Source organism: Zea mays, chromosome 5, assembly GCF_902167145.1.
Source record: "Zea mays cultivar B73 chromosome 5, Zm-B73-REFERENCE-NAM-5.0, whole genome shotgun sequence".
NCBI classification, from domain to species: domain Eukaryota; kingdom Viridiplantae; phylum Streptophyta; class Magnoliopsida; order Poales; family Poaceae; genus Zea; species Zea mays.
This window is the reverse complement of record NC_050100.1, coordinates 22,747,599-22,891,777: the sequence shown is the minus strand read 5'-3', so window position 1 is coordinate 22,891,777 and position 144,179 is coordinate 22,747,599. Positions and strand designations below refer to the sequence as shown.

Genomic DNA, 144,179 nt, shown 5'->3' with positions numbered 1-144,179 from the left:
AACTCGAGTGATCTTCCCTAGCAACAAAGGTAAAATTCATCAACTAGATGCAATGAATCACAACCTATGGATCATTCGCATGATCCTCCTCGTGCTCCACCTCAACTGTTCGCCCTGCAGGAGAAAACCAAAATTACAAACCAGCAACCAACTAAATTGTGAATTGAGCTGGGGTTGGGGGCAATGAATCGTAGGTGCTCACAATCACTGAGACCAGCGAGAGCTCCAGTTCCTCTTCGTAGTCCTCCTCTCCCTCTTCATCATATTCGTAGCTCCCTTCATCAGAGCTCTCGTAGTCGCTGCCCTCGCCACCGCCCCCGTTCATCCGAAGCAACATGTACGCATCACGGATTAATCGCGGGAGCAAGGAACCCTAGGAGTGGCCCCTAGGCTGCGAGATCTCGTCGTCGCTTACCTGCTCCTGCAGGACGCGGGCGAGGGCGAGGTCAGCTTCCTCTTGGCTGAGGGCCGTGAAGGGCCGCCTAGCCGCCTCGGCCGCAGCCGCGGCCACACCGTCATCTGTGGCTTCGACAGCCACCGCGGTAGGTTGGGGCGGGTCAAGGCTAGGGTTCGAATCGAGGGCTCGGCCGGCGGCGAAGCACGCCGGATCGAGGGCTCGGCCTCGGGAGATGCAGTCGCTAGCGCGCGGTAGGAGGAGGCGGAAGTTTCCTCGCGGCGGCTGGTGGATCCGTCGAGCGGATAGCGCACGCTGGAATGTCTCCACGTTTAGGGTCTCTGGCACATCCTCTATAATTTAGGGGACGCTTTAGAGGACCTTGTTGGAGGCGTAGAGGACCTGACCGTCCCCTACGTTTAGCGGACAGGAGCTTTTAGCGGCTCTTGTTGGAGAGAGCCTAATAAAGGAAAAATATACATCTCCAGTCGAGTTGTTATCAGGGTCGCTGCAAGATCATTAGTGAAGAACTTAGGGACTAGCTATTGGCAAGGATATGGCAAACGAGTCCACTACGAGGCTAACACTTGGCACATAAGCAATATTACCACCATAATGTAATGGATGCATGTAAGACACCCTAGCCTAAACCACTATAATCTCTGCATCCTGTGTGTACTACCACTCTTTGATCTCTACTACCAGTGGTAAGTGTACGATTCTTGCATACCCAGACACACCGGATCGGACCGGATGGTGCGGATCTTTCCATTCCATGAATGGAGAATTTAGTAGAACTTACCAAGATTTTTTTGCAGTTGAATGACTATTAAATTGTCATGAGTTCTTTTCTTTTGTTTTCTCTATGATCACATATTCACGGCTGTTCGATGCTGACGTACAGCCGAGTATGTAACATTGTACACTTTCGAAATCTAATTCCTTACCGAGTGTCAAATGGTTTGACGAGTGTTTTTTTTTTCGCACATTCGACAGAAACTACTTGTCGAGTGCTAAACAAAAACGCTCGAAAAACAACACTTGACAAAGAGTTCTTTTGTTGATTATTTTTCTACACTAGTCAAAGAGTTTTTTTGTCGAGTTTTTTACGACACTAGAAAAAGATAACTTTTAAATCACATTTTGAAGAATTAAAATAATTCAAACAAAAGATTTTCAGCTACAAAGTTGCATAACTCATCAAGGTGTACACTGAATTTTGGTCATTTTTTCTTATGACAAAATAAAAGTAAATTTATTCACAAAATTTATCTCTCTCTTGTAGTTTATAAAACTACAAGAGAGATATAAGATTTGTGGACAATATTAGAACCACTACGCTGGATAACAAATGGTCAAACAACCAAAATAAACTTTATAGATCATGAGAATTTAATTTTATAGTTGGAAACCTTTTGATTTGAAGTCATCAACGAAAACTATGTCTGAATTCAAAAATTTCAAACGACTTCAGATGGAAAATTGACCAAAATAAAAGTTGTAGGTCTTGAAAGGTTATGAAACATTGTAGTTAACAATTTTTTGATTTAAAATCATCTTGTCAAGCAAAATTATGTTTGAGCTTTAAAATTGGAATTTTTTAAACATCAGATGAAAAAAACCACCAAATTTAAAGTTGTACGTCTCTAAAAGTTATTTAACTTTGTAGTTGACATCTTTTTTATGATTTGAATTCATCTTGTCGTAGAAAAACACATTTGAAGTTTTTCAAATGTGAAATTTAAAATTTGTAAAACGACCTCAGATGAAGAAACTACAAAAAATGTAAGTTGTAGATCTCGAAAAGTTATGCAACTTTGTAGTTGACAACTTTTCGTTTGAATTTACACTCTATTTGTTATAATATGTGGAGAAGGAAAACATAATATATACACAAGTGAGATAGAGGTATAACGGTAGAGGAGGTCACACGCAAGAGGGCGATCGACTTGTGGGTGCCTCACCTAATTAAGACTCTTTTGCTGTTTTTTTCAATTTTTTCAATTTATATTTGTCTAGTGCTTTTCTTTGGACAAAGAGTCTTTTGACGGTAATTTTTTACCGTGCGCTCTTTGCTGGATGCAACACTCGGAAAAACTTTGTTGAATATAAAATAGACTTTATTGAGTGTCTCAGGCACTAAGCAAAGAAAACGATTCCAGCAGTGATAACTTGTTTGGAGGCTAAAGTTGGAACTTGTTTTCTCATTATTTAATAAAATGAGTGGTTTCTTTTGGTGAATAGATAACGCGGGTGGTTTAGCGGTCTTGTCATAATAATGTGAATTATGATTGGTTAAGAAGATTGTGTGGTTAGTCCTCTGAAAATTAAAAGGATAGTCCTAAGCACAATTGGTGGAAGCTAAGTGAGGTACAACATACGACACACGCACTGGAGTTCCGTGAACGAAGATTTATTATTAGAACCTGATAATAATATCCCATAGGTAAATTTAAAATTGAGCTGCCATGAGATTTTGGTTTTCTTTATCATCACGGGAGTGTGAGCCTTTTTATGCAGCTATGTATATATATAGTATAATATAATAAGAGTGATCTATAGTGCTTTACAGAGTCCAAAACTGGATAAAAGGAGTGATTTTTTCTGGCATGGTTAACATATACAATGCTATGCTAGTGGTTTAGTTTAGTGGTCTTGTCATATTATTAATAATAATAATGCGATGACATGACATGGCTGACCTGACCTAACTCCTTTGAACTAGGACAATATTATGTACAGTATTTAGGATTGTTTGGATGAGCTAAAGCTAGTTACTATTTAAACTAAAAATTAGCTTAGGTTGGCTAGCTAGTTAACTAACAACACTATATTAGAAGTAACTCCAAGAGACTAGACAAATCATTTTGTAAAGATAAATTTGGTTCTTATTAGAAGAAAAACGTCTCCAATGGACCCTGTAAATGACTCTTTAAATTTAGTAGCTCTACATTCCTACACCTCTGCTCTCTAATCTTGAGTAGTCTGCTTCACTTGTCATATATACAGAGCTCTGAATTTACAGGGTCTATTGGACTAGTCTACTTCTTTTTTTTATGAAAATTTTTGTAGAGATTATTAGCGAAAATTAGTAAATTTGGTTAATACTTTTTACTCATCTTAGAGCAACTACTCTAAGGCTTGACCGAAAAATAGTTCATCTATTAATTCTTTGTTTAATTAAAATATATCATGACTAATTTTAGCTAGCTAGATAGCAATTAACTGTCCTAAATGAAGTTGTATTGCTGTGTCAGCGTGCGTGCGACACCCGTCGCAACTCGCATATGCATACAACAAATCCAGCACATGCATGATCTGAAAATCGCAAAGCAAATCAACAAAACCAACGGTGGTCTTGCACTGTTGTACAGTCTGCAATTCGCAGTAAACGAGGGCGCTCTGGTTGTATTAATTTTTTAATACTGACAAAGAATCTTGAAAAAAAAAGGAGCGATGAAGCCCGGCCTCGACAACACAAATGCATACACGTATTGTTTAAATTTTTTTTTGAAGGAATACACGTACGTACGCATTGTTTATCAGGGCACATGTTTGTATCTGCTGCAGACTTTTGTACGCGTTAGTGTCATACCAAGGGGCATGGTGGTACGTCTTGCATTGATCGTCGATGCAAGACCGTCAGAGACGGCTACACACATCTAATTAATAATAACCGGATAATATATAGTTTGCCGATAACTAAAAATGCATGGTTTCGTCTCTACTAGTACTAGCACGTCGTCACGCGAGACACAACCGTATTCAAACATTATCTGAGAACGTATAGAAAGAAAGGATCATCTTTTCTATTGCCGATTGAAAGGTACAGCATATGCATGTACTACAAGGTGATGAGATCTGTCATCAGCTGCATGGTCGCTAGACCGAAGAACACATATGCATGCATGTATTATTATTATTATCAATGCAAATTGTAACACACAATAATAACGTACGCGTGTCTGCTCCGCGCGCCGCCCCTAGTGTAAAAATCTGCCCGTTTATTGTGATGGACGGCTGCCATGCGCCTCCCCGCGTCTCCAGCAGCCGCCACAGCTGTAGGTCCGGCCCTCTGCCGCAGTGTTCTTTGTCACCATTCATTCATGCATTTATGCCTGTTTATTTCTTTGCCATGTGGTTCTGCCTGCCTCTGGTCCTTTCAATGCATATATATATACATATAGCTTTTACGTGTGTCCTGTGTAATTGACATGCGGGCTCCAGCCTCGGTCGGCTCCACCACCAGTCAGTGGCTGGATACAGTGCTGGTTTGGTAAACGTATGGAATGTGCGAGCTACCATCTTTTTTTATTGTTATTTTTTGGTGACTTCAAAATTTAGCAGCGGTAATCATTTCACATATCATGACCATGCGCTCAGCCCATGGACCACGCCACGCCTGTGCGCTTCCCGTCTATACATACCCATGCTCCCTCACGCACCTTCTTGCAAAGAAATAGAGATGAGCTAGAGGGGGCCGGGGCCGGGAGAGCCAAGGGCCCGAGGGAGATGGAGAAAGATGTGAAGCTATTTGCTTCTGAGTGGAATGTTGTCTGGTTCAAGGTCTTTTGCTTTGTGATCCATCTGTGTAGAGCTTCTAAGTATTCCTTGGATCTGCAAGATCTCGGACCAGGCTTCATTCCCCTCAGAAATAGCTTCAAAAATGATATCGCGGAGAGTTAGGAGAGCTACTAGCTAGTGTATAAATTTGTTCTAGTTTTTTTTTTGAAATATTTGTTTGAGTGTTCGTGAGATTCCTGGCCGTTCTTAGTAGTATGCATGGTGTGGAGCACCGTACTTCCGCTCCTGGATCTTTACTACTACTCCACTGTGCTTTTTTGTTTGTTTGTTTGCTTGCTTGCTTGCTGCGAAATCGAGGAGCAGCGCAAGATTGGTGTAATGATGGCCTGCCTTTTGACCCCTCCTTTCTCTGTGCATCTCTGTGCATCTGGCAGGCATGCAGCAGGTGATGAAAGTTCCCATCATTACCTCTTGATTGGGAGAATCTTCGCTTTCTCTCTCTCGGCTTCTTCTTCTTCGTGTTCATTTTTTTTCCTCCTCTCCGTTGTCTCTCTTTGTTTGCAGCATATGGCTTTGCTGGTACGGTGCTCAGATTGTTTCCAAGAACATGGCATTCACAAAGCTGGTGCAAAGCTTTACATCTGCATCGATCTGATGACTATATATATATTCTTGTTTTCAGATATCTGTTGCTTATTTCTAAGTTCGAGGATAGTTTTTGCGTGGTGCGCTGGACCTGCTGCTTCAAAGTTTTTGGAGAGCTTGGGACGAGATCCACTATTTATAGGCGTGTATTTTCTTCATATTATGTTGACACCCATGGAGGTTGATGTAAACAACGGGAGCTCATGCATGCATGTATTCCTAGAGCCAACAATAATAACATGATATATAACATCGATGTATAATAAATATAATGCTCCACATCAGGTGTGTGTTTGTTCTTCTCATCAGGCGTTTCTGATACATGAGGTATACCTGTTGCCTATTGATGCAAAGCAGTGTGAATAATCTCGTTTGATACACACAGGCAGATTTGAGTGGTTACAATTACATTCGATTAGTCTTTTGCCTCCAAAAGTTTTTTTTAAAAGTGATGAGCCCATAAGAAGTAATCAACCTGATATGAGTTTCTATTTCTGCCTTGTATTTTACTGTATAAATCTTTGGCCTACCAAGCAAAACTATTTGATGTGCCTTCATTTGTTTGAGAACAAAGCAAATGCTATATATATAGATCTCGACTTGTGTCGCGTGAACACTACTACTTGGTATTGTTAATTGTCTGTGTGACTGTGTGTTAGCATGCAGTTCCATCTCCCACGTACTGTTATTTTGTGCTGCAACTTGATCTTTCTAGATGATATATAAAGTGCGTACGACGTTCTAGACAAGAGATTTTAGGTTTTTAGCTACGCTCTTGATGCAGACAAGTCCTCGAGAACCCCTACTACTTCTCGTTCTGATTTTATTTTCAATAATGCACAGCGCGCTAGCTAGGTAGTACATATACTGACGACTCTGCGTCACTGTTTTGGATCATATGATGTATTCATCATTCAGCAGTTGGACACATTTTCATCAAGAGTTCAAGACAGGCCGGTCTGCATTTACGGCATATAGTAACTACGTCAAAAATATATCATGCTTGCTTTCCTCGGTTTGTAAAAAATACTATAGTTCATACTTCGTTCTGGATAGTAAATTCAGTTCAATGAACTGCAATTTTTTTTTCTGTGCAATGCATGCATATGCCAACAAGTGAAAGGTTTTCACTTTTCCTATAGCTCTTGTGGATCACCCAAAAAGATCATGGGGTTTTCTTTACTCCACGCATATGCTACGCAGCAGCACCAACAAATAGTATACTGAAGAAATTTTAAAAAGATGTAGAAAAGGCTCTCCAGGAGTATGAACTATGCATGTATGGAGTATGCACACAGGCTTTGGTCTGCAGTAAAAGAAAAAACTAACGGCCAGTTGGGTTTGGGGAGTCAGGCCGTTCTGGCCGGGGTGAAATGAGCTGAGGTGCTTCTCTCTGAAGTGAGTTGGTCTGGCAAAATGAACTGGACTGAAGTGTAAATCACCGATGGCAGGATCATGTCCTGTCTCAGATCTCAATCCAAACAAAATGATATAGGGCTCGGTTTTGTTGAAATATAAGTTCAGTTGTCTACTTTTTTTTCATTTTAAAAAAAATTAAGTTGAATTGATCGGTACTCTTGCAACTTAGTGTCAGAGACCCCCTAAGGTATATCCAAATTAAGACGACAATTAATAACATAATTGTTTCTCGTTATTATTTCATGTCTAATTAAAGTGTAAAAACCTCCACGTGCAGAGTGTTGAGACAACTGAACTTATATGGTTTGAATTGGTAGCGTATGTCAAATTCAGAGGAATTACCTCAAAATCACTTTGTGCTGCAATCCGAACAAGATGTCAAGATCAAACACTATATATCACACTCAATTTTTAAAGATGGACAAGTTTGTTTATTATAGGTGGGTTTTCAAAACATAATTATGCCACTAATTGTAAAAATTAGGTATTTTAGAAAGGAGGGAAATTGGTTTTCATATGTGGTTTTTGAAACGGTAACTATATATGCCACTGATTATAAAATGAGGCATCACTATTGTCGGAGGGAAAATCCTCCGTCGGGTGGCGGATTGCACCTGCGCTGATCCTAAGATAATAAGGGGGACCTCGGGATTGCTTGATTAGCTGGAAGAACACGGGAACACAAGGGTTAGAGTGGTCGGGGCGCCGGAGCGTAATACCCTACATCCACTCGTAGTTGTATTGCTTGGGAGTATTGTGTGTTGTCCAGAAGCCTGAGTTGGGACTCGATTCAGACTTCGTGAGCTTGTGTGCTACTGTGTGTGTCTTCCCTTTTATAGCTCAAGGGAGACACGTACATGGTGACCAAGCCTCGACAAGTGGGCCCAATAATCTATTGCTAGATATGGAGTAAGTGAAGCATAGTTTCGTGGAGAACGGATATCTTCTCCTGGTCTTCATGTAGATCTCCTGGCTTGTTGTGCCCTTGCCCCGTCTAATCGGAGCAGAGCGTAGAAGTAGGTTGCGCGTAGGCTGATGCGCGGACGCCCGTAGGGGTGCGCATGCTGCGTCATCCACTCTTCTCCGCCTATCTCCTTTTGTCTGGGTAATGTGCATGCTACAGTGGGAGTCATGATGGCAATAGCCCACACGACGCAGAGAGTCAATGGTCTTGCCTCTGTAACGTGTGAATTACTGTGCAGCCTGTGTACTACGGATGCACCATCTACCACTGAGGCGGGTAGATACACGTCTCGTCTGCAGTTAATGCAGATGTGCACTGCACTCAGAGACTGACTGAAAGGGAAATGTGCCCTTGGGCCATTTCTAAGTATTTTGGTGATTGAGTGCCAACACAAGTGCTTAAATGTGAATCTATACCCATGGATGGACAAAGTGCAAATCAAGAGTAAAGGTATGTTTCTAAGCCTTAGTACATTGTTTTGAAGACTAATGTATTGTGTCTAAGTGCTTGAAACAGGAGAAATCGAGTCAGAGAAAAGTTGGCTGTGTACAGCCAAAAGGCTGTTTGGTCTGGAGCACCGGACTGTCCGGTGGTGCACCGGACAGTGTCCGGTGCGCCAGACTGACTCGGGCGAACTGGCCGCTCTCGGGAATTTACCGGCGACGTACGGCTATAATTCACCGGACTGTCCGGTGTGCACCGGACTGTCCGGTGAGCCAACGGTCGGCCGGGCCAACGGTCGGCCGCGCGATCTGCGCGGGACACGTGGCCGAGCCAACGGACTGTCCGGTGTGCACCGGACATGTCCGGTGCGCCAACGGCTCTCTGGCGGCCAACGGTCGGCTGTGTCGTTTAAGGAAAGAAATCGGGCACCGGACTGTCCGGTGCACCAGTCGACAGAAGGCAAGATCAGCCTTCCAGATTTGCTCTCAACGGCTCCTAGCTGCCTTGGGGCTATAAAAGGGACCCCTAGGCGCATGGAGGAAAACACACAAAGCATTCCTACAACATTCTTAAGCACCAAGACATCGATTTCGCGCATTTGGTTCATTGTGATAGCATCTAGAGCTCTTGTTGAGTTGTGAACTCATTGAGTGGTGTTGCGAGCTCTTGTTGCGACTTGTGTGCGTGCTGTTGCTCTGATTTTGAGTCTTGTGCGCATTGCTAGTTCCTCCCTTACTCCGTATTTCTTTGTGAATCTCAAGTGTAAGGGCGAGAGGCTCCAAGTTGTGGAGATTCCTCGCAAACGGAATATTGAAAGGCAAAGCAAAACACCGTGGTATTCAAGTTGGTCTTTGGACCGCTTGAGAGGGGTTGATTGCAACCCTCGTCCGTTGGGACGCCACAACGTGGAGTAGGCAAGCGTTGGTCTTGGCCGAACCACGGGATAAACCACTGTGTCATCTCTGTGTTTGATCTCTTGTGGTATTGTGTTTTGTTGAGACTCCTCTCTAGCCACTTGGCGATTATTGTGCTAACACTTAACAAGTTTTTGTGGTTATAAGTTTAAGTTTCACAGGATCACCTATTCACCCCCCCTCTAGGTGCTCTCAATTGGTATCAGAGCCGTTCTCTTCACAAAGGGACTAACCGCCCGAAGAGATGGATCCTAAAGGGAAGGGAATCGTGATCAACGACAAAGAGAAGGAGTTCTTCGTCAACGAGCCAAGGGATGACAAGTCCAACGACTCGGGCTCGGGCCACAGACGCAAAGATGGGAAGAAGAAGAAGACAAGACGCATCAAGGAGATCGTCTACTACGACAGCGATGAGTCTACTTCCTCCCAAAAGGACGACGACCACAACGAATACGAGAGAAAGAAACCGGTCAATTCGAACTTTTCTTTTGATTACTCTCGTATTCCTCAAAGTACTAATGCTCATTTATTATCTATTCCACTTGGTAAACCTCCTCATTTTGATGGAGAGGACTATGAATTTTGGAGTCACAAAATGCGTAGTCACTTGTTCTCTCTCCATCCTAGCATATGGGAGATTGTAGAAAGTGGAATGCACTTTGATAGTACGGATAGTCCCATGTTTATTAATGAACAGATTCATAAAAATGCACAAGCTACTACTGTGTTGCTAGCCTCTTTGTGCAGGGACGAGTACCATAAGGTGAGCGGCTTGGACAATGCCAAGCAGATCTGGGACACCCTCAAGATCTCTCATGAGGGGAATGATGTCACCTTGCTCACCAAGATGGAGTTGGTGGAGGGCGAGCTTGGACGGTTCGCAATGATAAGGGGCGAGGAGCCAACTCAAACATACAACCGGCTCAAGACCCTTATCAACAAAATAAGGAGCTACGGAAGCACGCGATGGACAGATCACGACGTCGTCCGCCTAATGCTAAGGTCCTTTACCGTTCTTGATCCTCATTTGGTGAACAATATTCGTGAAAATCCTAGGTACACCAAGATGTCGCCCGAAGAAGTTCTGGGGAAGTTCGTAAGCGGGCGAATGATGATCAAGGAGGCAAGATATGTGGACGACGCGTTGAACGGTCCTATTCATGAGCCTCAACCCATTGCTCTCAAGGCAACGAGGAGCAAGGAGGCGCTACCGAGCAAGGTGGCGCAAGTTGAGGCGGCCGGACTAAATAATGAGGAGATGGCCCTCATCATTAAGCGCTTCAAGACAGCGCTTAAAGGTCGCAAGGGACAGCCAAGCAAGACCAAGACAAAGGAGAAGCGCTCGTGCTTCAAATGTGGTAAGATTGGTCATTTCATTGCTAACTGTCCCGATAATGAAAGTGACCAGGAAAAGGGGAACAAAAGGGAGAAGAAGAAGCATTACAAGAAGGCCAAGGGCGAGGCACATATCGGAAAGGAGTGGGATTCGGATTGCTCCTCCTCCGACTCCGACAATGAAGGACTCGCCGCCACCTGAAAGTCGCCTAGAGGGGGGGGGTGGATAGGCGAAACCTGAAAATTAAAACTTTATCCCCCAACTAGATCCTTTAATTAGTGGTTAGAACAAGATGAACAATTATCGGAGTATAAAAACTAAGTTCTTGCTAGTAAAGAGTATAGCTTTCAAATAATGCGGAAGTGATAAATCAATACAACTAATAATTCTATGATAACAAAGCAAGAAAGCTTAGATGAAAAAGAGCACTAACTCAAGTTCTTTTCTTGCGGAGTGTTGCTTCACTTAAATGAGATTTTAACTTGAAGCAACACCAAATGATATGAGCAAAGAATAGTGCAAGAGAACTTAGAGTAAGGGAAGGCAAACAAATCACAAGCAAAAGCACAATGAACACGGGTGATTTGTTTTACCGAGGTTCGGCCCTCGAAGGCCTAGTCCCCGTTGAGGGGTCCACTTAAGGACGGGTCTTTTTCAACCCTTTCCCTCTCTCTCCCGATCACACAAGGATCGGCGAGCTCTTCTTCTTCTCAAGGATCACTCTCGATCCCACAAGGACCACCACAATCTTTGGTGTCTCTTGCTAGCTTTTACAAGCCTCCAACACTTTGGAGGAAGTTCGAATGGGAGTCAAAAACTCCACGCGCAAATGAACACAAAGATGAAGCACACACACTATCTCTCGATGAATCTCACAAGGCACGAGGGCTAAACTCAATTGAGTAGCTCTCAATTGCTTGCTCTCTCTTTTGTGGCACTTGTGTTGGTTGTAGTGGTCTAAATCTTGTGTATAGGATGGATCAATGAATATATGTGGTGGGGAGGGCTTGAGTATGTCAACTAGATGACTTGGAATGTTGCTTGGGCTCCCACACCTTGAAGTGGCGGGTTGGGGTGGTATTTATAGCCACCATCCAATTTTGTAGCCGTTGGAGAAGCTGCTGGCGATGGGCACACCGGACAGTCCGGTGCACACCGGACATGTCCGGTGCGCCAGCCACGTCATCCTATCCGTTGAGATTGGAGCTGGTCGACCGTTGGAGGCTTTGTCCTCATGTTGCACCGGACAGTCCGGTGCAGCACCGGACAGTCCGGTGCCCTCTGATCCTCTGCTCTGACTCCTGCTGCGTGTACTGTACACTGTCAGAGTCCACCGTTGGCGCGAAGTAGCCGTTGCTCTGCTGGCGCACCGGACAGTCCGGTGTACACCGGACAGTCCGGTGAATTTTAGCGGAGCGGCCTTCCATTTTCCCGAAGCTGGCCAGTTCAGAGCCGCTTCACTCTGGAGCACCGGACACTGTCCGGTGGTGCACCGGACAGTCCGGTGAATTATAGTGGGCTGCGCCTGAGAAACCCGAAGGTGAAGAGTTTGAAGGCAATCCTCCCTGGTGCACCGGACATTGTCCGGTGGTGCACCGGACACTGTCCGGTGGCACACCGGACAGTCCGGTGCGCCATACCAGGGAGCACTTCGGTTTCTCTTTGCTCCTTTCTTTTGAACCTTGTCTTGTTCTTTTTATTGGTTATGAGTTGAATCTTTGGCACCTGTAGAACATGTAATCTAGAGCAAACTAATTAGTCCAATTGTTTGTGTTGGACATTCAACCACCAAAATCATTTAGGAAAAGGTTTAGAGCCTATTTCCCTTTCAATCTCCCCCTTTTTGGTGATTGATGCCAACACAAACCAAAGCAAATATATAAGAGAATAATTGAACTAGTTTGCATAGGATAGGTGCAAAGATTGCTTGGAATTAAACCAATATTCATTTCATAAAATATGCATGGATGCTTTTCTTTGTTTTTGACATTTTGGACCACGCTTGCACCGTGAGTTTTGTTTTTGCAATTCTTTTGGAAATTCTTTTCAAAGACATTTTGTAGATAGTCAAAGGCAGATGAATAAGATTTTTGAGAAGCTTTTACAGGATTTTGAAATTTTCTCCCCCTGTTTCAAATGCTTTTCCTTTGACTAAACAAAACTCCCCCTCAATGAAATCCTCCTCTTAGTGTTCAAGAGAGTTTTAAGATATCAATTTTGAAAATACTACTTTCTCCCCGTTTTGAACACAATAAGATACCAATTTGAAATTTACCAATTGAAATTTACCAATTGAAACTCATTAGTTTTGAAATTAGGAGGGTGGTGCGGTCCTTTTGCTTTGGGCTAATACTTTCTCCCCCTTTGGCATGAATCGCCAAAAACGGATACGGAGTATGAGATATAAGCCCTTGTTACTTTCACTTCCCCTTTGGCAAATAATATATGAGTGAAGATTGTACCATAGAGGAGAACTATGCGGAATACCGACAAAGAGTGGATAATACCGAAGGAGTTGAGTGGAAGCGTCGTCTTTGCCGAATACTCCATTTCCCTTTCAATCCTATGACTAAGCATGAGAATATACTTGAAAACACATTAGTCATAGACATAAAAGAGATATGATCAAAAGGATATGTCAAATTAAGCATGATCATAATTTTATATAACATAGATTGCTCCCCCTAAATATGCGCGAGAGGAAAACATATTTTTGGCCTCAAATGCCAATTGCACATAATTGGGTTAATGAGAACAAGTCTATATCATAGAGAAAGTGAAGTGCATTGTGTCATAGTATATGTGTGATGCTCAAGACAGTTTATGCACTTATGAAAGCATGTTGCAAACATTTTAAGCATTTTCCTTTCAAGATTTCAAAGAGACTTAAGGACCATCCACCTTTGGAACAAAGGTAGCTTATCCTCGTTACAAGGTTAAGCTTTAAGCTCTTTGACAATAGAACCACTTCATCTAGTTTTAGCAAAGATGCAATAATGCATGAGTGAAATTTTTAAGAGGTTAAACTAGGTATGAAGCAGGGATAAATGCAAAGGACATGCTTTCTCTTCCTTATATATAAGATATGCAAAGAATGATTATAAGAGGAAGATTTAGGTACAAGTTTAAATGAAAGGAAGTGGTTTTACCCTTTTGTACCTTCTCATAGAGACGCTCTCTTCATTGTGCTTTGTCCTTAGTCTTAGTTGCTTAAGACCTATACTCAATGACAATATATGGAAATACTTTGCACAAGAGAGAGTTCTACAACTAGTGACCTTTTTCAAGTTATTGTTAGCATATATCAAATGGATCACGAGTTGCATAAATGAATCATGAATTCTCCTTTTTCCTTAGTGCATATCAAGATAGATGTCAATTAAAATTACCAATTGAGATCAAATTGAAATTACATGAGGCACTAAGAAACATAAGTGATAATCGAAGTTGTTTAATGATCAACCAATATGCGATCAAGAGAGCAACAAGGGCATTAAACTTTCAATCAAGCTTAAAAATAGGAGAATCCAATAAGCATGCTACTTTAGAAATGAAAGCAACAATCCTTGATAAAAGCGACATTATTTTAACAAGTTGGATTGATGTGAAGTAGCATACTATATGAGAAACATTATTCTCATGCAAGAGACTATATGAAATTATTAAGATAAAGCAATAGTCTCAACATAATCAAAATATAAGAATGGACTCCCCTTAAAGATATGCATCAAGTAATAGAAAGAATTGATTTTGATGCATTCACCTTTAAAGACACAAAGGGAGACCCATTACACACCTTGATCGAGGCTTATAAAATTTGCAATAATCAACTTAAGCCTAGTACTTCCATAATGAAAAGGATTTGGAATGCTTACAACCACACCATCGATTGTTGTGAAGACCTTATTGTCCAAGTAGGTGTTATTGTCCTTGATGTTCTTCCTTTTTCATTTGAGTGTCCTCCCTTTGTAGTTGTCTCTTTTTCCTTCCAAGCTCATTGAAAATACTCAAGAGAGATGTTAATAGCGCAAGGGAGTATATGGTGAAAGATGATTACTTTAGATAATTAACATACATGATCTATCATCCACAAGTCACACAGACATGAAGTAAAATCCTTAACATTTGTGCTTATTACTAAAAAGGACTATGCACTATTTAACTATTTGATCAACCATAGGATTTTGCTTCTTCATATTGAATTTTATTAATTATTACTTAGAAGCAAGTCAATATGAGAACATTTATAGCAAAGGTATGAAATAGATTCTAATGGATAAGTGCATTTATGAGAATGTGATTGAATGCACAACAAGACAAATTTAGTCCTCCAAAGAATCTATTCTTCAAGAATGATAATTTAGAGAAAATAACCATTGAAGGGAACTATATTAAATAGATGAGTTCCCATACCTTTGCTTTTACCTTTCTTCCTTTTTGGTGAAGAGTACCCTTTGAGACTTGTGGCTTTAACCTTGCACTTACTTTCTTGAAGATTTTCATAAGTAGACTCAAGAGAAATGTTAGAAGCAGCACAAGCACTAGTTTCCCTTTTTTTGTAATCATTTTGATGAGGAATGAAAAGCTATATTACCAAAAGCATGGAGACTTCATAGCATGAACTAGATTATCCATAGATGATGTTTATGCTCAATTTTAACTCATAAAACAAGCATAAATAATCCTTTAAGATTATGGGAATAAATCTAGTTCATGATTTGGAAAGCGATAAATGTGAAAGAATCATATCCAATTTTGTGCAAGTAGAAATACATCATAAAACATTGGATTGATTTTTCTTTTCATGCTAGATTACATGCATCCAAATAGAAACTTATTCTCTACAGGTGAGACTACTTTGGGTTACTTAAATAAAATCAATAGTCTCACTATTCTAGTTATAGAGAGAGTATTCCTTTTACAAGTGCCCTAAGTATTTGAATTCCTTACATGACACCTTATTCTTTTAAGAATCATGAAATATCTCTCTATATCTAGAATCATGGCAATAATAGAATAACTTAGCGAAAAAACATGCCATGAGAACTTGCAACAATTTAAAGCATGTAGATTGTCATAATATTGAATTGATAAATACACAATCTACCATATGAGAGGAAATTCTTCAACGAATGGTGACATAATTTTAAAGCATGCTTAGGTGCTTTCTATTTCTATGTGACTACACAAGACACACGACAATTTAAGATAATTGCACTCAAGAATATAAATGTTACCATCCTTTTCCTCCATGTTGTAGGCTTTGATATTTCCGTACATGATAATTCTTCAATTCCTACAACATATAATATCTTCCACGAGATGATATGAGTTTAAGACATAGCAATTTGAAAAATAACCTTGGGTCAATCACGGATATAGATTGTTGATGATTGATAGCTTGAATGAACTCTCTCAAGCACCCCAAGGCTTCATATCATCTCCTTCTCCTACAAATCTTGTCAAGCATATTTTGGTACCCATCGCTTGATGGGTCCATCATGGTTAGTCAACAAAGATTTAGGAACCCAAAAGTCCTTTGTGTTAGCACTAGGTAAACTCATTACCTTTCTAGCACAAGTTGCAATTTTGGGTTGCCTAGTTATATGAGAATCAATTGACAAGTTAGGAGTGAAATTGTTACCAATGGGACAATCTTTGCATTGATGTCCCTTCTTTCGGCATGTGTAGCATAGGCGTTTTCCAAATGTTGAAGATTTCTTCTTTCCTTGTTTATTGCTTGCTACATGGTTAGTAAAAATTTTCTTTTCTAACCCTATGCCTCTTTGTTTTAAATGGGGACAAGATCTAAGTAAGTGTCCCTTCTTGGAGCATGTAAAACAAAGTCTATCATCCTTGTTAATAATCAAGCCATCAATATAGGGACATGACCTAATCAAGTGCCCCTCTTCAAAGCATTCACTACACCTCTTAATGTGAAGTGTGGCTTGATCATTACCTTGGATGTTACCTTTTGAGAAGGCGTGGTTGAGGCTTTTGGAGGAGGTGTTGAATTTCATCTTTTGTTTCTTCCTCTTGGCAATCCTCAAATCCTTGACATTTTCTTCAAGGGATGTAGTGCATGCCACGGTTGTTCCCGTCTCAAGCTTCTTCATCATGTGATCACGGTTATCTTGAGAAGGTTGAGCGATGCATTTCCCTTTAAGTTGTGTCAAGCTCATCTTTAGCCTCTCATTTTCTTCTTTGAGCTTTTGATATGTATCATCATTTGTTCCTGCAAATTCTAGCTCAAAGGAAGATTTGCTTGTTGACAAACAACAAGCATTAGCACATGGTAATATAGTATCAATTTGAATACATGTGCACGAATGAGGTTGTTGGTATTTTAAGTTCTCTATCACAACCTCATGAGCAATGTTTAATATGATATGATAATCCATAAGATTTTCATGAGAACATAGAAGCATATCATATTTATCTTGAAAAGCTAGATTTTCAACTTTTAGCTTTTCTACTTGGTCCTTGAGCAAGGTATTCCTATTTACTAATTGAGCGATACAATGTAAAGCGTTATCTTGCTCAATTGAGATAGTTTCATACCTTTGGACCAAATCAACATGAGAGCACTTTAGCTCCTCATGTTCTTTAGTCAACTCGTCAAAGTGTTGCATCTTTATGGAGAGAATATCTTCTAGCCTTTGACGAGCTTCGCTTTGCTCTCTCGCTCTTTCTAGAAGTTTGAGCATGACCGCCTTATCTTCTTGGCTTAGGCGAGCGTAGAGATGCACAAAGCTTCTTTCTTCCTCCTCATCCTCATTTGTGCTTCCGCTATCATTTTCATTAGCCACACAACATATGTGGGAATCGAAATGGGAAGACAAACCTTTTGGAGAGGTGGATTCATCGTTTGGTCTCCATCGTTCATTTTCTTCTTCTTCCTTGCAAGGGTTAGTATCACAAATACCAAAGGAAGTAGAGACACAAAATGAACTATCATGTTTGGACTCATCAAATTTACGTCTAATTCTAGTCCAAATATCATGCGCATCGGGAATATGTTCATAATGATTTATTATGAGGGCATGATAATCTTCCTTGCTAAGAGAATTAACTAAGATGTCAAAAGCTAGATAGTTTAAGCGTATACATCTTTGGTCTTCATCGGAAACATTTTCCCTAGCATAGTTATGAGGGATAATACTCTTGTCTAAAATTTGTTCTAATTGTGGATCTACGGTTCTAAAGGCATTTATAACTCTAGTAGACCATGAATCATAATTAGAACAATCGGAAAGTAATATTTCAAGAGTTACCTCCGTGTTTTCCTTGGAAGATGTCTTCTTGTTCTTTTGGGATCTTTTACGAGCCATCACTTCGAGTTGTTAGACTCAAGATGAAGTGCCTAGCTCCGATACCAATTGAAAGTCGCCTAGAGGGGGGGGTGGATAGGCGAAACCTGAAAATTAAAACTTTATCCCCCAACTAGATCCTTTAATTAGTGGTTAGAACAAGATGAACAATTATCGGAGTATAAAAACTAAGTTCTTGCTAGTAAAGAGTATAGCTTTCAAATAATGCGGAAGTGATAAATCAATACAACTAATAATTCTATGATAACAAAGCAAGAAAGCTTAGATGAAAAAGAGCACTAACTCAAGTTCTTTTCTTGCGGAGTGTTGCTTCACTTAAATGAGATTTTAACTTGAAGCAACACCAAATGATATGAGCAAAGAATAGTGCAAGAGAACTTAGAGTAAGGGAAGGCAAACAAATCACAAGCAAAAGCACAATGAACACGGGTGATTTGTTTTACCGAGGTTCGGCCCTCGAAGGCCTAGTCCCCGTTGAGGGGTCCACTTAAGGACGGGTCTTTTTCAACCCTTTCCCTCTCTCTCCCGATCACACAAGGATCGGCGAGCTCTTCTTCTTCTCAAGGATCACTCTCGATCCCACAAGGACCACCACAATCTTTGGTGTCTCTTGCTAGCTTTTACAAGCCTCCAACACTTTGGAGGAAGTTCGAATGGGAGTCAAAAACTCCACGCGCAAATGAACACAAAGATGAAGCACACACACTATCTCTCGATGAATCTCACAAGGCACTAGGGCTAAACTCAATTGAGTAGCTCTCAATTGCTTGCTCTCTCTTTTGTGGCACTTGTGTTGGTTGTAGTGGTCTAAATCTTGTGTATAGGATGGATCAATGAATATATGTGGTGGGGAGGGCTTGAGTATGTCAACTAGATGACTTGGAATGTTGCTTGGGCTCCCACACCTTGAAGTGGCGGGTTGGGGTGGTATTTATAGCCACCATCCAATTTTGTAGCCGTTGGAGAAGCTGCTGGCGATGGGCACACCGGACAGTCCGGTGCACACCGGACATGTCCGGTGCGCCAGCCACGTCATCCTATCCGTTGAGATTGGAGCTGGTCGACCGTTGGAGGCTTTGTCCTCATGTTGCACCGGACAGTCCGGTGCAGCACCGGACAGTCCGGTGCCCCTCTGATCCTCTGCTCTGACTCCTGCTGCGTGTACTGTACACTGTCAGAGTCCACCGTTGGCGCGAAGTAGCCGTTGCTCTGCTGGCGCACCGGACAGTCCGGTGTACACCGGACAGTCCGGTGAATTTTAGCGGAGCGGCCTTCCATTTTCCCGAAGCTGGCCAGTTCAGAGCCGCTTCACTCTGGAGCACCGGACACTGTCCGGTGGTGCACCGGACAGTCCGGTGAATTATAGTGGGCTGCGCCTGAGAAACCCGAAGGTGAAGAGTTTGAAGGCAATCCTCCCTGGTGCACCGGACATTGTCCGGTGGTGCACCGGACACTGTCCGGTGGCACACCGGACAGTCCGGTGCGCCATACCAGGGAGCACTTCGGTTTCTCTTTGCTCCTTTCTTTTGAACCTTGTCTTGTTCTTTTTATTGGTTATGAGTTGAATCTTTGGCACCTGTAGAACATGTAATCTAGAGCAAACTAATTAGTCCAATTGTTTGTGTTGGACATTCAACCACCAAAATCATTTAGGAAAAGGTTTAGAGCCTATTTCCCTTTCACCACCGCCTTCAACAAGTCATCCCTCTTCCCCAACGAGCGTCACACTTGCCTCATGGCAAGGGAGAAGAAAGTAAGCACTCATGATACTAGTACTTATGCTTCTTCAAGTGAGGATGAGTCTAGTGATGATGATGAGATAGATTACTCATGCTTATTCAAGGGATTAGATAGATCTAAAATTAGTAAGATTAATGAGTTGATTGATGCTTTGAATGACAAGAATAGATTACTAGAAAAACAAGAGGATCTTTTATATGAGGAGCATGATAAATTTGTTAGTGCACAAAATTCTCTTGCTCTAGAAATTAAAAGGAATGAAATGCTCTCTAGTGAATTATCTACTTGTCATGAATCCATCTCTAAATTAAAAAGTGTTAATGATGATTTGAATGCTAAGTTAGAAATAGCTAGTAAATCAACATCTTGTGTAGAAATTGTTGAAAATTGCAATAGGTGTAAAGATTTTGACACTGATGCTTGTAGTGAACACCTAGTTTCAATTTCCAAACTTAATGATGAACTGGCTAGTCTTAATGCTCAACTTAAGACTAGCAAGAGTAATTTTGATAAGCTAAAATTTGCAAGGGATGCCTACACAATTGGTAGACACCCCTCAATTAAGGATGGACTTGGCTACAAGAAGGAAGCCAAGAACTTGACAAGCCATAAGGCTCCCATCTCCGCCAAGGAGAAAGGGAAGGCCCCTATGGCTAGTAGTGTGCAAAAGAACCATGCCTTTATGTACCATGATAGGAGACAATCTAGAAATGCTTATAGGAGATGTAACACATATGATGCTTTTGATTCTCATGACATGTTTGCTTCTAGTTCTTCTTATGTGCATGATAGAAATGTTCCTAGGAGAAATGTTGTTAATGTTCCTAGGAAAGTAATGAATGAACCCTCTACAATTTATCATGCTTTAAATGCTTCCTTTGCTATTTGTAGAAAGGATAGGAAAATAGTTGCTAGGAAGTTAGGGGCAAAATGCAAGGGAGACAAAACTTGCATTTGGGTCCCTAAGGATATTTGCACTAACCTTGTAGGACCCAACATAAGTTGGGTACCTAAGACCCAAGCCTAAATTTGCCTTGCAGGTTTATGCATCCGGGGGTTCCAGCTGGATTATCGACAGCGGATGCACAAACCATATGACGGGGGAGAAGAAGATGTTCACCTCCTACGTCAAGAATAAGGATTCCCAAGATTCAATTATATTCGGTGATGGGAATCAAGGCAAGGTAAAAGGATTAGGTAAAATTGCAATTTCTAATGAGCACTCTATCTCCAATGTGTTTTTAGTTGAGTCTCTTGGTTACAATTTGCTATCTGTTAGTCAACTATGCAATATGGGATATAATTGTCTTTTTACAAATGTAGATGTGTCTGTCTTTAGAAGAAGTGATGGTTCACTAGCCTTTAAGGGTGTATTAGACGACAAGCTTTACTTAGTTGATTTTGCAAAAGAAGAGGCCGGTCTAGATGCATGCTTAATTGCTAAGACTAGCATGGGCTGGTTGTGGCATCACCGCTTAGCACATGTGGGGATGAAGAACCTTCACAAGCTTCTAAAGGGAGAACACGTGATAGGTTTGACTAACGTACAATTCGAAAAAGATAGACCTTGTGCAGCTTGTCAGGCAGGTAAACAGGTGGGAGGAGCGCATCACAGCAAGAATGTGATGACCACATCAAGACCCCTCGAGCTGCTACATATGGACCTCTTCGGACCCGTCGCCTATCTAAGCATAGGAGGAAGTAAGTATGATTTAGTCATTATTGATGACTTTTCCCGCTTCACTTGGGTGTTCTTTTTGCAGGATAAGTCTGAAACCCAAGGGACCCTCAAGCGCTTCCTGAGGAGAGCTCAAAATGAGTTTGAGCTCAAGGTGAAGAAGATAAGGAGCGACAACGGGTCCGAGTTCAAGAACCTTCAAGTGGAGGAGTTCCTTGAGGAGGAAGGGATCAAGCACGAGTTCTCCGCTCCCTACACACCATAGCAAAATGGTGTGGTAGAGAGGAAGAACAGGACGCTAATCGATATGGCGAGGACGATGCTTGGAGAATTCAAGACCCCCGAGCGTTTTTGGTCGGAAGCCGTGAACACGGCTTGCCACGCCATCAACAGGGTCTACCTTCATCGCCTCCTCAAGAAGACTTCGTATGAGCTACTAACCGGTAACAAACCCAATGTATCTTACTTTCGTGTATTTGGGAGCAGGTGCTACATTCTAGTGAAGAAGGGTAGAAATTCTAAATTTGCTCCCAAAGCTGTAAAAGGGTTTTTGTTAGGTTATGACTCAAATACAAAGGCGTATAGAGTCTTCAACAAATCATCGGGTTTGGTTGAAGTCTCTAGCGACGTTGTATTTGATGAGACTAATGGCTCTCCAAGAGAGCAAGTTGTTGATTGTGATGATGTAGATGAAGAAGATGTTCCGACGGCCGCTATACGAACCATGGCGATTGGAGAAGTGAGGCCACAGGAACAAGATGAACGAGATCAACCTTCTTCCTCAACAACGGTGCATCCCCCAACTCAAGACGATGAACAGGTTCATCAAAAGGAGGCGTGTGATCAAGGGGGAGCACAAGATGATCACGTGAGGGAGGAAGAAGCGCAACCGGCACCTCCAACCCAAGTTCGAGCGATGATTCAAAGGGATCATCCCGTCGACCAAATTTTGGGTGACATTAGCAAGGGAGTAACTACTCGATCTCGATTAATTAATTTTTGTGAGCATTACTCCTTTGTCTCTTCTATTGAACCTTTCAGGGTAGAGGAGGCCTTGCTAGATCCGGATTGGGTATTGGCCATGCAGGAGGAACTCAACAACTTCAAGCGCAATGAAGTTTGGACACTGGTGCCTCGTCCCAAGCAAAATGTTGTGGGAACCAAGTGGGTGTTCCACAACAAACAGGACGAGCACGGGGTGGTGACGAGGAACAAGGCTCGACTTGTGGCAAAAGGTTATGCCCAAGTCGTAGGTTTGGACTTTGAGGAGACGTTTGCTCCTGTGGCTAGGCTAGAATCAATTCGTATCTTGCTAGCATATGCCGTTCACCATTCTTTCAGGTTGTACCAAATGGATGTGAAGAGCGCTTTCCTCAATGGGCCAATCAAGGAGGAGGTGTACGTAGAGCAACCCCCTGGCTTCGAGGATAAACGGTACCCCGACCACGTGTGTAAGCTCTCTAAGGCGCTCTATGGACTTAAGCAAGCCCCAAGAGCATGGTATGAATGCCTTAGAGACTTCTTAATTGCTAATGCTTTCAAGGTTGGGAAAGCCGATCCAACTCTTTTTACTAAGACTTGCGACGGTGATCTTTTTGTGTGCCAAATTTATGTCGATGACATAATATTTGGTTCTACTAACCAAAAGTCTTGTGAAGAGTTTAGCAGGGTTATGATGCAGAAATTCGAGATGTCGATGATGGGCGAGTTGAACTACTTCCTTGGGTTTCAAGTGAAGCAACTCAAGGACGGCACTTTCATCTCCCAAACAAAGTACACGCAAGACTTGCTGAAGCGGTTTGGGATGAAGGACGCCAAGCCCGCAAAGACTCCGATGGGGACCGACGGACACACCGACCTCAACAAAGGAGGTAAGTCCGTTGATCAAAAAGCATACCGGTCAATGATAGGATCTTTACTTTATTTATGTGCTAGTAGACCGGATATAATGCTTAGCGTATGCATGTGTGCTAGATTTCAATCCGATCCTAAGGAGTGTCACTTAGTGGCGGTGAAGCGAATTCTTAGATATTTGGATGCTACGCCTTGCTTCGGGCTCTGGTATCCAAAGGGGTCTACCTTTGACTTGGTTGGATACTCAGATTCCGACTATGCTGGATGTAAGGTCGATAGGAAGAGTACATCAGGGACGTGCCAATTCTTAGGAAGGTCCCTGGTGTCGTGGAACTCTAAGAAACAAACCTCCGTTGCCCTATCCACCGCTGAGGCCGAGTATGTTGCCGCAGGGCAGTGTTGCGCGCAACTACTTTGGATGAGGCAAACCCTTCGGGACTTTGGCTAAAATCTGAGCAAAGTCCCACTCCTATGTGACAATGAGAGTGCTATCCGCATGGCGGAAAATCCTGTTGAACACAGCCGCACAAAGCACATTGACATCCGGCATCACTTTTTAAGAGACCACCAGCAAAAGGGAGATATCGAAGTGTTTCATGTTAGCACCGAGAACCAGCTAGCCGATATCTTTACCAAGCCTCTAGATGAGAAGACCTTTTGCAGGCTGCATAGTGAGCTAAATGTCTTAGATTCGCGGAACTTGGATTGAATTGTAGCATACATGTATTTATGCTTTTGATCATGTTCCTTTTTGCATTTTGCTGTTTAGTATGGTGCTCAAGTTGTACAAACACTCCCTGGACCTCACAAGTCCGTTGCAAAGTGATGCACAATTTTAGGGGGAGATGTGTTACAACTTGACCCTTTGAGACTAACCATATGCTTGAGTTTGCTTGTTTTAGTCTCGAAGGAGAATTAAAAGGGAAAAGGTGGACTTGGACCATGCAAGACTTCCACTGCACTTCGATGAAAAGAGTAACTTTTCCAAGTTCATCTTTTAACTCTTATTGCCTATTTTGCTCTTAATTGAAGATTTTGGTGAGGCAATGGGGTTAAAGGGCCAAGATTGATCCCGTTTTGGTGCTTGATGCCAAAGGGGGAGAAAATAAAGGCCAAAGTGATAAATGGATCAGCTACCACTTGAGAGATTTTGAAAATAGTAGAATAGAGTTTTTTGTTTTGTCAAAACTCTTTTATTGTCTCTCTTGTCAAAAGTTGGCTTCTTGTGGGGAGAAATGTTGATTATGGGAAAAAGGGGGTATGGGAAAAAGGGGGAGTTTTTGGAATCCTGAATCAAATACTCCTGAAATGACTCTCTTTATGACTTAACATGTGGATTTGACTTAGAGATAGGAATTTGAGTTTGATTTGCAAAAACAAACCAAGTGGTGGCAAAGAGTGATCCATATATGTCAAATTTGAATCAAAATAAATTTGAGTTTTATTTGAAGTGATATTGCACTTGTTCTAGTTGCTTTATGTTGTGTTGGCATAAATCACCAAAAAGGGGGAGATTGAAAGGGAAATGTGCCCTTGGGCCATTTCTAAGTATTTTGGTGATTGAGTGCCAACACAAGTGCTTAAATGTGAATCTATACCCATGGATGGACAAAGTGCAAATCAAGAGTAAAGGTATGTTTCTAAGCCTTAGTACATTGTTTTGAAGACTAATGTATTGTGTCTAAGTGCTTGAAACAGGAGAAATCGAGTCAGAGAAAAGTTGGCTGTGTACAGCCAAAAGGCTGTTTGGTCTGGAGCACCGGACTGTCCGGTGGTGCACCGGACAGTGTCCGGTGCGCCAGACTGACTCGGGCGAACTGGCCGCTCTCGGGAATTTACCGGCGACGTACGACTATAATTCACCGGACTGTCCGGTGTGCACCGGACTGTCCGGTGAGCCAACGGTCGGCCGGGCCAACGGTCGGCCGCGCGATCTGCGCGGGACACGTGGCCGAGCCAACGGCTAGAAGGGGGCACCGGACTGTCCGGTGTGCACCGGACATGTCCGGTGCGCCAACGGCTCTCTGGCGGCCAACGGTCGGCTGTGTCGTTTAAGGAAAGAAATCGGGCACCGGACAGTGTCCGGTGTGCACCGGACTGTCCGGTGCACCAGTCGACAGAAGGCAAGATCAGCCTTCCAGATTTGCTCTCAACGACTCCTAGCTGCCTTGGGGCTATAAAAGGGACCCCTAGGCGCATGGAGGAAAACACACAAAGCATTCCTACAACATTCTTAAGCACCAAGACATCGATTTCGCGCATTTGGTTCATTGTGATAGCATCTAGAGCTCTTGTTGAGTTGTGAACTCATTGAGTGGTGTTGCGAGCTCTTGTTGCGACTTGTGTGCGTGCTGTTGCTCTGATTTTGAGTCTTGTGTGCGTTGCTAGTTCCTCCCTTACTCCGTATTTCTTTGTGAATCTCAAGTGTAAGGGCGAGAGGCTCCAAGTTGTGGAGATTCCTCGCAAACGAAATATTGAAAGGCAAAGCAAAACACTGTGGTATTCAAGTTGGTCTTTGGACCGCTTGAGAGGGGTTGATTGCAACCCTCGTCCGTTGGGACGCCACAACGTGGAGTAGGCAAGCGTTGGTCTTGGCCGAACCACGGGATAAACCACTGTGTCATCTCTGTGTTTGATCTCTTGTGGTATTGTGTTTTGTTGAGACTCCTCTCTAGCCACTTGGCGATTATTGTGCTAACACTTAACAAGTTTTTGTGGTTATAAGTTTAAGTTTCACAGGATCACCTATTCACCCCCCCTCTAGGTGCTCTCACTGACGTCAGGCTTCCCCCGACGGCTTACGTCACGTGTTGTAGAACATGTGGCAGCACCGGGCCTCGCCTTGTGTGGAGTAGTTACTAGGATCGCCCATCCTCGTAACAACTCCAGACCTCCCCTAGTTGGGGGTCCGGATAGTGTTCAGGGGAGGTCCTGTCTCCTCCGGTACTACTGGCACGTGGCAGCACCGAACCTCTTTAGGCCAGAGGTCCGGGTGGCCCGCCATGAGAGTCGGGGCCGCTCCCAAGGGCTTGGTCTCCGGGTGCAGGTACTGAGTGCCCTCGTCTTCAAGACATGTGGAGAACCTAGACCCCCTTCGTTGGGGGTCTGGGTGCTGATTGTAGGCGTCGGTCTTCACACGAACCTAGTGGCCTTACTGGGCACGCCCAGCTACTGGGCTAGGACGGGCCACCATTAGCATGGTGGCTAAGGGTAGTCTCGGGGGTCCACCTTGACCCAACAGTAGTGGGTACCCCAATCTTTAGGTACCGACAACTATCATTGTCTAGACAGTTAGCAATGAAAAGATCAGTCATACCACACTTGAAGTAAGCACACTTCCTCTTGGTTTGTTGTTGTTGCTCTTGCACCCCTAAAATGCTTTCTTGAATCTTCTTATGACAAGCGCCATCTCGTCGTCATTTAAGACGGGTGCCTCGACTTTCCCCACCTTGGTGGGGATTGCCTCTTTCTCATTTGTTGCTTTGGAAGCAATAGTTTGTCGCTCGATGGAGGTGTTCCTAATGGCCAAGTCATCGATGTACTTGCCATCCTTGACCATCATTTGATGGCTTACGAATTTGCCAAGTATCTCCTCGGACCATCTTTTTGTACCTGTGATTCTCGCGAATTAAAGAAACAATAATAGGATCTATAACACAAAATGACTTTAGAATTAGTCGAATGACTTCATGATCTGTCTACTTCTTGCTCCTATAATTCCAAACTTGATTCACCAAGGATGTTAACCGGTTGTGCATTTCTTGTGGCCCTTATCCTTTCTTCATGGTGAATCTCCCAAGTTCACCTTTGATGAGCTCCATCTTGGAGATTCTTGTCACTCTATTGCCCTCGTGCATCGTCTTCAAGGTGTCCCAAATTTCCTTCATGTTCTCCAAGTCGTTCACTTTATTATTCTTTTCCCTGCATAATATTGTAGTGGCTTAGGAGTTGCGATGGGTAATTTCTTCTGCCTTCACCGGATTATATGCCTCATCATTGCTATCGGGAATCTGCATTCTTGTGCCAACAATGTCCCAAATACTTGGGTGGAGTGAGCATAGATGACTTCTCATTTTGTGACTGCACCAAGAATAATCCTTACCATCAAAGTGAGGAGGATTATCAAGAGGTATAGAAAGTAATTGGGCTTATGAAGTATGAGGAATGCAAGAATAATTAAAAGACGACATAGTAAGTTATTTTCTTGATCCTCTTCTTCTTGCCATCCTTCTTTATGTGATGAGAGTTACTGTGCTTCTCATCTTTCATCTTATCTTCCATGGACGCCTTGTCCTTTTCGTTGAGGTTATGTTGTCCACAACCTTCCTCATCCCCTTAGGATCTTCTCCCGACATCACTTTGAGTGGTTAGAATAAAAAAGAAATATCGGGCTTTGATACCATTGATAGTCACCTATAGGGGGTGAATAGGTGACACCTAAAAAATTCACAACTTAAAACAAACTTGGACTAGAAATAGTAGTTTGCTCAAAGTCCAGATCCAAGAGAGTAGAAGAAGTGAGTGAAGTTCTTGCACTTGATGCCCAACTTGATTTTGGAATTAGTTCAAGGGAAAAACTCAAGTGAAGATCAAGAACTTAGAGAGGAAGAAAGAGCAAATTGCAAAAGGAAAAGCACACAAGACGCGAGCAAATTTTCCCGTGATTTTGCCAAGCCTCAAATGCTTGCCTACTCCATGTTCTGGTGTCCCAAAGGACCAGGGTTGCACTCAACCCTTCTCAAGTGATCCAATGATTGAGGCCACAGACCTTCCTTATAATATCTCTTGGGAAGGATCTCCGCAAATCTAGAGTCTCTTGCAGTCGTACACAAGTTTATCGGAGTGAGAACTCCAAAGAACATCAAGAGGGAGAGTAGAACACGTGCAAGAGCACAAGAACAACACCCAAACAACAAGAACACAAGCGCACAGTAGCAACACAACTCTATCTCACAAGAATTGGGGCTTGAATCACTTCGGTGTGTTTCTCTAATGAGTAGGAATGATGTACTAGCTCTTGAGTGACTTGGTGTAGAGAGGAGGCTAGTTAGAGAGCTACTTATAACATAACCCCCAACTAGCATTAGCTGAAATTCTACTCAAATCTAGCCTCGAATGGTGCACCGGACCAGTACGACACACCACTGGACCCCAGTAGTAACATAGTCTTCGATATCCTAACTGGAACCTTCCACTTTTGGCTGGCACCGGACCGGTCTGCTCCACCATTGGACCGCCACATGTCAGCCGATCGTTGAAGTAGCCATTGGAGCTCAAGGTCTGGTGCACCACCGGACCGTGGTTTGATGAGTTTTAGCCAAAATTCTGAAAGTCACCTAGAGGGGGTGAATAGGAGAAACCTGAAAATTACAAACTTTGAACACAATTTTCGCCCGAGGTTAGCGTTAGAACAAGTATGAATATAATTAGAGTGCGGAAGAGAGTTCTTCTTTTCATGAGTTGCTCAATTAATGAAGATATCTTTGGGAGCTAACTCAAAATGATAAGCAAGAGAACTTTAGAGAGAGAGAGAGAGGAGAGAGGAGGAATTAAATCGTAAAGTAATGATCAACACAAATGGACACGGTGATTTGTTTCTCGAGGTTTGGTTCGAAGAACCTACTCCCCGTTGAGTAGGCCACGAAGGACGGGTCTCTTTTAACCATTTCCCTCTCTCAAACGATCACTTAGACTGGTTGAGTGCTTCTTCTTAATCTTGAGGGTCACGTAGACCCCGCAAGGATCACGATACAATTAGGTGTCTCTTGATAGCTTTAAAAGTCACTAAGAGTTTAGAAGGAGATGAAGAAAGCACGATCAAGAAACCAAGCCAAAAGAGTAACAACAAAATCACAATGTCACACTCTCTAGAGTATCTCCAAAGCACTAATCACTAATGATCTTCAAACACAAATATGGCACTTCGAGAGGACTTTGTTGCTTTGAGTGTGGATGAAGTGAAGAACTTGCTCTTTGCAATGAATGGGAGTTGTGAAGGCTTGGGTCAATTGAATGGAGGTGGTTAGGATTGTATTTATAGTGACCAACCACTTCATAGCCGTTGTCAAATTCCCTGCCACATACGGACGGTTCGCGCTCCTGGCCTCGACGATCTGCCCCTACACATCAATGGCTGAAATCACATCGGTCACCAGTAACGGCTATAAGTGCATTAAATGTGTCGTCATATGTTAGATAAAGCAGTCGCAGACGGTCTGGCCGTGCCCCCCGGACGGTCCGCGAGGACGATAAAATGAATTTTACCGAACCTGGCACCTTCGAGTTTTTCTGGTTTTCAAAGGGCAGATGGTCCATGCTTGGTGCTGGATAGTGCTCTTCTCTCCTTTAGATAGTCCCCGTAGTAGAAGTGTTGAGATTTACATAGCTCTTGTCCGAGGTGTCGCAGACGATCCACCGGAAGGGCCTGGACGGTCCGCGCATAGGTGATTTTTCCAAAAAACTCTCCTATCCAGAATAATCTACATTATTCTAGACAGTCGATTTAGAATTGAGATGAATAGACTTATGTACCTGTGAATCAATCAGCTAGGCAAACTAGGTAGTCCATAAGGTTGTGATGGTCATCAAGCACCAAAATCAATTAGAGAAAATGGTAAAGATCATTTGCCTTTCAAATTCCCTAGACTAATTGTAGGCAAGGTTTTATGTATTGGGTCAGGGGTCCGATGAGCTATGCCGCCCAGATCATTTGCAAGGCTCTCTGGTAACTTAGTCTCGTGCAGCACCGGACCGGTCCGATGAGTCCTAGACATCTGAGTTGAATTCCTTTTCAACCAAAAATTCTCCAGTTCTATTCAGTTGGTCTTGGAGCTATTCCATGACTTAGATAAATTTTATTAGAGTATGTCCACTTGATCTAAGTCATAGGTTCATATATTTAGCTCATCTTTATAGTATAAGTCCTATTTTAGCTCAAAACATGTCCAAAATGGCACTTTGACTACAAACTATGTTGGAGAGCAAACAAAAGTGCCTAATACATTCTAAAAGGTGCATGCAACATATTCAAAGGTTCAAACCTTACTGTTTTACCCTTTTTCAAATGGTGCACTTCCTGGCCTTGTTTTAGCTCATTTGGACTCGGATTCTTCAATTTGCACTTGAGTGTAGACTTATCAAACTAGTTAGTCCAACATCTTGTGTTGGTCATTGATCACCAAAACATTATAGAAATTTATTAGTTGCCCATTTCCATTTCACGTTGGCACGATGTTGGTGGTGTCATTCGACTTCTTGTTGGAGGTTGTCGAGGCGGGCAACATTGACGACACCGACCTCTTCTACGACCCCCTCGCAACCTTAGGTGGTGCTCGATGCAAACTCATAAGTACTCCACCTGTTGCTCGGGAGAGTGCTGTTATCCGACAAGGCATGTCCCTACCAGATTTGATGCACCATTCCCTTTGCCGAGGCAACAAGCGTGTTTTCCACCTATCTAAACCCATTTTGACGGTGATAACAGTTGTCGTAGTAGTGAAAGCCATTGACCTAGTAATGACTCTAGTGCTACCAGCCTATCATTGTCAAATAGAGACTAGATCGACAACAACACTAATGCTATCTTTGTCAGATTAAGACTAAACCGAGTAGTAATATGTTTCCTTTACTATCATGTGTGGAAACCAGCAGTTATAAGCTAGCCTCATCGATGTCGATTGGCAGTTGCGAAATTTAATTCTGGTAATGATCTATAATACAAGATTTAGACTCGACAGTAATATGTTGATTTGAGGTTGTGTTTATTTGCACTATATTACTCTCCATTCAAAACTATAAGTCGATTTGGTGTTTTAGTCACATAACCTTTGATATGCATCTACATATGGCGTAGTATTTAAACACATAACAGAAGTTATATACTCCCCAATCCTAAAATATAATTTGTTTTAGACTAATCATGCATTCATTAAGTAACATATGAATATAATTTACATATATGTCTATATTCATTTGCATTTGAATGAATGTTGATAGAAAAAAACAATGGGCTAAAATGAACTATATTTTGGGATAAAGGAGTACATAGAAAAATCAAAATAACCTGTAATTAAATAATTTGAAGCAAAAAACACGGGTGCTTTCCAGTACCTTTTGTTTTTAAAATGGTAGCATAAAATAATGACCCAATACGTTAGGCCGTACTTTATCGTTGTGGCCGCTGCCCGTGACTTGGCATTTGGATTCATAAAACAGAAACGGTTCTTTCAAGTCAAAAGGATGGAAGAAAAAAACAAAAGGAACCAGACACGGCCAGAGAAGCAATGCCTTCGGTGTTGGAATCAATATATCGGGACAGCTAATGCATACTCTCTCCGTAAAAAAAACAGTTGTCATTCTTTGAAGCGGCGTCAGGAGTCAGGACCATACGCTCAGGTAATCGATTGCAAAATGATTCAGCCCGCCTAAACCGGCGCCGGCGCGCGCTCGAGAGTCGAGCCGGCCACTCCCGCGCCCGCCCTGCCCGTGTCCGCATGCGCGCGGCGGACACTGCCTGCACACAAGGCGACGCGAGGTCTCGCACACCAAGACAGCCATGGCCTGGCTGTCCGGCCCGGCGTCTACGAGGAGCCCTGTCCCTGCTGGAGACTTTTTCGCTGCCTCGAGATCCGAAGCAAAGCATGCAGCTCTGGCTCCGGCCTCGGCCTCGGCCTCGACATTGTCATTAACCACGGCTCACGGGGCCGCAGCAGCAGCAGCAGCACGGCACAGCGCAAGCTGCTGCCTGGCCTCTGCGTCGTCATCGTTGGGCCGATCGATCATCAATGCGTTCTTGGTTTTGGTTGTGTGTAAAAGGTGGAGTTACCACCCTCACCAACCACTCGCAGCAAGTAGTCAGCCGGAGCGGAGCGGAGCCGGAGCCTAATGTAGGGAACTGTGCTAGCACAGCGATAGGAGATTCCTCGCTATCCGGTCGCACCGCGCCCACGTGTGCGCGCACGAACCGCAACATGGACGCGTATATATGGGTCTATTTTAGTGAATTCCTATTTAATTTGATTTAAATAAATACAGATGCTGCATAGATTTATCTCCATTCATTTTTTTAAAAATTATTTACTATCTAATTTCACATTTGTACTCAATAAAAATATAGAACATCGTTAGAGCATCTCCAAGAGTATTCATAAATTTCACTCTCTAAATTATCATTTAGAGAGCCATTTGTATAAAAACCACTTTCTATATTTTTTCCAATCTGCAACGACTTTTCTTTAGCTTGTTTGCGCTCTAGATAGCCATTCACGTTTTCTATATTTGGCTAGCGAGAAACCTGGAATAAAATATGGCTATATTTTGATAACTATTTAAATAACTTGTTGGAAGATATTTTTTTACAAAAATCTCTATTTATATCGATTAGGAAGAATGTAGAGTCTCTTGGAGTTGCTCTAAGGCATCATCCGTATTCACTAAGGAGGTGTTTGGGATGGCTCTAGGTTCCAGCTCCGGAGTGAAGCAATAGTTTATGATATCAATTTAAATAGTTTTAAAAATATTTTAAATCTAAATAATAAATAAAATAATTATCTAAATGTTTTCTAAAGGATTATAGCTCCTGCTCCACGATTTTCTGGAGCACCTAATGACCTGATTCATTAATTCCATCGAGGTAGAGCCTTAAGTATATATTATCTTGATAGCATCTAAATCTTATACTTATGACTTATTAATTTTGTAAATAAAAAATAATATAATGGATGATATGCATCGTTATATAGAAGTTATTTGTGGCTAATGTAATTTTAATATTATTAGTGATATATAAAATCAAGTTTCATTAATTTTATTTTGCCTAATTATACTAATTAGTATTTTATTTTATTTATATGCTTTTAGAATTGAATTTTAATTTATTTTAGTTTAGTAATTAATAAGTATTATATATAACTTTTTAAATACTGTACATATTAATCCACGAAATTATTTTTATTTTAAAAGTTGGTTTTATCTATTGTGTTAGATAACTGTATTTTATGTTTTTTGACTTTGTTGTACTATGAAACTATTGGTAAGTACGTAGATACATCTTATCTCCAAAATTGAGTATATATACGAATTAAAAATATCGATTTTCGTTAATATCTGTTAATATACGTATTTATATTTAAATTTGAATTATAATATAATAAATTGTGATATTCGAATCTGTCTGTATTTCGATCTGATCCATCCCTGATGGCAGGCTCACAGCACCGTTTGGTTGGGCCTGGGCCACAACAACTAGCGCAGGCTGGGTCTCCTACTGGTGGGCCACGGCGCTCCGTGGAGCCCGGCCTAGAAGCAAAACTGCAACCGGTAGGATTTTTTTCGGCGGACGAACGGATAGACCCGGTGCGCGGCTGAACCAGTGCCAGTCCCACCCGTTCCCAGACCAGCCTCACGCGCTCACCGTGCTGCCTCCACCACCGATGGCTCTCCCTCCCGGCGCAGGGGCGGTGGCGCCGGCGACGCCCTTCGCCGCGAATCCGTGCCGTCTCCGGCGGGCGTCTGGTCCTCCTGCCGCCGCCCTTCGGCTCGGGCCGCTCTTCTGGCCATGGGAAAAGGTCCAGCAACTCTCTCTCTCTCTCTCTCTCTCTCTCTCTCTCTCTCTTCAGGACTGTAGTACAAGTCAAGCAGGCCGCAGGCCGCAGGCGCAGTAATCCTGATTGCATTTGGTACTCGCGCATATACACGCCATTACTAGGGTGCAGGAGCCCGGTGGGTCCGTGGGTGTTACTGATACTGTATCGCTGACAACTGAATTGAATAAACGTTAGTGCTCCACTGCTAGTGCGGTGCAGGCGTGCAGCGTCTAGGAATCGCATGGTTTGCGTTTTTTTTTAAAAAAATGTACAGTGCGCGACTCGAAGCATTTTACTCCTAGGACTGTGCACCACTCAACGCGTGTGTGAGTGTGACATGACCTGAGGTGAATGCGCACAGCTTGCCATTACGAACCAGGCAAAAGAACGGGACACCCCGCACAAACTTGATGTTCTGTCTGAATCTCCGCGAATGAACCTTGATTTCCTGGCTTGCTGATTAAAGTATACTCCAGTAGTTCATTAAAGTTGAGCTACTTTAGTTTAGTGGTATCCTTCAGTCTCATAATAAACAAGTTTTTAGAAACTTTTTGACAGATTAAGAACGTTAGAAAAAGACACATGTATCTCTTTTTTTTTTTCTAGAGGATATCCTCTGAATTTGACAGCTACCATTTGCATGCGTCTACAATTAGCTTCCGTGTTAGAAAGCAATGTTCTATATTTATATAGAATGTTATTTATTTTGAGATAAATTTTATCTTTAGAAAGTAATATATTTTTGGATAGAGGAAATTTGATCTAAAGTTTAGTGAATATATTTTAGACCATGAAATTCAAACAGAATCTGATCACAAACCACAACTAGGATCCAACGACCACAGGCTCCACTAGACATGGAGCTTGATTAGATTAGCCATAGTACCTTTTAGAGTCTAGCCATGGATCTTCGGCGGATGTACTATTATAATTCAAACCTGCAGTAGATTATGGCTACCATTACTGATGCTGCTGTTCTTCTTTACGAAGTCCTGCACGGAAACCTAAATATCCCACGTTGGATTATTGTGGTTGGAAAGAACCTACCTAGATGAGATGGCAAAACATGAAATCAGACAGAGGACATTGGCCTGAGTAAACCAAACTTCCAAGTTTAGTTGATGTACCATTAGTCCATTACCACACAACATATGCTGCATCTATCATTTCCTGCTGTCACACAGTGCGGCTGTAGCTTCTTGTCATGCAGCCATGTCACCACCGCGTTGGCCCAAGGCCATACCAGGGAGCTGTTGTTGCTGGCCTGAGTGTACTGCGTATCGCCGTTGCTACGGCCTACGGCCTTTGACAGAGTGTGTGTGTGGGTGGGGGGGGGGGGGTGATACAAGAGATAACTCCATAGAAATCACTTCTATAGGATTATAGGAAACTGCATCTCTCGAGGGACACTGCCTGAAGCGATTTTAATTTTGAACTTATACTTCAGTATCCCCCACACATGCAGGTTCCCTCAGACCTCATTTTTTTCAAGGCAATGTACACTATCATCTGTGACTTTTCTTTGATAATATGTCCGCTTGACAATTCAAAAAAAAGGCATTGAACTCAATAGTCAATTGTATGGATGGTTTTCTCACAGTTCATATTTCAGTTACACTAGTTTATATAAAGTGTACTCCATCAAGGATGTCATCGTGCTTGAATGAAACATGAATGAAAAGAAATACAAGATTGTCAGGCACCAAAATAGTTGCATTAGAATCAGAGTATCAAAGCAAAGCGACCTTTCATTATCCAAAAACCAACACTAACACCTCTGCTCTTTTCTCTAGTATACTCCATCAGCATAATTTTTGTCAATAGCATGTAGCCATGAAAGTGGGTAGCATTTGGTTCAACGAGTAGCAGGCCCACATGATACTTTAGGAAAATCTGTTACCCAAGAGCCATTGAGTTACCACTCCAATTGAGGGCGGGCTGGTAAGACCGTAAGAGCCAGTTTGGGAGCAAGGCATTTGGAGGGAATTGAGGGCTAGTTTGGTGACCAAGGAATTGGAGGGGATTCATGGGGAGGAATCCACTTGCTACTCAAAATGGAATAGCAAATAGCAAGAGGATTCCTCACACATGGATCCCATTTAATTCCATGGTCACCAAATCAGCCCTGAGGGTGTTAAAATCCCCCGTCATATTCAAAATTAAATAGAGAGGATATTTTAGCCCCCTCAATCCCCTCCAATTACTTGGCTCCCAAACTAGCCTTAAGTGACGCCACAGGAAGAAAGAGTTCAGAGAAATAGAAAGCACGGAATTTAATGGGAGCACTGTTCCTATGGAGAACCATTGCAGATTGTTAACCACTTCAGATAATTGCTCCGAAACTTTGAATTTCTAGGATTCGACAAAAGCAATATGATTCAGAGGTATTACCTTAAAGGGGCAATTCCCTATATGCCATTGCAATTTTTTCTAGTACTTTATTTGCTATGGTAAATGTATTGATCTCTTCTACACCACTCAGATGCAATTTCTTATCCTTTTATGCATCTTCAGTGGCACAGAAAGAATTAGGACATATAATTTTCTTATGTTTCTATGCCACTGACGATGACATGGAAAAGTAATAAATTGTATCCGAATGGTGTAGAAGGAATTAGGATATTTACGATGGCAAATAAGGTAATAGACAAAAATGTAGTGGTATATACATAATTTCTTTATATAATTATAATCGACAACATTCATCAAACAAATCTATTTTTCCCCAAAACCCTACAGATGTGCATGGTAAATTTAGAATTAGATTTAAGAACTAGTGCTATCAAAAAATATGCCTATTAGGTTATCTCTAGCAACTCTCCCATCTCATCTTCTCTCATATCCCCTATTTCAAACTTCACTATGCAAACAGTGTTATCTACAATGCAAATCCTCTATTTCCAATGAAGACAACCTTAGAAGCAGAAAGACCAAAGCATCTAAAACTGGCATTTCTGGGTTAGTCCACCACAAATTGATCCATTGCTAATTCGCAGTAGAGGTTAGACCTCATATTGCTACTTTAATTGCTATTTTTCTCGAAAAGCGCAGGAGAACTGTACCCCATTATATTAATAAGAATACTTTTATTGCTATTTCTAAAAATGTCTCAGTGGGTGTTTGTAAGACCTGACACAACCTAGTTCACTTTTATATTCTACCATATAGCTCGTGCTAACGCTACGATCCCGGGGAGGGGTTGACGGCAGCAGTCGGGGAAGGGAGGAGTCGATGGCGGCAGTTGTGGCGCGAGGGAAGAGGTTGAAGATGACGGTGGCAGTGTGAGTGAGGGGGGATGTGGGTGGAGGCTGGGGCGGTGGGGTCACGGGGGAAGGAAAGGGGGAGGGGTGAGGAATGATCCAGATAATATTGTCCATTGGATTTGAGTGAGAAAGGGAGAGATGGTTCTCCAACGATTAGAACCATTGGTTTTGATGTTGTGTTAAGTCTGGTTGCAATTTGTTTGGTGGATTTAGTGGAGGTTATGGGTATAGGGTTAAATTGATTTTGCAAAGTTTAAACTGCTGGATTATATAGTGGTATGGATGGTCTGTAACTGAACAAACATGATTTAGTGGATGACACCATACAATCTAGCAAACCATGAAATTAGGCAGAGGATATTGACCTGAGTAAATCAAACTTTCGAGCCTTGTATTTGTATATGGTTTCTTATGGTCAAATGAATCTTTCAAAAATCAGCCGTACTAAATAATTGTTTTGTATTTTAGACTGTACTATTTACATAGTGGAGGAAATAGGAGATAGATGTTGCTGGAGATAACCTTAGGTACTAATGAAATCACAAAGTTCAGTACAACAACATTCCTGCAGAATAAAACGCAGCAACCGTAGACTACCCTCTGATCACCCAGGGTCCAGGGACCAGGCATCAAGGACCCAGTGACGAAGCTAGAGCAAATATAAAGGGGTGCAACTCTCCTGTGGGTCCATAAGGATGAGTTATGGGGATGCTTATATGGTGAAATTTTGATTATTGTAACTGAATTTTGGATTTTGGGGGATGCATGTGCATCCACAGCTAACCACGTAGCTTCGCCCCCTGCAAGGACCTAAGACCACCGAATAAGACCGTTTCCAGCAGTTCACGATCATCTAAAACATTATTTTGTATTGTACACTGCATTATGCATGGAGTGAAGTTTATGTTAGAAACTGTATCCTGGCTGACGCCTGGCAGATATGCCGGCCGCCCTATATGGAAGTATTGTCTGATATAGATAGAGAGGATTAGGGGAGGATCTCAATCACTATGATTGAGGATCTCAATCACTATGATTGAGGATCTGATTGTACTCTAGATCTTTCCTTAGGTGTAGAAGGCTTCCTTTTACCTCTCACCTTCCTCCCCTATATATACATGTACATGTGCTGTCTATCATCATCAATATACAAACACACGCTTCCAATTCTCTCACATGGTATCAGCCGCCTAGGTCCTGATTCCTGCCCTCCACCCCCGCGCGCCTCCTCTACGGCGCTGCTTCTCCCCATGGCCGACCTCCAGCCAACTTCTCCGGCCATCACCGATCCTGACGGCGACGCCTCTGCTGATTCTGAGCGCGCGGCCCTGGCTGCCCGTGAGGCTGCTTTGGCTCGCGCCGCCGCTGCAGAGCAGGACGCCGCCCTCGCCCAGCGCGAGCGCGACGCCGCCGACGCCCGCATCCGTGCGGCCCTCGTCCGTGCAGCCCACGAGCGCGCGGCGGCCCTCTCTCCCCCCATCACTGACCTCACCTCCGACGGCACTGGTGCTGACTCCGTCGCCCAGCTTTCTGCCGCTCTTCTCCAACACGAAGCGGCTGCACTTCTCAATCTGCACGCTCAAGCCGTCGCCGTGCAGAACATCCGGGCCCTCGTTCCACTTCTCCTCGACGTCAACTCCACCTTCTACTCTCGGTGGCGTGAGTCCTTCCTCCTAACCCTCACCAAATTCTCTCTGGATTGCCACGTGCTGTCTGATGCTGTCCACCACTCGCCCGACTGGACTCGCATGAACGCCGTTGTTCTGTCTTGGATCAACGGCTCCATCACCGACAACCTCGCCGATACGATCTCCGAGCGCGGTGCATCTGCTCGCGTCCTGTGGCTCGCCATTGAGTCCCAATTTCTTGGGAACCGCACGACGCGCACTCTATACGCCGACCAAGCTTTCCGCTCCTTCACTCAGGGCGACCTCTCCGCAGCTGATTACTGCCGCCGCTACAAAAAGCTTGCCGAAGATCTTCGCGATCTTGGCGAGCCGGTCTCCGACAAGACCCTTGTCCTCAACATCATTCGCGGCCTCAACGAACGTTTTCAAGCGCTCGGCCTTCACCTCCGTCGCACCTCTCCTCTCCCCACTTTTTTGCAGGTCCGCGATGATCTTACTCTGGAGGAGCTCACCATGACCAATGCTGCTCCTGCAGCAGCTCTCGCTGCTGTTACTACACCACCTGGCGAGAACAGCAGCTCCAAGTCATCTACACCCACTGCTCCCGCTGGGCGTCCTTCACATCAGCGCCCGCCCTCCCACCATTCCGGGGGCGGTTCCGGTCATGGCTCCTCCTCCGGACAACGCGGCAAGCGAGGCAAGCGCGGTGGTAGAACCTCCAGCAACAGCAGCAGCGGCATCATTGGCCCTGCACCCTCCTCCAACTACAACTACTACAACCCTTGGACGGGGGCCATCTACATGTGGCCTGGCCAACGTCCACCTTCGACTCCTCGTCCGCCTGCTGCCTCGCCCCCACCACCACATGCCTTCGTCGCCGGCACTCCTGGTCAGTGGGCTGTCCCTGCTGCAGCATATGGGCCGCCCCCTGCCTACGCCGATCCTTCTACGCCTGCACCCGTCTGGGATCAACACACCCTCGCTGCCAACTTCCAAACTGTCACTCTTCAGCAGCCACCCCAACAAGAGTGGCACTTTGACACTGGTGCCTCCAGTCACATGACATCTGACGCTGGTATAATATCTCATCCCCCCTCTTCCCAGCATCTTCCTACTCATATTGTCGTTGGCAACGACCATCTTATCCCTGTTACCTCCACTGGCACCACTCGTCTTCCCTATAACCTTTCTCTTCATAATGTTCTAGTTTCCCCCTCGCTCATTAAGGATCTGATTTCTGTCCGTCAATTTACCACTGATAATAATTGCTCTGTTGAATTTGATCCTTTTGGCTGCTCTGTGAAGGATCTTCCCACTCGGCGCGAGATCTTCAGATGTAACAGCTCTGGTCCACTATACCCCCTGCGGTTCCCGGCCTCTGCTCTTCTTGCATCTACCCTATGGCACCAACGACTTGGACATCCCGGTCACGCCGTTTTATCACATTTAGCGCAGTCATCCGCAATTTCCTGTAATAAAAATACTAGTACTCATCCTTGTCATGCTTGTCAACTCGGACGACATGTCCGTCTACCATTTCCTATTTCTTCCTCCCGCGCCACCTGTAATTTTCAGTTAATTCACTGTGACCTCTGGACATCACCCATCACCAGTGTGTCTGGCCACAAATATTACCTTGTTATTTTGGATGACTGCTCTCACTATTTATGGACATTTCCTTTACGTCTCAAATCTGACACCCTTTCCACCTTAACCAATTTCTTTGCCTACGTTCGTACGCAGTTTGGTGTCCCTATCCAGAGCATCCAGTGCGACAATGGTCGCGAATTTGACAACCTTCAAGCCCGCAATTTTTTCTCCTCCCATGGAGTCCATCTGCGCATGTCTTGCCCCTACACTTCAGCTCAAAATGGTAAGGCTGAACGTGTCATCCGTTCCATCAACAATATCATCCGCACCCTCCTCGTTCAATCCAGTGTTCCCCCCAATTTTTGGGCTGCGGCTCTTGGGACTGCAACATACCTCCTCAACATCCTACCCACCAAAACACTCGCACTTTCTACACCGCATTTTGCTCTCTTCGGTCACAACCCATCCTATGACCACCTTCGCGTTTTTGGCTGCAAATGCTACCCCAACCTTTCTGCCACCACTCCACATAAATTATCCCCTCGCTCAACTCTTTGTGTCTTCCTTGGCTATTCCCCCCACCACAAAGGTTACCTATGCTTTGATCGCCACTCCAATCGCACCATTATCTCCCGTCATGTTGTTTTTGATGAAACCTCGTTTCCCTTTTCTGAGGCTTCCCATCCACCCCCACCACCAGCGGCCTTCGATTTCCTTGACAATTACACTAACCCGGTTGCAGCTCCTTTTGGACTGTCGCCCGTGTCTTCTTTTTCAGGTACTCGTCTGCCACCACCACCCCCACCGGTGGCCCCTTCGCCAGCTGTGCCCCTCGTCTCCTCAGAGGTGGCATTTCAGCCACCTGCCGCGCCAGCTGGGCCTGCCCCGCTGTCCCAGTCTCCTGCCCGGATGGCTGGTCTCCCAGGCGCATCGGCACCAACAATACTGCCGCCTGGGTCTACTACCGTGCCCGACGTCCATAGCACGACAACTCCTGCTGATCGTTTCTGCGGACGGGTCTACTCTCGACGCCCGCCCACTGCTACTGCTCCAGCACCTTCTCCGACGACCGCCACTGCACCACCTATTCCTGCTGGTGCAGTCCCTGTCGATCCAGTGGTCAACCACCACAGGATGACAACCCGTGGCAAGAGTGGTCTTCGGTTTCCTGCTCTTTTTGAAGCCGCCGCACTGTCCCCCATTCCGAGGACATATCGCGCAGCACTTACTGATTCAAATTGGCGCTCCGCTATGGAACAGGAATATTCTGCTCTTATTGGTAATCACACTTGGGATCTTCTGCCTCGACCGCCGAATTGCAATGTTGTGACTGGCAAGTGGGTTTTCAAACACAAGTTCAAAGCTGATGGTTCTCTTGAGCGCTACAAGGCAAGATGGGTTCTTCGGGGTTTCACTCAACGACCTGGTATTGATTTTTCAGAAACTTTCAGTCCAGTGGTCAAGCCAGCTACAGTCCGGACCGTTCTTTCCCTGGCTCTCTCACACAGATGGCCGATTCACCAACTTGATGTCAACAATGCTTTTCTTCAGGGGACCCTGTCCGAAACTGTTTACTGTGTTCAGCCCACCGGTTTTGAAGATTCCACTCATCCTGATTATGTGTGCCGTCTCAATCGGTCACTTTATGGCCTCAAACAGGCCCCTCGTGCCTGGTACAGTAGATTTGCTTCTCACTTGATTCAAATTGGATTCGTTGAGGCCAAGTCTGACACTTCATTATTCGTCTACCACAAGGGCACAGATATGATTTACCTTCTTTACGTGGATGACATTGTGCTAACTGCTTCGTCCATGAATCTTCTCCGGCGGACTATTACTGCTCTCCAACAGGAATTTTCACTGAAGGATCTTGGCCCCCTTCATCACTTCCTGGGCATGCATGTTCAACAATCTGCTTCTGGCATCACTCTTTCTCAGCGCCAGTATATGATTGAGATACTTGAGCGAGCTGGTATGAGTAACTGCAAACCCTGTACAACCCCTGTTGATATCAACCCCAAACTTTCAGCCAACGGTGACCCTGTCTCCGATCCCACGGAATTCCGCAGTCTTGCCGGCGCACTACAGTACCTCACCTTCACCCGTCCGGATATTGCGTATGCTGTTCAGCAAGTCTGTCTTCACATGCACGATCCTCGGGAACCTCATTTGGCTGCTCTCAAGCGTATCCTGCGCTATATCCGAGGCACTCTTCAGATGGGCCTTCACCTCAGTTCCTCTCCGCAAATGGAACTTGTGGTTTACTCTGATGCTGATTGGGCTGGCTGTCCAGACACTAGGAGGTCTACTTCCGGTTATGCTGTTTTCCTCGGTGCTAACCTCGTCTCATGGTCTTCAAAGCGCCAGAACACGGTCTCCCGCTCCAGTGCCGAAGCCGAGTACCGCGCTGTTGCCAATGCAGTCGCTGAAGTATCCTGGTTACGACAGTTGTTGACAGAACTGCATGTTCCTCTCCCCAAGTCCTCATTGGTCTATTGTGACAACATCAGTGCTGTTTATATGTCCTCCAATCCTGTTCAGCATCAGCGCACCAAGCATGTGGAAATTGATCTTCACTTCGTCCGTGACAAGGTCGCCCTCGGTGTTGTTCGCGTGCTACATGTCCCGACGACTTCCCAGTACGCCGACATCTTCACCAAAGGCTTACCATCAGCAGTCTTCACTGAATTTCGGACCAGTCTTACCGTTCGCTCCACGGACGCTAACACTGCGGGGGGGTGTTAGAAACTGTATCCTGGCTGACGCCTGGCAGATATGCCGGCCGCCCTATATGGAAGTATTGTCTGATATAGATAGAGAGGATTAGGGGAGGATCTCAATCACTATGATTGAGGATCTGATTGTACTCTAGATCTTTCCTTAGGTGTAGAAGGCTTCCTTTTACCTCTCACCTTCCTCCCCTATATATACATGTACATGTGCTGTCTATCATCATCAATATACAAACACACGCTTCCAACTCTCTCACAGTTTAAATATGAGAATGTAGATAGGTAAGATGCTGAAGTTATCCTATTGTAACAACCAAACTCGGCAACAACGACCAGGCAAAAAACAAGGCTTCCAAATACACGTCTCTCGGCATCAGCAAGAAGCAGCACGTAGGTAGGCTGAACACACTAACGATGATTAGACTTGACCAGCATATGGAACAATCTGTTGCTCCTCTTGCACCTGCGGCTTCAGACCTCTCATGTGGAAGAAAGGAGCAATCATCTTGACAGTCTCCGCTCCTTGAAGAACCTGCTTCTCCAGTTCAAATTTGTGAAGGCTTGCCCAGATCTCAGTTGAAGATTTGACCGTCTTGTTATCAAAACAAAATGAATTTCTCATGTGCCATATGGTTTAACAAATAGCAACTAAGCCCATAGCATAGACAGGTTTACCATTTGACAACGACGACATGTGGTGTGCTCTGTCAGGTGTCTTAGGTCCGTGGCTGATGTTCCCTGTGGGAAGTCGGAGCTGCTTACTGCTGCTTGTGGTAAGCTCAGCAACGATGACAAATAGTGGTGGGCTCTGTTAGATGTCCTTCGATCCCCTTAGATCCAGACGTAACCGAACAAGCCTTATGTGTAATTGAGTTGTCTAGGGTTTGTCATCTAAGCTATCGTGGTTACTGTTTACAGGTTTTCCATCTAATAAACCGCGTGTCTGTTTGGTTTTCAGATCCGATTTTCCTTATAAACCGGATCAACTCCATTCTACTTAATTGAAAGACACAGCTTCTGCCATTGTGTTAAAAAATGATCTTAAATTCTTAATCCAAGTTCAGTATTGATCAAAATTACTAGGCCTACTATGGCACAAGCTATCAGACTCCACACATATTTGTCTGTTGTATACCCAAAGAAGAGTCAGTTTCTTTCCAGTTTCTCTTTTTGAGTTTCTCTTTTGTTAGAATGGCTTCTTGAGGAGTCTAAATCTTCAGTATTGATCAAAATTACTAGGCCTACTATGACATAAGCTATCAGACTCCACACATATTTGGCTGTTGACCTGTTGTACGCCCAAATAAAAGAAGATTCACACTTTCCTTCTCTATACAAAAGACACAAGAGTCATTTTCTTTCCAGTTTCTCTTTTGGAGGTTATCTTTTGTTAGAATGGCTTCTTGAAAAGTAAGCCACGTGAAAAGTCGAAACCAAGACATACTAGAGTATCTGCATAACTGAAAAGTGCAAGCAGATAATTCAACGGGTTGTCGATTTCTTTCACCTGAATCTCCTGACAGTACATTATCGTTCATAAATATAGGTGAAAATCGGTCCCCTTTCTGTTTCCCCCATGGGTTTTGGAACATGGGCATGGGGAAACCAGCTACTTTGGGGCTATCAAGAAAGCATGGACAACGAACTTCAGGATTGCTTCAATCTGGCTCTAAGGAATGGCATAAACCTTTTTGACACTGCTGACTCTTACGGAACTGGAAGGCTGAACGGACAGAGCGAACGGCTACTCGGTAAATTCATCCTTGAGTTTGAAGGTAAGATTAACACAAGGACTCGAAATGGTTTCAGGAATCCAAGAAGTAAAGTTCTTCCTGTCAGTTTTTTCAGTTACAGTACTGCTTTAACTTTGTTACCTTGTATTATGCCAGGGAGGATTAAATCTCCAGATGATGTGGTCATAGCAACTAAGTTTGCTGCATATCCTTGGCGACTTACATCGGGGCAGTTTGTCAGCGCCTGCAAGTATTCTCCCGATTTGTTTGTTTCATGTACACCACCTGAATTTCACTCTGTTCAGTACAGATTTTCTTCAAAATATCTGGACTTGCAGACTAGCACGAACGCTTTGCGAATTACTAAGCAGAAACTGAGTGTAACCTAGTTTGAGTGTTTATGTGACCCATGGAGTGTCTATTCTCAGGTCTTCTTTGGAAAGATTACAACTTGATAGGCTCGGGATAGGGCAGCTGCATTGGTCTACTGCTAACTATGCACCCTTGCAGGAGCGTGCCCTCTGGGATGGACTAGTTGAAATGTATGAAAAGGTCACTGAACTTTGAAACATCCACTTCAGATTGTGAACTTACCATGCCATGTCATTGTTGAAATTGCTGGACTCCACTCTCTGTGACCAGCTAGGCACACATTCTGACTGCATGCTTTGTTTCTCAGGGCCTTGTAAGTGCTGTCGGTGTCAGCAATTACGGGCCGAAGCAGCTTCTGAAGATCCACAGCTATCTAGCTTCTAGAGGAGTTCCCTTGAGCTCAGCTCAGGTGCCTGCAGGGAAACAGTTGGCTCTGCATGTTTATATAACTCCCAGTTCAGTATCGCATCATCTGTATTCTGAAAGCTCTTAGTCGTACAGGTTCAGTTCTCGTTACTGAGCATGGGTGACGATCAGATGGAGCTGAAAAGTGTGTGTGATTCATTGGGCATTCGCATCATCGCATATAGCCCGCTTGGATTAGGAATGCTCACTGGGAAGTATGGTGCTTCTAACCTCCCAAAAGGACCAAGGTGAGCGGATTGGGATTGATAGCCTTTGCTTTTGGTTTCTGAACTCTTGTTTTAATGGTTGGTGAATGCACGTTTTCTGCAGGTCAGTGCTGTTCCGACAAATCCTTCCTGGGCTGGAGCCTCTGCTGTCTTGCCTGAGAAGGATTGCCGAAAAGAAGGGGAAGACCATGCCTCAGGTAAGTGCTTACCGAGCGCAGAACGGCTTGCTGAAACGATTCTATGATCGCACCAGCCTACCAGCACGTCGCAACTACGATGCGCGATCGTCGAAGTGTTCCTCGTGATTCAAAGATGATGCCCCGTACTACCAACGCAGGTGGCCATCAACTGGTGCATGTGCAAGGGCACAGTTCCTATCCCAGGCGTCAAAACGGTGAGGCATGTCCAGGAGAACCTGGGCGCGCTCGGCTGGAGGCTGAGTTCTGCCGAGATCTCGGAGCTCGAGTCCGCAGCGATGGCGGCTCCGAGGAAGATGATCCAGAATGTCTTCCAGACTGCCTGACCGTGCTGAATACATGTGTGTGTATGCATGTTTCTGCAATCGTCTTTACTGAAAAATCTGAAACCGGGCAGCCGTGAACCTTTTCTTCTCGTAAGATTCATAATATAGATAGTCACTGCCATGTTCTATTAGTTGTCGTTTTTGACAAAGTTTAAATAAAACTTATAAAATTTTGACTATAAATAAATGTTTTATTATTTAGTTTGAAACCTAATATTTATATGTATTTATCTTAAAAAGTATATTTATAAAAGTATAAATCTCTACTACTTATTAAGTAAGCAATAGTAGCCTGCCTTTTTGTGTTCTGCCTTCGGTGAATCTGCACCGTCCGTTCGCTTCCGTGAATCCACACCGTTCGCCCGCTCACGCCCGCGTTCGTTCCCCCGCCTCCCCTCCGACGCGCGCGGTTCTGCCTTTCCCCTACACCGCGCCCCTACCCCCGCCGCACCCCTACACCGCGCCCCTTCCCCCGCCGTGGATCTCGCCCGAAGGCACCGCGGATCCATCGTACCTCCTCCTCTCCCCATCACTGCGCCGCCTGCCCCTGCCGCACACCTCCACCGTGCCCCTCCCCCGCCGTGGAGGACCCCATGCTTAGCTCGCGAAACCCTAGGAGCAGCAGGAGGTGAAGTTTGGCTGGCGGCGATGGACGTGGACTCACGCATGGCGACGGAGTCCGACTCCGACTCCGACGCGCGCGGTGGCAGCGGGTCCGGGAGCGAGACCCCCACGGCGTCCTCGTCCCCATCCGTAGTTAGCTTGGCGCCGACAGCTTCCTCATCTCCTTCTTCCACGCACCCAACGCCGAGGAGGACGGCAGCAAGGTCCAGGCCTTCCTCGCGGAGATGGAGAGCGCCCCGACCAGGAGATCGACCACTTGCTCGAGGTGAAGCCCTGCCCTGCCCCTCACTGAATCCCGTGCTCCCTCCTCCCCCATCAACGCTCCCTCCTCACATTCCCCGCACACCAAGAGACGAATCTGTCCATGCTAGGGTTTGGATTCGTGGGTGGAGCCCGAGGTTAGATCCAGCAGGGAAGGAAGATAGAGGAGGGGAGGGAAGGGGTTATGATCTCCATGATGTGGAGGCTGTGGACAGGTGATTTTTAGCTTTTACCTGATCTTATTTTGTGTCCGTGGTTAATGTTTAATACAAGTGATTTGATCTAATTAAACATCTGTTTCCCAAATTATCTAGATGCTCAAGAATGATGGTTTCAGTCATGTCATTGCTGAAGACCGAACTGACCAGGTCTACCTATCTAAACAGATGTAATCTGCATGTTCTTATTCCTGTCTAATGCCTCGCCACGTCTGGACATTTGTAACTACTGAGTTCTCTTTGCTGTTCTGTTCTGACCCAATTCTCTGTGCTGCTTTTAGCTTCATGGTTCTCTACAACCGCGACAACGTGGAGTCCATCGGGCTAGACGAAGCGGCCAAATGCCTCGGCGTGGAGAGGCGCCGGATCTACGACATTGTCAACGTGCTCGAGGGCGTTGGGGTGAGTTCTTCCTTCTCATGCATTTCTGGTCGCAATTCTTGTTTTCTTGGGGTTAGTACTTAAAAAAAGTTGCTTCAATGATGGAAAGAGTGCAGCTCGCCATCGCCGCCATCTTCGAGCCTCCCTAAAGCACGGGCGCTGCGGGGTCGTTCCTCACCGGCGTCTCCTTGGCCAACCTGTCCATCTCCTTCCACCTTATGCCTAGGGTCGAGTGCCTCCCACCCATCAAATCCAAGCATCAGGAGGTGCTCACCTTTGACAGCGGCCATCCCTCAACCCTCTGTAGCATGTGGCGCCCCCGCTGCGAATTTGCCTCTATGACAATTGCCATCCTCGCATCCCAAACCGTCGATGCCCACCCCTAACACGGTTCCTGACCTCCCTGACAGAGGACTTCTCTAAAGGATATAACAAGTGGTATGTGATCTGCTTTCCATTTTATCCCATTTTTCCATTTTGGCATGTAATAGTGTGACTATGGGAACATAATTGATGAATCTATATGTTTTAGTTTCCATTTCCTAAACATAACTAAGAAGCTTATCTAGGGAAATCATTTTAGCTTTTTGCTGCTCCTTATGTGCTTCAGATTCAGCAAGAGGTACTTTGCCAGTTTTGGAAGACTAATACCTAACTTTTTTACTGGTCGACATTTGCTTTGTGTAGGTTACCAGTGTGAACTGCGAATACATTCTACTGATATTTGTGTCGTGCAATTGTGAATAAGTAAGCATATTTAATACTAGCATAAAAAATGGTTACTCGGACATATGGCCTGCAATTGTGAATAAGTAAGCATATTTAACTTTTGTTATTTATGCCAGAACTTTATTTCAGCTCTGCATATCTTGCTTTCAGTTTACAACTCTAGGTGTAACTTGGAAGCACTGAAATTGAACTATCTCCCAGTCGACCATTCTCGCTACCTGGTTTAAGCAATAGTGGATTAATGTTAATAGAACTGTGCTCTTATCAGTCACAAAGTTTCTTAAGTTTTGCCTATTTGATTCCTTCGATTTTTTATGTTAATTAAATGCTGATTCAGAACATTTTCTTTCATGGTAGGATATTGTTGCCCTTCTATTGGTCATTTTTTTATCAAACCCAATGTCACTCATTTTGTAGGTGGTCAAGAAATCCAAATGGAGTCCCTCTAGAATCTCTTGGATATAAGCAAGGTTACAGAGTTGATGTGGATATTCCTGACCAAACATGGGTAGAGGCATGTAGCTTCCATGATGTTCTTATTTTCAACACTGGGCATTGGTACGTGAATGTCACTATCCATAGACAGATAAGCATTAAATTAGCTCTACAGCGTGATGCCAAACTAATGCCATTTTATGATTTAAGTTAGTGGCATGATTAATTGACAGATCAATTAATGTGTTATTATACAAACTAAGTATTGTAGGGTGGAAGTAAGTGCAACCACAGTAGGATTTGGTTAGCCAATTACACTGGTATTTTACTGATTTGTTTCTTTTTATGCCCTGATTTGCAGCTGGGATTCCACATCTTAAGTGGTTTGGGGTGGAGGGGCAGTACAATGTCATGGTGATTGATCTGCTTGGTCCAAGTCTGAAGGGCTTATTTAACTACTGCAGCAGAAAGTTCTCACTTAAAACAGTACTAATGCTTGCTGATCAGATGGTGAGTCTATCCTACGGTTCTACATTTTTCTTGTATTTGTTTTGGACCTGTTGAAACCACATACTGATGTAGTGTCAATAAATTCTTCACTTTGCATTTCCTTGGTCTTTGCAACAAAAATAACATGCCTTGGTGTGGGATACAGATCAGTGTTGTTTGCTACCTGGCACGTTGGAGTCCAGCGCGTATGCCGCCTCCGATAAACTCAAGTCCATCGGTCAGTCCGTCGATGACCACGATATTGTCGCTGGTCTCCTCTCGAACCTACAAGATCGTGGATTACGTCGAAGCAGATACAGCTCATCTATCTGCACCTGGTCTTGGGGTGGAATTTGGGTCAACACATGACCATGCATGTTATGTATGCGGTGCGCTGTTTCAAGGCCTGTTTCTTGCTCCCTCTTTACAATATTTTATATTGCACTTCTTAGCGATAGAACTGCTGAATTTTTTAAGGCCAGCAAACAGATAAAGTGAACTTCGAAAAATAAAATTGCAGGTAGTGCAGCTTGGCAGCAGTGAATGACTCATAACATTCTGTGAAGTAGTGCAACAGTTCTCTGTTTAAATTCCTCATTTGTTTTGATAATTTTCTATTGATTCATTCAAAACAGCTCATATCAATTTGCTAGCCCACAAGAGAGCTCGCTCCGTATTCTGCTAGATGCATTTATGAGAAATTGTAGTTGGAGCTCCCATATTAATAATATAATGGAACTTCATCCATGTCTGAAATAAGTATGTTCTTTGTTTTTTCTATAAAAGTGCTTGAGCAATCAGGAACAGATAGTGGAGTTACTTGAACGTGAAAAATTGGAGAAGAAGCTGCAGGATCCAGCTGCAGAACCAATATGTTTGCCAGTAGAATTTTTGAAAGCCATCACATGCAATTTTTCAACTGAACGAGAACTTGGCAGGGTGAGTACGGAGTAGTGTACAAGGTATTACCATTCTTCTATCGCTCCAATTTTCAACTGATGAAAACAGTAACAGATAATTCATGGCTCACCTACTTGCTATGAAGGGAGTTCTGCATTGAGCTGTCGTAGAGAGCGCAGACAGGCACTCTAGCCAACGTTGTTGGCTAGGATTGGGACACAAAAGCGAGACGAGGGATGAGAAGCACAGGAGGAGTCGGTCTGTCCTCATCATCGATATATGCAAGCCATCCAGGTGAGGTGAAGTGGCGACACACAGTACGCATGAAGCAGTGTCGATTCCCCTCTTGTTCTTTGTTTTCTGTTTCCCTTGCTGCTGCTCTTCTTGGCTAGGAACCGCATATTAGGATTGCTTTTTTTTCTTATCCCTTTCTTTCTTCCTTTTATTGTCCTTATGGTCATGTGGTTGATTCTTTATTACCTGTTTTGCAGTGCTTTGGAGTTGATATGGTCGGCTGAGAAGTTGAGGAAGAAGTCATTTCTACCTATAAGCTAGGTGCTGTTGTTGTTTGAATAGAGACCATCTCTACTCCTTTAATGCCTAAACCTACAGCTGTGTGACATGAAGAACTTGTGAACCAAAATCACGGCACAACTGAAGACATAACTAACTGGAAAAATGACTTTTTTATTTTCAAGAACTATAACAGAATCCAGTAACATTGCAGCAACCCCTGTTTCCCCAACATTGACTCTCGTCTCTGCATCTGTTTCCGCAGGGGAATCAGATACGCCACAGGCTGCGCGATGGTGCTGTGGGTCTTCGGCTACGGCTCCCTCATCTGGAACCCCGGCTTCGACTTCGACGACAAAATCCTCGGCTTCATCAAGGGCTACAACCGCACCTTTAATCTCGGTATGGATGCTTGTTTTGCAGGCGCTTGCTTGGGTTTGGGTACACTCTCGTTGACGCGAACCTCAGCCTCAACTTCCTCCCTTGTTCTGTTTCCCACCCCCGCAGCTTGCATTGACCACAGAGGCACACCGGAGCATCCGGCGAGGACCTGCACGCTTGAAACCGACGACGAGGCCATATGCGTGAGAAACCAACCACTTCATGTTTATCCTTATTTTCCCTGTTTGCAGTGTTCTTGTTGCGAAGATGAATTATCTAGCTTTTACTGCAGGTGGTGACACAGTATTACATGTGCAATTTAGATATGGATTTGGATGACTAAAATCATTGACTGAAATGTACCTAAATAATGTTCTGTTTGTGTAGCATCTTTGCATGCCCCCCTTTATTTACACGGTGACACAGTGTTACATGGGCAAGGTACTTTGCAGGGCCTGTCGTCATGAATTTCTTTCTGACAACAGATTGGTTCAACTTGTTTTCTTGCCATTAGCCATAATTACATAAAACTGTTTTTAATGAATTGTTATTCAGTTTTGCGTCACAATTTCCATGTTCTCGCATGAATATGTAGCTCTGCATTGGCCTTGAAATCTTATCGAGGTCTTCACTTTGGACTAAGGAATTAGAAAAGAGTGGATGAATAGGGTAGGGAGTAATTTCTTTGTCTACTTGTATAGTGAGCTGTGTAAAATCTCATTACTTTAACCACTCCAATAGCTGTTAGCTTTGCACACCAGTTTGGCATGTTGGACCCATGGATCAGCTTTGCGTGACGACACAACATGCAACATTATATAACACCTAAAACCCATGCAAGATCAGTGGCTGACATCTAGAATCCACCCACAGCTTCTCATCTTTTCAAGATCTCTTATCTATTTAGAGAGCATGATTGGCCTTTTTGTCTTCTACTCCATTCGTTACTCTTTTGTATAAAATGTTTGATGCGCATTTTTTTAGTTCTGATTTTGTTTTTGATGAATGATGATATGCTCATTTCAAGTTCTTTTCATCAGATGCTACTCACATTTAAGATTCCCATAATTTTGTTATGTTGGTCTTATTTACAGTTAACTTTTTTTGCAGTGGGGAATTGCATATTGTGTCAAGGGTGGTCCAGAAAAAGAGCTAAAAGCAATGTAGGTGCGCTACCTTTTTCTCTCTCCCGTGTTCTGCAATTCCAAAAAAACTAGAATCACACTAAAATTTCACCTTCATTTCAGTACTTGGAGAGAAGAGAGTGTGAGTACGACCAGAAGATATCCATTGATTTCTACAAGGTATGAACAGTTAGCTTTGAACTGCCTTTTCTTTCAGAACTCTCATGTTTCCTTGATGCATGTCCAGGAAGGAGATCCCTTGAAACCAGCTGTGACGGGCGTCTTAGTGTAAGGATCTGAAGTTCCAAAACCAAAAAAACCAATTCCATGCTATCCGCTGATGTTGCTCTGTGGAACTCATAACTTGGTGTTCATGCAGGTTCATTTCCACTCCAGATCCAATTGGCAACAAGTACTATCTTGGCCCTGCTCCTTTGCAGGATATGGCAAGGTGAGACATTGCACCCCTCTATTGTTATTTTGGGCATTTTACTTGAGCAAGCATCAAACTGTGACTTGTTCTACAATCTTGTTTGCAATGGCAGGCAAATTGCTACAGCCAATGGCCCTACTGGCTATAATAGGGATTACCTGTTCTCAATGGAGAAGGCATTAGCCATCATTAGTAAGAGAACCTATTTTTACATTTTAAGTGGTTAACACTCTGAATATCTGTTTTTTATACCCCATGTGTTACATAAAATACGGTATTACCTGGGAGTAGTCCATGTATGTCCTTTCTGCAAAGTCAGTATTTACATCCTAGACTCAAACATCAAATCGTGATTATGCTGCCCCTCTTTAGGCCACGAAGATGATTCGATCCTAGAGCTTGCAAACGAGGTGAGGAAGGTGCTCAACAGAACAAAGGAGACCAAGATCACTGGTGCCAATGCTTCCCTGAAATCACATGCCCATTATGTTTTTTATTATGATTTGGTATCTTCTTCGTGTCTGTGAACAAGAAAGATTATGTTCCCCTGAATATAAATCACTGAGAGTTTATTGTTCCTGGCGATGCAGGGTGCGTGAACTCTTCTACTACCTCAAGGGTGAGCAGGTGGACTATGGCGAGGAGCACAGCAAGGCTTGTGGCCACAACAGGTTTGGGAGAATATATCACACAGGTAGGAGATTCCAAAGAACACAATACATGGCCATGGCCTTTCAGAAATTTATTTATCCATTAGTTCTTACATGGCTGTTCTAATTTGGTGCAGGGCACTATCCTGTTTGTTACGAGCACAACCCAGTGCATTTTGTGGGGCACTCTGTTGGCACACAGGTTGTGAGGGTGCTGCATCAGATGCTTGCCGACAAGGTACACAAACAAGAGATTTTTCGGTTTTACTCACAATTCTGAACACATACAACTTAACACTACTACTTTCTCATAATTTTAAATAAAACTCACAAAACAGACTAAGCTCATTTCACTAACTATAGGTGCTCATTTGTTATGCTGTTTTGGTACATTCGATATGACTATTGGACCACTGCATTGGGAGTTGTGACCTATTCGATTGTTAGGCATTTATTGGTTTAGTACTTAAGGGTTCTGTTCTGATATAGATTGGAATGTATGGACATAACTGGCTCTTTGATGTTGTATATCATTTTCTTATATGTTTGCAGATGAATTTAATTAGTTTCCAAAGTATTGACTTATTACTAATCAGTACCAGTTCGATGTTGGTTTAGATTCCCTTTTTGCTTTAGTGCATTTAAATTGTAACCACTATACCTTCTTGACTTCTATGGATACTTTTTAAAAACTTTTTTACAGGTGATTTTTTGAACTCTATTCTATTGTTTCTTTTAAACAGCTAATTGCACTTGATATGGGTGCATTAATTGCTGGTGCCAAATATCATGGAGAGTTTGAGGACAGACCCAAGGCTGTTCTCAAAGAAGTTACATATTCTGATGGGCAGACCATTCTTTTCATTGATGAGATTCACAAAGTTAATTGTTGGGGCAGGTAACTATGAAGAATGCTATTTTGTTCCCCTGACTATTAGATGTTTTCAGTCTTGCCATTAATTTATTTTAGTTCAAATTGTGATGCTTTGTCTCTATTTCATTTTCCCCCTCAACAATAGTGATGCTTTAGCTCTCTTTTTACCATCTTCTATGGTATGACTAAACTAATGTCTCCATATATCTCATACAAGTTGCAAATGCCATGGCTGCAAAAAGCAAAGTTGCTATTGCGGGAGCTGAAAACTGTGAAGGCAGATTTATCTTTTGCAAAGGAACGCTATGCTCAGCTTGAAGAAGAGAATAAAATGTTGCGTGAGAGTTATGACATGGGTGATAATCCAGAAGCTAATGATCAGGTAAATATTTTTTTCTTTGAAAAAACAAGATAATAAATATATTCTTTAGTCTGTTCATTGTAGTTCCCCTGCCCACCACCGCCTGTCCAACATCATAACCAGCTTCTGAAAACTACCTTGTAACACTACATGTCACTTTTAACATCAGCCATAATGGTTGGACCAACAAAATTCTCATCTTCATATTAAGGAAACTACACATTACAGAAATTTTAGATTAATAAGATATAGTACAATTGCACGCAGGCTATTCTAGATCACCCTATAAGGTGATGTAAGTCATTATTTCCTAGCACAGGATTGTAATAACGCCATGCCCTCATGCAGCTGAAAATGATCCACATGATGGGAAGAGAAAGTGTGTAGCTCTCTGGCCTATTTTCCGTATTTCTCATCAAAGGAGCCACATCATATATGGTCTTTACTACAGAAGGAAGGAGATATCGCAGGAGCTTTATGAGTTCTTGGACCCGGGTTATGCATACTGTAAGCTGATCGCAAAATGGAAAAGGTAATTATCCGTCATTCCATATTTGTTGTACATTGTCTATATCTCAGTTGGCTTGATTTTTTTCTCCACGACATCTTGTTCTTTTTGGGTTAAGGGTGGGTGGGTGGGAGGCATATTGATCTTCCTTATGTTTACCTATAAGTTAGTAGATTAACTCGAAATGTTGTGTATACATTGTTTGTGCAAATTGCATTATAAATATCTTACTATTACACTTTGTTTTTGGTTTTGTGAGATTTATATAGCTTACATGGTAGGTTGCAGTAGCTACTGATGCATGGTATGGCTTTTCTGTGCACCAGAATGAGCCAACCACTAGCTAAAACCTGGTACCATTATTGTCCACCCCGTCAATTTTCATCAAGTTTGGGAATTGGAGATTACGACTAATACTGTCATGCATTATGCAGTACAATTTTTGTTTATTTTTGAAATAGGAGATTTCTGATGTTACCAGTGACAGAATCTGGTTTATTTAGTTGACTGGAAATGAATTTATCAGACATCCAATATGTTCTTTTGATTTCCCTTAATTTGTATAGTGGTGTCTGGGAATGTTCGACCGAAGATAAATAATCCCTTTGGTCCCAAGCACTTTGCTTTGACAAAATCCATAAAACTTTTGAAACACCATCAGATTAAAAAAAATAGTGCTCAAAATTGCACCTTGAAGATCATGAAAAGTCGCTTCAAAAGCTATCGGTCGCTTATGTTGCATCTCAACCTTGTTAATGAGTGATCTGGCCTCTCTCATGTGTTCATGATGAATTGATATGTTAAGTGCATTTCGAGAGAATTATGTGATTAAGGAAAATATTGTAATTGTTAACTTGGTGGACTTAAAGGAATTACAACAAATCCATTTTTCACTTGAAAATTATGTGTGAATTGTGAAAAACAATTTGGGGTAGTCTCTTGATGCTTCTTTGTCTGTTTCAATGTCTTGCTCTGTTTCCTCCATAGGTTATGTTCCTCAAGTTTGAGCCTCGACAATGCATGCTTATTCTGGCATCCCGATTTCTTACTGCTACATTTCGCCCTCTTGCAGTCAGGTTACGAGCGCCTTTGCTGCCTAAGGTGCATACAAACGTGACCAAAGGAATCACCTTGTGTGCTCTCAGTGGGCTTGAGAGTAGCATCATCCTTCAAACATGATGATGGGTTTCCAGCTGATGGTGTCTCTATAGCTCACTGGTATCCTTCAAAAAGAAAGTATGGTGTTGTTTTATAAGTTCTCATATTTATGACTAAATAATTCTATAGCTCGCTGGTACGCAAGTTGATTCCTTTTCTAATTATTATATTGTTTTGTTCATTTCTATTCTTTTATGCATTTCCTTCCCATACACATGCCAATTTTCTCACAATATCTTAAGAGTGCTCTGCACCAACTGCCGAAACAAAAAAGGCAAAAACCAGATCAACTGCTTCTAGACTTCGAGGAACTTATTTGTTATTGGCATAGTGGCATATATAATACCTCTGCTCTTTTCTATTTAGTGTTCAAAATTTGTACCAAAATACAAGGTATTCTAGATCCTCACTCAACCCTCTCTCTCCTCTGTCTTTTTTCTGGCAGCAAATATTGAGATTCCTTTTAAACTTGGTGTCACCCAAAACAGCCAGCCAATAACTTAGGAAAATAACATCTGAACTACTCCATTTGTCCTAATAAGTAGGGTCAAGGTGGTATTTAGCCAGGCTCCTTATTTTGTCTAAATTGCTTGGATACCTTGTGTTTCTGGGCATAGAGTATGTTTGCAACTCTGTATTTGCTTAGATATTATAGGCATTGATTCATTGTAAATGTTGCATGGTCTTTCACTGTTTAGGGTGACAAACCTGTAGCAGAATGTCATGACTCATCATACTGCAGATAGACATGACAAATATTCTTTTTATATGTGGTGGCGCTTTTGTAGACTTAGAAAAGACTATTTCTGAAAGGTATTCCGTATTTCATATGTAGAATAGGTTATTCCAAAGCAAAAAAAGATCCGCCATGTTTTATGGTCATTGTCACAAAGAAGTGCTTGCAAGGTATGTCATACATAGTTAGTTTTATACCTATCCCTTTTAGTAGTTCCTTTATTTTATTTTCTAAACCACAACATGGTCACTATTTCAGTTATTAGTAGTTGTACGCAAAGGTTTATTTTAGTTCAAACATACTTGTGGACACTACATTATTTCATCCAATCAGTGAACTTTATAGGTCTTAGTTTTATTTTTGTTATATTTTGTTGTGTTGATATATGTTGCTTCTCACTTTGATGCATGTGGCTGATGTGCTTGGTAAGGTTTAATACTCATATCTATTATCGTTTGAAACTTGAAAGCATGGCATTCATCTACTTGTGAGCTTTTATGATAACAGTGAAAGTTGGTTTTATTGCAATTGGAATGAACATGACAAAAGAGAGGTGTAACAGAAGAAACAAAATTGTATGTAGGTAAATACCCGTGCGTTGCAATAGGGAAAAAATAGTGTAAATGTTCCTGTTCGGCCAATATTTTTGGGTGCTTTTATAGAAATTGGTGTAGGTGCTGCTCCACCTTCCGTTGCATAAGGCTTTACCAATCCACATGTCAGTTGTTCTGCAAACAATTAATAAGTTGCAGTTTTATAGAACACAAGGTGTGTATAAATCATCACAAGGCTTCACTATTTTGTGAATACTTATTGGAAACTTGATCTTTTAAAATAAAGTTTTGTTGATTTGCACCTTTTGCAAATGATATTTTTAGTTAGTGATTTATAATAAAATTTTGTTGATGATATAGGAACCCTGTTGAGACTGAGAGCACCAAGGTTGTGAGCGTTTTTGGAGCTTAATGGCTTAATGGTTTGATCTCTTGGATCAATTCTATGTACAATACAAATGGTTTACATGTCAATTAGAAATCACAAATCAATTGCAAATATATATATAAACAACCATTAGCTTATCATTGCACTATCTATCATTTATGCTACTGTTGGATATGTTACAAGTCTTGACATATGTGCTGATTCGCTAATCTGTTAACACTGGCTTCTGATGCCAATGCAATAGGATCTAATAGATCTGATAATAACTCTCTTCTGTCTCGATAGTTGAGAGCTTTGTGTGTGGCATACGTGCTATTCAGAAAAGTTCATTTCTGGAGCTTGCAACAACCATCTTCCTGCCATTCACTTGTTGTGGCTGCGTAAGCTATGATGTCTGTATCAATGATCATGCCGATGCTTTAGCATAACACGGGGTGCATGCACATGTATCCGATTCCCTGCATCACTCACACCTCACTTTTTCTGCTAAATTGTGGCAGTGGTGATAATTGATATGCATAGACTGTACTTATTTAATGACTATGAAATACCATTTAACATAGCTATTGTGCCTGACAGGGTAAATCTACCAAGGACACACATAGTTAAGCCTTGCTCAGCTGACGACTGCTAAGGAATTTCTGTTAAGTGCAGTTTGGGGGGTCTTCTCAACCATTGCTTGACTTAAGGCAACACATTAGAGGATATTCATCAGCATCAGAGGCAATTCTTCCCAATCTGATTTGAGAAAAAAATTTGTTGGCAACGAAAAATTAGTGTTTTCTTGCTGAATCTTGGGGGGCAGAGACTCTTGACGATGTGCAACCTTTCTTGTTTAATATTTTTGCAGATCTGCAAGCTCTTTTACTTTTACAAGAAAGAACCGGAATGGTTTCACTTGAGATTCAAGTAGTGTTGTATGTGCCTGGCTCAAATCAATTGGTATTGGGTATTTGGTGATCCTGGTTTGTCCTTTGGGATGCTTATGTGATAGTTTGTTTGCCATCTGTTTTTACAGGTGAGGCATGTAACTAACCCAAAAAGGCACTTCAAGCGGGCAAGAAAGTCCAATGCCCTTCTCAAGCACTTCGAAGCGGCTCTATACGTCCTACACGTTCTTCGATCAGAATTCTTTTTTTCATTTGTTTTTTTGTCTTGCTAATGTGCACGTCACTTACAATGATACTATTGAAAATATAGGAATCAAGTATGTATAAACACATGTGTGGCAGACATTTTCTGACTGCCTTTCGGTTCTTTGGGCATTAGTACTTGGTCCTTCTGAAGTTAAGTTGCTCGGTTCCTATCATTTTCACTCCATTCGGTGTTAAAAAATGGAGTACATGCACAATAGAGGTGTCACAGAGTTGTACTATATAATGTTGCAGCCATCGCCTACTACCTAAAACCCTGAACATACGTCCACCAACTCGGACCATTCCATTCTCGTGTTCAACATTTTAGGGGGTGTTTAGGATGACTCTAGGTTCCAGCTTCAGTGTGGTTTATAACATCAATTTAAACAGTTTTAAAAAATATTTTTAATATAAATATAAAACAAAATAATTTATCTAAATGTCTTATACAGACTTACATCTCCAGCTCCACGATTTTCTAGAGCACCTAATGGCCTGCTCTATCAACTCCACCAAATTTTCTAGAGCTAGAGTTGTTCCAAACAGGACTTAGTTGTTGTTTTTTTGGCACAATTTGTTAAAGTACATGTATGTATGCTGATTTGGTTCCTCTAAGGTGTGATGTTATAATAGATCATTGATACAACCACTGATCCAAGAAGCCGTTCAAGAAACTTTTAGACGCCGTGAGGATCGATTGTGTTTATTCTCATAGGGACTTCTTCGCTCGATTCCGTCACAGATAATTTATTTTATATGCCATGCAACGAGCATCTAACTATGTAGTGGTGAAATAGCTATATTAAAGTAATAAAATTTTATATGACGTACAACATTTATACATAAGTTATCGTAATATTATATATTCTTATTGAAACAGTTGTACATAAGTTATTATAGTGTTTCCGTGGCAACGCACGGGCACTCACCTAGTGTATTAATAGTTTATTTATATATTTTTTTAAAAAAAATTGGTCAAAGTTATATTTTGAAGACCATATCGTTGTCCTAAACGATAACTAATAGGACACTGGAGAAAGTACTAACCAGTTGTTCGTGCTTTGATATGGTTTTTATATAGGGTTTTTTAAATTGGTGCTCTTAGTTTTGGTGACGTGGTCACCTATACCCTTATCATATATATAAATAGGTATTAAGATATTTATTTAAATATAATTATTGTTTATTTCTAAACATTAAGTTACATGTGGTCTAATGGTTAACCCCTAATTTTTAAAGCAGGGACGTAGATTCGAGTGTTCATTATATACTATTTTTTGCGTGGTGTGGTGGCTGCATGGGTGGGGTCGGGTGCTAGGCAGGCGCAATAGCTGGCTGCCTGGGCGTTGGAGGTCTACAAGGCCGTAGTTGAGAGCGTTGCGCTAGGCATGAGGTCCACAGGGCACGGCGTCGAGGCGAGCGCGTAGGGTGGGTTCAGAGTGTCAGTATGCAGATGTCTACATTAGGTTTTTACTAGAGCAGTATAAATTGAGGAGGAAACCGTTAAAGACAGATCCCATTTATTCAAGTTCACTTCCATGTTTCTCAGAGACCAATGACCATGCCGCTTGCACATACTGGCATATCCATCTGAACCAGAGGGATCAGACGGCCTTTTAACCTTACTTCTTTGGTACTAGTAGTATATCCACGAACACGACACAAAGCCACAACGTGCATGCACACTCGGAAGGCCAAGCGTCAGTGTTTGCCGTGGTTGTTGGCGGCGTCGGGGCCATCGCGGTCGGCAGCGCCCTTGAGGTGGTGGTGCCGCGGCGGTGGCGGCGGCTGCATGAGCGCTAGCGCGCGCTCCAACTGTGCCCAGCGCTGCTCCAGCGTGCCGTTGTAGCCCACGGACATGCGGACGAGGCCCGGGGAGATGCCGGCGCGCTCGCGGTCCTGGGGCGGCATCTCGCTGCTGGTGCTGGTCCCGGAGCAGGACACGAGCGTCTCGTAGTAGCCCAGGCTGACGGCCATGAGGCCGAACTGGGTGGTGTTCTGGAGGTGGTGCATGAGGCGGTTGGCGCGCTCCTCCGTGCCCATGTCGACGCACAGCATGCCGCCGGAGCCGTATCCCGGGTTCCGCATGGCGGCCAGGCGCGCGTGGTGCGGGTGGTCCGGGAGGCCCGGGTAGAGCACGCGCAGGCCCAGGCGCTGCATCCGCGCGGCGAACGCCAGCGCGCGGCGCGAGTGCTCCTGCATCCGCAGCGGCAGGTGCGGGAGGCGCTCCCACAGCTCGAAGGCCATCTTGGCGTTCATCGTGGGGCCCAGCAGCATCAGCGCCCCCTCCTGCAGGTCCATCATCGCGTTCACCAGGCTCGCCGGCCCACAGATCGCGCCTGCATGCATGCGTGCGTGCGTGCGTGCAAAGAGCGTACGTAGACCATTAGCACATCAAGGTCAGATGAGACGTTTTCTGATTTTGTTGTTGCATTGCATGCACACGGCGATGACTTGGGGAGGATCGGAGGGTAGTCAGGACGTGTCCTTACCAGCGATGATGTCGCCGCCGCCGCTGATGAACTTGGAGACGCTGTGGACGACGACGTCGGCGCCGAGGCGCGCGGGCGAGACCACGACGGGGGTGAAGGTGTTGTCCACCACAAGCTTGGCGCCGGCCTCGTGAGCCACCCGCGCCAGCATGGGGATGTCGGCGACGGCGAGCGTCGGGTTGGACATGGTCTCCACGAACACTACCCGCGTCTCACCGGGGACCACCGCGGCGCGCACGGCGGCCTCGTCGTCGACGTCCACGAAGGTGGCGCGCACCCCGGCGGCGCGCGGCAGGAACCGGGCGAGCAGCGCGTGGGTGCCGCCGTACAGGCACCGCGACGCCACCACGTGGCCGCCGGCACCCACCAGCTGCACCATGACGGAGGAGATGGCGGACATCCCGGACGCCGTGCAGTAGGCGGCCTCCGTGCCCTCCAGCGCCGCCATCTGCCGCCCCAGCGCCTGCACCGTCGGGTTGAAGTGCCGGCTGTAGATGTACATGCCGCCGCGGTCGGGGCCCAGCTCGCCCGCGAAGAGCCGCCGCATGGTTTCCGGCTCCATCACCGTGAACGTCGCCGACGCCTCGATGGACATGTTCACGCCGCCGTGCTCGCCGAACTCGTGCCGCGCCGCGGCCAGCGCCGCCGCCGGGTCTTCCGCCTCCCGCCGGCGCGCCGGCGCCTTGGGCTTCTCCTCGGCGACGCTGCCGTCGCCAGAGCCAGACACGTCCTTGCCGAACGGGCGCTTTAGGGTGACCAGCTCGGAGGCGGCGGCCATGGTCGTCTGGGCCATTGGGATGTAAGCGTGCGTGCGTTGCAAAGGAGCAGGAGATCGATCGGGCTCGGGAATGGAATCAGAGTTCAGAGCGGTGTGGGGGAAGGGAGCACAAGGTAGTGAGCAATTTATAGGCGATGCCAGGATCACAGGTGGACGTCATGGAGAGGGTGCATGTGAATATGAATCCGGACCATTCCATGGTCAGCTGAGAAGGCTACAGATTGTAACGTTTGGGTGATAACTAACTGACGGGGACATATCTGGTGCAGTGCACATAGAAGACTGGTACACATATTAAATCATCACCACTTATTTTAGATCTAACGTCTTTAGTTGATTATTCAATTTACACACAACATCTTTCACCACTACACACCACCACGTTGAATGGTGTCCTTAGTAAAATGTACCAAACAGCTAGAGACGTTAAATCTAAAATGAGTGATGATGATTTATTATGTGCATCATGTGCACCAATGTTTCATGTGCACTATATATGTTGTCCTAACTGATATCCCCATGCCAACTGTAGTGCCTTGACGTTATAGCATCAGTAGGATGCAATTCATTTAGTGTCACAAAAAAAAAACTTTAGATGCAGTGGTAAAAAATAGTTTGCAGTGCATCTCCAACCAAGTGCGCTGCTTGCATTCTGAATCTATTATTAGGCCAAACAAGCCTTCATCTTTATATATTTGGAACAAAGATTCACTCAACAATAGCTGCCTACTTACAGAGATACACAAATATTAGCTCCTTTGCTTTCTTCGTTCAGTACACTCCACAGCTAATATCTCTAGAGATTTCAGGTTTCGATCAAATTAAAGCCGATCGACTCGTCGGCAAACCAATGCCATGCCTGGTTCTTTCGTCAAATTAAATAAACCCATGTGCCAGCCAGGCTGCTACAGGCTACAGCATCTTTTTGCCATGAAGTACCGTACACTTTTTGGTCGCGGTGAAAACCGGGGGGGCATGTTCAATGAACCGAAACGAACTTAGCAGCCCACGAAGCTGAGACTGAGAGAGGAAATAACCGAAAGCTTGGATGAATCTGTCAGCGATTCTGTCGTCGTACTGGGCTAGTCGCCATGACGTTGATCGATGGCGATGAGCCCATGACAAGCGTCTGACTAAGCCTAGCTCGTCGGCGCGTCGGCGTACGCCGTGGATAATAAACGAGGCAAAGCCCTGCAGCACTTCTTCCAAACATGCCGCGGCCGGCGTCGTCGTGCACGGCAGCTGGCGACGGCCCAGCTGAGCATGCTCACGTACTCCAGCCACAAGCATGCAGTTGCAGCCGAAAAGTTTCCTTTTGCGGTTGCCTGCAGTAAGAACTATAAACAATATCTCTTCTCTACTAAGTACTATAAAGAATGTAAAGGGTAGTTTGCCACCCCGTTCTACCCTCCATCGGTTCTGTCCTCCCCCGTTCGAACCATGGATGCCTTGAGAAGAACGCCTAGGTTCTCACCAACTAGCCAACTCAACTCATGTTGGATTACATTCAATCTCAACTACGATATCTAAGATGCTTAGTTTTTCATTTGGTAACTCTGGTATGTATATTGTTTTACCCACCCTGTAATTTTTAACAATAACTTACACACTTGCAGGTGATAAACTATTGCATAAATTTAATAAAATCTCAAGATCATCTAAAGTGCCGATCTGGAGGTCGTGTCCACATAGAAAATGATTTTCAGTTCAACTTTCTAAAGCGAGACAGTGATGTTGAAACTAAAACAGATGAGCTATATCCAATTAAAGACGTGTCACAAATATGTAGTGCTGAATGAAGGGTTTTACTTTACCTATACCATGACACGGTAAATATGAGTTTGAAATTTACATGGTTATTGTTTGCATGTATTTTATTTTTTATGCAATATTTATAATTGTTTTGTAGGTGTATCCAATTAATGACATGTCACAAATATGTAGTGCCTCCTTGTCTCCCTCTCCTCCTGCGGTGACAACTTCCTCGAGGAGATGAGCGCGCCGCCCCACGATCGGCCTACCTCCGCCGCCCCCGCGTGCACCACCACCATCGGGTGGGAGAGGCAGTAACGACTCGCCCGAGGCCAACCCCCAGTGGGAGGGCAGTTATGACTCGCCCGAGGCAAAGTCAAAATAGGACAGACAACCACGACTCTTCCTAGGCCACTCTCGGGCGGGAGACACAGTCACGACTCGTCCGAGGCCAAGCCCAGGCGGGACATGCAGTAACGACTCGCCTGAGGTCATCCGCGGGCGGGACAGACAGTCACTACTCGCCCGAGGCCAACCCCCCGGGTGGGATACACAGTTACGACTCGCCCGAGGCCAACCTCGGTGGGATACAAAGTTACAACTCACCCAAGGCCAAGCCAAGACAAAATAAACAGTCCGCCCAAGGCAACCCTCGGGTTGGAGAGGCAGTCACGACTCGCCCTAGGCCAAGCCCAGGCAGCCACGACTAGCCCGAGGCCATCCTCTCGCGAGACAAGCAGTCACGACTCTCCAGAAGGCAACCCCCAATGGGAGACACAGTCACGACTCACCTGAGACCAAGCCCTGGTTGGACAGTCAGCCACGACTCGCTTGAGGCCATCCTCGTGTGGCATAGGCAGTCACGACTCGCCCGAGGAAAACCCCGGGTGGGAGTAGTCACGACTCGCCCGTGGCCATCCTCAGGCAGGACAGGTAGTCACCACTCGCCCGAGGCCAACCCCCGACGGGATACGTAGTCACGACTCGCTCGAGGCCATTCTCGGGTGGGAGAGGCTGTCAAGAATCGCCCAAGGCCAAGCCCGGGCGGGAGATGCAGTCACGACTCGCCCGAGGCCAACCTCGGGCGGGAGACACAATCATGGCTCGTTCGAGGCCAAGCCCAGGCAGGAGACGCAGTCACGACTCGCTCGAGGCCACCTTTGGGTGTGAGACGCATCATGACTCGCTCGAGGCCATGCCCAGATGGGACAGGCATTCACGAGTCGCCCGAGGCCAAGCCTAGGCGAGAGACGCAATCATGACTTGCCCGAGGCCACTCTCGGGTGGGAGAGGCAGTGACGACTCGCTTGAGGCCAAGCCTACACGGGACAAACAGTCACGACTTGTCCAAGGACACTCTTGGGCAGGAGACACAAGCACGACTCACCGGAGGCCATGCCTAGGTGGGACAAGCAGCCACGACTCTCCCGTGGCCACCCTCGGGCAGGACAAGCATACACGACTCACCCGAGGACAACCTCGGGCGGTACTGGAAGTAACGACTCGCCCGAGGCAACCCCGGGCGAGAAAGACAGCAATGATTCGCCCGAGGGCAACCCTGGGTGGGAGAGGCAGTCACGATTCACTCGAGGCCATCCTCGGGGGGAGAGGCAGTCACGACTCGCCCAAGGCCGTCCTTGGGTGGGAGAGGCAGTCATGACTCACCCGAGGCCACCCTCAGGCGGGAGAGACAATCACTACTCGTCCGAGGCCAAGCTTGAGCGGGACAGGCAGCCACGACTCGTCCAAGGCCAACCCCCAGCGGGAGACACAATCACGACTGAACCGAGGCCAAGCCCTGGCTAGACAGTCAGTCACGACTCGCCTGAGGCCACCCTCGGGTGGGACAAGCAGTCATGACTCAGCTCGCCCGAGGGCAACCCCGGGCGGGAGACGTAGTCACGACTCGCCCGTGGCCATCCTCAGGTGGATAGGCAGTCACAACTCGCCTGAGGCCATCCGCGGGCGGGACATGCTGTAATGACTCGCCCGAGGCCATCCGCGGACGGGATAGACAGTCACGACTGGCCCGAGGCCAACCTCCGGCAACACAGGCAGTCACGACTCGCCCGTGGCTATCCTCCCGTGGGATACGCAGTCATGACTCGCTCGAGACCACTCTCGGGCGGGAGAGGCTGTCAAGAATCACCCAAGGACAAGCCCGGCGGGAAACGCAGTCATGACTCGCCCGAGGCCACCCTCGAGCGGGAGACATAATCACGACTCGTCTGAGGCCAAGCCCGGGCGGGATAGGCAGTCACAACTCATCCAAGGCCAAGCCCGGGCAGCAGACGCAGTCACGACTCATTCGAGGCCAAGCCCGGGTAGCAGACGTAGTCACGACTCGCCTAAGGCCACTTTGGCAGAACTGTCCGCACCCGGCCTCCTCCACCTCTTCTCGCCTCTTGCTCTAACAGCACCATGTTCCACATGTCGCGACCTCCATCCACCTAACGCCCTCCAATCTGCCTCCTGATGCAATTCGCGGTCCCACACACCCGACCCCCCCCCCCCCGAGCCTGCCTCCCAATGTCACCTCCCTCGCATGTCGACCCGATGCGTGATGTTTGGTTGATAACATCACTAAACAATAATCTATACATACAAAAGTGTCACCCTGCTGGTTGATTACCTCACTAAACAATGACATATGCCTGCATAAGTATTACCCGTTGCAACGCACGGGCATATACCTAGTATACACTAGAAAGGTCCAATTATGTGTGCAGTTAGAGAAATTTGATGTTGTACGGTTGAGTAGGAGAGAGTGAACTCTATAAATGTCGTTTCTCTTAAATGTCGTTTATCTTGTACAAGAGAAACGACATTTATAGAGTTCACTCTCTCCTACTCGACCGTACAACACACACTTTCTATCAATACCTAGTTGGATGGAAATAAAATATAGTTGAAAAGAAATGATATAATATGTAATAGTTGATATATAGGGTTCTCGTATTGAAAGTCGCCTAGAGGGGGGGGGGTGAATAGGGCGAAACTGAAATTCTCAAAATAATCACAACTACAAGCCGGGTTAGCGTTAGAAATATAATCGAGTCCGCGAGAGAGAGGGTGCAAAACAAATCGCAAGCGAATAAGGAGTGTGACACACGGATTTGTTTTACCGAGGTTCGGTTCTCGCAAACATACTCCCCGTTGAGGTGGTCACAAAGACCGGGTCTCTTTCAACCCTTTCCCTCTCTCAAACGGTCCCTCGGACCGAGTGAGCTTCTTCTTCTCAATCAAACGGGAACAAACTTCCCCGCAAGGACCACCACACAATTGGTGTCTCTTGCCTTGATTACAATTGAGTTGTTTGCAAGAAAGAATGAAAGAAAGCACGATTGCAAAAGCCAAGCGACAAGAGCGACAAATAACACACGGATCTTTCTCTCTCTCAAGTTACTAATCACTAATGATCACTTGTCTCAACTTTGGAACTTGGAGAGATTGGAGGCTTTGAATGTGTCTTGGAATGGATTGCTAGCTCTTGTATTGAATGTTGAAGATTAGAATGCTTGGGTGAAGTGAATGGAGGTGGTTGGGGTTGTATTTATAGCCACCAACCACTTCCTAGCCGTTGCTCCATTTTGCCGACCGCGGACGGTCCGCCCCTGTAGATCAACGGCTGAAAATGCAACAGTCAGCAGTAACGGCTATATCAACGGCTATATTGCATTTAATGTGTCGTCAGATGTCAGATAAAGCCAGTCGCGGACGGTCCGGTCATGCGTCCCGGACGGTCCGCAAGGACGCTATAATTCATTTTTCCGAACCCGTCACCTTCGGGTTTTTCGGTTCCTCTCCTACCGGACGGTCCGCGCCTGAGGCCGGACGGTCCGCGCAAGGTCTCGGACGGTCCTTGCTTTTCCTCCGGACGGTCCGTAGTGTAGACTTGTATTTTTGCATTGGTTCTGTCCGAGGATCATCCTGGTGTGGCGGACGGTCCGCCGCAAGGGCCCGGACGGTCCATGCTTGGCCTGTTTTTTCCAAAAAGCTTCTCCTGTCCGGAATAATCTACGGTATTCCGGACAGTCGATTTAGTATAGTTGTAGATGAACCTTTGGCACCTGTAGAATATATAATTTAGAGCAAACTAGTTAGTCCAATTATTTGTGTTGGGCAATTCAACCACCAAAATTAATTAGGAACTAGGTGTAAGCCTAATTCCCTTTCAATCTCCCCCTTTTTGGTGATTGATGCCAACACAAACCAAAGCAAATGTAGAAGTGCATAATTGAACTAGTTTGCATAATGTAAGTGCAAAGGTTACTTGGAATTGAGCCAATATAAATACTTATAAGATATGCATGGATTGTTTGTTTTATTTTTAACATTTTGGACCACGCTTGCACCACATGTTTTATTTTTGCAAATTCTTTTGTAAATTCTTTTCAAAGTCCTTTTGCAAATAGTCAAAGGTAAATGAATAAGATTTTGCGAAGCATTTTCAAGATTTAAAATTTTCTCCCCCTGTTTCAAATGCTCCCCCTGTTTCAAATGCTTTTCCTTTGACTAAACAAAACTCCCCCTTAATGAAATTCTCCTCTTAGTGTTGAAGAGGGTTTTGATATATCAATTTTGAAATGCTACTTTCTCCTCCTTTTGAACACAATAAGATACCAATTTGAAATTTCCAATGGAAAATCATTTTAAAATTAGGTGGTGGTGCGGTCCTTTTGCTTTGGGCTCATGCTCTCTCACCCTTTGGCATAAATCGCCAAAAACGGAATCATTAGAGCCCTTTCATGACTACTTTCTCCCCTTTGGCAAATAAAATACGAGTGAAGATTATACCAAAGACTTAGGCTCTCTCCCCCAAAGATGGAGAGTTGCCCAGAGTGGCGGCGAAGGATGAGTTACGGAGTGGAAGCCTTTGTCTTCGCCGAAGACTCCAATTCCCTTTCAATATACCTATGACTTGGTTTGAAATAAACTTGAAAACACATTAGTCATAGCATATGAAAGAGACATGATCAAAGGTATATGAATGAGCTATGTGTGCAAATCAACAAAAGAAGTTCCTAGAATCAAGAATATTTAGCTCATGCCTAAGTTTGTTAAAAGTTTGTTCATCCAATGGCTTGGTAAAGATATCGGCTAATTGATCTTTAGTGTTAATATATGAAATCTTGATATCTCCCTTTTGTTGGTGATCTCTTAAGAAATGATACCGAATGGCTATGTGTTTAGTGCGGCTATGCTCAACGGGATTATCCGCCATGCGGATTGCACTCTCATTATCACATAGAAGAGGAACTTTGGTTAATTTGTAACCATAGTCCCTAAGGGTTTGCCTCATCCAAAGTAGTTGCGCGCAATAATGTCCTGCGGCAATGTACTCGGCTTCGGCGGTAGAAAGAGCTACGGAATTTTGCTTCTTTGAAGCCCAAGACACCAAGGATCTTCCCAAGAACTGGCAAGTCCCTGATGTGCTCTTCCTATTAATTTTACACCCCGCCCAATCGGCATCCGAATAACCAATCAAATCAAATGTGGATCCCCTAGGATACCAAAGCCCAAACTTAGGAGTATAAACTAAATATCTCAAGATTCGTTTTACGGCCTTAAGGTGAAGCCCAAGACACCAAGGATCTTCCCAAGAACTGGCAAGTCCCTGATGTGCTCTTCCTATTAATTTTACACCCCGCCCAATCGGCATCCGAATAACCAATCAAATCAAATGTGGATCCCCTAGGATACCAAAGCCCAAACTTAGGAGTATAAACTAAATATCTCAAGATTCGTTTTACGGCCTTAAGGTGAGCTTCCTTAGGGTCGGCTTGGAATCTTGCACACATGCATACAGAAAGCATAATATCCGGTCGAGATGCACATAAATAGAGTAAAGAGCCTATCATCGACCGGTATACCTTTTGATCGACGGATTTACCTCCTTCGTCGAGGTCGAGATGCCCATTGGTTCCCATGGGTGTCTTGATGGGTTTGGCATCCTTCATCCCAAACTTGCTTAGGATATCTTGAGTATACTTCGTTTGGCTTAAGAAGGTGCCCTCTTGGAGTTGCTTCACTTGAAATCCTAAGAAATACTTCAACTCCCCCATCATAGACATCTCGAATTTTTGTGTCATGATCCTACTAAACTCGTCACATGTAGATTCGTTAGTAGACCCAAATATGATATCATCAACATAAATTTGGCATACAAACAAATCATTTTCAAGAGTTTTAGTGAATAAAGTAGGATCGGCCTTTCCGACTTTGAAGCCATTATTTATAAGGAAATCTCTAAGGCATTCATACCATGCTCTTGGGGCTTGCTTGAGCCCATAAAGCGCCTTAGAGAGTTTATAAACATGGTTAGGGTACTCACTATCTTCAAAGCCGGGAGGTTGCTCAACATAGACCTCTTCCTTGATTGGTCCGTTGAGGAAGGCACTTTTCACGTCCATTTGATAAAGCTTGAAGCCATGGTAAGTAGCATAGGCTAATAATATACGAATTGACTCAAGCCTAGCTACGGGTGCATAGGTTTCACCGAAATCCAAACCTTCGACTTGGGAGTATCCCTTGGCCACAAGTCGGGTTTTGTTCCTTGTCACCACACCATGCTCATCTTGCTTGTTGCAGAACACCCATTTGGTTCCTACAACATTTTGGTTAGGACGTGGAACTAAATGCCATACCTCATTCCTAGTGAAGTTGTTGAGCTCCTCTTGCATCGCCACTACCCAATCCGAATCTTGAAGTGCTTCCTCTACCCTGTGTGGCTCAATAGAGGAAACAAAAGAGTAATGCTCACAGAAATGTGCAACACGAGATCTAGTGGTTACCCCCTTATGAATGTCGCCGGAGATGGTGTCGACGGGGTGATCTCGTTGGATTGCTTGGTGGACTCTTGGGTGTGGCGCTCTTGGTTCCTCATCCTCCTTATCTTGCTCATTTGCATCTCCCCCTTGATCATTGCCGTCATCTTGAGGTGGCTCATTTGCTTGATCTTCTCCTTCATCAACTTGAGCTTCATCCTCATTTTGAGTTGGTGGAGATGCTTGCGTGGAGGAGGATGGTTGATCTTGTGCATTTGGAGGCTCTTCGGATTCCTTAGGACACACATCCCCAATGGACATGTTCCTTAGTGCGATGCACGGAGCCTCTTCATCACCTATCTCATCAAGATCAACTTGCTCTACTTGAGAGCCGTTAGTCTCATCAAACACAACATCACAAGAAACTTCAACTTGTCCAGAGGACTTGTTAAAGACTCTATATGCCCTTGTGTTTGAATCATATCCTAGTAAAAAGCCTTCTACAGTCTTAGGAGCAAATTTAGATTTTCTACCTCTTTTAACAAGTATAAAGCATTTGCTACCAAAGACTTTAAAATATGAAATATTGGGCTTTTTACCGGTTAGGAGTTCGTATGATGTCTTCTTGAGGATTCGGTGTAGATATAACCGGTTGATGGCGTAGCAGGCGGTGTTGACCGCCTCGGCCCAAAACCGATCCGAAGTCTTGTACTCATCAAGCATGGTTCTTGCCATGTCCAATAGAGTTCTATTCTTCCTCTCCACTACACCATTTTGTTGTGGCGTGTAGGGAGAAGAGAACTCATGCTTGATGCCCTCCTCCTCAAGGAAGCCTTCAATTTGAGAGTTCTTGAACTCCGTCCCGTTGTCGCTTCTAATTTTCTTGATCCTTAAGCCGAACTCGTTTTGAGCCCGTCTCAAGAATCCCTTTAAGGTTTCTTGGGTGTGAGATTTTTCCTACAAAAAGAACACCCAAGTGAAGCGAGAATAATCATCCACAATAACTAGACAGTACTTACTCCCGCCGATGCTTATGTAAGCTATCGGGCCGAATAGGTTCATGTGTAGGAGTTCCAGTGGCCTGTCAGTCGTCATGATGTTCTTATGTGGATGGTGGGCACCAACTTGCTTCCCTGCTTGGCATGCGCTACAAATCCTGTCTTTCTCAAAATGAACATTTGTTAATCCTAAAATGTGCTCTCCCTTTAGAAGCTTGTGAAGATTCTTCATTCCAACATGGGCTAGTCGGCGGTGCCAGAGCCAACCCATGTTAGTCTTAGCAATTAAGCAAGTGTCGAGTTCAGCTCTATCAAAATCTACCAAGTATAGCTGACCCTCTAACACTCCCTTAAATGCTATTGAATCATCACTTCTTCTAAAGACAGTGACACCTACATCAGTGAATAGACAGTTGTAGCCCATTTTGCATAATTGAGAGACGGAAAGCAAATTGTAATCTAATGAATCTACAAGAAAAACATTGGAAATAGAATGGTCAGGGGATATAGCAATTTTACCCAATCCTTTGACCAAACCTTGATTTCCATCCCCAAATGTGATAGCTCTTTGGGGATCTTGGTTTTTCTCGTAGGAGGAGAACATCTTTTTCTCCCCTGTCATGTGGTTTGTGCACCCGCTGTCGATTATCCAACTTGAGCCCCCGGATGCATAAACCTACAAAACAAGTTTAGTTCTTCACTTTAGGTACCCAAATGGTTTTGGGTCCTTTGGCATTAGATACAAGAACTTTGGGTACCCAAACACAAGTTTTTGATCCCTTGTGTTTGCCCCCAACATACTTGGCAACTACCTTGCCAGATTTATTAGTTAAAACATAAGATGCATCAAAAGTTTTAAATGAAATGCTATGTTCATTTGATGCACTAGGAGTTTTCTTCTTAGGCAACTTAGCACGGGTTGGTTGCCTAGAACTAGATGTCTCACCCTTATACATAAAAGCATGATTAGGGCCAGAGTGAGACTTCCTAGAATGAATTCTCCTAATTTTGCTCTCAGGATAACCGACAGGGTACAAAATGTAACCCTCGTTATTCTGAGGCATGGGGGCCTTGCCCTTAACAAAGTTAGACAATTTCTTAGGAGGGGCATCCTTAATGCCAGGGCGTCTCCCACTATAGAGCATGCTTCTAGCAAATTTAAAATTTTCATTTTCTAAGTCATGCTCGGCAATTTTAGCATCTAATTTTGCTATATGATCATTTTGTTGTTTAATTAAAGCCATGTGATTATGAATAGTATTAATATCAACATCTCTACATCTAGTGCAAATAGAAGTGTGCTCAACAGTAGATGTAGAGGGTTTGCAAGATTTTAATTCTACAACCTTAGCATGCAATATTTCATTGTTACTTCTAAGGTCGGAAATGGTAGCATTGCAAACATCAAAATCTTTAGCCTTAGCAAGCAATTTATCATTTTCATCTCTAAGGCTAGCAAGAGAAATGTTCAATTCTTCAATCTTAGCAAGCAAATCATCATTATCATTTTTAAGATTGGGAGTTGAAACGTTACAAGAAATAGAATCAACCTTAGCTAACAAATTAGCATTCTCATTTCTAAGGTTGTCTACGGTCTCATGGCAAGTGCTTAGCTCACTAGATAATCTTTCACATTTTTCAACTTCTAGAGCATAAACATTTTTGACTTTAACATGCTTTTTGTTTTCCTTGATTAGGAAGTCCTCTTGGGAGTCCAAGAGATCATCCTTCTCATGGATGGCACTAATTAATTCATTTAATTTCTCTTTTTGTTGCATGTTTAAGTTGGCAAAAAGGGTACGCAAATTATCTTCCTCATCACTAGCATTATCATCGCTAGAGGATTCATATCTAGTGGAGGATTTAGATTTAACCTTTTTCTTTTTGTCGTCCTTTTCCATAAGGCACTTGTAGCCGATGTTGGGGAAGAGGAGTCCCTTGGTGACGACGATGTTGGCGGCGTCCTCGTCGGAGGAGGAGTCGCTAGAGCTTTCGTCGGAGTCCCACTCGCGACAAACATGGGCATCGCCGCCCTTCTTCTTGTAGTACCTTTTCTTCTCCTTTCTTCTCCCCTTCTTGTCGTCGCCCCTGTCACTATCACTAGATAATGGGCATTTTGCGATAAAATGACCGGGCTTACCACATTTGTAGCATACTTTCTTGGAGCGGGGCTTGTAATCTTTCCATCTCCTTTGCTTGAGGATTTGGCGGAAGCTCTTGATGACGAGCGCCATTTCCTCGTTGTCGAGCTTTGAGGCGTCGATTGGTTGTCTACTTGGTGTAGACTCCTCCTTCTTCTCCTCCGTCGCCTTAAATGCCACCAGTTGTGCTTCGGACGTGGAGGGATCATCTAGCTCGTTGATTTTCTTTGAGCCCTTGATCATATACTCAAAGCTCACAAAATTCCCGATTACTTCCTCGGGAGTCATTAGTGTGTATCTAGGATTACCACGAATCAATTGAACTTGAGTAGGGTTAAGGAAAATAAGTGATCTAAGAATAACCTTAACCATCTCGTGGTCATCCCACTTTTTGCTCCCGAGGTTGCGCACTTGGTTCACCAAGGTTTTGAGCCGGTTGTACATGTCTTGTGGCTCTTCCCCTTTGCGAAGCCGGAAGCGACCGAGCTCCCCCTCGATCGTTTCCCGCTTGGTGATCTTGGTTAGCTCATCTCCCTCGTGCGCGGTCTTGAGCACGTCCCAAACTTCCTTGGCGCTTTTTAATCCTTGCACCTTGTTGTACTCCTCTCTACTTAGAGAAGCGAGGAGTATGGTTGTGGCTTGGGAGTTGAAGTGCTCGATTTGGGCCACCTCATCCTCATCATAGTCCTCATCCCCTACGGATGGTACCTGTGCTCCAAACTCAACAACATTCCATATACTTTTGTGGAGTGAGGTTAGATGAAATTTCATTAAATCACTCCACCTAGCATAATCTTCACCGTCAAAGGTTGGCGGTTTGCCTAATGAAACAGAAAGTAATGGAGTATGTCTAGAAGTACGAGGATAATGTAAGGGGATCTTACTAAACTTCTTACGCTCATGGCGCTTAGAAGTTATGGAGGGCGCGTCGGAGCCGGAGGTAGAAGGTGATGAAGTGTCGGTCTCGTAGTAGACCAACTTCCTCATCTCCTTTATTTTGTCGCCACTCCGATGCGACTTGTGAGAAGAAGTCTCCTTCTCCTTCTTCTTTTCCTTCTTCTTCTCCTTGTTGCGGGACTCTCCCGATAGAGCTTTCTCGTTGCTTGTAGTGGGCTTTTTGCCGGTCTCCATCTCCCTCTTGGCGAGTTCTCCCGACATCACTTCGAGCGGTTAGGCTCTAATGAAGTACCGGGCTTTGATACCAATTGAAAGTCGCCTAGAGGGGGGGGGGGGGTGAATAGGGCGAAACTGAAATTCTCAAAATAATCACAACTACAAGCCGGGTTAGCGTTAGAAATATAATCGAGTCCGCGAGAAAGAGGGTGCAAAACAAATCACAAGCGAATAAGGAGTGTGACACACGGATTTGTTTTACCGAGGTTCGGTTCTCGCAAACCTACTCCCCGTTGAGGTGGTCACAAAGACCGGGTCTCTTTCAACCCTTTCCCTCTCTCAAACGGTCCCTCGGACCGAGTGAGCTTCTTCTTCTCAATCAAACGGGAACAAACTTCCCCGCAAGGACCACCACACAATTGGTGTCTCTTGCCTTGGTTACAATTGAGTTGTTTGCAAGAAAGAATGAAAGAAAGCACGATTGCAAAAGCCAAGCGACAAGAGCGACAAATAACACATGGATCTTTCTCTCTCAAATTACTAATCACTAATTATCACTTGTCTCAACTTTGGAACTTGGAGAGATTGGAGGCTTTGAATGTGTCTTGGAATGGATTGCTAGCTCTTGTATTGAATGTTGAAGATTGGAATGCTTGGGTGAAGTGAATGGAGGTGGTTGGGGTTGTATTTATAGCCACCAACCACTTCCTAGCCGTTGCTCCATTCTGCCGACCGCGGACGGTCCGCCCGCCTGGTCCGGACGGTCCGCCCCTGTAGATCAACGGCTGAAAATGCAACGGTCAGCAGTAACGGCTATATCAACGGCTATATTGCATTTAATGCGTCGTCAGATGTCAGATAAAGCCAGTCGCGGACGGTCCGGTCGTGCACCCCGGACGGTCCGCAAGGACGCTATAATTCATTTTTCCGAACCCGTCACCTTCGGGTTTTTTGGTTCCTCTCCTACCGGACGGTCCGCGCAAGGTCTCGGACGGTCCTTGCTTTTCCTCCGGACGGTCCGTAGTGTAGACTTGTATTTTTGCATTGGTTCTGTCCGAGGATCATCCTGGTGTGGCGGACGGTCCGCCGCAAGGGCCCGAACGGTCCGCGCTTGGCATGTTTTTCCAAAAAGCTTCTCCTGTCCGGAATAATCTACGGTATTCCGGACAGTCGATTTAGTATAGTTGTAGATGAACCTTTGGCACCTGTAGAATATATAATCTAGAGCAAACTAGTTAGTCCAATTATTTGTGTTGGACAATTCAACCACCAAAATTAATTAGGAACTAGGTGTAAGCCTAATTCCCTTTCACGTATAAAAAGTAAATATGAATGTAAAGTATTATGTTATAGAGTAAAGAATTTTAATGACATAGACATAATATATCTTTTAGGATGGCAGAACCGGCGGGTAGCTTGATAGGCCTCCGACGAGTAGTAGTGTATCTAGGATTTTATTTAGGTGTATGTTGTTAAAAAAAATTCTTGTATAACTCAATGAATATATTTTATAATTTTACAATGTAAGTTTTCTGACGGTTTTAGACGCTAAGGAACATAAATGTCTCGGATATATCATTTTCACCAACTTCAAAGAAAATATCCATATCAATAAAAATGATTAGACAATCATCAAAACACAAGCTTCTATCTTATTTTTTTTAATTTGGGTTTTACTAAAACAATTGTAGAAAATACTCATTAAAAGTAGTAGTATCAATAGGTGCATTTTCTCTGAAAAAAGAGATACAATATCGATATGGCATCCAAGACTGAGTTGAGGGTGTCAGGTTCACTATCATGTTGTCAATGCTTCAGGTCATCAAACGCTGTGTTCTATCTCTCTCTTCCTAATTCTCGCCCTCTAACTCCAGTCGAGTACGTAGATTGAATTAGAAAAGGCTATAAAACATTTTCTCTCTTGTTCTCTTCCTCTAAAGTCTAAATCCAATCGAGTAGACTGGATTTAAAAGCTAGAAAGAAAGTATCATGGTGTATGTATAAATAGTACCGTATTGGACGTCTAGACTTACTAGCTTTGTCATGTGGACAGTGAGCCACATCTACACGTTATGTGAGCCTCACATATATGATATATATATAAAGTTCTGACCTTCCAATAACTAGAGGAAGCCTATGCCAAACGGTGCCATCTGGTTGAGCCAGACCAGGCCATAGCGTCTATAAAAGCAGCCTAGACCTCTAGGAATTAGGGTTACGATACCTGACGGCGGCTGCAACTGCTTGAGGCGCGAGCGGCGACGTGAGGCACGAGCGGTGGCTCGAGGAGACGTCGGCGAGCGGTGGCCCGAGGCGACGTCGGCGAGCGGCGCCCCGAGACGCGAGCGTCGCGGCGGCCGTGACTGCACGAGGCACGAACGGAGGCGTGAGCGTCTACGGCGGCAACCGTCCGATGCCGAGCAGCGATGGTGGCGGTGACCGCCCGCGGCATCACCCGAAGACGATGATCTCCTCCGGTCCAGCGCATCTCGGACGCCCTTTAACGAAGACCACCTCCGATCTGGTGGCTTCAGAGGCGTTTGCCGATCCGAAGTCCTTAGGCTCGTCCTCCAGCGACGTCATCCCACCAATCTATGTTTATGCCTTCCATGATTATGTTTTATGCATACTACTTACACTATTTATACATTCTATTGAGGATTTTTATTATGATGAATACGACATCTCTCACGTGGCTTCAGTTTTTTAAGGTAACCACCTGGATTCACACATATTTGTTATGGGGATGTCAAACGTGATATCACGCTGACCATTGTAATAACATTGCGGTTTTTATACTTATCACTATCAATATTTATGCTTAAAATTAAGGATGTTTATGCTCAAACATGTGGATGCGCCCAATAATGTTCCGCATGCATATTTTTCGCATGCACAGTAAAAAAGGAATCCCTTAATTTATGGTGTTCATAACTTCCATTAAAATCAAATCCCTTAATGAACTTTCCTAATCAACTCTCCTAATCAACCCACCTAATCAAATCCCTTGATTTATGGTGGTCACATGGGCGTGGGAGCTATTGGTTGAGAGTGAATCAACATTTATGTTGTTATCTATCACTATCTATGATCCAACTTGAGAATTTTTATGATAAGTAATATAAGGCATTAGAGTTACCAACGCCTCTCACTTTGGTTCGGTATTAACGATCATAATTGAGGGTTTTTACGCTCAAAATTGAGGGTTTTTACGCTCGAACATGTAGATGCGTTCATCAATGAACCGCATGTTAGATTTTTACGCAGTGTACCAAGTTGCATACATACCTACATCGTATAGCATAATTAGTATCAGTTTATATCATAAACTGGTTATAATGAGTCTAGTTGCATGACTGTTGGAGTGATCCTATATTTATGAAATCATTCAATTTTTACGCGCATGCAGTGAAAACAAAAATATCTTCCAAAATTTTCGCACATGCAATGGAAACTCCTACAATCTGCCGTAATTATTGGATCTACCTTAAAAATAGGATCTGCATGCATGCGCCTATTTTAGTTCTATCATCAGCAATCTAAGAGAAATTTTAGATAATGTTTCCTACCCCGAACTTTTCTTGTCTTTCCCGAAATTTTAGATAATGTGCACATGGTCCAGTGACTGGGCAAGGTTTTATGCTATCTCTAGAACTATTTACACTATTTCCGTGAAGTCGTTATGCTATTTGCCCAAAAAAGCATAACTGCAATTTATGGCGTGTGTCCCATGCGGGGGGTTGGGATGTTGGACCGGGGGTTTGACTGACGTGCGGGGGAGAGGTTTGACCTGGTGCACATAGACGTGGGATGTGGGTTGGCGCGCCGGTGCGGTCCAACTAGGTCGCAGGGGTGGTGGGCCAGTGCTTTCTCTACCATTTAGAAGCATAGGGCTTCCAATATACCTTATATATATGGCAGATCTATTAATCACCCTAGATGATGGACCCAACGGTCCATCACCTAGACCACCCTCGCGTGCGCGGCTTCGCGTGGCTCCATCCCCTACACCCGCCCAGCAAGTCGACCGAGCCATCTTGCCCAGCCTGCCGGCCGAGCCGTCCCCGCGCAAGAGTCGAGCCGAGCCATCTCGCCTAAAATGACTTAATGTTTCTGAATGACGTAATGTAGCCTAAATGACTTAAATGTTATTTAGACTTTAGAATGACTTAAAGTTACATTGAATGACTTAGGTAGTATTTGGTTGAAGAGCTAAGTAGAACGGGGCCGTTCTGTCCCAGTTTAGTTGCTGTTTGGTTACAAAGTAACTAGAACGGAATGGCTCCAATTAGAGAATATTCTTCTCAGATCCGGAACCATTCCGCTCCAAAAAATCAACCGGACGGAGCCGCTCCGTTCCCATCCCGCTCTCACAGTCACGCTCTGTTCCGTTCACTCTGCAACCAAACAAAAAATAGAGTCGCTCCGTTCCAGATTACCAAACACAGAACAAAGCGACTCCGTTCTAGAATCAGGGATGGAACGGCTCTGTTCTACTTGACTCCTCAACCAAACACTACCTTAAATGCTTTTTACACTAGAATGACTGAAATGACTGAACCAGTAACATAAGAAATGTTGAGAAAATCTAGAAAATATGGCTGAAACAATAATAATTTAATGTTTTCTGAGAAATGACTTAATATTTAAGTTGCTTAGACTTTGGAATGACTTGAAGTTAACTAAAATGACTTAATTCTTGTTTGGACGATAGAATGACTTAATGTTTTCTAGAATGACTGAACTAATCTCTACTACTTATTAAGACAGTAAGAAGTAGGCTGTCATTCCGTGTTCTACCATTCCCATTCCCCCTCCCCGCAAAGCCCATTCCCATTCCCGGTGTTCTGTCATTCCCATTCCCCCTCCCCGCAAAGCTCATTCCCATTCCTGGCTGTCACTGTCTTTCTCATTCCCCCCTCCCCGCAAATCCCATTCACATTCCCACGTGCATCCCACGCCTAGCTAAAATTAAATTAAAAAAACACAAATGTAGCCTCAATGGGATTTGAACCTGCGACCTCTCAAGCAAATGTGCTCGTAGCTACCACTACACCACATGTGTGTTTATGTCAATATCTGTTACAATAAAAATATCTACTACATCTCTCTCAAAGCCTACCTGCTACTTTTGCACAATGTGTAGTAGTAGATAATTATCAACGAGATTCCTGAATTATATTTTTGGATGGAGGGAGTAGTATTTAGATAAAGAGCCTTGCATGCAATTTCTTTTTTTTTGAATAATATTTTCAACTTAAATAAATTCTTTTTTATATGTGTGACATTTATTCTCCGTAATATTTTTTCCATGGATTTGACTTGTGAGTCATTTTCATAAACCAACGCTAAATATGAATCCATGTTTCTTACTTGGAAACCCTGAACAAACACCACTGGCAGCAGGCACTCGCGTTGGCATCGCTCATCGACTACGAGAAGAAGCTTGGCGACTGCCAGTTTGACCTCTGGAAGCAGTACTACGTGGCCACATGCGTCGCTGTGTTCGGCAAGCTCCTCCGCAGCCACCGCTTGGACGCGGTCCAGAGCGGCTGCACCGAGTTGTCCATCTCAAACAGGGGGACCTCATGGTCGTCACCAATGCTGGTGACTCTTGGGTTGTTCTGGGCACCGCATCCGACAACGGTGCCGTCACACCGTCCAACTCATCATCACCTGAAGCTCAACCTGCCACGTAAGTCACTACTGACCGGCCATGAGTTCTTGTGCGCTGGGACGACGGTGGTTGCTGACATTGTGTGAGTGTCCTCGAACAAGATGTATGTAGAGGAGTAGCACATCCGGTGGTGCAACAGCTAGGTGTATTACCTCGCTGATGAGCCCGGGGTGCACTTCGTTTGGCAGCCCAACCAAGAGTCATCGATACTCGTCATGTCGTGCGCGTTCGACGACTACTATATCAAGGACTATGACGTCATCTTGGCGCCAGAGGTGACGCAGAGGAGGACCGACAGCAATGACCACTCGTCATCGTCGGGGTAGCTTTTGTGCCGACCTGCCTTTAATTCTCTTCGCAAACACATACACTTGCTTTTTTTGTTTAAGCAAGCGTGTATGGTGGTGCCTACCTGATGACTGATAATGTACGAGGGAACTTCTACCGGTAGGTGTGGCACGTGCTCTTCAATGATGAGACCATGCAAATCGTGGCATATATCGAAGTCTGCATGATACTGATGGTTGTAATGTAGTAGTGAAACAACTAAATTAAAATAACAAAATTTATGTATGGCTAGGATTACAAATGGATTATGAAACATTTTCTTATAACAATATAGACACATTTTGTATATAAGTTATTATGTTATTATATGTCCCCGTTGCAACCCACGGGTACTCACCTAGTAACATAAGAAATGTCTAAGAAAATCCCAAAATTTGCTGAAAACACTAAATAACTTAATGTTTTCTAAAAATGGTTTAATGTTTACTTAGATTGACTTAATGTTGATTTGAATGACTTAATGTTGATTTGAATGACTTAATGTGGCTAGGAAATGAGCCGCGCGGGGGGGGGGGGGGGGGGGGAGCCATACGGTGGCGCGAGCCATGCGGGGGCTGAGTCACGCGGGGTCAAAGTCACATGAGGGGCGGAGTCACGTGGGAGGGGGCACGCAGGCACGCACGCTAGGTCATCCAGGTGATGGGTCGTTTGGTCCAACACCTTAGGTGATGAATAGTGTGTTTATACATATATAGGATATGACGTAGCATATACGACATACTCCATGCTCCACCGCCGTCTTCGACTACCCTAAAATTTGGTCTAAAAATGAACTCGTTGAGACCCAAAGAAACAAATATGTACAACTTGCAACCTAATTTGATGAATGAAATGCACTATGATGCATTTTGGTTATTTCCTATTCATGTATTGAATTGATAAAAAATATAACATTTGATATCGAATTATACAAGGTATTATATAGGGTCGGGCTCAGACAGGGAACTGATCCCATCGAGCTAGGTCGGCCCAACCCGTTTAAAGGCTTAGCCCACTAGGCCAGCTTTTTGTACTAAATCGTGCTTATCGGCCCATTTTCCACTCTAGTTTTTCCATGCTTACTGGGTCAACCCGACCCGTTTAGGTCCACTGTAGGCCAGACCCGTGCAGGTAAACGAACCCGTGGGCTTGGAAGTCCCGGCCCCGTTTCCTAACCGTACCTGGTGGGCTGGGCCCAAACCGAGCCAGGCTTCGTCGGGACGTGTTGGGCTAGCCGGGTCGGGCCGGGCGTGCTTGATGTAAAGAATTAGGTTGTAGTTGCCCAAGCTATTTTATATTGGCTATTGTCATCAGATAGCAAACAAAAATTAACAAGACTAATTTGTATCCACTACCGGACTCGTCTTTTTGTCGAGTGTCCCAAGCACTCGACAAAGGTCCTTTTACACTCGTCAAAGCCTACAAACATTTTATCAGCAAAGTTTTCTTTGTCGAGTGCCTTTTTCGGCACTCGGTAAAGACTTTGTCGAGTGTCAAAAAACACTCAGCAAATTAAGAATCTAAATTACGTTTTTCTTCCCCACATATTATAACAAAGCGAGAGTAAAGTGATTATTTGAGGTACTAAATTAATTCAAATGAAAATTTTGGTAACTACAAAGTCGCATAACTCTTCGAGACCTACAACTCACATTTAAGTAGTTTTTTCATCCAAGATCGTTTACAAATTTTTGAATTTTAAATATGAAAACTTCAAACATATTTTTATATTATAAAACTATTTCAAATCAAAAATGTCAACTATAGAGTTACATAACTTTTCGAGACCTACAACTTTCATTTTGGTGGTTTTTCCATTCGAGAAAAATTCGAATTTTGAATTCAAATATAGTTTTGCATGACCAGATGATTTCAAATCAAAATTTTGTCAACTACAAAGTTTCATAACTTTTTAAGACCTACAAGTATCATTTTGGTGGGTTTTTCCATCCGATATCGTTTCACAAATTTAAATTTTAAATTTTTTAATTCAGACATAGTTTCTATTGACAAGATGACCTCAAATAAAGAAGTTGTGAACTACAAAACTATATAACTTCTTAAGATCTAAAAAGTTTATTTTGATTATTTGCTTATTTATTCATTCAATATGGTGGTTCTAACATTATTCACAAATCTTATACATCTCTCTTGTAGTTTTATAAACTATAAGAGAGGTATATTAGTTTTGTGAACAAATTTACTTTAACTTTGTCATATAAAAATGACCAAAATAAATATTGTGCATCTTGATGAGTTATACAACTTTGTAGTTGAATACATTTTTATTTGAATTAATTTACTGTTTCAAATTTTGATTTAAAAAAATATCTTTTCCTAGTGTCAAATAAACACTCGGCAAAGAAGCTCTTTACTTTGACTGTCTCCAGCAACGTCCTCTATATATATCCTCTATCTCCGTCCTTTACAGTCTTCTCTAAAAGATTTTATCTCCTATATCTACTTCCTCTATATGTAAATACCTATATTAAAGACATTTTTTAATTTTTAATTTTTTTACTTACGTATTTGTCATACTCTTAAATGTATTGTACATATTTTAGTTTTACTAAACCGGTTGTTTAAAGTATTCAAATAGATAGAGAACCGTTTAGAGAAACTCTATATATAGCTAGAGGATCCAGCAGCGTCCTCTAAATTTAGAGGACCGTTTAGAGGACGCTGCTGGAGGGAGTAGAGGACGTCCTAGTCCTCTAAATTTAGGGTACATGACCCTTTAGAGCTCCTTGTTGGAGCTAGTCTTAGTGTCGAAAAAAGGTCTCGGCAAAGAAACTCTTTGTCTAGTATCGGAAAAAAACACTCGGTGAAGAACCACTTTGTCTTGTATCTGAAAAAGCACTCGGCAAAAAATCTTATTGCCGAGTGTCAAAAAAAAACACTCGGCAAATAAATGTTGCCAAGTGTTTTTTTTACAACACTCAACAACGATGATGGCCAAGCGCTTTATTATCGAGACCATATGTACAGTAATAGTACACGGTCATTGTTATATCGGATAACCATCCAAGCGCCCAAGGGAGAGGTGCCCATCATGTCCATGTAGGACCAAATCAATAAGGGCCTCTTCGCTTGTCCAGGAATGGACCAGGATTCGTTCCAGCTCATCAAAATCTATATAAATTAGAGAAGTAATCCGGCTAGGATTCATTCCGGAGCTCCAATCCGTGAAAACCGAACAGGGCCTAAGCCATATCCGTCTTGCCCAAAAAAAATGAGTCATATATGTAGCTTATTATCACCCAACAACCGTGGACGGTGACCAATTTTGTTGTGCTTGGGCAGTTTTTAGTCAAGTCTGTACGCAAAGTTTAGTATATCACCGGCCTGAGCCCCCTCTTTTTTTCCACATGAATGGGGAAAAAAAAAACAATCGCATGTGATCCTGAATTTGCGCTCGCTCTCGTCATCACATGGACAAAATGACCCCAAGTATATTCTAGGACTTAGCCAGCTGGAATTACTAGAATCGATCGGCTTACAAAAGGAATAAATAGGTTTCACACATGATCTAATGCAACACTTCTTGTATCCTATGACTCCCTCTCTGTACTATAGCTTATGTTTTCATTGCACATGCATGTTATCTTTTCAAAAGATTCATACCATGTGATGAAGAGGTACAAAATGCCAATTTTCTTTCGTCTTTAATAACTACTATCGAAACAATCTAAGAAGAGTTAAATGAGCCTATGAACTTGTTAAAGGATGCCGCTTAGGGGATAGATCCTTGAACTTGTTAAGTGGCACACCATAGTGGTTGGTATGGTCCAAAAATGGATCTGCGATACACCGTTTTTACAAGTGTTTATGGATGTGTGGTACATCACTCAACAAGTTCAAGGACTTAGAAATACATTTCTAAAGTCTGTGAACCTAAGTGACATCTCTTAACAAGTTTAGAGATCATCGATGTGTTTAACTCATCTAAGAACATAACCGAAACGAGCAACAAGACTTTGACCTAGGACATATCTCACCCTGGTGAACTCAAACTAAATTATGCAAAGGTTATAGTGTGGAAGGTTTTATGGCAATAAAACAAGTATGTGATGGACTATGAGGCGAAGGCGAAACACTCAAACTAGAGAATAGATGCAAACTAGATGGTATATGTGAATATTTCATTATAATTGGTAGGGACGGGGTTCCCGATCTTCTGCTAGATTCATGACAACTCTTTTAGTAAAATATGACACACCGATCTGGCTTCAAATCAGAATACTTGAACCGTATAATCTTAGCACCATGATTTCTCTTGTAATCAACTGTGTCACTAATCCGGTTGATCTCACAAATAAAGCTAATCCATACCTGCGAAATCATGAACACAAGCAAGACTTAAAAGTGACAACTACATATTTATCATTAAGATCATGAAAGTGGTGTTTCATAATGGATATTGATGACTATTCATTGACAGATTGATCTAAAGAAAAAACCCAAATTATAACGTAGGAAGTGACTATTAATTATATAGTCTAACATGCAGTCAATGACCCTAATTTGCACCCCGCTAATGGCCCTACACATTAGTACATTACATGGCCAATGATCCAAAAGACAGTGACACGACACCCTAATATATTTAGATGCTAGCTTTTTTCGATGATGTGTATTGATTCAAATGGAATTTTGATGTCAAACTAAAGCCATCATATACTTTATGAAATTATCTTTTCATCTACAAGTGGATCATTAAAAATAGACTCCATATGAATTTGGGGTGTCTATTTTATTAGAGGCTGATCCTGGATTTCAAAAAGAACTTAGACTCGGTGTAGATTAGGCTTCCAAATTAACTTGGACGCCCTTGCTGACCTCCAAAGGTAGTGGTCAAGATGGAGGATATTCTTGGATATCTCTATATATTTTAGGCATGCTCCAGTTTTGGCTAGGGTCCCAAGTTTGTACGACAAGCACAAGACGAAATCGTTGCATACGATAGAAATAGTAGCAGATTATTGTAATAATTTGAAGAGCTTGACGATACGATATTATGGCAGGACCAAATCTATTTCAAAGCTTATCAAACAAGCTTTCCATCAAATCCTTATTGATCTCGATCGCACTTTTATGTGTGCATGCATAGATGTCATGGGAAGTCTCAAATGCAGTTTTTTAATCAGAACGAGAACATACAACATATTTTCTTTGATTGCTACATAGCTAAAACTGTTTGGAGAATTATTTATTTTACTTTAAAAATAGACCCACCCGTTAATAGTAATCATATTATAGGGGATTGGGAATCCAACGAAGGTTGTATGCATAAAAAGTTGCTTCTTTCAGGCGTTGCGGCTTTGATTTGGTCGATTTGGCTTTGCCGTAATGATGTGGTGTTTAACCGTAACCATATACCGTCAATTATACATGTGATTTTTAGAGGTACACATTGGTTCAGATTTTGGAGACTCCTACAGAAGGAAGAAACACAACAGCAAATCCTTGTCAGGTGTCAGTCTTTCGCGAGCCACGGGTGGCGGTCTAATACAAGGATTGACGCGGTTTAATGTTTGTGATATTCTATTCCATATCATGTTTTAAGTTGAAGTTTGTTTGATCCATAAATTGTTGGGATGATGTATTGTTTGAGCTGTATGGTTGTACGCATGAAAATGCAAAAGGCCGAAATGATATTTCCATTTCCAAAAAATGTACTTGTCACTATCTACCTTTTATAGCCTCCTCCCTTTATCCTTCTAATAAATTTGAAAAACTAGAGCAAGAGGATCTCACTCTCTCTAATTCTAATTTTTGTGGTCAAAATGCACTTGGCTAGCAAATAAGAATTTACAGCCGACGTAAATAATTCGATGGCTTTTATTGTCGACGTAAATTAATTTGCCTACATCGGCTATGGGCGGTTGTCATAAATTACTTATTTTACAATGCCTCGTTACCTACGGCCAATAATTGACATAAATAAGCCAAAAATCAACTTAAATCTCTACTACTCCTTAAAACTCTATTGTAGGCGTCCACAGGTGGTGCACGGTTCTGCCTCGGTTGGCCGCCATCAACGCTCACGGCCGCAATCCCCACCACCCCGGCTCTCCTCTCTCCCGAAAACCGCGTGGCCACAGTCCCAGCTATAGGTGTACATTCGGGCCGCCCGGCCCGGCCCAAGCCCGAAAAGGCCCATATTATTTGAATTTCGGGCCGGCCTGGCCCGTTTGAATTGGGCCGTGCCGGGCCGGCCCACGGCCCGGCCCGTAATTGCTTAAACGTGCCGAGCTCATTTCGGGTGGCCCGAAATTATAAAAGCCCGAAATTCACATTAGGGCCCGAAATTCAATTTTGGCCCAAAATTCACATCAGAGCCCGAAATTCAAAACGAATTTAATAAAACAAATAAAAGATAAGACAAATAAATTTGACCAAAAGCAAACTTAATATTTGTATTAAGTTACTAGAGCTATGCAATAACTACCTCGTTTACAAATCATTTTGTTAGAAAGAAAAAGAGTATAATTAGCTCTATATAAAGTTCGTAAGTTCAGTTCATTATCTAATGTTCATAACAAAAATAAAATTACATCACATACTCTAATTCAAAGCTACAAAAAACATCTAACTAGCATTATCTCTAGCATTGTGTTCTCTATCAAGTACATGAAAGTGTGGAATGAAGTGTGATTTTAATAAATATATGGCCTTTTCGTGCCTCTATATGGGCCATTTCGTGCCTGCCTTAAACGAGCCATGCTCGTGCCCGCCCATGGGCCGCGACCTTGGCCCAAATCCGGCCCGATATATCGGGCTGAGCCGGCCTGGCACTAAAATATTTCGTGTCGTGCCGTGCCTGGCTCGTGCTTTTTTTCCGTGCTTCGGACCGGCCCATCAGGCCCGGCCCAAATGTACACTGAAAGTTGCCTAGAGAGGGGGGGTGAATAGGGCGAATCTGAAATTTATTCACTTAAGCACAACTACAAGCCAAGTTAGCGTTAGAAATATAAACGAGTCCGAGAGAGAGGGCGCAAAACAAATCGTGAGTAAATAAAGAGTGAGACACGATGATTTGTTTTACCGAGGTTCGGTTCTTGCAAACCTACTCCCCGTTGAGGTGGTCACAAAGACCGGGTCTCTTTCAACCCTTTTCCTCTCTCAAACGGTCACTTAGACCGAGTGAGCTTCTCTTCTCAATCAAACGGAACACTAAGTTCCCGCAAGGACCACCACACAATTGGTGTCTCTTGCCTCGGTTACAATTGAGTATGATCACAAGAAGAATGAGAAAGAAAAGAAGCAATCCAAGCGCAAGAGCTCAAATGAACACAACAAATCTCTCTCTAATCACTAAAGCTTTGTGTGGAGTTTGGAGAGGATTTGATCTCTTTGGTGTGTCTTGTATTGAATGCTATAGCTCTTGTAAGGTGTATGATAGTCGCCTAGAGGGGGGGTGAATAGGGCGAAACTGAAATTTACAAATATAAACACAACTACAAGCCGGGGTTAGCGTTAGTAATAATAAATGAGTCCGCAAGAGAGGGCGCAAAACAAATCCCAAGCGAATAAGCAAATGAGACACGGAGATTTGTTTTACCGAGGTTCGGTTCTTGCAAACCTACTCCCCGTTGAGGAGGCCACAAAGGCCGGGTCTCTTTCAACCCTTCCCTCTCTCAAATGGTCCCACGGACCGAGTGAGCTTCTCTTCTCTAATCAAAGCCGGGAACAAAACTTCCCCGCAAGGGCCACCACACAATTGGTGCCTCTTGCCTTGACTACAATGGAGTTGTGATCTCAAGAACAAGTGAGAAAGAAAAGAAGCAATCCAAGCGCAAGAGCTCAAATGAACACGACAAATCACTCTCACTGGTCACTAGGGCTTTGTGTGGAATTGGAGAGGATTTGATCTCTTTAGGGTGTCTAGAATTGAATGCTAGAGCTCTTGTAGTAGTTGAGAAGTGGAAAACTTGGATGCAATGAATGGTGGGGTGGTTGGGGTATTTATAGCCCCAACCACCAAACTTGACCGTTGGCTGGAGGCGTCTGCTCGATGGCGCACCGGACAGTCCGGTGCACACCGGACAGTCCGGTGCCCCTGCCACGTCATCACTGCCGTTGGATTCTGACCGTTGGAGCTTCTGACTTGTGGGCCCTCCTGGGTGTCCGGTGCACACCGGACATGTACTGTTTGATGTCCGGTGCACCGGCATGGGCGTGCCTGACGTCTGCGCGCGCTGCGCGCGCAATAAATGCACCGCAGGGAGCCGTTGGCGCCGCAGAGAGACGTTGCTCCGCTGGCACACCGGACAGTCCGGTGCACACCGGACAGTCCGGTGAATTTTAGCGGAGCGGCTGCCGCGCGAACCCGAGGCTGGCGAGTTCCTGAGGCCGACTTCCCTTGGCGCACCGGACACTGTCCGGTGTACACCGGACAGTCCGGTGAATTATAGCCGAGTCGCCTTGGAATTTCCCGAAGGTGGCGAGTTGGAGTCTGAGTCCCCTGGTGCACCGGACAGGTACTGTTCACTGTCCGGTGGCACACCGGACAGTCCGGTGCGCCAGACCAGGGGTGCCTTCGGTTGCCCCTTTGCTCCTTTGTTGAATCCAAAACTTGGTCTTTTTATTGGCTAAGTGTGAACCTTTTACACCTGTATATACTATACACTTGGGCAAACAAGTTAGTCCAAAGATTTGTGTTGGGCAATTCAACCACCAAAATTATATAGGAACTAGGTGTAAGCCTAATTCCCTTTCAATCTCCCCCTTTTTGGTGATTGATGCCAACACAAACCAAAGCAAATATAGAAGTGCATAATTGAACTAGTTTGCATAATGTAAGTGTAAAGGTTGCTTGGAATTGAGCCAATAAAACTACTTACAAGATATGCATGGAATGTTTCTTTCTTATATAACATTTTGGACCACGTTTGCACCACATGTTTTGTTTTTGCAAATTCTTTTTGTAAATCCATTTCAAAGATCTTTTGCAAATAGTCAAAGGTAAATGAATAAGAGTTTGCAAAGCATTTTCAAGATTTGAAATTGTCTCCCCCTATTTCAAATGCTTTTCCTTTGACTAAACAAAACTCCCCCTAAAAGAGATCCACCTCTTAGTGTTCAAGAGGGTTTTGATATACCATTTTTGAAATACTACTTTCTCCCCCTTTTGAACACAATAGGATACCAAATGATAAAGACTTTTGGAAAGCACTAAGTTTTTGAATTTGGTGGTGGTGGTGCGGTCCTTTTGCTTTGGGCTCATTTCTCCCCCTTTTTGGCATGAATCGCCAAAAACGGAATCATTAGAGCCCTCCTAGTAATTTCTTCCCCTTTGGTCATAAGTAACGAGTTAAGATTATACCAAAGATGAAGTCCGGTCCTTTTGCTTTTGAGCTTTTACTCTCTCCCCCAAGGATGAAGTCCTTTTCTTTGATGCTCATTTCTCCCCAAGGAATAGAGAGTTGCTCGGAGTGATGGCGAAGCATGAGTTACGGAGTGGAAGCCTTTGTCTTCGCCGAAGACTCCAATTCCCTTTCAATATACCTATGACTTGGTTTGAAATAGACTTGAAAACACATTAGTCATAGCATATAAAAGAGATATGATCAAAGGTATTTAAATGAGCTATGTGTGCAAGCTAGCAAAAGAAATTTCTAGAATCAAGAATATTGAGCTCATGCCTAAGTCTGGTAAAAGATTGTTCATCAAGTGGCTTGGTAAAGATATCGGCTAATTGATCTTTAGTATTAATGTAAGAAATCTCGATATCCCCCTTTTGTTGGTGATCCCTAAGAAAATGATACCGAATGGCTATGTGCTTAGTGCGGCTATGCTCGACGGGATTGTCGGCCATTTTAATTGCACTCTCATTATCACATAGCAAAGGGACTTTGGTTAATTTGTAACCGTAGTCCCGCAGGGTTTGCCTCATCCAAAGCAATTGCGCGCAACAATGTCCTGCGGCAATGTACTCGGCTTCGGCGGTGGAAAGAGCGACCGAATTTTGCTTCTTTGAAGCCCAAGACACCAAGGATCTTCCCAAGAACTGGCAAGTCCCCGATGTGCTCTTCCTATTGATTTTGCACCCCGCCCAATCGGCATCCGAATAACCAAGTAAATCAAATGTGGATCCCCGAGGGTACCAAAGCCCAAACTTAGGGGTATAAGCCAAATATCTCAAGATTCGTTTTACGGCCGTAAGGTGGGATTCCTTAGGGTCGGATTGGAATCTTGCACACATGCAAACGGAAAGCATAATGTCCGGTCGAGATGCACATAAATAAAGCAATGAACCAATCATCGACCGGTATACCTTTTGATCCACGGACTTACCTCCCGTGTCGAGGTCGAGATGCCCATTAGTTCCCATGGGTGTCTTGATGGGTTTGGCATCGTTCATCCCAAACTTAGCAAGAATGTCTTGAGTGTACTTCGTTTGGCTAATGAAGGTGCCCTCTTGGAGTTGCTTGACTTGGAATCCTAGAAAATACTTCAACTCCCCCATCATCGACATCTCGAATTTCTGTGTCATGATCCTACTAAACTCTTCACATGTAGACTCGTTAGTAGACCCAAATATAATATCATCAACATAAATTTGGCATACAAACAAGTCATTTTCAAGAGTTTTAGTAAAGAGTGTAGGATCGGCCTTGCCGACTTTGAAGCCATTAGCAATAAGGAAATCTCTAAGGCATTCATACCATGCTCTTGGGGCTTGCTTGAGCCCATAAAGCGCCTTAGAGAGCCTATAGACATGATTAGGATACTCACTGTCTTCAAAGCCGGGAGGTTGCTCAACATAGACCTCTTCCTTGATCGGTCCATTGAGGAAGGCACTTTTCACGTCCATTTGATAGAGCTTAAAGCCATGGTAAGTAGCATAGGCCAATAATATGCGAATTGACTCAAGCCTAGCTACGGGTGCATAGGTTTCACCGAAATCCAAACCTTCGACTTGTGAATACCCTTTGGCTACGAGTCGAGCTTTGTTCCTTGTCACCACACCATGCTCATCTTGCTTGTTGCGGAAGACCCATTTGGTTCCTACAACATTTTGGTTAGGACGTGGAACTAAATGCCAGACCTCATTCCTCGTGAAATTGTTGAGCTCCTCTTGCATCGCCACCACCCAATCCGAATCTTGGAGAGCTTCCTCTACCCTGTGTGGCTCAATAGAGGAAACAAAAGAGTAATGTTCACAAAAATGAGCAACCCGAGATCGAGTAGTTACCCCCTTATGAATGTCGCCGAGGATGGTGTCGACGGGGTGATCTCGTTGGATTGCTTGGTGGACTCTTGGGTGTGGCGGTCTTGGTTCTTCCTCATCCTCCTTTTCTTGATCATTTGTATCTCCCCCTTGATCATTGCTATCATCTTGAGGTGGCTCGTCTTCTTGATTTTGCTCTTCATCATTTTGAGCCTCATCCTCATTTTGAGTTGGTGGAGATGCTTGCATGGAGGAGGATGGTTGATCTTGTGTACTTGGAGGCTCTTCGGATTCCTTAGGACACACATCCCCGATGGACATGTTCCTTAGCGCGATGCATGGAGCCTGTTCTTCACCTATCTCATCAAGATCAACTTGCTCTACTTGAGACCCGTTAGTTTCATCAAACACAACGTCACAAGAGACTTCAACTAGTCCAGTGGACTTGTTAAAGACCCTATATGCCCTTGTGTTTGAGTCATAACCAAGTAAAAAGCCTTCTACAGTTTTAGGAGCAAATTTAGATTTTCTACCTCTTTTAATAAGAATGAAGCATTTGCTACCAAAAACTCTAAAATATGAAATGTTGGGCTTTTTACCGGTTAGGAGTTCATATGATGTCTTCTTGAGGATTCGGTGAAGATATAACCGGTTGATGGCGTAGCAGGCGGTGTTGACCGCTTCGGCCCAAAACCGGTCCGGTGTCTTGTACTCATCAAGCATGGTTCTTGCCATGTCCAATAGAGTTCGATTCTTCCTCTCCACTACACCATTTTGTTGTGGCGTGTAGGGAGAGGAGAACTCATGCTTGATGCCCTCCTCCTCAAGGAAGCCTTCAATTTGAGAGTTCTTGAACTCCGTCCCGTTGTCGCTTCTTATTTTCTTGATCCTTAAGCCGAACTCATTTTGAGCTCGTCTCAAGAATCCCTTTAAGGTCTCTTGGGTTTGAGATTTTTCCTGTAAAAAGAATACCCAAGTGAAGCGAGAATAATCATCCACAATAACAAGACAATACTTACTCCCGCCGATGCTTATGTAAGCAATCGGGCCGAATAGATCCATGTGGAGTAGCTCAAGCGGCCTGTCGGTCGTCATGATGTTCTTGTGTGGGTGATGGACTCCAACTTGCTTCCCCGCCTGGCATGCGCTACAAATCCTGTCTTTCTCAAAATGAACATTTGTTAATCCTAAAATGTGCTCTCCCTTTAGAAGCTTGTGAAGATTCTTCATCCCAACATGGGCTAGTCGGCGATGCCAGAGCCAACCCATGTTAGTCTTAGCAATTAAGCATGTGTTGAGTTCAGCTCTATTAAAATCCACTAAGTATAGCTGACCCTCTAACACACCCTTAAATGCTATTGAATCATCACTTCTTCTAAAGACAGTGACACATATATCAGTAAAAAGACAGTTGTAGCCCATTTGACATAATTGGGAAACAGAAAGCAAGTTGTAATCTAATGAATCAACAAGAAAAACATTGGAAATGGAATGGTCAGGTGAAATAGCAATTTTACCCAAACCTTTGACCAACCCTTGATTTCCATCCCCGAATGTGATAGCTCGTTGGGGATCTTTGTTTTTCTCATATGAGGAGAACATCCTTTTCTCCCCGGTCATGTGGTTTGTGCACCCGCTGTCGAGTATCCAACTTGAGCCCCCGGATGCATAAACCTACAAAACAAATTTAGTTCTTGACTTTAGGTACCCAAACTGTTTTGGGTCCTTTGGCATTAGATACAAGAACTTTGGGTACCCAAACACAAGCCTTGGAGCCCTTGTGTTTGCCCCCAACAAACTTGGCAACGACCTTGCCGGATTTGTTAGTCAGCACATAAGATGCATCAAAAGTTTTAAATGAAATGGCATGATCATTTGATGCATTAGGAATTTTCTTCTTAGGCAACTTAGCATGGGTTGGTTGCCTAGAGCTAGATGTCTCACCCTTATACATATAAGCATGATTAGGGCCAGAGTGAGACTTCCTAGAATGAATCTTTCTAATTTTGCTCTCAGGATAGCCGGCAGGGTACAAAATGTAACCCTCGTTATCCTGAGGCATGGGAGCCTTGCCCTTAACAAAGTTAGATAAGTTCTTTGGAGGAGCATTAAGTTTGACATTGTCTCCCCTTTGGAAGCCAATGCCATCCTTGATGCCAGGGCGTCTCCCATTATAAAGCATGCTACGAGCAAATTTAAATTTCTCATTTTCTAAGTTGTGCTCGGCAATTTTTGCATTTAGTTTAGCTATATGATTATTTTGTTGCTTAATTAAAATCATGTGATCATGAATAGCATCAATATCAATATTTCTACATCTAGTACAAATAGATACATGCTCAACAATAGATGTAGAGGGTTTGCAAGATTTTAATTCTACAACCTTAGCATGCAACATATCATTTTTAGTTCTAAGGTCAGAAATTGTAACATTGCAAACATCTAGTTCTTTAGCCTTAGTAATCAACTTTTCATTTTCTACTCTAAGGCTAGCAAGAGATACATTCAATTCATCAATCTTAGCAAGCAAATCAACATTATCATTTCTAAGATTGGGAATTGAAACATTACAAACATGTGAATCAACCTTAGCATTTAAAATAGCATTTTCATTCCTAAGGTTGTCAATCATCTCACGGCAAGTGCTTAGCTCACTAGATAATTTTTCACATTTTTCTACTTCTAGAGCATAAGCCTTTTTAACCTTAACATGTTTTTTGTTTTCTTTAATTAGACAATCCTCTTGGGAATCCAAAAGGTCATCCTTTTCATGAATAGCACTAACCAATTCATTTAATTTTTCTTTTTGAGCTATGTTAAGGTTGGCAAAAAGGGAACGCAAATTATCTTCCTCATCACTAGCATTGTCATCACTAGAGGATTCATATTTAGTGGAGGATTTAGATTTAACCTTCTTTTTGCCGTCCTTTGCCATGAGGCACTTGTGGCCGACGTTGGGGAAGAGGAGTCCCTTGGTGACGGCGATGTTGGCGGTGTCCTCGTCGTCGGAGGAGTCGCTTGAGCTTTCGTCGGAATCCCATTCCCGACAAACATGGGCATCGCCGCCCTTCTTCTTGTAGTATCTTTTCTTTTCCTTTCTTCTCCCCTTCTTGTCGTCGCCTCGGTCACTGTCACTAGATATAGGACATTTAGCAATAAAATGACCGAGCTTACCACACTTGTAGCAAACCTTCTTGGAGCGGGACTTGTAGTCCTTCCCCCTCCTTTGCTTTAGGATTTGGCGGAAGCTCTTGATGACGAGCGCCATCTCCTCATCGTCAAGCTTGGAGGCGTCTATTGGTTGTCGACTTGGTGTAGACTCCTCCTTCTTTTCTTCCGTCGCCTTGAATGCAACGGGTTGAGCTTCGGATGTGTCGCCAAGCTCGTTGATTTTCCTCGAGCCTTCTATCATGCACTCAAAACTTACAAAATGCCCGATAACTTCCTCGGGGGTCATTTTAGTGTATCTAGGATTACCACGAATCAATTGAACTTGAGTGGGATTTAGAAAAATGAGAGATCTTAAAATAACATTTACCACTTCGTGGTCGTCCCACTTCTTGCTCCCGAGGTTGCGCACTTGGTTCACCAAAGTCTTGAGCCGGTTGTACATGTGTTGTGGCTCCTCCCCTTTTTGAAGCCGGAACCGACCGAGCTCCCCCTCGATCGTTTCCCGCTTGGTGATCTTGGTGAGCTCATCTCCCTCGTGCGCAGTTTTGAGCACATCCCAAATCTCCTTTGCATTTTTCAACCCTTGCACTTTGTTGTATTCTTCCTTGCTTAGAGAGGCAAGGAGTATGGTTGTGGCTTGAGAGTTGAAGTGCTCGATTTGGGCCACCTCATCCTCATCATAGTTTTCATCCCCTACGGATGGTACCTGCGCACCAAACTCAACAACATCCCATATGCTTTTGTGGAGCGAGATTAGATGAAATCGCATTAAATCGCTCCACCTAGCGTAATCTTCACCATCAAAAGTTGGTGGTTTGCCTAGTGGGACGGAAAGTAAAGGTGTATGTTTGGAAATGCGAGGGTAGCGTAGAGGGATCTTACTATACTTCTTGCGCTCTTGGCGCTTAGAAGTGACGGAGGGCGCATCGGAGTCGGAGGTCGATGTTGATGAAGTGTCGGTCTCGTAGTAGACCACCTTCCTCATCCTCTTGTGCTTGTCGCCTTTCCGATGCGGCTTGTGGGAAGAAGATTTTTCCTTCTTCTCTTTGTGGTGAGAAGAAGATTTCTTCTCCTTCCCTTTGTTGGAGGAGCTCTTCTTCTTCTCCCTCCTTTTGGTGCGGGACTCTTCCGATGAAGTGCTCCCGTAGCTTGTAGTGGGCTTTTCGCCGGTCTCCATCTCCTTCTTGGCGTGATCTCCCGACATCACTTCGAGCGGTTAGGCTCTAATGAAGCACCGGGCTCCGATACCAATTGATAGTCGCCTAGAGGGGGGGTGAATAGGGCGAAACTGAAATTTACAAATATAAACACAACTACAAGCCGGGGTTAGCGTTAGTAATAATAAATGAGTCCGCAAGAGATGGCGCAAAACAAATCCCAAGCGAATAAGCAAATGAGACACGGAGATTTGTTTTACCGAGGTTCGGTTCTTGCAAACCTACTCCCCGTTGAGGAGGCCACAAAGGCCGGGTCTCTTTCAACCCTTCCCTCTCTCAAATGGTCCCACGGACCGAGTGAGCTTCTCTTCTCTAATCAAAGCCGGGAACAAAACTTCCCCGCAAGGGCCACCACACAATTGGTGCCTCTTGCCTTGACTACAATGGAGTTGTGATCTCAAGAACAAGTGAGAAAGAAAAGAAGCAATCCAAGCGCAAGAGCTCAAATGAACACGACAAATCACTCTCACTGGTCACTAGGGCTTTGTGTGGAATTGGAGAGGATTTGATCTCTTTAGGGTGTCTAGAATTGAATGCTAGAGCTCTTGTAGTAGTTGAGAAGTGGAAAACTTGGATGCAATGAATGGTGGGGTGGTTGGGGTATTTATAGCCCCAACCACCAAACTTGACCGTTGGCTGGAGGCGTCTGCTCGATGGCGCACCGGACAGTCCGGTGCACACCGGACAGTCCGGTGCCCCTGCCACGTCATCACTGCCGTTGGATTCTGACCGTTGGAGCTTCTGACTTGTGGGCCCTCCTGGGTGTCCGGTGCACACCGGACATGTACTGTTTGATGTCCGGTGCACCGGCATGGGCGTGCCTGACGTCTGCGCGCGCTGCGCGCGCAATAAATGCACCGCAGGGAGCCGTTGGCGCCGCAGAGAGACGTTGCTCCGCTGGCACACCGGACAGTCCGGTGCACACCGGACAGTCCGGTGAATTTTAGCGGAGCGGCTGCCGCGCGAACCCGAGGCTGGCGAGTTCCTGAGGCCGACTTCCCTTGGCGCACCGGACACTGTCCGGTGTACACCGGACAGTCCGGTGAATTATAGCCGAGTCGCCTTGGAATTTCCCGAAGGTGGCGAGTTGGAGTCTGAGTCCCCTGGTGCACCGGACAGGTACTGTTCACTGTCCGGTGGCACACCGGACAGTCCGGTGCGCCAGACCAGGGGTGCCTTCGGTTGCCCCTTTGCTCCTTTGTTGAATCCAAAACTTGGTCTTTTTATTGGCTAAGTGTGAACCTTTTACACCTGTATATACTATACACTTGGGCAAACAAGTTAGTCCAAAGATTTGTGTTGGGCAATTCAACCACCAAAATTATATAGGAACTAGGTGTAAGCCTAATTCCCTTTCAGTGTAGAAGTGTAGAAAACTTGGATGCCATTGAATGTGGGGTGGTTGGGGTATTTATAGCCCCAGCCACCAAAAATGGTCGTTGGAAGTGTGCTGTCGCATGGCGCACCGGACAGTCCGGTGCGCCACCGGACACTGTCCGGTGCGCCAGCCACGTCAGCAGACCGTTGGGGTTCGACCGTTCGAGCTCTGACTTATGGGGCCTCTGGGCTGTCCGCTGGTGCATTGGACAGGTCCTGTAGACTGTCCGGTGCGCCAACTGTGCGTGCTCTGACTCTGGCGCGCACTGTAGCGCATTGAATGCGGTTGCAGACGACCGTTGCGCGCGAAGTAGTCGTTGCTCCACTGGCACACCAGACAGTCCAGTGTGCACCGGATACTGTCCGGTGACTCACCGGACAGTCCGATGAATTATAGCGGAGCGCCCTCTGAATTTCCCGAAGGTGAAGAGTTCAGCCTCGAGTGCCCTGGTGCACCGGACACTGTCCGGTGCGCCAGACCAGGGTGCCTTTGGGTTGTCTTTTGCTCTCTTTGTTTGAACCCTTTCTTGGTCTTTTTATTGACTTATTGTGAACCTTTGGCACCTGTAGAACTTATAGACTAGAGCAAACTAGTTAGTCCAATTATTTGTGTTGGGCAATTCAACCACCAAAAACAATTAGAGAATAGGTGTAAGCCTAATTCCCTTTCAATCTCCCCCTTTTTGGTGATTGATGCCAACACAAACCAAAGCAAGTAAAGAAGTGCATAATTGAACTAGTTTGCATAAATGTAAGTGCAAAGGTTACTTAGAATTGAGCCAATATAAATTTTCATAAGATATGCATGGATTGTTTATTTATATTTTTGACATTTTGGACCACACTTGCACCACATGTTTTGTTTTTGCAAATTCTTTTGTAAATTCTTTTCAAAGTCCTTTTGCAAATAGTCAAAGGTAAATGAATAAGATTTTGAGAAGCATTTTCAAGATTTGAAATTTTCTCCCCCTGTTTCAAATGCTTTTCCTTTGACTAAACAAAACTTCCCTTATGTAAGATCCTCCTCTTAGTGTTCAAGAGGGTTTTAAGATACTAATTTTGAAAATACTACTTTCTCCCCATTTTGAACACAATAAGATACCAATTTGAAAATCATTAGTTTTAAAAATAGGTGGTGGTGCGGTCCTTTTGCTTTGGGCTAATACTTTCTCCCCCTTTGGCATGAATCATCAAAAACGGATACTTTGAGTGAAATATAAGCCCCTTCAAACTACTGTCCCCCGCTTTGGCAAACAAAATATGAGTGAAGATTATACCAAGGTTGGAGAGTTGCTTGGAGCGACGGCGGAGGATGAGTTATGGAGTGGAGTGGAAGCCTTTGTCTTTGCCGAAGACTCCAATTCCCTTTCAATACACTTATGACTTGGTTTGAAATTCACTTGAAAACACATTAGTCATAGTATATAAAAGAGATATGATCAAAGGTATATTCATGAGCTATGTGTGCAAAACATTAAAAGAAATTCCTAGAATCAAGAATATTTAGCTCATGCCTAAGTTTGTTCATCTAGTGGCTTGGTAAAGATATCGGCTAATTGTTCTTTGGTGTAAATATATGCAATCTCGATATCTCCCTTTTGTTGGTGATCCCTTAAGAAATGATACCGAATGACTAAGTGTTTAGTGCGGCTATGCTCAACGGGATTATCCGCCATGCGGATTGCACTCTCATTATCACATAGAAGAAGAACTTTGGTTAATTTGTAACCATAGTCCCTAAGGGTTTGCCTCATCCAAAGTAATTGCGCGCAACAATGGCCTGCGGCAATATACTCGGCTTCGGCGGTAGAAAGAGCTATGGAATTTTGCTTCTTTGAAGCCCAAGACACCAAGGATCTTCCCAAGAACTGGCAAGTACCCGATGTGCTCTTTCTATTAATTTTACACTCCACCCAATCGGCATCCGAATAACCAATCAAATCAAATGAGGATCCCCGAGGGTACCAAAGCCCAAACTTAGGAGTATAAACTAAATATCTCAAGGTTCGTTTTACGGCCGTAAGGTGAGCTTCCTTAGGGTCGGCTTGGAATCTTGCACACATGCATACGGAAAGCATAATGTCCGGTCGAGATGCACACGAGTAGAGTAAAGAGCCTATCATCGACCGGTATACCTTTTGATCTACAGATTTACCTCCCGTGTCGAGGTCGAGATGCCCATTGGTTCCCATGGGTGTCTTGATGGGCTTGGCATCCTTCATCCCAAACTTGTTTAGAATGTCTTGAATATACTTCGTTTGGCTAATGAAGGTGCACTCTTGGAGTTGCTTTACTTGAAATCCCAAGAAGTACTTCAACTCCCCCATCATCGACATCTCGAATTTCTGTGTCATGATCCTACTAAATTCCTCACATGTTGATTCGTTAGTAGACCCAAATATAATATCATCAACATAAATTTGGCATACAAACAAATCATTGTTAAGAGTTTTAGTAAATAAAGTAGGATCGACCTTTCCAACTTTGAAGCCATTAGTGATAAGAGAATCTCTTAGGCATTCATACCATGCTCTTGGGGCTTGCTTGAGCCCATAAGGAGCCTTAGAGAGTTTATATACATAGTTAGGGTACTCACTATCTTCAAAGCCGGGAGGTTGCTCAACATAGACCTCCTCCTTGATTGGTCCATTGAGGAAGGCACTTTTCACGTCCATTTGAAGCTTGAAGCCATGGTAAGTAGCATATGCAAGTAAAATGTGAATTGACTCAAGCCTAGCTACGGGTGCATAGGTTTCACCAAAGTACAAACCTTCGACTTGTGAATATCCCTTGGCCATAAGTCGGGCTTTGTTCCTTGTCACCACACCATGCTCATCTTGTTTGTTGCGGAAGACGCACTTGGTTCCTACAACATTTTGGTTAGGACGTGGAACTAGATGCCATACCTCATTCCTAGTGAAGTTGTTGAGCTCCTCTTGCATCGCCACCACCCAATACGAATCTTGTAGTGCTTCCTGATCTACCCTGTGTGGCTCAATAGAGGAAACAAAAGAGTAATGCTCACAAAAATGCGCAACACGAGATCTAGTGGTTACCCCCTTATGAATGTCGCCGAGGATGGTGTCGACGGGGTGATCTCGTTGGATTGCTTGGTAGAATCTTGGGTGTGGCGGTCTTGGAACTTGCTCATCTTCCTCATCTTGATTATGAGCATCTCCCGCTTGATCATTGCTCTCCTCTTGAGGTGGCTCAACTTCTTGATCTTTTCCTTCATCATTTTGAGCCTTATCCTCATCTTGAGTTGGTGGAGATGCTTGTGTGGAGGAAGACGGTTGATCTTGTTCATGTGGAGGCTCTTCGGATTCCTTAGGACACACATCCCCAATGGACATGTTCCTTATTGCGACGCACGGAGCCTCTTCATCACCTATCTCATCAAGATCAACTTGCTCTACTTGAGAGACGTTAGTCTCATCAAACACAATGTCACAAGAAACTTCAACTTGTCCAGAGGACTTGTTAAAGACTCTATATGCCCTTGTGTTTGAATCATATCCTAGTAAAAAGCCTTCTATAGTCTTAGGAGCAAATTTAGATTTTCTGCCTCTTTTAACAAGAATAAAGCATTTGCTGCCAAAGACTCTAAAATATGAAACATTGGGCTTTTTACCGGTTAGGAGTTCATATGATGTCTTCTTGAGGATTCGGTGTAGATACAACCGGTTGATGGCGTAACAGGCGGTGTTGACCGCCTCGGCCCAAAACCGATCCGAAGTCTTGTACTCATCAAGCATGGTTCTTGCCATGTCCAATAGAGTTCGATTCTTCCTCTCCACTACACCATTTTGTTGTGGCGTGTAGGGAGAGGAGAACTCATGCTTGATGCCCTCCTCCTCAAGAAAGCCTTCAATTTGAGAGTTCTTGAACTCCGTCCCGTTGTCGCTTCTTATTTTCTTGATCCTTAAGCCGAACTCGTTTTGAGCCCATCTCAAGAATCCCTTTAAGGTCTCTTGGGTATGAGATTTTTCCTATAAAAAGAACACCCAAGTGAAGCGAGAATAATCATCCACAATAACTAGACAGTACTTACTCCCGCCGATGCTTATGTAAGCAATCGGGCCGAATAGATCCATGTGTAGGAGCTCGAGTGGCCTGTCAGTCGTCATAATGTTCTTGTGTGGATGATGAACACCAACTTGCTTCCCTGCCTGACATGCGCTACAAATCCTGTCTTTCTCAAAATGAACATTTGTTAGTCCCAAAATGTGTTCTCCCTTTAGAAGCTTGTGAAGATTCTTCATTCCAACATGTGCTAGTCGACGATGCCAGAGCCAGCCCATGTTGGTCTTAGCAATTAGGCAAGTGTCGAGTTTAGCTCTATCAAAATCTACTAAGTATAGCTGACCCTCTAACACTCCCTTAAATGCTACTGAATTATCACTTCTTCTAAAGACAGTAACACCTGTATCCGTAAAAAGACAGTTGTAGCCCATTTTACATAATTGCGAAACTGAAAGCAAGTTGTAATCTAATGAATCTACAAGAAAAACATTGGAAATAGAGTGGTCAGGAGATATAGCAATTACCCAATCCTTTGACCAAACCCTGATTTCCATTCCCGAATGTGATAGCTCGTTGGGGATCTTGGTTTTTCTCGTAGGAGGAGAACATCTTCTTCTCCCCTGTCATGTGGTTTGTGCACCCGCTATCGATGATCCAACTTGAGCCCCCAGATGCATAAACCTACAAAACAAGTTTAGTTCTTGATTTTAGGTACCCAAATGGTTTTGGGTCCTTTGACATTAGATACAAGAACTTTGGGTACCCAAACACAAGTCTTTGACCCCTTGTGCTTGCCCCCAACATACTTGGCAACTACCTTGCCGGATTTGTTAGTCAAAACATAAGAAGCATCAAAGGTCTTAAATGAAATGTTAGGATCATTTGATGCCTTAGGAGTTTTCTTCTTCGGCAATCTTGCATGGGTTGATTGCCTAGAACTAGATGTCTCACCCTTATACATAAAAGCATGGTTAGGGCCAGAGTGAGACTTCCTAGAATGAATTCTCCTAATTTTGCTCTCGGGATAACCGGCAGGGTACAAAATGTAACCCTCGTTATCCTGAGGCATGGGAGCCTTGCCCTTTACAAAGTTAGACAATCTTTTAGGAGGTGCATTAAGTTTGACATTGTCCCCCTTTTGGAAGCCAATGCCATCCTTGATGCCAGGGCGTCTCCCGCTATAGAGCATGCTTCTAGCAAATTTAAAATTTTCATTTTCTAAGTCATGCTCATTAATTTTTGCATTAAGTTGAGCTATGTGATCATTTTGTTTCTTAATTAAGGCTAGGTGGTCATGGATAGCATCAACATTAATGTCTCTACATCTAGTACAAATGGAAGTATGCTCAACGGTAGATGTAGAGGGTTTGCAAGATTTTAATTCAACAACCTTAGCATGTAATATATCATTTTCACTTCTAAGGTTAGAAATAGTAACATTGCAAACATCAAGGTCTTGAGCCTTAGCAATCAAATTTTCATTTTCATTTCTAAGGCTAGCAAGAGAATCATTCAATTTTTCAATCTTAGCAAGCAAATTAGCATTATCATTTCTAAGATTGGAAATCGAATAATCACTAGCATTAGAATCAACCTTAGGAATAAGTTTAGCATTTTCATTTCTAAGGTTGGCAATAGTATCATGGCAAGTGCTTAGCTCATTAGATAATTTTTCACATTTTTCTACTTCTAGAGCATAAGCATTCTTAACCTTAACATGCTTCTTGTTTTCTTTAATAAGGAAGTCCTCTTGGGTGTCCAAGAGTTCATCCTTCTCATGAATAGCACTAATTAATTCATTCAATTTTTCTTTTTGTTGCATGTTAAGGTTGGCAAAAAGGATACGCAAGTTATCCTCTTCATCACTAGCATTATCCTCATCACTAGAGGTTTCATATTTAGTGGAGGATCTTGATTTTACCTTCTTCCTTTTGCCGTCCTTTGCCATGAGGCACTTGTGGCCGACGTTGGGGAAAAGAAGACCCTTGGTGACGGCGATGTTTGCGGCGTCCTCGTCGGAGGAGGAGTCGGTGGAGCTCTCGTTGGAGTCCCATTCCCGGCAAACATGGGCATCGCCGCCCTTCTTCTTGTAGTACCTCTTCTTCTCCTTTCTTCCCCCCTTCTTGTTGTCGCCCCTGTCGCTATCACTAGATAATGGACATTTAGCAATGAAATGACCGGGCTTACCACACTTGTAGCATACTTTCTTGGAGCGGGGCTTGTAATCCTCCCCCCTCCTTTGTTTGAGGGTTTGGCGGAAGCTCTTGATGATGAGTGCCATTTCCTCGTTGTCGAGCTTGGAGGCGTCGTTGGGTGTTCTACTTGATGTAGATTCCTCCTTCTTCTCCTCCGTCGCCTTGAATGCGACCGGTTGTGCTTCGGACGTGGAGGGGCCATCTAGCTCGACAATTTTCTTTGAGCCTTTGATCATCAATTCAAAGCTCACAAAATTCCCTATCACTTCCTCGGGAGTCATTAGTGTATATCTAGGATTACCACGAATTAATTGAACTTGAGTAGGGTTAAGGAAAACAAGTGATCTAAGAATGACCTTAACCATTTTGTGGTCATCCCATTTTTTGCTCCCGAGGTTGCGCACTTGGTTCACCAAGGTTTTGAGCCAGTTGTACATGTCTTGTGGCTCCTCTCCTTGGCGAAGCCAGAAGCGACTGAGCTCCCCCTCGATCGTCTCTCGCTTGGTGATTTTGGTCACCTCGTCTCCTTCGTGCGTGGTCTTTAGCACGTCCCAAATCTCCTTTGCGCTTTTCAACCCTTGCACCTTATTATACTCCTCTCGACTTAGAGAGGCGAGGAGTATAGTTGTGGCTTGGGAGTTGAAGTGTTGGATTTGTTCGACCTCCTCCGAGTCGTAATCCTTGTCTCCCTTCTTTGGTACCTGCACTCCATACTCAACAATATCCCATATGCTTTTGTGGAGTGAGGTTAGGTGATGCCTCATTTTATCACTCCACATAGAATAATCTTCACCCTCAAACATAGGTGGTTTGCCTAATGGAATGGAGAGTAATGGAGTGCGTCTAGAAATGCGAGGATAGCGAAGGGGCATCTTACTATACTTCTTGCGCTCATGGCGCTTTGAAGCAGTGGAGGCCGATTCCGAGCCGGAGGTGGAGGGTGACGAAGAGTCGGTCTCGTAGTAGACCACCTTTCTCATCTTCTTCTTCTTGTCACCCATTCGATGGGACTTGATGGAGGAAGATGATTCCTCCTTGTTCTTGTGGGAGGACTCCCTTGAGTGTGTTCTTCCCGAGCTTGCGGACTTGTCGCCGGTCTCGAGATCCCTCTTGGCGGATGCTCCCGACATCACTTCGAGCGGTTAGGCTCTAATGAAGCACCGGCCTCTGATACCAATTGAAAGTCGCCCAGAGGGGGGGAGGGTGAATAGGGCGAATCTGAAATTTATTCACTTAAGCACAACTACAAGCCGGGTTAGCGTTAGAAATATAAACGAGTCCGAGAGAGAGGGCGCAAAACAAATCGTGAGCAAATAAAGAGTGAGACACGATGATTTGTTTTACCGAGGTTCGGTTCTTGCAAACCTACTCCCCGTTGAGGTGGTCACAAAGACCGGGTCTCTTTCAACCCTTTTCCTCTCTCAAACGGTCACTTAGACCGAGTGAGCTTCTCTTCTCAATCAAACGGAACACTAAGTTCCCGCAAGGACCACCACACAATTGGTGTCTCTTGCCTCGGTTACAATTGAGTATGATCACAAGAAGAATGAGAAAGAAAAGAAGCAATCCAAGCGCAAGAGCTCAAATGAACACAACAAATCTCTCTCTCTAATCACCAAAGCTTTGTGTGGAGTTTGGAGAGGATTTCATCTCTTTGGTGTGTCTTGTATTGAATGCTATAGCTCTTGTAAGGTCTACGTGTAGAAAACTTGGATGCCATTGAATGTGGGGTGGTTGGGGTATTTATAGCCCCAACCACCAAAAATGGCCGTTGGAAGTGTGCTGTCGCATGGCGCACCGGACAGTCCGGTGCGCCAGCCACATCAGCAGACCGTTGGGGTTCGACCGTTGGAGCTCTGACTTGTGGGGCCTCTGGGCTATCCGGTGGTGCACCGGACAGGTCCTGTAGACTGTCCGGTGCGCCAACTGCGCGTGCTCTGACTCTGGCGCGCACTGTAGCGCATTGAATGCGGTTGCAGACGTCCGTTGCGCGCAAAGTAGTCGTTGCTCCACTGGCACACCGGACAGTCCGGTGTGCACCGAACAGTCCGGTGAATTATAGCGAAGCGCCCTCTGAATTTCTCGAAGGTGAAGAGTTCAGCCTCGAGTGCCCTGGTGCACCGGACACTGTCCGGTGGTGCACCAGACACTGTCCGGTGCGCCAGACCAGGGTGCCTTTGGGTTGTCTTTTGCTCTCTTTGTTTGAACCCTTTCTTGGTCTTTTTATTGACTTATTGTGAACCTTTGGCACCTGTAGAACTTATACACTAGAGCAAACTAGTTAGTCCAATTATTTGCGTTGGGCAATTCAACCACCAAAAACAATTAGGGAATAGGTGTAAGCCTAATTCCCTTTCATACACCTATAGTCCCAGCCGCCCCAAATCTCCTTTCTCCTCACCCCAAATCGCCGCCCACGGATCTTCGACACCAGCGCAGTGACCCAGCCTCGTGGCCATCCTCCGTGGAGTCGGTCCTGGGCGGCCGACCCGGACACCACGCTCTGCCTCTGGCCAACCTCCACGGCGTGCAGCCGGGGCCGCGTCTGGTTTGGCAACCGTACGCGTCGCAGCCGTGCGGAACAGGCCACGCGCGTCGGCTCAACGGAGGAGCGCGTCGTGGCCAGCCTGGAGCGTGACCGGGGACTCACGGCCGCGGCCGTGGTGGCGCACCGGACCAGGAGAGCGGAGGCCGCTGCGAGGGCGGTCGAGATGTACAGTAAGTCAGTAACGACCCCGCCTACCGGTTCCTGCACGACCGACCTCTTCGCGGGGCTCATCGCGGAGGACATGCGCAAGCTCACGGCCGGCAAGGTCCGGGAGTTCTCGCTAGCCGCCAAGTGGTGCCCGTCGCTAGACTCCTCCTACGACCACTCCACGCTCATCTGTGAGGCCGTCGCGCGCCGCCTCTTCCCAAGGGATCCACGCCCGAGCTCGCCGCGCCACCTCTTCCCCAAGGGCTCCGCGCCCGAGCTCGCCGCACCGCCTCTTCCCCAAGGGCTCCGCGCCCGAGCTCGCCGCAGACCTCGCAGACGAGCACTACGCGTACCGCGCGCGTGAGCGGCTCCACAGGGTGGCGCCCGTGCCGCTCCGCCGCGCGCGTGGGAGTCGGTTAGGTACACCCGCGTCGCCTCCGTGGCCATGAAGAACTACATGGATCTCTTCTTCAAGCACGACGTCGACCGCTTCAACGCCTACCTCGCCGACGTCAAGTCCGACAAGAAGCGGATCGCCGCGGGCGCGTTGCTCCCGCACGAGATCGCCGTGCAGCATTTGGATGGCTTCAACTCACAGGAAACATAGGTTAAATTATTGGTGGTTTGTTTTCCCTGATGCTTGCACCCACCACAGTCATGGGTATTGCCGGCTGGCGTGTTGCATTTCACATTGTTGTTGTTATAAGCGTTGTAGTCGGTGTGTTGGTTGGCCTATTTGCAGTGGACCCTCATTTCCTCCATGTTGAAAGTGGCGAGCAGCTATTACGCAAGTCTGCATGGCAGAGATGAAGGATTTGGTGAGAGAAGCCAAGGCTGTTGTGAAGATCTCATCGTTTCAGATCATTGTGGCTCAGGGTGTCACAGGCTCGTTTCCATGGTCTGCCCTGGCCTTTGCCCCAATGTGGCTGGAGTTGATGGGGTTTACGCACAACAGAACTGGGCTCCTGATGATAACATTGGCCTTTGCCCCAATGTGGCTGGAGTTGATGGGGTTTACGCACAACAGAACTGGGCTCCTGATGATAACATTTGCACTGGCAAGCTCACTTGGAGGGCTGCTAGGTGGAAAGATGGGGGATCACTTTGCTACTCGCTTCCCGAATTCCGGCCGAATAGTCCTGTCGCAGATAAGCTCAGCTTCTGCTATTTCGTTGGCTTCTCTGTTGCTTTTGGGGCTCCCTGATAACTCTTCTGGTTCCTTGCATGGACTTGTCATGTTTATCATGGGTCTGAGCATCTCCCGGAATGGTCCTGCAACTAACAAGCAAGTATATTTTCACCTTTTATTTGTTTCATTCGTTTCCGCATTAGTACTTCACTGATCAGGGCATAAAATGTATTTTATGACATGCAAGAGTAGCTCTATGAAATTCTTGAGTGCCGACAATAATGATTCTATCTAATGTGCAGCCCGATATTTGTTGAGATTGTACCTGAGAGGTCAAGGACAAGAATCTATGCATTGGATCGTTCTTTTGAGTCAGTTCTAGCTTCATTCGCTCCACCAGTTGTTGGGTTTCTAGCCGAGCATGTCTAAGGGTACAATCTCGTCCCCTACGGAGCTGTAGATAACAATGTTGGCAGGGATAAATCAAATGCTGGCACCCTAGCCAAAGCTCTGTACATGTCGCGGCCAACCTACAGTGGCAGTGCATGGTCGACGACATGCGCGCGCTCAGCAAGCTGAGCAACTGCGTCGCCGTGTGCGACATGTCCGGGAGCATGTACGGCCGTCCCATGGAGGTGTGCGTGGCCCTCGGCCTCCTCGTGTCCGAGCTCAGCGATGACCCATGGCGCGGCCGCGTGGTCACCTTCAGCAGGCGGCCGGAGCTCCACAGGATCACCGGCGAGACCCTCTCTGAGAAGACAAGGTTCATCCAAAGCATGGCGTGGGGCACGAACACTGACTTCCAGGTGATGTTCAACAAGATCCTCGAGGTGGCCATTGGCGCCAGGCTGGCGCCGGAGCGGATGGTGCGTCGCGTGTTTGATATAGTAATGAACTAAAATGTCCTTGTTTTTTTGTCAGGGTTCACACCCATACAGTCCTTATCCTATGCAAACGGGACAGTTCAAACTCCAGTAAGTTAATGGGCGCCTTTTATTTGATCTATTGATTGTTGCAGAATGGATGCATAATTTCATTGTTTCCTTTCTAAAGCTTTCCATCTCAACTGTTATCTGTCATTTATATTTATTACATAGGAAATTATTTGTTTGAGTCATGTTTATGCCATCTGTCTCCTCAAAGCAGATAAGATTTTCTTTTTGATTGGGTTATGTTGTGAGACATCTGGTGCTGGTGGTACAGCGACAAATAAATCAAATAAAAATAAGCGGAAGGCTCCCCTCAAGAGATCAAAAGGAAGCTTAGGTAGTCTGGATGTTGTTGCAGTAAAAAATAACAAGTCACCGACAAAGCCTTCAACTTCTTCCTCCAATGAAGGTTCTTCACAAAGGTAATTTCTTTAATTTTTTTGTTATACTAACAGATAAAATATTGAATCCACTATCTCTTATACAGTGAGAGTGGAAGCGGGAGTTCTTCTGAAGGAAGCAGTACAAATTCAGAAAGTGTATGCCATTCCATTATATTACTTAACATTTTACTTCATAATGCTATTAGTACAAATTCCAAAGCAGTATGTTACTGTCTCTCTTCTCATTATGGAAAGCATAGTTTGTGGGAGTAATTTATGTGCTAATCTTGAAATCCTCTGAGCAGCATCTGCAGTATGCAGATTGAGTGCGTGAGAGGTGCAATTTGGAACACTTTGCAACTGGTTCTGTCTGTGTACGTGATATTTAAGAGTCTGCTGAGTAATGAGTATCCAGTTCATTTTTCAAAACAAATTCTAAAGAATCAAACTGTAGCCTTGTATTAAGTTTCATTAATTGCCCATGTATGAGATACTTTACAATTTGCAAATTTAGTCTTATGTTTCATATTTTTTGGTTATTGTAGTGACTTCAAGTTAGATGTATCTATGTTATCCTCACTTCCAACATGGTTTACCTGCTAGCTCATGGACAAACTAGAAGGATGCATCCTACCTTCCTGCATTTTTCTTCCTTTGTATGTTGGATATGATCATCCTCATACTAATTTATACTAACTGGTATTAACAAATAATTTGCTTGCAGGGTTCAAGGGTGAAGGATAATTCTGAACAAGGACAGGGTAATGGTAAGAAAACTTTTTTATATAACTTATAACCAACTATTTTTAGCCCCCCTCTTGTGGGAATAGTTACTGAAACAAATTTTTGTTTTTTATTTAGCGCAAAACATTAGATACAATAGTTATGTTCTTCTTTCTCACTAGATCCAGTGGCACGACTAGCGGTGAGTGCCATGCTAAGCAACACTGATCCTGTCATTGATTCCTCATAGTCCGCCTCCCCTACTCATCAGCACTGCGAGATGCCGGTGAGTCGTCCTCAGATGTCGCTCCTGCTCATCTTTTGAGATCCTTAACCATCTCCCTGGAAAAAGTAGGCAGTAAAAGTTGCAATGCTTCATAGAGATTATTTGGTTAATTCGTGTTTTTTGTGACTGTATATATAGTCTTGTAAAATCTGTTCTGTACACTCGGTTTTGCCATTTGACCATATTTGAGTGTTTTAAAGGCCATCGGCCATCCAACACTAAGTGTCAGATACTAGAGTTTAGAGTAGACAGATTCATTTTTTACAAAATCAACCAATCTTTTACTTGCAAAATTGAAGTATTGTTAGACATGTCACAAATTCAAAATTTTGTTAAACAACACTATGTGTTGGATAATCCATCCATCAGGAAAACATAACAGGATCACGTATATTTGAGTGCTAGATCATTTCCTATCCAGTTCCTTGAGTCATTTGAGCGAGAAAGTCTACGAGGTGTCCGTGCACAGTTTACTGTGAGTGCTATTTCTAAAACAACACAACTAAAGATTCGTGTTCATGCTTTTCACTACTTCACTTTGTGCTTGCATCACACAAAATAATAATATTATATTGACGTTATAAATATGTAATTTACGATCATAAGAACTATTCAACTACTAGAGTTATTAATGCAGAAATGATCAACTAATGTTAGCTTAATGATTTCTACAGTTGCTGCACTTTAGGATTTGATGAATAATTGGCAAAATGAACAACCAAGCTGGAAAGGTTTAACTGATCTCTGCTACTCTTTTATCAGGTGATTTCTCTTAGCCAATGAATACATTAAGAGATACACATCGATCGCATGAAAAAATATTGTAGCACAATTGCTACAATACATCTAGCACAATTGCTACAATACATCAAGAGATACAATTGTGCTAGATTCTTCAATTTTTTCTACGAAGTCATCGACGATCACATGGTTTGATGGCTTATGGTTTTGGGATTGGTTTAGCCGACTTGCTAGGATTGAAATAGTTGTACGATTGCTAGGATTGAAATAGTTGTAGGATTCAGAGGAGAAACCTGACTCTGATCTGATGACAATTTGAAGGAACAATCAGGCTCAACTTAGAGAATGCACACCCCCTGCATTACATTTATCGTTCTTCATGTACCATCCCTTATGAATGAGTGAACGTACAGAATGGGAAGTCGCTGCAACTGTTTCGAGCTGCGAGTTGTAGCTGGAACATTTCTAAAGGTATTAGTAGGTGACTTGCTGCAGCAAACTTGAACACACAAGCAACAAACATATGCTTCAGGTCCTTGATGCTACCAACAGGTTTGCAATCCTATCTTTACAAATTTCACCTATGCATCTACTCGTCTGACTGTATAATTTTCGTTTTTAGAATTTATAGCAGCTAAAAATATCATCACTTTGTGCATGGACTGGGCCCATTTTTATATATTTTCAATTCTTTCTTTGATTATTGCAGGTAAACTCTTTTAATACTTTTGTTCACCTGATGGTAGGAACAGATGATATACCACTAATGTTTTCGACCTAACAAAGAGGGCATAGAAAGTAGAAGTTGGTTGCTCCTTTAAAGCACCAGTTTCAAGTAGCCATCAGCTGAAATCTGCCATTGCTGAAACAAGGTGAAAAAATGCAGAATGGACTACTTATAGATAGCTGCACTATCGATGCATCAACATCATTTTGGACTATTATATGCCCTCTTTGCGTATTTAAGCCATATAAACATATGGGACACCCTCTGTAATGGTTGATCTTGTCTACTGTGCTTTGGAGTTCCTTTCAACTTTGCTTGGAGCCTTTCATGCCACTGATGGAGTCATGTGCCTCCGCCCAGAAATTCAGTTTCTGACTGAAACTCTTCCCTTTTTCTTGCTTTCATACTTTTGTCAGTGGTGATGCCTGAGTGGAGCATATTTTGTCATCAACCTTGGTTGTGCCAATCCTAAACGGTGGTGGTTTGAATCATCGTGGTTCAATGGTTTTCACAATATTGGGATTCTTGGCAACCATGAGGACATAATGGGATTCTTGGCTACCATGAGGACATTATGAGATTCTTGGCTACCATGAGGACAAGTTGGTATCCATCTTTTGCATAATCTTTTACTGTCTGACGTGCCATTTGGAAAGTGGGGGAAATCTGTGCATCTAAAAATTCAAACATATTTAGCAAATGCATTTTCAAAATATTCACCCAGATGACAATTGCATGCTTTGTACATGGCTAAATTGGCCACTAACTCAGGGTCTTGGTTGCAGATTGTTCAATTACATTTTCTACGTCTATTTCGAAGCGTCGATGGCGGATGTCCGCACACAAAATGCCTTGAAGGGTCTGGAGGTTAGTGTTGTGCCATCTACATACCCTATAGTCTAGGGATGACTCGATTTATTTACAATCCTTCTTCTGAAACATAATCAGTATCAAACATCTGTTTTAAATAAGTGTTAAGCATGTGTTGAGAGTGTTTTCATCCTTCTCCTAAGTTATTAACCCATGGGTTTATGTGTTTTTACAGGAAGTTGCAAGTTTCCTGCGTGTCCTTGGCTGCTATTCGTGCAACACAATAACGATCTGAGCTGTTGCGTCACGCTGTCTATCTTGGTTGCTCCGCCTTGGAAGACCAGAGTGGGAGATGGTTGCTATTTCTGCTCGAGTTAGCGAGAATAAATACTTTGTTTCGATGGCATATCGGTTGTGGTTCTATTATGACATATATGACATACTAATGTTATTATTACTCACATTATCTATACTATGTCGAATAATCATGTTTTTAGTTATATTTCTCCTTCAATTCTATTCTTTCGTACTAATTATGTCTTATAGCGTTAAGAAAGGGCAATATACAAATTGGTTTCAATGATTCATTGGATCATATTACTCCTGTCTTTAAGCAATATAGTTTGGATTCACATCAGAAATATATCTTCATCTCCAGAAAATATTAGTACTTCATAGGATGAAAATTGTTCAACCTGAAATAATTTATTTCTTCCATCCTACAGGTTGTATGCGAAACCACTGGATTGAACAATTCAAGAAATCTACAGAGGCAGTCGTGAACAGCTATGTGCAAGATTGAGCCTAAGGTCTGTAGACCCTTTAATTCATACAAGGGCATGCCATTTCCCCTGTAACTTCGATGCAGCCCCTTTAGCCATATAACAATAAAAACCAGCGATCCTGCAATCCTGAAAGGGTGAATTTATGGGAGAAGCGTACAACTCCTTTAGCCAATGATTCCAATGAAGCACCACCCGACAAGAATAAGATAGATAAATTAACAGGGTATAAAAATGATACTAATCACATGTAGTAAAAGAAACTTAATCCTTCCACCGCATCACGTATATTTGAGTGCTCCCTCTTTTTTTCATTACAGTCTTTTGATTTCCATTTTATTCATGTGTACGTGCTCGATGTAGGTATAGGCATCTGATGGAGGACGTGTTGTCTCTACTCCCGCATGTGAAGAAGGACAACCAGGACAAGGTCGAGTCCAAGCAGAGCAAGGGGAACACGCCGAACAAGCTGCTTGAGCTCAGGAGCTGCTCCAGCTGCTTTCGGTTTAGGGAGGCAACTAGCCTGGTCATTTGGGATTGTTTGATTTTTGTTTCTTTTATCAGATTCTTTGCAATGAGGTGTAGCTGGAGATGGAAAGGGAAATCGAATCAAGTTTAGTGTTGAGCATGTGTTTGTCTTGTCGTAGACTCGTAGCAGTATAGAATCTCTGGCTGAACAGATTGTGACGACCCTACAAAGCTTCACATGTTTTTTTGCAAGCAAGTTTACAACCACACACAACAACTTCTTATTTCAAGAACATCGTATTGTTTTAGGATTTATTTTTTCTTTTGTGTGAAGATATACATATTTCAGCGGAGGTGTTATATGTGACAAGGTAATGTGACTATTGTTTGTCAGGTACAAAATCATCAAACAGACATGCTGGGAGGTGCCGAGCAGATACATGTATCAGCAGAAGAATACAAAGACTGCCAAGAAGGGTGAAGAGACCACGGTGGCCAAGATCAAAGACATAACATGTAGTCCCAAAACGAAAATGGTAATTTGACTTCACCTTTTAATCTGCTCAAATTGACCTCTGGTTTTTATTACGGTATCAAAAAGTTTAAAGCTATCAAAATAATAATTTGATATCACCTTTTAATCTGCTTAAACTCACCTCTGATTTTTTTTACAATATTAAGAAGTTTAAAGATGTCGAAATGGTATGATCTGTTATAAGAATAACGCTAAAAACATATATTCTTTCAATTTAAGCGGTATCTTGTGACATGAAGTCTTTTTGTTTTGCTTGCTTTTACAAGATTTGATTTCACATCCACTTCCTAGATAACAAACAAGCATGTTTGAGATATTTATTGGAGTTGCTCTAACACTCATATTTTGTGAAATATTTTGTACGCCGTTGCAACGCACGGGCACATACCTAGTAACTATTTACGACGGTTTAGTCCTTGTTTACGTGGGTGCTCGGTCGATATATAAGATTGGCCATATTCCTATATATATAGTGAAAAAACATGAAGTGAAAGAGATACATTTCCATCACCCATCTACCTTATTTATTGGCGTTTTGACATATTCCCTGACTGCTCATCGTTTAATACTAGGGGTCTGTTTAGTTGGGTTGTGGATGTGAAAACAGCTATTGTGGGCTGTGAGCTGTGAAAAAAAGTTGTTATGGGCGGTGAACTTCTAAAAAGCTAAAAATCGTTTCATGGAAACCACTAAAAATCGTTCCATATATATATATTCACAATTCCATCTGAAAACCGCTAAAAGTAGATCTAAAGATGATTTTAGTTTTGCACTACAAGAAAGTCGGTTTTTAGAAGAAAAAAACTGTTTTCTGGATCCAGCCTTTTAGTTTGGCTTTTGGCTTTTATGAGACAAAAGCAAACCAAACACACCCTAGAACTACCAATGCACTTAGGAGCGATATGGTCCATAATACATAAAAACACACATGATACACATTGGATGGCCATGATTGCTTCTCCCCTTCGTTTAGCCTCGACGCTAGCATGGATATATGTCACTATGTGCTGCTCGGAATCCTCCCTAAGTTTTGAGGTTAAACTCGGCAAACCAGATGCCCATGGTTGTAAGGCTGAAACCACCCGTTTATGTAGCAAATCCGCTATGCCTCCTCCATAATGATGTGTGTTTTACTCATCCTCTTGACTGCTAGGTCACCAAGCGCTCATGCCTCACCTTGACATGGTCGATCGCTGTCCTGACTTCGATCCACAATATTGACATCCATAACCGCATGTACACTTCCTTGTCATCTTCCCCAAGTGCTAGTCGTCCATGGTCCATCCTTCGATCTAGCCCGTTCGTTTGACTTCAATTTAGCACCAGCTTCTTCTATTTATATAGTGTTTTTGTCCCTATAAATTTAGATAAGGAAAGGTCGATACGGTGTTGGGAGGAAGAAAGGGAATAAACCGGTGGGTACTAGATATTAGAGGAGAGTGAAGATACAAATTTAAAATTTCTTAAATGTGCCACCAATGTAGATGAGTTGGCATCAAATAGTTAGCAGCAAGCTAGATTATTGTCGAAGACGATCTTAGAACACCTTTAACAAAAGAGTCAACTTATTAGCTTATATAAACCACTACCAGAATCCGGGCCTTTGCAGAGTGCCAGGCTCTTTATCGAGTGCTTTTAATTTTATCGGGCACTCGGCAAATAAGACTTTACCGAGAGCCGCACTCGGCAAAGTCCTGCGCTCAGTAAAGAACTTGTTTACCGAGTGTGGGACACTCGGCACAGAGAAACACTCGGCAAAGACTGCTTTGCCGAGCGGCAAACACTCGGCAAAGATGGCGCTCGGCAAAGGGCCGTCAGCGGTCGTCTACATCTGACAGCCGTCAGCCTTTGCCGAGGGCCGAAAGCCGGCACTCGGCAAAGCAGATTCTTTGCCGAGTGTCAACTATCTGGCACTCGGCAAAGAGGGTCTTTACCGAGTGTCTTCTGTGGACACTCGGCAAAGCATTTTTTTATTTTGGCCACCAAACTTTTTGTGGTATGTTCCTACACTATGTAGACCTACATGTACCATTTTGGGACAATTATAACAGTGTTTTCAATAGGTAGTAGATTTAGTTCGTTTATTTGAATTTCTTCGGAAAATTCATATTTGAACTGCAGGTCACTCGAAACTTGAAAAAACGTGCATGCAAAAATGATATCCATGCTACTTAGCACAAGTTACGACCGATTTCAGGAGCGGACCGGAAACTTCGAGCAACATGCTCACTAAACATGGCTGTGAACATGCCATCCACGTGTTTAAAAATTGTATAAAACACAAACAAAGTCAGAAAATCATGAAACTTGTCCACGTGTCATGATATGATATATAGAGTCTGTGATAAAAATTTGAGAAAGTTTCGAGAAAGCTGTGACACACTATGTGTAGAAACCTAAGAGATCCTCACATGAAATCATAGAGATCCACACATGATCTCTTAGGTTTCTACACATAGTGTGTCACAGCTTTCTCGAAACTTTCTCAAATTTTTATCACAGCCTCTATATATGATATCATGACATGTGGACAAGTTTCATGATTTTCTGACTTTGTTTGTGTTTTATACAATTTTTAAACACGTGGATGGCAAGTTCACGACCATGTTTAGTGAGCATGTTGCTCAAAGTTTCCGGTACGCTCCTGAAATCGGTCGTAACTTGTGCTAAGTAGAATGGATATCATTTTTGCAGGCACGGTTTTTCAAGTTTCGAGTGACCTGCAGTTCAAATCCGAATTTTCCGAAGAAATTCAAATAAACGAACTAAATCTACTACCTATTGAAAACTCTGTTATAATTGTCCCAAAATGGTACATGTAGGTCTACATAGTGTAGGAACATACCACAAAAAGTTTGGTTGAAAAAAATAAAAATAAAAATGTACTTTGCCGAGTGTCTAGAAATGATACTCGGCAAAGAAGCCTTTGCTGAGGGTCAAATGGTTGACACTCGGCAAAGTGTAGTGAAATAATCTTTGCCGAGTGTCGCCCGGGGGACACTCGGCAAAGTATATTTTAAAAATTTTAAAAAAAATTCTTTGCCGAGTGCCAGATCACGGGCACTCGGCAAAGACCATTTACTTACCGACAGTTAGCCCTTTCTTCCTCACTCTCTCACTCTCACTCACACTCTCACCGCGTTGCCGCCCCGTCGCCGTCTGCGCCCCTCGCCGTCTGGCCGTGCCCCTCGCCGTTCGGTTGCGCCGCCGCCGCCCCTCGCCGCACCGCCGCACCCCGCCGCGCCCCTCGCCCCTCGACGCGCCCCTCGCCGTGCCCGCGCCCCCCGCCGCGCCCGCCCGCCGTCTGCCACACCCTCGCCCCCCGCCATGCCCTCGCTCGCTCGCCGTCGCGCCCTCCATGCCGCCGCGTCTCGCCGTCTCGCCCGTGACCCCGCGCCCTGTCGTCTCGCCCGCGACCCACCGTCTCGACCGCGACCACACCTCGAAGGTGATTTATATGAAACGATTAGGTTAATATTGAGTCATATTTATATACGTGTTTTGGTTAGGTTAATATGTAAAAGACGCCTAGAGGGGGGAGGGTGAATAGGCAAATCTGAAATTTATTAAGTTTACGCACAACTACAAGTCGGGGTTAGCGTTAGAAATATAATCGAGTCCGAAAGAGAGAGCGAAAACAAATCACAAGCGAATAAGAGCGGATGACACAGTGATTTGATTTAACGAGGTTCGGTTCTTGCAAACCTACTCCCCGTTGAGGTGGTCACAAAGACCGGGTCTCTTCCAACCCTTTCCGTCTCTCAAACGGTCACTTAGACCGAGTGAGCTTCCTTCCTTGATTTCACGGGTCACTTAGACCCCGCAAGGACCACCACACAATTGGTGTCTCTTGCTTCGCTTACAAGGCTTTGAGAGTAAGAATGAGAGAAAGAAGAAAGGCCAACCAAGCAACAAGAACAACAAAAGAACACAAGTCGATCTTCTCACAAGTCCTAAAAACTAGAGTTGAATTGTGGACTTTGATTCGATCGGTGGCTTTGATTTGTGTCTTGGAGTGTTGTGTATTGCTCTTGTATTGAATGAGAAGTAGTGAATGCTTGGATGCCATGAAGAGTGGTGGTTGGGGGGTATTTATAGCCCCAACCACCAAAATGGCTGTTGGGGAAGGCTGCTGTCGTATGGTGCACCGGACAGTCTGGTGCGCCACCAGACACTGTCCGGTGCGCCAGCCACGTCACCCAACCGTTAGGGTTCGGCCGTTGGAGCTTCTGACATGCGGGCCACCGGACAGTCCGGTGGTGCACCAGACAGGTCTTGTTCACTGTCCGGTGCGCCATCTGCTCCTGCTCTAACTTCTGCGCACGCAGTCCACGCACTATAGCGTTGTCAGCCGACCGTTGAACTCGACCATTGCGCTGGCGACCGTTGCTCCGCTTGGCACACCGGACAGTCCGGTGCTACACCGGATAGTCCGGTGAATTATAGCGAAGTGGCTTCCCAAATTCCCGAAGGTGGCAAGTTTGGAGTTGATCTCCCTGATGCACCGGACACTGTCTGGTGGCACACCGGACAGTCCGGTGCGCCAGACCAGGGCAGCCTTCGGTTGTCTTTTACTCTTTTCATTTGAACCCTTTCTTGGACTTTCTATTGGTTTGTGTTGAACCTTTGGCACCTGTATAACTTGTAATCTAGAGAAAACTAGTTAGTCCAAATATTTGTGTTGGGCAATTCAACCACCAAAATCATTTAGGAAAAGGTGTAAGTCTATTTCCCTTTCAATCTCCCCCTTTTTGGTGATTGATGCCAACACAAACCAAAGCAAATATATAAGTGCAGAATTGAACTAGTTTGCATAAGATAAGTGCAAAGATTCTTTGGAATTAAACCAATATACATTTCATAGGATATGCATGGATGCTTTCTTCTAGTTTAACATTTTGGACCACGCTTACACCACTTGTTTTGTTTTTGCAAATATTTTGGAAATTCTTTTCAAAGTCTTTTGCAAATAGTCAAAGGTATATGAATAAGATTTTGAGAAGCATTTTCAAGATTTGAAATTTTCTCCCCCTATTTCAAATGCTTTTCCTTTGACTAAACAAAACTCTCCTTTAATGAAATTCTCCTCTTAGTGTTCAAGAGGGTTTTAATTATAATTTTGAAAGGGGTGATACCAATTTGAAATTATATCAACCCTAAGATATCAATTGAAAAACTTCTTTAATACAAATTGAAAGAACACATTTTTTTGAAATTGGTGGTGGTGCGGTCCTTTTGCTTTGGGCTAATACTTTCTCCCCCTTTGGCATGAATCGTCAAAAACGGATACTTGTGAGTGAAATATAAGCCCTTATTGTGGCAGAACCGCCCGAATTATTCCAGCTTAAGTGCCTAAGTCACGCCTCAGGGGCCGTAACACACTTAAATCGGAATAACCCGTCAGTCCCTCAGATCTAGTCTGATAGAGCCACTTAACCAGGATCAAATTCCACAATCTCACTCGAAGGTGAGTCACAGAAGAAATACAATAAAACAGGAAACCTCAAATTAAGTACTGAGTTATTACATAAATCGGAGTTTTTGCGTAGCAAATAAAGTTCACAAAATAAAGTGCAGCGGATAATCGATGTCGTCGGTATCGAGGAATTGGGCAAGGCCTGGCCCACTACTCCTCGTGCTCCTCTCCTGCCGGAGCAACATCCCACTCGACCGTCCAACCCGGTGGCAGGGTGGTAGGCCAAGTCACACCATCAACCATTTCCTGAATGGTACCTGCAAAAATTGTGCCACAAGCAAGGCTGAGTATACTAATACTCAGCTAGACTTAACCGGTGTGAGGAGTCTACTCCTCTACCTCTAGACTATGCAGCTATTTGGCTGAGGGGTTTGGTTTGCCAAAAGCACTAGCTGTTTCTAAAATCAATTTTTAGCTTTTCAAATTCTATCATCATTAACTTAGCTAGATTTGCTCCTTCTAAGCATACATGGTAACAATCATTTAGTTCAATCAACAAGTTATCTCATGAAACCACATTTCACTTCTTACTCGATGCAGTACAAGGAATCAAGCAGTCTCATTAGCTGCGAGAAGCAGACGATTCGAATCGAGTTTTAACCTTGCAAGGTAAACCTAAACACACGGCATGTCAGGGTACTCCGACCCCACACATGACAACTGTCCCCATCGATTCCCCGTTCGCGTCCAGGCCTCACCGCCTTGGCATACAATGCTCCACTGACCCCGGCTACCTCCGTGCAGTGACCGCACTTGTACCCACCATAGCTAGCATGGGAGACCTAGTCTCAGGTCGCATGAGGGATAAAGTCCACGCCCGGCTTCAACCAGGTACTAGGTTTACCGGTTACCATTTTTCCCGGCATGTGCTTAGTACGTTCAAAAGCTTGACTCAGGTATCCACACATTAATCCTTAATTCATTTTTCCCCGTCTCATGGACAAGGCATCCTCCCTGGATCCAAGTCCATAGACTAACATATATCCCGTTATCAAGATTAATACAATCAATTCCTGACCTCGCGCGAGTGCTAGAAAAATCACTCGACTTCTACCGAGATCCTGATTAGCAAGCAGCTACTCGACCTAGCATACTAGTATTCATCTCAAAAAGGAATCCTAAGTTCATGCAACTAGAGGTTTCAAGCAACTCCTACACTTAAGTGCACATTGCAATCCTACAAGCATTAAGTGTAGTAAAGTAGCATATAATAATACGGTTATGCATAAAACCGGGGCTTGCCTTCAATTGCTGGGGCTGCGGGGAGATCCTCAATAGCAGCCTCTGAAGCCTGCTCCTGGTCCTCCTCTTGGACAGGTCCTTGCTCGGGGATGAGCACGTACTCTCCGTCGGCAAGATTACAATCTAATGAATGCAATGCGTAAGATATATGTATGATATGATATGTGCTTTTAGAAATTACAACTTTAAAGGTGTATGATCTTTCTTGAGTTAAACAAGGTTAACTTTACTTATGTAAGACCCTTGGGCGGTATACTTGGTAAACTGGTTTAAACTTAGCTAAGGTAAGTAGTAGGTTTAAATTTTGGGGTTCCACTGAATTCCTTTTAAGTCTCAGAGAGAATTGATAAGTTCTCAAGTTAGACTTATTAGGGTGAGGTTTATTTCTTCTTCCCTTTTCTTTTATTCTCTTTAATGTTTTGGAGTAGGTTTGAACTACAAGTTGCTTTTATAAAATTCTAAAAATTCTGCAAAAAATTACAGTGGCTTGGTACTGGTGTATGTTTCTCTGTCTCAAAAATTGTGGATCAGAAAGTGAATAGTTTTCCCTGGACAAAATTATTAAATTCTAGGGCAGAAGGGGTGCTTTGAACTACAACTATTATTTAACAGTGGGTAATTCTCTAAAACTTATTTTTGCTGGCTTTTAGGTGTTATAACATGACTTGATACAAATTTCTAGTCATTAATACTTTTTAATTATTTTTCTATGGTTTTCTCAAGTTTCTAGCCAAATGGGTGCTTTCTACTACCACTATATTTGAAAAACATCAAACAACAGAGTTCTTATTTTTCTTAGTTATTGTTTTGTGCAAGAGCAATCATTCTGAAGTTTGGCATCTTTTTGCTTAAGGGAAGGGGTGGTATGCATTATTTGAATTAAGTGGCCTTTCCCATAAAATACTAGCAATAGGTATGAGTTTGCTTCTTTTTCATGGGTTTGCATTTTTCTCTGGTAGTTTATCACACTATGGACTTAGCTAATTTTTGGTTGCCCATTATCACATGATTAGGGGTTATTCAAGAATTATTTGGAAAATGCCTTATTATCACTTTATATTTATTTCCTTACTTACAAAGTTGGGCTGAGGTGTTCTTTATTTTTGTAGTGGGGCTCTGGTGGTTGTAAGTCCACTGGATTTTTATGACTCATTTTGGTTATAGTTTTGCTACTCTAATAATTGATGTTCAGTCCATATAAGGCTAAATAAAACATTTTAATTTAATACTGGTCCAAATTAATGGTCTCTGTATTTTTCCTAGGTTTTCTGTTACATAAGCAAACTAGGAAAAATAATTTAAATCACTGTTCATTAATTTCTAATGCCTTTCTGATTTTTCCTAAGTTTTGGGCAGAATAGTTTTAAATGAATAACTACATCATAATTTCTAATGCTGGGGTTCCTACTATTTTTAAACAGTGTCTAAATGAGGTTTGATCATCTACAAATTTTCTTAAGTTCAGCACAGAAGAAAATCTAATTTTCCTTAATTAAACAAGGTTTGGTGGGTTTCTGTTTTTAATTTTAAACTCAAAAATTTAGAACAGAAAGCATAGGGTTTATCATTTTTAAATGATAGTTCATAATATTCAGGAGCTAGCAAAATTAGTTTGACAACTTTTTATTAAGAAATCATCAAGTTATGGATTTTCTAAGTTCTCTTGTCATTTTAAAAAGATTAACAGAATTGGTTTAATGGAAATCCACTTTGCACTGGGGTCCCTGGCGGGTTTTTAAGTTTTCCTCGCGTATCAGTCCTTAAGCTACTATTCACATGAGTCACTGACGTTACAGAAAACCCCTCGGGTTCTACAAATCCTAACCCGAGGTCCTTCTTCTATCTTAAACAGTAACCACGGCGGAAGAAAGGGCGGAGGGGCTTACCGGCGGCGAGATTGCTCCGGTGAAGTGGTCGAGGACGTAGGGGAGGTCTTGGGGATCACAACGGTGTGCGGGTCGCCGTCGGAGATGGCCGGAGTCGGTCGGTCCACGCGTGCAGGCGGGGGTGCTCGTCGGCGGCGAGGAGTCCGGCCTGGTCACGGCGAGATAGAACAATTGGACGGGTCAGAGAGGTTCACGGGATGCCAGAGAAGATATGGGTGCAAGGAATCGGTCGGAGACTCACTGGATAGGTCGGTCCACGCGCGGCGGCGGAAGACCGAAGTCCGGTGAGGTCGATCTCGGGCCTCCGGTGAAGTCTGGCCGGGTCCGAGGGCTTGGCAAGCTTTACGGGCTACTGGCGGAGCTAGCCGAAGCACTGGCTCGTCTTGAGGATTGCTGGAGTGGGCTGGCCACGGTGGCCGAAGCTCTAGCGGCAATGGCGGGCGGAATTGAGCTCGCCGGAGCTAAGGAAAGGGGGCTGGCCGGTGAGGGTGAGTGCGGGGCAAAGTGAGGTACGCCCGGGGAGGCTTTATAGGCGCGGGAGGGCATGACCGAGGGCAAGGGCGCGCGACGGACTTGACCGGACGCCGGGGTGAGCGCGCACGCGGATTGGGCGAGCTCTAGCGTGCCGACCAGGGTCGAACACGTGTGCCCGTGCGTTCTGCCCAAGTTCTGGCGCGTGTGGTCGCTCATCCGAGCCTGCTCTCGCCTTGGTCAGTGCACAAAACCTCTTCTCCTCCCTACAAGCTACCATTCTTGTGTGGGGGTCATAGGATATTGCCTACTGGTTGCAGAGATATGGAGCCAGGAAATCCGGTCTGTCTCCCTGCCCAAACCCGAGGCAAATCCAAGGTTTTGTCGTGTCTAGGGCTCGCGTCCCAATGCCATCTTCTGGCACACGACAGAGGGGTTAGTTAGACACAATTTTGTCAATGGGGCCATTAGGATTCGAGTTAGGGATCAAGGTGAACATCCCTGATCTTTGGCTCAAGGTCTGAATTTCAGAATTCTGAAATTCAGAATTCCCATTAAGTCCTCACATGAGAAGCTTGATTTGGGGTTTTATTTGAGTTATTTTGGCTAAGCTTTCTCAACCTTTCTTGTTGCTCATTAAATATACTTCAATTTTTATAATTGGCTCAAGTCATAATTTTAAGCTTTTCATCCCCTTTTTCTTATTTTCTTTAATTTTGCTCATGGGGCTCACTTAGGGTTTTCATTAGGGTTGTACATTCTTATCTTTTTAAAAGACTCAATTGTTTTGATCATGATACTTTTAAGTATATACTTGGTGAATCCTTTAGTACTTAAGTTAATTTGATGCTCATTCTTACTTTGGTTCACATAAAATAATGGTTCTTGGGTTGGTATTTGAGAGAAACCCTAGGTGACACTGGGGTGTCACAGCCTTCCCCCCTTAAAGGAATCTTGTCCCGAGATTCGGGCCAGAGTCCTCCCAGGGTGAAGCGAAGGGTGAGACTTAGGAAATGGGTGAGTGTTGCTATTATTAGGGTAAAACTGCTCTTCGAATGTCATTCTCTTTGCAACTTCAGAAGGAAGTCCTTTTAAGTTTTTCTTCATAGTTACTTCATTCTGAATTAAGGTCATATTTTTTGAAAATTAGATTCGAAGGGCAGGGGGAGGGGTTGGGGGTGATTACGTACCAGCTTCCTTAGGTAGGCAATCGGGAAAGTTGGATCTCAAGAATTCCTCGGTTTCCCAAGTAGCTTCCTCCTCTGAGTGATTACTCCACTGGACCTTGTACATCTTGATCGATTTAGCCCGAGTTGATCTTTCTTTGCAATCCAGAATCTTGGATGGGTACTCTTGGTACGATAGATCTGGCTCTATCTCCAATTCTGGCTCTGCTATGATCTCGGTCGGCAATCGAACACACTTCTTCAGCTGAGACACATGGAATACACTGTGAATGGCAGACATCTTTGAAGGTAACTTCAGCTTGTATGCCACGGGTCCACATGCTTCTATGATCTCATAAGGTCCAATGTAACGAGGGGCTAGCTTGCCTTTGATCCCAAACCTCTGCACTCCCTTGGTGGGTGATACCTTGAGGTATACAAAACTTCCCACCTCGAACTGGAGAGGTTTCCTTCTTTTATCATGGTAACTCTTCTGCCTGGCCTGAGCAGCTTCTAGATTCTTCCTGATTAGTTTGACCTTCCTTTCGGCTTCAGTCACTAAGTCAGGTCCAAAAACTTCTCTCTCACCAGGTTGAGACCAATTGAGTGGTGTCCTGCACCTTCTTCCATAGAGAGCTTCAAAAGGTGCCATCTTTAGGCTGGATTGATAACTATTGTTATAAGCAAACTCTGCCAAGGAGAGGTGCTTATCCCAGTTCTTGCCACAATTGATTACACAAGCTCTCAGCATATCCTCCAGAATTTGGTTTACCCTTTCCGTCTGACCATCAGTCTGTGGGTGGTAAGCTGAACTCCTGATTAGCTTGGTTCTCAAAGACTCTTGCAATTGTTCCCAAAATCTGGCAACAAATTGGGCTCCTCGGTCAGAAACAATGGTCCGAGGTAATTCGTGCGGACACACGATCCGGTCAATATACAATTCTGCATATTTCTGAGCCTTATCAGTGGTGTGCACAGGAAGAAAATGTGCCACTTTCGTCAATCGGTCCACAATAACCCAAATTGAATCATGATGACGAGAGGTGTTGGGCAGACCCACAATGAAATCCATGCTGATGTCATCCCACTTCCACGAAGGTACGGACAGTGGTTGCAAGGCGCCAGCTGACTTCAAGTGGCTTGCCTTTATCCTCTGACAGGTGTCACATTCTGATACATACTGGGCTATCTCCCTCTTCATTCTGGTCCACCAGTACAAAGGCTTCAGATCATGGTACATCTTGGTGCTTCCCGGATGCATAGAGAATTTGGAGAGATGAGCCTCATCCAAAATTTTCCTCTTGAGGTCCCGGTCCTTAGGAATCACCAATCTGCTTTTGAACCATAGCACACCTTTCTCATCCTGGCGGAAACAATTATACTTCTCACCCTTCTGATGGAGATTCTTCTTAATAATTTGCACTCCCTTGTCACTAAGCTGGGCCATGATAACCTGGTCTTGCAAAGTTGGCTCAACAGAAATGTGAGACAAAGACCCAGAAGGAATCACTTCAATTTGCATCTTGCTCAACTCATCACACAAGGTGTTAACACGAGAATCCATCAGAACACAATTGCATTGCAACTTCCGACTCAAGGCATCTGCTACCACATTAGCTTTTCCTGGGTGATAATGTACCTCCAGGTCATAATCCTTGATCAGCTCTAGCCATCTTCTCTGCCTCATGTTGAGATCAGCCTGAGTAAAAATGTACTTAAGGCTCTTATGATCAGTGAAGATGTTGCAGTGGGTTCCCATTAGATAGTGCCTCCACATTTTTAATGCATGAACCACTACTGCCAACTATAGGTCATGAGTGGGATAGTTTTGCTCATGAGGCCTGAGTGCTCTTGAGGCATAAGCGATGACTCGGTTGTCTTGCATCAAGACACAACCTAGCCCGGTGCCAGAGGCATCACAATACACATCAAAAGGCTTGCTGCTGTCGGGTTGCGCCAATACTGGTGCTGTGGTCAGATGCTGCCTTAATGCATGGAAGGCATCTTCGCACTTCTGACTCCAAACAAATTTGACTTCTTTCTTCAGCAACTCAGTGATAGGCTTCGCAATTCGAGAGAAATCCGGAATAAATCTTCGGTAATAACCAGCTAATCCCAGAAAACTCCGAATCTGGCAAACAGTTGTTGGTGGCCTCCAGTTCATCACCTCTTGCACTTTATCAGGATCAACAGCTATTCCAACCTGAGAGATAGTGTGACCCAAGAATTTGATTTCCTTTAGCCAAAAATCACACTTGGATAACTTGGCATAAAGGTGGTGCTCTCGCAGACGTTGAAGCACTACATGCAAATGCCCGGCATGTTCTTCTTCGTTCTTTGAGTACACCAGAATATCATCGATGAAAACCACCACGAACTTGTCCAATTCCGGCATAAAAACAGAATTCATCAGATACATGAAATATGCTGGTGCATTTGTCAGCCCGAATGACATCACCAAGAATTCATATAGCCCATATCTGGTTGAGAATGCTGTCTTTGGGATATCACTTGCTCGTATCTTGATCTGATGGTAGCCAGAGCGAAGGTCTATCTTGGAAAACACCTTGGCCCCGACCAACTGGTCAAAAAGAACATCAATACGAGGCAAAGGATACTTGTTCTTGATAGTTACCGCATTAAGAGGGCGGTAATCTATACACATCCTCAAGCTTTCATCCTTCTTCTTTACAAACAGTGCTGGACATCCCCAAGGCGAAGTGCTCGGGCGAATAAATCCCTTGTCCAGCAACTCTTGCAATTGCTTCTTCAACTCTGCCAACTCGGCGGGTGGCATTCGGTAGGGCCTTTTGGAAATTGGGGCCGTTCCCGGTTGCAACTCGATGGCGAATTCAATATCCCTGTCTGGTGGCATTCCTGGCAATTCATCAGGGAAGACATCTGCATATTCACAGACCACTGGGATCTTCTTCAGAGGTAACTTCGTCATAGAGAAAGCACATGACTAAGTAGAACCCTGACTAGGCAGAACTAAAGTGAAATTCCCGCAGAACGGAGAATTAACTTCCACGGCACGGCTGGCTACATCGAGCACAACTTGGTGCAAGGTCATCCAATTTGCTCCTAGAATAATGTCCACATTTTCCAATCCCAACACAAGAAGAGTGGTTTTGACAATGTGGCTTCCTAGTTGAATAGGCACACTTTGATTTAATTGATTACCTGCAATTTTACCCCCAGGTGTGACTATCATGAACGACCCTTTAGATTGAGAGAATGGCAGTTTGCATTTAGCACTGAACTTTTGGCTAATGAAACTGTGAGATGCACCAGAATCAAACAGAATTAAAGCAGGTTGATTATAAATTGAAAAGGTACCGGTCATGATAGGAGCTCCTTCAGGTACTTCCTCCAGAGTAGTGAAGTTGAGCTTCCCCTGCCTGACTTGCACCTTCTGCTTTCTTCCCTTGTCTTGATTTGGTGCTGGCATCTGCCTCTGCTGGTTCCTGGGACAATTCTTGGCATAGTGGCCCACATTGCCACAAGTGAAACACTTGTTCCCATTGCCCTGGCGAAACTGCTGCTGCTGCGGAGGCTGATTGTTCCTTGGGGCGGGAGCTGAAAAGCGGTTGGGTGCCGGCTGCTGCTGCTGCTGAGGTGGCCTGATCACCCATCTGCCTGCCTGCTGCTGAAAACCCCTGTTCTGATTGTGAGAAACAATCTGGAACCTCTGAGCCTGAGCGGATGGTGCTGCCATTGGTGCCTTTCTCTTCTTCTCTGCCCGGTGAGCAACAATACAATCCTCCTGGGAGATGGCCATGTTGACCAACTCATTGAAGCTATCAGCCCGAACAGTGTTGAGTCGTTCCCGCAGCTTGGTATTGAGACCCCTGCGGAAGCGATCCCTCTTCTTTTCATCAGAATCAGCATGATACCCTGCATACTGGCATAAGTCGTTGAAGGCTTGCGCATATTGCAGTACCGTGCGGGTTCCTTGATTAAGGGCCAGAAATTCATTCAACTTCCGATCAAGAATGTCAGCTGGGATGTGGTGTCCTCTGAAGGCAGTCTTGAATTCCTCCCAAGATACTTCACGATCAGCGGGGAGCATAGCACGGAAGTGGTCCCACCAAGTCCGAGCAGGGCCGCGAAGCTGCTGTGCGGCGAAGCGAGCCTTGGCCTCATCAGGGTAGTCTCCTGTGAGGAGGGGAAACTTGGACTCGACGACGCGAAGCCACACGTCGGCGTCCAACGGATCCTCTGCCTTGGTGAACAAGGGTGGCTGCGTGCTCAGAAACTCCTCGTATGTTGCCATAGCTGGAGGTCGCTGATGCTGGCCTCCACCATGCTGCTGAGGGTGGGGCTGGCGCTGCAAGAGCTGTCGCAGAATCTCATTCTGCTGGGCCATCAGCTCCTGCACTGTGGGAGCTGGAGGAGGTGGCGGGGGAACCTGCTCGTTATGCCCGCGACGCTGCCTAGCTGCCATCTGAAAACAGAGATTGCCGCCATTGTTATCCCAACTCGCAGTTTCGAACGACAAGATATCATCTCATATGGAAGGAAAAATGCCATAATCATAATATTAGGTTCGAAATGAAGATAACATGGTGACAGAGATCCCACAGATTTCAAAAGTTTACAGGGTTACATCAATCAGGGGAAAGTACCCATAAGCCTAGTCCAAAATGTGATATTTCTAAGCTCGCATAGGTTTCTATCCGCCTAAAAGTGTCGAAGTGACTGCTTAACCCTGAGCGGTGGAAGCGACACTGGATACGGGTGAAAGAGGCATCGCGGAGGTAGTCCCATTGGCACCAGGGGCTGGTCCTAGCTCCTCGGGAGCCTCTTCTCCCTCGCTTCCTGCTTCATTGGCCTCCATCTCCAGGTGGTGCATGTCCAAGTGGTCATTTGCTTCTTCGAGTTCCCTCTGCACATCGTGAAGCTGATTCTCCAAGACATCAATAGAGTTGTCTCAGATCTCCACCTGCTGCTCCAAGGTGGTGATGCGCTGGCTCAGCCTCTCTACCTGCAGATCCTTCTCCACCAACTCCGTGGATAGGTCGACCACAAAATCTTCCCGACTGTCGAGAGTGAGCTTGGCAGTCTGAGTGGTGTTAGCAAGGAGTGCCATAGCATCACTCTGAAGGGCCTGGAGGCGGTACAGCGCACTCATGCACTGAACAGTGACCCTCCCAACCAAGTCAGGATACATCGCCCACACATCCTTCACATGGCTCACACGGTTACACCACATGGGATCATCCTTCTTTTCAGCAGGGAAGAGTCCCAAGGGGTGCATCACCATCTCCAGGAGATGGTAGCCACAGAAAGTCATCAGAGTCTTCATGGCTGCTGCCTCAACGGTGTCGTCTGTCCTGAGTCCAATCGTCTCAGAATCAAGAGAACGCCAACCCGGCTGAAGGGGATGAGCCTCCAAAGTCAGCCAGACCCGACAATGAGGTACCCGATGCTCCTCATACAACTGCACCGTGTACAAAGGGGGCGTAGGGTAACCGGCGGAGTTAAGCACTTCCCACAAGATGGAAGGAAAGCCATCGCGAGAAAGGAAGTCAGAACTGAAACGAGAGTCTCCTCCACTGGCGGGGGTGGGTGAATCAAAGGTAAAGATTATGGTGGAAGGAAAAAGAAAAAGAGAGCCGGATGGTTTTAAAGAAAGGGAGTTAGCTCAATTTTAATTTCTCTTGGTGTTTTATAATGCATGCATGCCGGAAGAAACGTTGCCTCTCAAAAGAAAATAGGGTGCCTTTTTAGGGCATCCTTAAAAATATAAGTACTGGCCCATGGGGCCTAATTAGTTAGCCACCTATTTCTCCCTCTATGCCTAAGGCCTTTCGTCCTAGGTCTAGTGGTCTAGTCCTGACGATCCATAGCAGTTTCTAGGCAAGTTTTAGATTTTGAAAATTGGTATTCATGGTTTATTGTCCTCATCTGTGGTGGAATTTGCTCCGATACCAGCTGTGGCAGAACCGCCCGAATTATTCCAGCTTAAGTGCCTAAGTCACGCCTCAGGGGCCGTAACACACTTAAATCGGAATAACCCGTCAGTCCCTCAGATCTAGTCTGATAGAGCCACTTAACCAGGATCAAATTCCACAATCTCACTCGAAGGTGAGTCACAGAAGAAATACAATAAAACAGGAAACCTCAAATTAAGTACTGAGTTATTACATAAATCGGAGTTTTTGCGTAGCAAATAAAGTTCACAAAATAAAGTGCAGCGGATAATCGATGTCGTCGGTATCGAGGAATTGGGCAAGGCCTGGCCCACTACTCCTCGTGCTCCTCTCCTGCCGGAGCAACATCCCACTCGACCGTCCAACCCGGTGGCAGGGTGGTAGGCCAAGTCACACCATCAACCATTTCCTGAATGGTACCTGCAAAAATTGTGCCACAAGCAAGGCTGAGTATACTAATACTCAGCTAGACTTAACCGGTGTGAGGAGTCTACTCCTCTACCTCTAGACTATGCAGCTGTTTGGCTGAGGGGTTTGGTTTGCCAAAAGCACTAGCTGTTTCTAAAATCAATTTTTAGCTTTTCAAATTCTATCATCATTAACTATCATGGGAGACCCAGTCTCAGGTCGTATGAGGGATAAAGTCCGCGCCCGGCTTCAATCAGATACTAGGTTTACCGGTTACCATTTTTCCCGGCATGTGCTTAGTACGTTCAAAAGCTTGACTCAGGTATCCACACATTAATCCTTAATTCATTTTTTCCCGTCTCATGGACAAGGCATCCTCCCTGGATCCAAGTCCATAGACTAACATATATCCCGTTATCAAGATGAATACAATCAATTCCTCACCTCGCGCGAGTGCTAGAAAAATCACTCGACTTCTACCGAGATCCTGATTAGAAAGCAGCTACTCGACCTAGCATACTAGTATTCATCTCAAAAAGGAATCCTAAGTTCATGCAACTAGAGGTTTCAAGCAACTCCTACACTTAAGTGCACATTGCAATCCTACAAGCATTAAGTGTAGTAAAGTAGCATATAATAATACGGTTATGCATAAAACCGGGGCTTGCCTTCAATTGCTGGGGCTGCGGGGAGATCCTCAATAGCAGCCTCTGAAGCCTGCTCCTGGTCCTCCTCTTGGACAGGTCCTTGCTCGGGGATGAGCACGTACTCTCCGTCGGCAAGATTACAATCTAATGAATGCAATGCGTAAGATATATGTATGATATGATATGTGCTTTTAGAAATTACAACTTTAAAGGTGTATGATCTTTCTTGAGTTAAACAAGGTTAACTTTACTTATGTAAGACCCTTGGGTGGTATACTTGGTAAATTGGTTTAAACTTAGCTAAGGTAAGTAGTAGGTTTAATTTTTGGGGTTCCACTGAATTCCTTTTAAGTCTCAGGGAGAATTGATAAGTTCTCAAGTTAGACTTATTAGGGTGAGGTTTATTTCTTCTTCCCTTTTCTTTTATTCTCTTTAATGTTTTGGAGTAGGTTTGAACTACAAGTTGCTTTTATAAAATTCTAAAAATTCTGCAAAACATTACAGTGGCTTGGTACTGGTGTATGTTTCTCTGTCTCAAAATTTGTAGGTCAGAAAGTGAAAAGTTTTCTCTGGACAAAATTATTAAATTCTAGGGCAGAAGGGGTGCTTTGAACTACAACTATTATTTAACAGTGGGTAATTCTCTAAAACTTATTTTTGCTGGCTTTTAGGTGTTATAACATGACGTGATACAAAGTTCTAGTCATTAATACTTTTTAATTATTTTTCTATGGTTTTCTCAAGTTTCTAGCCAAATGGGTGCTTTCTACTACCACTATATTTGAAAAACATCAAACAACAGAGTTCTTATTTTTCTTAGTTATTGTTTTGTGCAAGAGCAATCATTCTGAAGTTTGGCATCTTTTTGCTTAAGGGAAGGGGCGGTATGCATTATTTGAATTAAGCGGCCTTTCCCATAAAATACTAGCAATAGGTATGAGTTTGCTTCTTTTTCATGGGTTTGCATTTTTCTCTGGTAGTTTATCACACTATGGACTTAGCTAATTTTTGGTTGCCCATTATCACATGATTAGGGGTTATTCAAGAATTATTTGGAAAATGCCTTATTATCACTTTATATTTATTTCCTTACTTACAAAGTTGGGCTGAGGTGTTCTTTATTTTTGTAGTGGGGCTCTGGTGGTTGTAAGTCCACTGGATTTTTATGACTCATTTTGGTTATAGTTTTGCTACTCTAATAATTGATTTTCAGTCCATATAAGGCTAAATAAAACATTTTAATTTAAGACTGGTCCAAATTAATGGTCTCTGTATTTTTCCTAGGTTCTCTGTTACATAAGCAAACTAGAAAAAATAATTTTAATCATTGTTCATTAATTTCTAATGCCTTTCTGATTTTTTCTAAGTTTTGGCCAGAATAGTTTTAAATGAATAACTACATCATAATTTCTAATGCTGGGGTTCCTACTATTTTTAAACAATGTCTAAATGAGGTTTGATCATCTACAAATTTTCTTAAGTTCAGCACAGAAGAAAATCTAATTTTCCTTAATTAAACAAGGTTTGGTGGGTTTCTGTTTTTAATTTTAAACTCAAAAATTTAGAACCGAAAGCATAGGGTTTATCATTTTTAAATGATAGTTCATAATATTCAGGAGCTAGCAAAATTAGTTTGACAACTTTTTATTAAGAATTCATCAAGTTATGGATTTTCTAAGTTCTCTGGTCATTTTAAAAAGATTAACATAATTGGTTTAATGGAAATCCACTTTGCACTGGGGTCCCTGGCGGGTTTTTAAGTTTTCCTCGTGAATCAGTCCTTAAGCTACTATTCACATGAGTCACTGACGTTACAGAAAACCCCTCGGGTTCTACAAATCCTAACCCGAGGTCCTTCTTCTATCTTAAACAGTAACCGCGGCGGAAGAAAGGGCGGAGGGGCTTACCGGCGGCGAGATTGCTCCGGTGAAGTGGTCGAGGACGTAGGGGAGGTCTTGGGGATCACAACGGTGTGCGGGTCGCCGTCGGAGATGGCCGGAGTCGGTCGGTCCACGTGTGCAGGCGGGGGTGCTCGTCGGCGGCGAGGAGTCCGGCCTGGTCACGGCGAGATAGAACAATTGGACGGGTCAGAGAGGTTCACGGGATGCCAGAGAAGATATGGGTGCAAGAAATCGGTCGGAGACTCACTGGATAGGTCGGTCCACGCGCGGCGGCGGAAGACCGAAGTCCGGTGAGGTCGATCTCGGGCCTCTGGTGAAGTCTGGCCGGTCCGAGGGCTTGGCAAGCTTTACGGGCTACTAGCGGAGCTAGCCGAAGCACTGGCTCGTCTTGAGGATGGCTGGAGTGGGCTGGCCACGGTGGACGAAGCTCTGGCGGCAATGGCGGGCGGAATTGAGCTCGCCGGAGCTAAGGAAAGGGGGCTGGCCGGTGAGGGTGAGTGCGGGGTGAAGTGAGGTGCGCCCGGGGAGGCTTTATAGGCGCGGGCGGGCATGGCCGAGGGCAAGGGCGCGCGGCGGACTTGACCGGACGCCGGGGTGAGCGCGCGCGCGGGTTGGGCGAGCTCTGGCGTGCCGACCAGGGTCGAACACGTGTGCCCGTGCGTTCTGCCCAAGTTCTGGCGCGTGTGGTCGCTCATCCGAGCCTGCTCTCGCCTTGGTCAGTGCACAAAACCTCTTCTCATCCCTACAAGCTACCATTCTTGTGTGGGGGTCATAGGATTTTTCCTACTGGTTGCAGAGATATGGAGCCAGGAAATCCGGTCTGTCTCCCTGCCCAAACCCGAGGCAAATCCAAGGTTTTGTCGTGTCTAGGGCTCGCGTCCCAATGCCATCTTCTGGCACACGACAGAGGGGTTAGTTAGACACAATTTTGTCAATGGGGCCATTAGGATTCGAGTTAGGGATCAAGGTGAACATCCCTGATCTTTGGCTCAAGGTCTGAATTTCAGAATTCTGAAATTCAGAATTCCCATTAAGTCCCCACATGAGAAGCTTGATTTGGGGTTTTATTTGAGTTATTTTGGCTAAGCTTTCTCAACCTTTCTTGTTGCTCATTAAATATACTTCAATTTTTATAATTGGCTCAAGTCATAATTTTAAGCTTTTCATCCCCTTTTTCTTATTTTCTTTAATTTTGCTCATGGGGCTCACTTAGGGTTTTCATTAGGGTTGTACATTCTTATCTTTTTAAAAGACTCAATTGTTTTGATCATGATACTTTTAAGTATATACTTGGTGAATCCTTTAGTACTTAAGTTAATTTGATGCTCATTCTTACTTTGGTTCACATAAAATAATGGTTCTTGGGTTGGTATTTGAGAGAAACCCTAGGTGACACTGGGGTGTCACACTTATACTTTATCTCCCCCTTTGGCAAATAACATATGAGTGAAGATTATACCAAACTTGGAGAGCGGTGCGGAGTGACGACGAAGGATGAATAATTCGATGGAGTGGAGTGGAAGCCTTGTCTTCGCCGAAGAACTCCATTTCCCTTTCAATCTATGACATAGCATAACATACACTTGAAGGCCACATTAGTCATAGTAAATGAAAGAGATGATCAAAGGTATATAAATGAGCTATGTGTGCAAAATATCAATCAAAATTCCTAGAATCAAGAATATTTAGCTCATGCCTAAGTTTGGTAAAGGTTTTCTCATCTAATGGCTTGGTGAAGATATCGGCTAATTGTTCTTTGGTGCTAACATATGCAATCTCGATATCTCCCTTTGTTGGTGATCCCTCAAAAATTGATACCGAATGGCTATGTGTTTAGTGCGGCTGTGCTCAACGGGATTATTCGCCATGCGGATTGCACTCTCATTATCACATAGGAGAGCAACTTTGGTTAATTTGTAACCATAGTCCCTAAGGGTTTGCCTCATCCAAAGCAATTGCGCGCAACAATGGCCTGCGGCAATGTACTCTGCTTTGGCGGTAGAAAGAGCTACAAAATTTTGTTTCTTAGAAGCCCAAGACACCAGGGATCTTCCCAAGAACTGGCAAGCCCCTGATGTGCTCTTTCTATCAATCTTACACCCTGCCCAATCAGCATCGGAATAACCAATTAAATCAAAAGTGGATCCCTTGGGGTACCAAAGGCCAAATTTAGGAGTATGAACTAAATATCTCAAGATTCGTTTTACGACCCTAAGGTGAACTTCCTTAGGATCAACTTGGAATCTTGCACACATTCATACAGAAAGCATAATATCCGGTCGAGATGCACATAAATAGAGTAGAGATCCTATCATCGACCGGTATACCTTTTAATCTACTGACTTACCTCCCGTGTCGAGGTCGAGATGCCCATTAGTTCCCATGGGTGTCTTGATGGGCTTGGCATCCTTCATCCCAAACTTGGTGAGTATGTCTTGAATGTACTTCGTTTGGCTGATGAAGGTGCCCTCTTGGAGTTGCTTGACTTGAAATCCTAAGAAATACTTCAACTCCCCCATCATAGACATCTCGAATTTTTGAACCATTATCCTACTAAACTATTCACAAGTAGATTTGTTAGTAGACCCAAATATGATATCATCAACATAAATTTGGCATACAAACAAATCATTTGTAATAGTTTTAGTAAAGAGAGTAGGATCGGCTTTTCCGACTTTGAAACCATTAGTGGTAAGAAAATATCTTAGGCATTCATACCATGCTCTTGGGGCTTGCTTGAGCCCATAAAGCGCCTTAGAGAGTTTATAGACATGGTTAGGGTACTCACTATCTTCAAAGCCGGGAGGTTGCTCAACATAGACCTCCTCCTTGATTGGTCCATTAAGGAAGGCACTCTTCATGTCCATTTGGTAAAGCTTAAAGCCATGGTAAGTAGCATAGGCAAGTAATATACGAATTGACTCAAGCCTAGCTACGGGTGCATAGGTTTCATCGAAATCCAAACCTTCGACTTGTGAATATCCCTTGGCCACAAGTTGGGCTTTGTTCCTTGTCACCACACCATGCTCATCTTGCTTGTTGCGGAAGACCCACTTGGTTCCTACAACATTTTGATTAGGACATGGAACAAGATGCCATACATCATTCCTCGTGAAGTTGTTGAGTTCCTCTTACATTGCCAATACCCAATTCGAATCCCTTAATGTGTCTTCCACCTTGTATGGCTCAATAGAAGACACAAAGGAGTAATGTTCACAAAAATGAGCAACACGAGATCGAGTGGTTACCCCCTTTTGAATATCAACGAGGATGGTGTTCACGGGGTGATCTCGTTGTATTGCTTGGTGGACTCTTGGGTGTGGCGGTCTTGTGCCCTCATCATCTTCCTTGTCTTGATCATTTGCATCTCCCCCTTGATCATTGTCCTCCTCTTGAGATGGCTCCTCTTGATCTTCATTTTCATCATCTTGAGCTTGTTCCTCATCTTGGGTTGGTGGAGATGCTTTCATGGAGGAAGATGGTTGATCTTGTGTATGTGGAGGCTCTTCGGATTCCTTAGGACACACCTCCCCAATGGACATGTTCCTTAGCGCGACGCATGGAGCCTCTTCATCATCTAGCTCAGCAAGATCAACTTGCTCTACCTGAGAGCCGTCAGTCTCATCAAACACAATGTCACAAGAAACTTCAACTAGTCCAGTGGACTTGTTAAAGACTCTATATGCCCTTGTTTTTGAGTCATAACCAAGTAAAAAGCCTTCTACAGCCTTAGGAGCAAATTCAGATTTTCTACCTCTTTTAACAAGAATAAAACATTTGCTACCAAAGACTCTAAAATATGAAACATTGGGCTTTTTACCGGTGAGGAGTTCATAAGATGTCTTCTTGAGGATTCGGTGAAGGTAGAGACGGTTGATGGCGTAGCAAGCGGTGTTGATTGCTTCCGCCCAAAACCGGTTCGAAGTCTTGTACTCATCAAGCATGGTCCTCGCCATGTCAAGTAGAGTTCTATTCTTCCTCTCCACTACACCATTTTGTTGAGGTGTGTAGGGAGAAGAGAACTCATGCTTGATGCCCTCGTCCTCAAGGAAGCCTTCTATTTGTGAGTTCTTGAACTTCGTCCCGTTGTCACTTCTAATCTTTTTTATCCTCAGTCCGAACTCATTTTGAGCCCGTCTCAAGAATCCCTTTACGGTCTCTTGGGTTTGTGATTTTTCCTGCAAAAAGAACACCCAAATGAAGCGAGAATAGTCATCCACAATAACAAGACAGTACTTACTCCTGCCGATGCTTATGTAAGCTATCGGGCCGAATAGGTCCATGTGGAGTAGCTCAAGCGGCCTGTCAGTCGTCATGATGTTCTTGTGTGGATGATGAACACTAACTTGCTTCCCTGCTTGACATGCGCTACAAACCCTGTCTTTCTCAAAATGAACATTGGTTAGTCCCAAAATGTGCTCTCCCTTTAGAAGCTTGTGAAGATTCTTCATCCCAACGTGGGCTAGTCGGCGATGCCAGAGCCAACCCATGTTAGTCTTAGCAATTAAGCAAGTGTTGAGTTCAGCTCTATTAAAATCAACTAAGTATAGCTGACCCTCTAACACTCCCTTGAATGCTACTGAATCATCACTTCTTCTAATGACAGTAACACCTATATCCGTAAAAAGACAGTTGTAACCCATTTTGCATAATTGAGAAACAGAAAGCAAATTGTAATCTAAAGAATCTACAAGAAAAAACATTGGAAATAGAATGGTCAGGAGATATAGCAATTTTACCAAGTCCTTTGACCAAACCTTGATTTCCATCCCCGAATGTGATAGCTCTTTGGAGATCATGGTTTTTCTCGTAGGAGGAGAACATCCTTTTCTCCCCAGTCATGTGGTTTGTGCACCCGCTATCAATTATCCAACTTGAGCACCCGGATGCATAAACCTATAAAACAAGTTTAGGCCTTGTTCTTAGGTACCGAAACGGTCTTGGGTCCTTTGACATTAGAAATAAGCACATTGGGTATCCAAACACAAGTCTTTGACCCCTTGTGTTTGCCCCCAACATATTTGGCAACTACTTTGCCTGATTTGTTAGTTAAAACATATGATGCATCAAAAGTCTTAAATGAAATATTAGGTTCATTTGATGCAATAGGAGTTTTCTTCTTAGGCAATTTAGCATGAGTGGATTGCCTAGAACTAGATGTCTCACTCTTATACATAAAAGCATGATGAGAGCCAGAGTGAGACTTCCTAGAGTGAATTCTCCTAATTTTGTGTTCGGGATAACCGGCAGGGTATAAAATATAACCCTCGTTATCCTGAACCATGAGAGCTTTGCCCTTAACAAAGTTAGACAATTTTTTAGGGGCACTAAGCTTGACATTGTCCCCTTTTTGGAAGCCAATGTCATTCTTAATGCCAGGGTGTCTCCCACTATAGAGCATGCTTCTAGCAAATTTAAATTTTTCATTTTCTAAGTCATGCTCATTAATCTTAGCACTAAGTTGAGCTATGTGATCATTTTGTTTTTTAATTAAAACTAGGTGATCATGAATAGCATCAACATTAATATCTCTACATCTAGTGCAAATGGTAACATGCTCAACGGTAGATGTAGAGGGTTCGCTAGTATTTAATTCAACAATCTTAGCATGTAAAATAGCATTTTCATCTCTAAGATTAGAAACATTGCAAACATTTAAATCTTTAGCCTTAGCAATTAATTTTTCATTCTCAATTTTAAGGCTAGAGAGAGATGCATTCAACTTGTCAATCTTAGTAATCAAATTAGCATTATCATTTCTAAGGTTGACAAGAGAATCATCACTATCATTTAATTTCTCAACCTTATCAATCAATTTATCATTTTCAAATTTAAGGTTGGAAATAGTGTCATGGCAAGTGCTTAGCTCACTAGTTAATTTTTCACACTTTTCTATCTCCTGAGCATAAGCATTTTTAACTTTAACATGCTTCTTATTTTCTTTAATAAGGAAGTCCTCTTGGCTATCCAAGAGTTCATCCTTCTCATGAATAGCACTAATCAATTCATTCAATTTTTCTTTTTGTTGCATGTTTAAGTTGGCAAAAAGGGTGAGCAAATCATCCTCATCCTCACTAGAGCTAGACTCATCACTAGATGTTGCATATTTAGTGGAGGTTTGTCGAGGACCATAATTAGGGGTACCCTCAAGACTCCTAATTCTCAGCTGGTAACCCCCATCAGCATAAAGCTGCAAAGGCCTGATGGGTGCGATTAAGTCAGGGATCAGTCCATTCGAGCGACTCGATCATGCCTCGCCCGAGCCTAGCCTCGGACAAGGGCAGCCGACCCCGGAGGATTTCCGTCTCGCCCGAGGCCCCCCTCCAACGGCGGGCACATCTCCGGCTCGCCCGAGGCCCTGCCTTCGCTAAGAAGCAACCCTGACTAAGTCGCCGCACCGACCGACCGAATCGCAGGAGCATTTAACGCAAAGGCGGCCTGACACCTTTATCCTGACGCACGCCCCCCGGCAGAGCCGAAGTGACCGCCGTCACTTCGCCGCTCCACTGACCGGCCTGACAGAAGGACAGCGCCGCCTGCGCCACTCCGACTGCAGTGCCACTTGACAGAGTGAGACTGACAGGCAGTCAGGTCCTGCCAAAGGCACCATAGGAAGCTCCGCTCCGCCCGACCCAGGGCTCGGACTCGGGCTAAGTCCCGGAAGACGGCGAACTCCGCTCCGCCCGACCCAGGGCTCGGACTCGGGCTAGGTCCCGGAAGACGGCGAACTCCGCTCCGCCCGACCCAGGGCTCGGTCTCGGGCTAAGTCCCGGAAGACGGCGAACTCCGCTCCGCCTGACCCAGGGCTCGGCCTCGGCCATGGAAGACAGACTCGACCTCGGCTTCGGAGGAGCCTCCACGTCGCCCAACCTAGGGTGCAGGCCAGCCACGTCAACAGGAAGCGCCATCATCACCCTACCCCGAGCTGACTCGGGCCGCAGAGAACAAGACCGGTGTCCCATCTGGCTAGCTCAGCCAAATAGGCAATGATGGCGCCCCGCATGCTCTGTGACGACGGCGGCTCTCAGCTCTCTTACGGAAGCAGGAGGACGTCAGCAAGGACTCAACCGCTCCGACAGCTGTCCCTCCGCCAGGCTCCATCGCTCCTCCGACGGCCACGACATCACACCAGCTGGGTGCCAAAATCTCTCCGGCTGCCACATCGGCATGTACTTAGGGCGCTAGCTCTCCCCCGCTAGACACGTAGCACTCTGCTACACCCCCATTGTACAGCTGGATCCTCTCCTTGCGCCTATAAAAGGAAGGACCAGGGCCCTCTTAGAGAGGGTTGGCCGCACGGGGACGAGGACGAGAAAGGCGCTCGCGTGAGGCCGCTCGCTCCCTCTCCTGCGTGGACGCTTGTAACCCCCTACTGCAAGCGCACCTAACCTAGGCGCGGGACGAACACGAAGGCCGCGGGATTTCCACCTCTCTCACGCCCATCTCCGGCCACCTCACTTCCCCCCTTCGCGCTCGCCCACGCGCTCGACCCATCTGGGCTGGGGCACGCGGCGACACTCACTCGTCGGCTTAGGGACCCCCCGGTCTCGAAATGCCGACAGTTGGCGCGCCAGGTGGGGGCCTGCTGCGTGTTGACGAACAGCTTCCCGTCAAGCTCCAGATGGGCAGTCTCCAGCAACCTCTCCGACCCGGGACGGTGCTCCGTTTCGGGAGTCTTGAGTTCATGTCCTTCGACGGCAGCTACGACATGATACTCCTTCCACCGCCGCGCGACAACGACAATGGCGGCCGACAGCCCGCCCGCCGGCGGCGGAATCGACGACGTCTTCCCCGCGTGGTAGAAGAACAACATTCGAGCTCGCCCCGTCCTCTCCCCCACCAACGGAGGAGGAGGCGGGGCAACCAGGGCCAAGCGGGAGGCCGCGCCTCGTCGGCTGTCGAGCGAGTCGACGTCCCCAGCGCCCCAACGGGGGGCGCGTCGGGCGTCGACCTCGCGTTTGAGACGAAGGCGAGCGCCGTCTCCCCGCGACACGCCAATCCCGAGCAAGCGGACGACGCCAGTGCGCTCGCGGAGAGCTTGCAGGGCGTCGCCCTCATACCTGAGACGACGGTGCAATCAGTCCCCGACGTGACTATGTCGCTGCTCGTCGACCGAAAGGTACCGACCGATTCCCATCCTACGTCATTTGGACTCAGCCTCAACCCGCCTAGCAACCTTGCTTTGGCGGGCGCTCTCGTAGAGGCGAGATCAAACCCTCTGGGGTTTTGCATGCGGTCGCCTTGGGACCGGCTGACGGACATCTCAACCTACGGGCCCTCTGGGTCCGAGGAAGATGACGACCCCAACATCTGTTGGGATTTCTCTGGATTTGGCAACCCCAGTGCCATGCGGGACTTCATGACCGCATGTGACTACTGCCTCTCCGACTGTTCCGACGGTAGCCGCAGCCTCGACGATGAGGACTGCGGCCCAAGCCGCGAATGTTTCCACGTCGATCTAGGGGATCCCTCCGAAGGCAATCATCTCGGCATGCCGGAGGACGGTGATCTCCCTAGGCCGGTGCCTCGCGCTGACATCCCACGGGAGCTAGCTGTGGTCCCCGTTCCGGCGGGGGGTCACGACCCACAGCTCGAGCAAGTCCGAGGGGCGCAGGCCAGGCTCGACGAGGGAGCAGGAGCGCTTGAGCCGATCCGCCGGGACGTCGGGCAGGTATGGGCGGGCCAACCCCCGGCCGGAGAAATACGTCACCTGCCCCAGGGTTTCCAGCACCGCGTCACCAACGACGTCAGGGTCAGGCCGCCACCCGCATCTAGTGGGGTCGGTCAGAACCTGGCTGCAGCAGCGATGCTTCTCCGCGCGATGCCGGAGTCATCAACCACCGAGGGTCGGCGAATCCAGGGAGAGCTCAAGAATCTCCTGGAAGGCGCTGCGGTCCGACGGGCCGAGAGCTCTGCCTCCCGAAGGCAGGGATACCCCTCGGAACCTCATGTCGCGACTTCCCGATTCATGCGGGAAGCCTCGGTCTACACCGGGCGCACGCGCAACACCGCGCCTGCGACCCCGGGCCACCTCGGCAACGAGCACCATCATCGCGACCGTCGGGCCCACCTCGACGAGAGGGTGCGCCGAGGTTACCACCCCAGGCGTGGGGGACGCTACGACAGCGGGGAGGATCGGAGTCCCTCGCCCGAACCACCCGGTCCGCAGGCCTTCAGCCGGGCCATCCGACGGGCACCGTTCCCGACCCGGTTCCGACCCCCGACTACTATCACAAAGTACTCGGGGGAAACGAGACCGGAACTGTGGCTCGCGGACTACCGCCTGGCCTGCCAACTGGGTGGAACGGACGACGACAACCTCGTCATCCGCAACCTCCCCCTGTTCCTCTCCGACACCGCTTGCGCCTGGTTGGAGCACCTGCCTCCGGGGCAGATCTCCAATTGGGACGACCTGGTCCAAGCCTTCGCCGACAATTTCTAGGGCACGTACGTGCGCCCTGGGAATTCCGGGGACCTCCGAAGCTGCTGGCAGCAGCCGGGAGAGTCTCTCCGGGACTACATCCGGCGATTCTCGAAGCAGCGCACCGAGCTGCCCAACATCACCGACTCGGATGTCATCGGCGCGTTCCTTGCCGGCACCACCTGCCGCGACCTGGTGAGTAAGTTGGGTCGCAAGACCCCCACCAGGGCGAGCGAGCTGATGGACATCGCCACCAAGTTCGCCTCTGGCCAGGAGGCGGTCGAGGCTATCTTCCGAAAGGACAAGCAGCCCCAGGGCCGCCCATCGGAAGATGCTCCCGAGGCGTCTACTCCGCGCGGCGCCAAGAAGAAAGGCAAGAAGAAGTCGCAAGCGAAACGCGACGCCGCCGACGCGGACCTTGTCGCCGCCGCCGAGTACAAGAACCCTCGGAAGCCCCCCGGAGGTGCCAACCACTTCGACAAGATGCTCAAGGAGCCGTGCCCCTATCATCAGGGGCCCGTCAAGCACACCCTTGAGGAGTGCGTCATGCTTCGGCGCCACTTCCACAGGACCGGGCCACCCACGGAGGGTGGCAGGGCCCGCGATGACAACAAGAAGGAAGATCACCAAGCAGGAGAGTTCCCCGAGGTCCGCGACTGCTTCATGATCTACGGTGGGCATGCGGCGAATGCCTCGGCTCGGCTTCGCAAGCAAGAGCGTCGGGAGGTCTGCTCGGTGAAGGTGGCGGCGCCAGTCTACCTAGACTGGTCCGATAAGCCCATCACCTTCGACCAAGCTGACCACCCCGACCACGTGCCGAGCCCGGGGAAATACCCGCTCGTCGTCGACCCCGTCGTCGGCGACGTCAGGCTCACCAAGGTCCTTATGGACGGGGGCAGCTGCCTCAACATCATCTACGCCGAGACCCTCAGGCTCCTGCTCGTCGATCTGTCCTCCATCCGAGCAGGCGCTGTGCCCTTCCACGGGATCATTCCCGGGAAGCGCGTCCAGCCCCTCAGACGACTCGACCTTCCCGTCTGCTTCAGAACGCCCTCCAACTT

The 144,179-nt window shown here is 44.6% G+C and overlaps 2 protein-coding genes, 3 long non-coding RNA genes, 1 other non-coding gene and 3 pseudogenes across 7 annotated transcripts; 7 read left to right on the top strand and 2 right to left on the bottom strand.

The window, feature by feature from the left end:
• Positions 1–337, bottom strand: part of LOC103628066 (E3 ubiquitin ligase BIG BROTHER-related-like) — a 1,420-nt pseudogene extending 1,083 nt beyond the window's left edge.
• A 4,508-nt stretch (positions 338–4,845) lies between these two features.
• Positions 4,846–5,916, top strand: LOC115029023 (MIR166dHG). The gene has a single exon (NR_163709.1). It is a non-coding gene; the product is annotated as an MIR166dHG (long non-coding RNA).
• Positions 4,939–5,042, top strand: MIR166d (microRNA MIR166d). The gene has a single exon (NR_121046.1). It is a non-coding gene; the product is annotated as a microRNA MIR166d (primary transcript).
• A 27,684-nt stretch (positions 5,917–33,600) lies between the features above and the next one.
• LOC100193172 (uncharacterized) lies at positions 33,601–46,387 on the top strand. Its single transcript, NM_001350092.1, has 8 exons — positions 33,601–33,808; positions 44,586–44,814; positions 44,929–45,022; positions 45,201–45,324; positions 45,452–45,553; positions 45,646–45,797; positions 45,880–45,973; positions 46,114–46,387. Exons 1-8 carry the CDS (start codon positions 33,674–33,676, stop codon positions 46,297–46,299), a joined length of 1,116 nt encoding a protein of 371 aa, NP_001337021.1. The 5' UTR covers positions 33,601–33,673; the 3' UTR covers positions 46,300–46,387.
• Positions 46,388–46,830: 443 nt separating this feature from the next.
• LOC103626098 (gamma-glutamylcyclotransferase pseudogene) lies at positions 46,831–59,303 on the top strand (annotated as a pseudogene). The gene is made up of 28 exons (NR_165310.1): positions 46,831–47,052; positions 47,499–47,572; positions 47,684–47,804; positions 47,900–48,221; positions 48,471–48,595; positions 48,930–49,070; positions 49,309–49,457; positions 49,603–49,840; positions 50,223–50,398; positions 50,482–50,630; positions 50,828–50,891; positions 51,115–51,251; positions 51,357–51,433; positions 52,341–52,397; positions 52,478–52,534; positions 52,602–52,642; positions 52,734–52,805; positions 52,900–52,979; positions 53,160–53,240; positions 53,378–53,481; positions 53,575–53,675; positions 54,181–54,335; positions 54,529–54,693; positions 55,021–55,204; positions 56,253–56,474; positions 57,989–58,050; positions 58,596–58,933; positions 59,035–59,303. The product of NR_165310.1 is annotated as a gamma-glutamylcyclotransferase pseudogene (transcript).
• A 1,376-nt stretch (positions 59,304–60,679) lies between these two features.
• Positions 60,680–62,422, bottom strand: LOC103628064 (methionine gamma-lyase). Its single transcript, XM_023300134.1, has 2 exons — positions 61,645–62,422; positions 60,680–61,491 (listed from the first exon to the last, which is right to left on the bottom strand). The coding sequence occupies exons 1-2, from the start codon at positions 62,420–62,422 to the stop codon at positions 60,854–60,856; spliced, it is 1,416 nt and encodes a 471-aa protein (XP_023155902.1). The 3' UTR covers positions 60,680–60,853.
• Positions 62,423–63,633: 1,211 nt separating this feature from the next.
• On the top strand, positions 63,634–111,315 carry LOC103628063 (uncharacterized; annotated as a pseudogene).
• On the top strand, positions 109,371–109,642 carry LOC103626097 (uncharacterized). Its single transcript, XR_002261897.2, has 2 exons — positions 109,371–109,531; positions 109,597–109,642. It is a non-coding gene; the product is annotated as an uncharacterized lncRNA (long non-coding RNA).
• Positions 111,316–112,534: 1,219 nt separating the features above from the next.
• LOC103626096 (uncharacterized) lies at positions 112,535–113,070 on the top strand. The gene is made up of 3 exons (XR_002261896.1): positions 112,535–112,575; positions 112,755–112,836; positions 113,015–113,070. It is a non-coding gene; the product is annotated as an uncharacterized lncRNA (long non-coding RNA).
• Positions 113,071–144,179: the final 31,109 nt, after the last annotated feature.

What these genes read in the sequence shown, in the direction of transcription:
- LOC100193172 (NM_001350092.1), top strand. Translation starts at nt 33,674, where the DNA reads ATGGCTCTCCCTCCCGGCGCAGGGGCGGTGGCGCCGGCGACGCCCTTC. An exon ending in CAGTTTGTCAGCGCCTGCAA is followed by an intron (nt 45,023 to 45,200) that starts GTATTCTCCCGA and finishes GTCTATTCTCAG; the next exon opens with GTCTTCTTTGGAAAGATTAC. An exon ending in TTCCCTTGAGCTCAGCTCAG is followed by an intron (nt 45,554 to 45,645) that starts GTGCCTGCAGGG and finishes TTAGTCGTACAG; the next exon opens with GTTCAGTTCTCGTTACTGAG.
- LOC103628064 (XM_023300134.1), bottom strand. Translation starts at nt 62,422, where the DNA reads ATGGCCGCCGCCTCCGAGCTGGTCACCCTAAAGCGCCCGTTCGGCAAG. An exon ending in CGGCGGCGACATCATCGCTG is followed by an intron (nt 61,492 to 61,644) that starts GTAAGGACACGT and finishes GCATGCATGCAG; the next exon opens with GCGCGATCTGTGGGCCGGCG.